The sequence below is a fragment of the Nyctereutes procyonoides genome, unplaced genomic scaffold (genome assembly GCF_905146905.1).
Source record: "Nyctereutes procyonoides isolate TBG_1078 unplaced genomic scaffold, NYPRO_anot_genome, whole genome shotgun sequence".
NCBI lineage: Eukaryota > Metazoa > Chordata > Mammalia > Carnivora > Canidae > Nyctereutes > Nyctereutes procyonoides.
Genome location: NW_026575120.1, coordinates 33638421 through 33749791, shown reverse-complemented (window position 1 = coordinate 33749791; position 111371 = coordinate 33638421). Strand labels below are relative to the sequence as shown.

Sequence of the window (111371 nt, the reverse complement as noted above, 5' to 3'; positions counted from 1 at the left end):
GGGGTGGCTCAGCGGTTTAGAGCCTACCTTGGGCCCTGGGCGTGATCCTGGAATCCCGGGATCAAGTCCCACATCGGGCTCCCTGCATGGAGCCTGCTTCTCCCTCTGCCTATGTCCCTTATGAATAAATAAATAAAATCTTAAAAAAAAAAAAAAAGTTCCAGGACTGACTCTATACTGCCCCACCCTCACGCCCCAGGTCCTGCTTGGTAGACCTGGCCTGCGATCAGCGCCTAAGAGAATTGGACCCTGGCATGAAAATTCTGGCCCTGGGTCACCCACATACGCCAATACCACCTCTACTTCCATTCCCCAGCCTTCCACGTCTCTACTGTCAAGCCAGGCACCTGAGAAGAGTAGCTCCTGCCTGCGGTCCTCCTGGTAAAGCAGCAAGATCCTGCCTGGTCAGACTGCTGGGCCCTTCCAGGCTCATTCACAGCAGCCTTAGGCAAGGCACCCACCTCTTTTGGTCTGTTTCTTCACTGATAAAAGAGGCTGATGTTAAAAGCTACCTCCTGGGTGATCCCTGCAAAGCCTTAGCATTAGCTGGCCCACGCTCAGCCAGGCAGGAAAGAACAGAAAGAATGAGAACTGGCAGCTGTTTAGTGCGTTTTTTTGTGTTTTTTTTGTGTTTTTTTTTTTTTTTTTTGCTTATTCAAGAAGGCGGGAGCTGGGTACGGCTGAGGGCCAGCTGGCCTGATCTCCCCAGACACCTGAGACCCACCAAAGGGAGTTACCACGCCCAAGGTCACACTGCTATCTAGGGGAGTCAGATGTCACCTGGCTCGCTTTTGGGGCAATATCTTTTCCTCTATGTTAACCTGAGAGACACAGAGAAGTGGATCAGATATTAGGGGCCTCTCAGAAACATGTTCCTTTAAGTGAGGTGTGGCCTCTGAGAGGCAGTCCAGTGCATATAGGTTATTCGGAGGTCTAAAAGCTGAGATCAGGAAAAATTAAAAATAAATAAATAAATAAAAGCCGAGATCAGGGCTTGGGGGGACGTTAGCCAGGCGCCACGAGCTGGCGGGTTTTGAGTCCGTGCGTGCAGCTCTCAGCTCACAATGTTGCGTGATCAAAATGTTAGGAGGGATTCCCAGCAACCCCCTCCCCTCAGGTTTGAGGAGATTGTCTAGCTGGCAGGGAAGTAGGTCAGAGAAAGCTCTGAGAAGCAAGCCGCGAGCCGGTACAGAGCTGGTCCCACTGTCCTAGCGTGTTCTGGAATCGGAGAGAACAGGAGGAGCTAGAGCTGCTCAGACGCAGAAATCTGTGACTCCAGAAAAAGAGAATGGAAATCACCACACTCTTGTTCCCTTCCCTGAGGCTCAGCTGGGTCTCCCGAAAGGAACAGAAAAGAGTATGAGAGAGGGCATGGCAGGCCTAGCATTTGCGGCTGCCGGTGGTGAACGCCGTCACTTGGTTCCCTGCTCCGTCCTAAACACACTAATCCTTGTACAGCTATGAAAGCCTTAATTCTTTGTGGCGGAAGAGAGTGACCCTCCAAAGCTAGGGTCATGGAAGTGCAGCAGATGGCTGTCAGGCAAAAACTGTGTCATTGTGTGACTTGCTGATTCAGTGATTCTTTGCGATGCCCGGTGGTACCCTGACAAACGTCAGCCCCCCCCCCCCCCCCCCCCCGCAGCTGCCGCTGGAGGGAGAAGGCCGCAGAGCCCTCAGAGGAAGGGAGCGCCCACTGGCCAAAGAGCCCCCCTCCGGGCCACTCACCCCCCTCCCGGGTGGCCTCCATGGCCCTTCCCTTCCCACACCTCCTGGATGACATTTGATTGGGACCAAGAACAAACCAAACCCAGGTTTGAGGTTTGGGTGAGATGGATGGCTCACTTTTGCTTCCTCAGAAGAGGACTGGGGCGGCCAGGAAGGCGCCCGCGTCCAGCTGTCTGTAGGCTGGGGAGAATGGCCAAGGATGGGCTGGCGTTGGAACAAGAAGGGGAGGCTCCCTCAGGAGGGCAGGAGCCGGGAGCCCTGCTGCTAGGGGCTCAGGTGGGCCATGGGAGCCACGTGGAGGAGCTTTGCCAAAGGCCTACGAGGTGAGGCTGTGCCTTTCTCCTGCGCCTCAAGTTCCTTCCTTGCTCTGTGGCATCCAAACGTCGAGAGCCTAAGCATAAGAGAACGACTGCTCCCCACACTGGCTTTCTGCAGAAAATAACAACGTGGGCGCCTGGGTGGCTCAGTGGTTGAGCATCTGCCAGGTCATGATCCTGCGGTCCTGGAATCAAGTCCTTCATGGGGCTCCCCGCAGGGAGCCTGCTTCTCCCTCTGCCTGTGTCTCTGCCTCTCTCTCTGTGTATCTCATGAATAAACAAATAAATAATCTTAAATAAAAGAAAAAGAAAAGATGTATTTTAAATACAATTTTTAAAAATAAAATAACAACACCCAAACCTCTCATCTGTTATCTGCTGTGTGTCTACCTTTCCATTACTCACTGGCAGGCAGGTAGCTGGAACACAGAGGAGGGGTTGCTGTCACTCAAAGGCTGAGAAGGAATGGGTCCCAGTGATCCAAGCAGGGGACAGCCAGGCTCTAAGGAGGGGTGTCAGAGACTCCTGGAGGAGCTGCATTGCCCGTGCCTTCCAGACAGGAAGCATAACCGGGACTGTGGATTAATGCTAATCCAGAAATCTCCATCCAAGGTGGCTGGCATAGGGCAGAGCCACTGCTCTCAGGCGAGCTGGTGTACCAATGAGCATGGCGTGAGCCAGGCAGGCCTAGGCTAGTGTGAACTCCAATAAGGCACAGAGGCTCTTGGAACACAAATTTCCTGTCCATAAAACATTAGGGGTGATATTGGATTGCTATGAAGGGTGTGGAGAAAAAAAAAAAAGGTGGGGAGGATTATGTGACATGACACATGTGAAGTTGCTGGAAAGAAAGACTCTCAGTAAATGTTTAGCAGCCAAAGAGAATTTTTTTAAAGATTTTTTTAAAAATTTATTTTTAATTTTTTAAAAAGATTTTATTTATTCATGAGAGACAGAGAGAGAGGCAGAGACATAGACAGAGAGGAAGCAGGCTCTATGTAGGGAGCCCGATGTGGCACTTGATCCCAGGACTCCGGGATCACACCCTGAGCCAAAGGCAGACGCTCAACCACCGAGCCACCCAGGTGTCCCTAAGATTTTTTTTTTAAGATTTTATTTATTTATTCATGAAAGAGAGACAGAGAGAGAGAGAGGCAGAAACACACAGGCAGAGGGAGAAGCAGGCTCCATGTAGGGAGCCCGACGTGGGACTCGATCCCGGGTCTCCAGGATCACCCCCTGGGCTGAAGGCGGTGCTAAACTGCTGGGCCACCTGGGCTGCCCTTCATCTCCACCTTGGTTGAGTACCCTGACCTCTGGAGCTGGCGAACCAGGGCTTGGGATGCACCAGAGGTAGCATCAGCTGGGACAGCTCCAGGGAGTGGCAGGGGCAGGGCTGCATAGGAAAGGAGGGACCCTGCCATGGCCACAGAGCCACTGGATAGCCCAGGGACAGGAGCAGCCATGAGGTCTGAGGTCGGGGGCTGTGACAGGCAGGCAGGGATGGGAACTTGCAAAGCACAGACCCCAGCATCCCTCAACAGAGTCTGACCCAGTGAACTGAGGCAGGGGATTCTTCTAAAACAAATTATTGTCTAGAACTCAAAGACCATGGAGCAGATGGAGTGGCAGCCACTACCAAGGTGTTGCCACTAAGGAGCTCCCCAGCCTCCTCTCTGGTTTGTCCACCTGACCTGTGCCTGGCAATTTGGAAGCCACAAAATCGAAAGTGACTGGCCTGCTTTGTGCACTGGGTTGGGGGAGGCAGCCAGGTGGGCTCTCAGCTCAGTTTTTCTCCATTTGCTATTTGCTCTGTTTTGCCAGTTTGCCTCCTGATACCCCCGAACCCCCAACCCTTAGAAGCCAAATTTCTAGTCTTTTTTTAGGAAGTGAAATGGGGGAGCCTAGGTGGCTCAGAGGTTGTGTGTTTACCTTTGGCTCAGGTCATGATCTGAGGTCCTCCTCGGATGGAGTCCCTCATCAGGCTCCCCACAGGGAGCCTGCTTCTCCTTCTGCCTATGTTTCTGCCTCTCTCTGTGAATAAATAAATAAAATCTTAAAAAAAAGGAAGCGAAAACGTATTAAATGATGCTTCAGCAAACAAAATAATACAAATGCTTAGACTTTTGGGGTGCCTGGGTGGCTCAATCCATTGAGTGTGTATCTCTTGATTTGGGCTCAGGTCCTGATATCAGGGTCTTGGGATCAAGCCCTGCAAAGGGCTCCAAGCTCAGCGAAGAATCGAAGAGTCAGCTGAGATTCTCTCCATCTTCCTCTCCCTCTACTCCTTCCCCAACTTGCTCACTCTCTATCTCCCCCCCCCCTTTTTTAAAGATTTTATTTATTTATTCATGAGAGACACACACAGAGAGAGGAAGAGACACAGGCTCCCTGCAGGGAGTCTGAAGCCGACTGGATCCCAGGACCCTGGGATCACACCTGAGCGGAAGACAGACAGACGCTCAACCACAGAGCCACCAGGCATCCCTCTATCTCCCTCATAAATAAATAAATAAATAAATAAATAAATAAATAAATAAATAAAATCTTTAAAAATACATACATAAATGCTTATACCTTTTTAATAAAATGCTTGCAAATTTGTATTCTGAAAGTTTATGGTGGTTAGTTGAAATGGGTATGGCATGCTGGAGTTTAGGAAGCTTTAAGAAGCTCTAGAAAAGCTTCAAAGATCTCACAGAGGAAGGAAACCCTCAGCTAAGAAGGAGACAGAGTCCCCCCCCCCAACACACACTTGATTTCAGTCCCTCAGATCTTGGGCCCCGGGTCCACAGGGACTGCCCAGGCGGCATGCAAAGTTCCCCTTTCTTTGCTTTCCTCTCTCCTGCACACCCCCTTCGTGGATTTATATGCTAAACCTCTATCTCTGCTCCCCCTCCTTGCCGGAGCTTTAGGGGGCCCCGAGCCAAAGACGAGAGTGACTTTCCTCCCGTGCAGAGACGAGCCTGGGGTTCCCCCCGCGCCCGTAAACCACCACGCTCGGCTCCATCGCCCCTTCGCCGGGGAGCTCCTCCGCTCAAAGACCTTGCGTGGCCCCCGTTGTCCTCGGCGCAAGGAGCCCCGAGCACTCGCGCGCGTGTTCCTGGGCGGCCCTAAGTCCGCGATCCGTGTGCCCCGGGGGGGGGGGGGGCTGGTTCTCCGTGAGTCACCGCCCCTCCGGGAGCCGCCGCCGGACTCCCCTCCCCGCGCGGCTCGGGGACCCCCGTGGCCCGCGCCCGGGGCGCCCGGGGCTGTCGCTGCGCGGATCCTGGGGGTCGGGGCCGGACTGCAGGCCGCCAGCGTGGCCTGGGGCGCCCCGAGCGAACGCAGGTGGGGTGCCGGGGGTGTCGCCCTCCCGCGCCGCTGGCTCTCCAGCACAGAAGGGGTTAAGCCGCCGGACCCCCCCCAGGGCGAGGGGAAGAGTCCGGCAGAAGGTCCTGTTTACCGGAGCCGCTCGAGTCCGCGCGGCCCTGGGAGAGGCGTTGCCGTGGCAACCGGCCCGGCGCCCGCCAGCTGCGGATGAGCTCACTGGGCGGGGCGGGGGGCGCGCGGGCCGCGGCGGGGCGGGGCGGGGCGGGCCGGGGGCGCGCGGGCCGGGGGACGCGGCAGCCCTGCACTCGCCCACGGCGGCGGCCGGGCGGCGGGCACGCGAGCGGAGGGCGCGGGGAGAGGCCCGGCCGACTGCAGGGCGCGGGGCTGCGGGCCATGGCGCCCCGGGCCCCCGCCGCCCGCCGCCCCCGCCCGCCCGGGCGCCCCCGAGCTGCGCCTCGGAGCCCGCGGAGCCGCGGCCGGCCGGGAGGTAGGGCCGGGGCCGGGGGAGCGGAGGAGGGGACGCGCGGGGCGCGGGGGGGGCGGGGGGGAGCCGCCCCCCCCCAGGAACTGGGAGCTGCCCCCCTGGAGCTGGGAGCTGCCCCCCCCGGAGCTGGGAGCCGCCCCCCCAGGAACTGGGAGCTGCCCCCCTGGAGCTGGGAGCTGCCCCCCCCCGAGCTGGGAGCCGCCCCCCCAGGAACTGGGAGCTGCCCCCCTGGAGCTGGGAGCTGCCCCCCCCCGAGCTGGGAGCCGCCCCCCCCAGGAACTGGGAGCTGCCCCCTGGAGCTGGGAGCTGCCCCCCCCCCCCCCGAGCTGGGAGCTGCCCCCCTGGAGCTGGGAGCTGCCCCCCCCGAGCTGGGAGCCGCCCCCCCCAGGAACTGGGAGCTGCCCCCCTGGAGCTGGGAGCTGGCCCCCCCCCGAGCTGGGAGCCGCCCCCCCCAGGAACTGGGAGCTGCCCCCCTGGAGCTGGGAGCTGCCCCCCCCCGAGCTGGGAGCTGCCCCCCCGGAGCTGGGAGCTGCCCCCCCCCCCGAGCTGGGAGCCGCCCCCCCCAGGAACTGGGAGCTGCCCCCCTGGAGCTGGGAGCTGCCCCCCCCCCCCCCCGAGCTGGGAGCTGCCCCCCTGGAGCTGGGAGCTGCCCCCCCCCGAGCTGGGAGCCGCCCCCCCGGAACTGGGAGCTGCCCCCCCCCCCGAGCTGGGAGCTGCCCCCTGGAGCTGGGAGCTGCCCCCCCCGGAGCTGGGAGCTGTCCCCCTGGAGCTGGGAGCTGCCCCCCCCGGAGCTGGGAGCTGCCCCCCTGGAGCTGGGAGCCGCCCCCCCCAGGAGCTGGGAGCTGCCCCCCTGGAGCTGGGAGCTGCCCCCCCCGGAGCTGGGAGCCGCCCCCCACCCCGAGCTGGGAGCCGCCCCTCCGCAGCCCCGACTGCGGGCTTCCCGTGTGCGACGTGCGGGACCTGCGGGGCTGGAGCAGGGGGCTGGCCAGACGGCCCCCGGGGGCGCGGGGTCACTCGGGGCCGGGGGGTGGCGCGGGGGGGGAGCCGCTGTCCCGCGCCCCGGAAACCTGCAGGCACTGGGCCGAGCCCCGGCCCCCTGGCGGGCCGGGTTCCAGGGGGCGTGAGTGTGAGAGTGAGTGTAGAGAAAGAACCGAGCGGGGCTCAGCAGCCAGACCCCACCCCCGCCCCGCTGTGGTCACGTTTGCAGTCTTGGGAAAGCAGGCTGGTGAAGATGATTAAATGATCGTATTTCTCCCACTTTCCCCCTAAGGGTGGACTTGGGAGCAGACGGAGCCCAGTGGGGGAGTCTCTCAACACGAGACGCGATGGTATTTAGGAGGGATCAGGGAGAGCTGGGCTGCAACCACTGAGGGCGCCGGACCTCGGCGGAGGGGCCCCGGGGGAAGCGGGGTGGCCGCGGGCTCGCCCGGCCGGAGGTGCGGTGACTGTGCTTTCTGCAGCTGGTGCTGGGGCAGGAGCAAGCGGAGCGCTAGCTGGTGTGAATGTGGAACTCTAGCTGGTGTGGACATGTGCGGCGGGGATGGGACTTCTCTGATGCCCCCAAGGACTCAGGTAACGCTGGCCCCCAGGGTAGGAGGTTTGTAGCGGGCACAATACTGTAATTTTGTTATTAAGCTCTTAACACCCTTGCTGGTTAGGACATAGCAGAACAATCCTTTCTGTTTGCATCGTCGAACATTGGACACACCGACGGAGTGCAGTAGAAAGTCTTTGGGGTGGGCTGCTTTGGTGGGGTGAGTTCTGTGAGAAGTCACGGCAAAGGGTGACTCCTCTTTTTTGGGCGGGGGGAGTCTCAGTGAAAATGCTGGCGGAGGAGGATGGCCTTCAGTCCTTCTACTGGGAAGACTTGAAGGCTCCCTGTGTTGTGTAATCATTCACTTGACTACTCCGTGCTAGGCGTTAGGGGTGAATAAAATAGCTCTCTGCTTTCCAGAACCTACCATTGATTGGGGTAGTCAAAAAATTAATACCAGGGGCACCTGGCTGACTCATTTGGTAGCACATGGGATTCTTGATACTGGGGTTTGTGAGTTCAAGCCCCACACTGGGTATAGAGATCACTTTAAAATCTTTTTAAAAATGCAAATACATAAATAAAATTTAAAAGCCAAAAAAAAAAAAAAAAAAAAAAAGCAAACCAGTCATAGGCTGCCCTGGCTGTGAGTGCTGCAAGTAGCGGCACCCAGAGCTGCATGGCCCAGCTCTGGGGAGGCCCGGCAGAGTAGGTAATGCTGGGACTGAACCCTGGAAAACCTCTTCATTGAGAAAACAAAGTACGGAAGGTTGTTCCAGCCTGAGGAAAGGGCAGGAAAGCGGTGCACACCACGCACCTAAAGGGAGGGAGGAGGAGGCAAATGTGGGGAGAATTCACGGTGTGCCCCCAGGGGAAGGAAGCTGAAGTGATGGCTTCAACTGGGTGTCCTAGAAAGCCTGCTCTGGTTGTTGGGTGGAGGTCTGGAGGAGGATGGGATGGAGACCAAGGCCGTGCAGGGCCCAGGCCAGAGTTACTGATGCACAGATGATTGGCAATGCTGAGGTATGATGGAAGGATCCAAGAGATAGAGGTAGGACTTGGTGACAGGCTTCAGGCGCAGGTGAGGGAACTTAGACCAAAACCAAGTGCCCCAAAGCTCAGGAGAAAACAAAGCAAAGCACAAGGAGTGGATATTTTGAATGGCCTGAGTGGAGCAGATTACAACACTTGGACAATGAATCTGGCTCTAAGTTTTCTGGCAGCTTAGAGACAAACAAAAATACACTGGATTGCACAGTTTTGGATTTCTGACAACAGAAAGCTTGCAAATTAATTTTCGGAACAAAATTTTTTCCTGGAATTAACTCAACAGGGAATTTGTCATGAGGAACTTTGTGTAAAGACTAAAGAGTGACATAGAAAAAAAAAATCTTCATTGTCAGTATTACAAAAGATGGGAAGGTAAAATTCCACATGACTATCTTCCTCTAGTATCTTCCTGTGATGACTTGGGAACTTACTGCATTTCTGTGGGCTGCTGAGAGTCAGCTCAGGCCTGGGGGCAGCCGCAGCGCAGGCAGCTGGGACCAGGGGAATTTGGGGTGGAGGAGCCCATTTTCTCAAGTGTTGGAAGAGATGACACCCGCTTTGATGAATGTGACCTGCAGAGCACCCCGGGTTCCCACCATGATGGGGAAGCAGGCAAGTCATAGTATGGTCCAGACCAGACTCGGGTCTGCTAGGGCGGTGAGCACCCAGAAATTCTGACCAAAGGAAGGTGGGGAGTGGGAGCAGAGTTTGAGGAGTCCTTTCATTTTTTTTTAAAGTTTTTTTTTTTAAGATTTATTTATTTATGATAGACAGAGAGAGAGAGAGAGGCAGAGACACAGGCAGAGGGAGAAGCAGGCCTCCATGCTGGGAGCCTGATGTGGGACTTGATCCTGGGACTCCAGGATCACGCCCTGGGGCGAAGGCACGTGCTAAACTGCTGAGCCACCCAGGGATCCCCTGAGGAGTCCTTTCAGATGGGCAAGTCCACTTCCCTACCATGGTCCCAGCCTCTCTACCCTCAGACCTGATGTTTTAAGCCTGCTCCTAGCGGTGGGGAAAGGGTGCGACTCCAGAGACCAGAGATTCTGAGAGCGGCCTGGGTCTGGGAGGGTGGGAACCGTGTTTGCTGAAACAAGGAACGTCGCAGGACAACAGGGAGTGTGAACTGAGAGGACAGGTGAGCTGGGCAGGTCTGCAGACTCCGTCACAAACCTCCTGGTTGGGTCCTTCCCTTTGCTTTCTGTGGAAGGAATAGAACCTGCAGCATTTAGGTCAGTGCATTGCTACTGTTTAAACCGTCTTTTTACTAATTTTAGATGTCTTACATTAGCATTGAGTAGGTATCCGATTTCTACTCCCCACCCCCATCACGTTTTTTTAACATTTGTAACTCAGGGTGCACTTTGGAATACACATTTAGGGGCGCCTGGGGGGCTCAGTTGGTTAAGCGTCTGCCTTCAGTTCAGGTCATGATCCCAGGGTCCTGGAATCGAGCCCCGCATCAGGCTCCCTGCTCAGTGGGGACTCTGCTTCTCCCTCTGCCTCTCCCTGTTTGGGCTTGTGCGCTCATGGGCGCTCGCTCTCTCTCTCTCTCTCTCTCTCTCTCTCTTTTTCTTTCTCTCACTCTCTCTCAAGTAAATAAATACAATCTTAAAAAAAAAAAAACACACACACACACATTTAAATGTCCTGGGGGAGCATTTTTTTTTAAAGCAACAGATGCCTGAGCCCCACCCTAAATGGATTAAATAAACATCTCTGAGAGTGGGCTTTGGGCATCAGTACTTTTTTAATATATATATATTTATTTTATTTATGATAGTCACACACAGAGAGAGAGAGGGGCAGAGACACAGGCAGAGGGAGAAGCAGGCTCCATGCACCGGGAGCCTGACGTGGGATTCAATCCCGGGTCTCCAGGATCACGCCCTGGGCCAAAGGCAGGCGCTAAACTGCTGCGCCACACAGGGATCCCGTGGGCATCAGTATTTTTGAAAGGTCACAGGTGATTTTAAGGTGCAGCCAAAGGTGAGAGCTGCTGCTTTAACAGTCACATAAAGGGTTCATCACAGTGGGTGACAGATTCCAAAAGCAAGGACCCCATAAAATTTAAGATTAGGAAGCCTCTTACTCATTATGGAATCAAATGGCTGAGCAGCCATCAACATCAGGGTTTAAAGCCAACCTGAACAGATACACACGTAAAAAGGCTGGTGGCAGACACATTCATGTGAAACTAAGTACGTATGTGAAGTATTTTTTAAAAATAGAAATTCTAAAAGCATAATCACAAGGCTTCTGCAGTTAGATTTCCCTGATCCTGTTCTGTGTAGTGCTGCACCTTAGCCCAAACTGAGAAACTTTGGCACCATTGTCTCTGCCTGGAACCCACATAAGTCTGCTTTTCTTGAGTGCTGAGCCTCTGAGTTCTGGATTCTCCTTGCCTCCTGATATTCAAGTGTATTTGTTTTCTGACCCATGTCTTCTGTATGGGAAAGAAACAGAGAATTAGTTTGCAATTGAACATCCATAATGTCTCAATCAAAAGGAATGAATCTCTAAGGGTTGAATTCCGCAACTCTGACAGGTTAATAAAGGGAAATTCTGAGGCTGGATGACTTTCCCAACAACATTCAAATATACCTTGTAGGCATTCGTTTCTCTGGCAGTGGGCAAAGTTGGCTCAGCTTCCTTTACTCTCTGGAATCCCAGCCCCATCTTTTTTGCTTCTTGGGGGCCTGTGGAATGTCTCATGAGTGACCAGCGTTGTGTCATGCCCAGTCTCCTGTGTCCAGCCATGGAGCCTTATTCCTCCACAGAGCCAGATGGCCTCCACAGGTACCGCAGGCTGTCTTTAAACCCCCCTACAGGGACACCTCGGTGGCTCAGTGGTTGAGCTTCTGCCTTGGGCTCAGGTCATGATCCCACGGTCCTGGGGGCCTGGGATTGAGTTCTGCATCGGGCTCCCCATAGGGAGCCTGCTTCTCCCTCTACCTATGTCCCTGCCTCCCTATATGTGTCTCTCATGAATAAATAAATAAAATCTAAACAAAACAACAAGAAACCCTGTGTTGGCTACCCATCGGGGTTGACAGGCGCATCTGCCCCTTTAATTATATTTCAGTCACCTGAAAATGAGGTGAGCACGTGCCTCAGTTTTCCACATTTGATGTCCAAAGACAGAATATGTTGAGAAGCCAGAGTCAGACCATCTTTTACCCTTGTGCCAAGATCATTGTCTGATCTGAGCAAAAACGTATCCTGTCGACTCTCCACTTGCATAGAAGCTAAGCCCTTTGCCATCTGCAGCCCAGAAATGCTTTGTCTTTGGCTTCCCTTGGACGCATCCATCCTTGGCCTGCAGTTGCCTGGAAGAGAGGTGAGCCCCAGACCCTCTTTTCTAACAGGCTGAACTGCCAAAAACTGTTATCTTTTTCCCCCTGGCTTTAGGGAAGGAAGGAGTGAGTCACCTTCGTGGCAAGTTCAGGGAAGAGGTAGGCTTCCCTCAGTGGTGGGAACCAAGAGGCTGCAGGCTCCCCTTCAGAAGGAAATGAGAGCAGGATCGAGCTGGAGAGCAGGGCCAGGACGGGAAGTTGTGGCCGTGACCATCTTTCCAGGGTACCCCAGGGCTGTGTATCTTATCAGGAGGGCTTGTCACACCAGTGCAAGCACAGTATCAGCTGCATTTCCTTTGCTGGTTTTGTTTTCTTAAAAAGCGTACTTTAAAATTGTGAGTTGACTTTTTTTTTTTAAGATTTTATTTATTTATTTATGAGAGAGAGAGAGAGAGAGGCAGAAACACAGGCAGAGGGAGAAGCAGGCTCCATGCAGGGAGCCCAATGTGGGACTCGATCCAGGGACCCCCAAGATCACGCCCTGGGCCAAAGGCAGGCGCCAAATCGCTGAGCCACCCAGGGATCCCCGTAAGTTGACTTTTATACACAGACTTTTATTTATACATATATTTTTCTGTGTAAACTGTGAAAGTTCTGCTTGTTGGAAAACATTTAAGCAATACATAAAGAATAAAACGAGAAAAAATGAAAGTTAACCACATACTGTCTCCCTCCCTGAGGCAATCAGTGTATGGTATATATCCCAGATCCCCCCCGACCTTTCTTTTCTTTGTATGTAATATGTTTGCTTACGGAACTGGGTGCATACTGTCACAATTGAACAGCAGTTTGTGAAAATAAGTCCATGTGGGACGTACATCGTGCCATTCTCTGCAGCTGCCTGGTGTTCCTTCAGTGTGGATTGCCTTTATTAGTTTAACACGTTACCTGTTGATGGACCCTGGGTTGTTTCTGATTTTAGCCACTACAAACACTCTCTGGCACTTGTTCCAGTATTTCTATAAGATAAATTCTTTTTTTTTTTTTATTTATTTATGATAGTCACAGAGAGAGAGAGAGAGAGAGAGAGAGAGAGGCAGAGACACAGGCAGAGGGAGAAGCAGGCTCCATGCACCGGGAGCCCGACGTGGGATTCGATCCCGGGTCTCCAGGATCGCGCCCTGGGCCAAAGGCAGGCGCCAAACCGCTGCGCCACCCAGGGATCCCCTATAAGATAAATTCTTATAATTATAATTGCTAGACTAAAATAGATTTCGGGGGGGGGGGGCAGCCCCAGTGGCTTAGCGGTTTAGCCCCGCCTTCGGCCCAGGGCGTAATCCTGGAGACCCAGGATCGAGTCCCATATCAGGCTCCCTGCATGGAGCCTGCTTCTCTCTCTGCATCTCTCTCTCTCTCTCTCTAATAAATAAATAAAATCTTAAAAAAACATAGATTTCAGGGACGCCTGAGTGGCTCAGCAGTTGAGCGTCTGCCTTCAGCCCAGGGTGTGATCCCAGGGTCCTGGGATTGAGTTCCACATTGGGCTCCCTGCATGGAGCCTGCTTCTCCCTCTGCCTATGTCTCTGCCTCGCATTCTGTGTCTCTCATGAATAAATAAATAAAATCTTAAAAAAAAAAAAAAAGATTTCAAAGCCAAATGCATATTGAATATATTTGGGCCCAGTGATGGACATCCCAAAAATGAGATTCTGATGCTCAATCTAAAAAAAAATTATAAAATATATTATTATATTATACCTCTCTCTCGTTTTAAAAGATTTTATTTATTTGAGAAAGTGTGTGCAGGAGCAGGGTGAGGAGCAGAGGGAGAAGCAGACTCCTCACTGAGCAAGCAGCCTGACTGATTCCAGCGTCCTGGGATCATGACCTGAACCGAAGGCAGATGCTTAATCAACTGAGCCACCCAGGTGCCCCAACCTCTCTCTCTCTTAACCCAAGTGTTCCCACCCCGGTTCCCCACCGAATTTACTATGAGTTTCTATTTAAGTTAATACAAAAATTAAAATTCACAGTGTGGTACATTCATAAAGGGAATCTACTATTTTGAGTTTTATTAAAATAGGCAGCATATTAAAATTATAATTTATAAGAAGTTTATTATATTTTGTAGGTTGATATCCAGCAAACTGATTTAATTTTGTCTCTGTTGGTTTCGTGTTCCAATAACCTTGATCCCACATAACCATGAGTCCACATATTGTGTAGGCGGAAATGTGGGATGGGTGGGGTAGGTTATACACGAGTCATCCCAGTGCAATAATCCAAAGTGCCTCCCCTTTCTCCCTCATACTTCCTTGCTTCTCAAAAAGAGATACGGTAGGGTTGCGTTTGACTTAGCACCAAGTTCTCTGGAAATCCACTTTGGGTTGTGGATAGGGCAACCGTATATACAGACTGGGACACTTTGAAAGTAAAAAGCGAGCACTTAAGATAAATTTTTTTTATTTTTTTTATTTTTATTTTTATTTTTTTTTGATAAATTTTTTTAAAAAAGATTTTATTTATTCATGAGAGACACAGAGAGTGAGGCAGAGACACAGGCAGAGGGAGAAGCAGGCTCCCTGCAGGGACCCCAATGTGGGACTCGATCCCAGGACCCCAGGATCACGACCTGAGCCCAAGGCAGACATTCAACCACTGAGCTACCCAGGCGTCCTTAAGATAAATTGTTAATTGGTCTACAACAGATCTATGTTGGGACTGTCCTTGGAAACTGCAACTCACAGCCGCCCTGGGAAAGGAGGAGATTTGGCCGTGGTGCCCATTTTCCCTGCTGGTCCTGGTGCACTGACATAAGTAGACATGAGTTTGTATTGTCCCTCTGCCCCCGAGCCTTTTTTAACTCCCCCAGAGTAGAGCCCTCAGCCCAGGGAAAGAGGAGGGGTCAGTCAGGTGCTACACATGAACTTTTTCCCCCAAAAAGAGTCAGAGGAGATGGATACTACTGCCCCTGCCAACCCCCAGCTCACCATGAGAAAAATAATAACCGACTACCTTTTTTCAGCAAATTGGAAACACTAAAGCAGCTGTAATTTTTTTTTTAAGCAGCTGTAATTTTATCTGTGCTTTTCATGTCTCTGGGAGTTACAGGCTCAGTCACCCCCAGATGACCAGGCAAAGGCACTTGGATGGGATCATGCAGCCCATCAGGATTAAAACTGCCCTTGCATGATCAAGGGAGAAGTTAGCTGGGGGAGAAGGCATAGAGGGCCAATTTGATCACTGGGCAGGGGTGATGGAGTGGCCTGAGATTTAGAACTTGCATCCCCTGCAGCTGGATGGGCCAGTGGGCCAGTTTCTCAGCCGCAGACTTGGTCAGGGGTGGTGACCAGGAAGACGCAGAGGAGATTCTAAAAGCAGCTTGCAGGTGCTCTGGGCTTCTATGCCAGAAAATGTCTCCAGCTCTCTGGGGGCTCAGGGGGGGTTCTCTACTTAAGACTGTGAGTTGTAGGAGAGAGTGGTTCAGATTTGGAATGAAGTATGTGATCATCCAACCCCTAGTAAAACTCCCCAGCATCTTGTGGCTCCTGTCATCCTTTACATCTGGTCCATGTCATCGTCTGTGTTGGTGACAATCAACAAACATACACAAGCTCCCAGGACATCAAAAAGCGACCAGTGCTTTCTGTTTACTCTCTTTGCTGATCTGATGCATCTAATGGGGTGAAAAAATCTCAGAGAAGAGTAATCTCCTTGATGCCTCCCAAAACAGTGAGACTTGGAGGTCCCAGCACTTCTGAAGGGCCAAGAAAGGCTCTGGTCTCCCCTGAACACAAGACAGCCAAGATTGCCAGCCTGGGGCAGAGAGGAGAGAACCAGGGAAAGGGTCAAAGACAAGCAGCTTCTGATACACACACAGCTCCAGGCTCAGGCTGCCAGAGGAGGATGCTGCTTCCAGGCTGGGGAGATGGAGCCCCTGAGGCAGGCCCACCAGCTCCTCCCCGAGGCCCTGGAATCCTGCTTCCTTCCCTAACCATCTGCGGGGACCTTATCTGAAGTTATTAATGATGCATCCTGTGGCCAGTTAACTGTTCTTTACCTCCCTAATGTACGTGTCCACTCCCCCACCCCAGGTCAAGGTTGATGTAGAACTGATGTGCTCTGATATATCTGTCCACTTGTCAAAATGCTGACTGCTTCTGAACTGCTTGGTAAACACTCACTGCCCTGAGCGTCCAGTCACCCACATTCCCAGGAACCCCAACCTCCCCAGATCCAGCCATTACAGGGTTAACAGTGAGGCCATTCTGATTGGCTGGTGGCCCAGCCACCTTTGGTAAGTACTCAAGTGCCTCCTTCCCTGAGACACCATAGTCTTTGGTTATTCTCATTGTCTTTAGAAAGAGAGATCTCCACCAGTTCATTTTCTTTTTCTTCTCCAACAAGCAGTTGTGCCTCACTCCTAGTAGACCAACTGTGGGTTAGACACTGTAGAGGAATAAAAAGAAGCCCAAGGCCTGTGTACCATCATCAGACTGCACCATCTAGTTGGAAGGCCCAGATAAAGAAAAAGAAGCTGAGGCAAGCTCAGTAGCAAGGGCCATGTAAGAGCGAGTTTCTTCACTCTCTTTGTTTGCACTTGTCCCTCAGGTCATTCCTGCTCACAGGTTCAGGGGCTCCTTCCTAGATTTACACCTGGGGGACTTCTTTTGCCAGACCCTTAGATCTTCACCTCTGACTGCCTACTCCAGGAGGGTCCTCTTAAATGTGTCATTTTAACTCTATCATGTCCAATAGAGTGCATACCTTCATTGTGTATTTTTATTTAACCAGGGTAGCCAATCTTAACTCGTCCTCCTTCCTTTCAGGACATGCCCAAGTGTCAGCCACCAACCCACTTCATCTTCTCCTGGTTCTCATCACTCAGGGGCTTCCATCCCCTGAGTCCAGGTGTCCAGGCACCTCCAGGCACTCAATCTAGTCTTAAGGACCACCAGATCCGACTGCTTTGAGGCCGTCTGTGACTCCTCTCTCATTGCCCACCTCTACATTCTTTTAGTTTATATTTGTTTCATAACCTTCACCAATGTAGTTCAGATTTAGTCCTTGAACCAATCTCCTATTATGACTTCTTTGAAATATGTGTCAGGCATTCCCTGGACTGATCCTGTCTTTTTTTTTTTTTTTAAGATTTTATTTATTTATTCATTAGAGACAGAGAGGCAGAGAAGCAGGCTTCATGCAGGGAGCCCCATGTGGGACTCGATCCCGATCCTGGGACACTAGGATCACACCCTGAGCTGAAGGCAGGTGCTCAACGGCTGAGCCACCCAGGCGTCCCCGATCCTGTCTTTTTGTCTTGAACAATTGCAATCTTTAATTGCCATTCGGTTAATTGGGCTTACAGCTGTTATCCCTAGCTCTAAGAGGCAGGGACCATCCCCTATATTTGTATATTTGCATATTTCCCAAAGGCACCTCATGTGAACTCCTGTATTCGCTCTTCGGTTAATTTTACTGATTAAATTCAAATCCATCCATGCCGGCCCAGATGAACTAAATAAAATCATGGGGGGAAAGACCATTTCCCATATCTAAAAACCTAGCTAAATAAAAGGAACACGTTCCCAGGCATCACACAACTTCCAAGTACCAAACACCAGGCACAGATAGTAAACAAACAGAAACAGGACCTCAGAGTTCAGGGAGCCTGAAAAGGAGGGGGAGGGGAGGGAAGGGGTGGGGAATCAGGATGAGCCCGCTGTGCTGATCAAGGGTGGGCTCCTCCTACTTCCACATCCAGGCTGAAGCTGAGCTTGAGCACGTCCTGGTCTCTACCGAAAAGGAAAGGGGGTCAGCTCCCCTTCCAATTTCAAAACCAACTTGTACAGATTACACTGCAATGGCAATTCCATGTTTGAGAGTGTTTTGTAGCTTTCCCAACTTGGAAACAACTGAGGCAAGATCAAGAGCCCTGCAGATGAGCCTAGGAGGTGTTATTGTTATTATTATGAGCTCCCATATGATTGCTCCTATTTTATTATTTGGCAGAGTTAAGCACCCTTTCTTGCAGAAGACAAGTGTTGAGCCCCCCTCCCCTTTTTTTTTGTTGAGCCCTTTTTATGGGACATGTGCTATGCTGAGTGCTTTACAGGTGCATTCTTATTTAATCCTTACTGCATTCTTCCAAAGTAGGTGCTACAGTCACCATAGTTTCACAGAGGAGAGAACTGCGTCTTTGAAAACTTGTCCCAGGTCCCACAGCTCCAGTGGCAGAGCTGGAATTTGAACCTGGGTCTGTTGGCAAATTCTTTGCTTTTTTTTTTTTTTTTTTTTTTTTTTTTTATGATAGTCACACAGAATGAGAGAGAGAGAGGCAGAGACACAGGCAGAGGGAGAAGCAGGCTCCATGCACCGGGAGCCCGACGTGGGATTCGATCTTGGGTCTCCAGGATCGTGCCCTGGGCCAAAGGCGGGCGCCAAACCACTGCGCCACCCAGGGATCCCAAATTCTTTGCTTTTTAACCCCATCTCTCGAGGCCTTTCCCAGAACAAGGAGCCCCGGCAGAGCGGCCTGGGCCCCCTCCTCCCTCCCTGGCCCCAGGAAGGGGGATGCGAGATGACGTCTTCCTTGAAGATTGCTGCCTTTTGTCCAAATGTGCTGGCCGGGAGCCAAGCTGGAAAGTCTCTGCTCATGGAAAGAAAGAGAACAGAAGCCAGCAAAAGAGGGTGGGAAAGGGTGTGAGGGGGAGGAAAGGAAGAGGAGGACAGGAATTAGGGAGAGAAGAGGCAGGAAATCGAGGAGTTTGGAGCAGCTCAGCTGCAGCCAGAGATGGGTGTCAAGAAGCAAACAAAACGTGGCCTTCAGGTGCATCCCTTCAAGTGCCTACCTCATGGTGTGGGGTGAGCATCCAGCGCTGGCAGGCACAGGCCCTGGGGCTCTCCAGGTGCTCATGGGCCAGGACTGACCCGGCAGGCTGGGGGTGGGGCACTACCTCCCCTCCCCTCGGTATTACCGTTTGGTAAGGTCAGGTTAAAAGGAACATCAGGAGAGCATTCAGGAGCAAGAAAAAGTCACAAAATGGCAGCTTGAGGGCAGCCTCTGGGAGTGGAAGGGATGGCCAGGCAGTGCCTTGGTGCCAGGGTGTTCGCGGTGGACAGGACAGGAATGGAGGGGAGGGGAGAGAGGGGTGGGTACTGGGTACTTGGAATAAAATCCAATCATAACAATTTATCGAGTAGCTACTTTGTACTCAGGAAGGGAAGGCCTGTACTCTGGCACAAAGCATTTCTTTGAGTGCTAGGCACTGGACTCTTGAATCTGACAACCCAGACACCTTCAGCATCCATGTGGCCTTGGAGAGAGTCCTCTAGACCTCAGTCTCCACGTCTGTAAAGGGGAGACAGTTGTAAGGTTGGCATGAGGATTCAATGAAAGAATCCATGAAGAAGGGGCACCTGGGTGGCTCAACGGTTGAGAATATGCCTTTGACTCGGGTCATGATCCCAGGGTCCTGGGATTGAGTCCTGCCTCGGGGAGCCTGCTTCTCCCTCTGCCTCTCTCTCTGTGTCTCTCATGTATAAATAAATAAAATCTTAAAAAAAAAAAAAAGAATCTATGTAGAATCTCACCTGGAGAACAGCAAATACTCTATAAATGTTACTCATTCATTATTGCAGCTTGAAGCCATTCATTATTGCACATAAATATGTTGAACCTTCAATAAGATGTAATTTTTTATTTTTAAAAATATTTATTCAGAGAAAGAGAGAGAGAGCATGTGCTTGAACCTGATTGCAGGGGTGGGAGGGTGCAGAGAGGGGCTGGATCTCATGACCCTGAGATCATGATCTGAGCCAAAATAGAGTCCAATGACACTCAACCACCCAATCGACTGAGCCACCCAAGCGCCCCAGGTAAAACGTATTTCCGTAAGAGTTGAAGCCAGCCTTAGATGAGAGAACATAAGGTTACACAAAGTTAGACTATCAAGAGTAGATAATAACTGCTCTGGAAATTCAGGAGAGTGGGGAAGAACTTCAGTTGGGGTGATCAGAATAGACTTTATGGAGCAGTTAGGATTTAAACTAGGTTTTGAAGGGTAGGTGGGACTATAAGAGCAAGGAGAAGGGAGGATGACAACTGAGGGCAAGGATATGAACAGAAGTGTGGAGCTGGGAAAACTCTAATTCACTGAAGCATGGGGGTGTTTGCCAATAGGACATACTAGCTATTCTCTTGCCCACGATATACTCTTGGGATATACCCTTAGGCGAGGTTTTTCCTTTATGTCCATTTTAGCTGCAAAAAAAGTTGATCGCCGGGTTGCTGCATCCGATGAAGAGGCACCTGGATATGACCTAACGTAGCCCCCCCCTTAGTCTGCTTTGGCGGTTTTTTGGTGGGTTCTTCCTCCCCATGTTTCACTGCCATTCTATCCCTGATTCTTTGGTTTTCAGCCTTTGTCTTTCTTTCTGATTCTCTGTCTCTACTTTTCTGTGTTACCCTCAATCTCCAGTTCATTTCCTTTTACCTGCTAACACTAAGTCTCTCTTCCTCCCTGGTATATGGCCCGGAAGCTCTGAACACTATATTAAATAAAAAATTTTTTAAATAGAAGAACCTGGGAGCCAACAGCTAATATTACTTGGTGCCTGTGGGGCAAATGTTTTTGGGTTTTGTCGCTTTTCAAAAATCCCTCAATGTCCTAATAACAAAGGACACTTCTCATTTCTTAAAAAACAAAACAAGACAAAAAAAAAAAAAAAAAACACCCAACAACCCCAAACAAACCCCCAAACCGTACAGACCTCAGAAATTTGTCTGGATTTCTGAAGAGGTGGGCTGGCTCCTCCGCTGACCAAAAAGAGAAGACCGAGAAGAGAAGAGAGCCACCTTCATCAAGAACACAACCAGTAGACCCAGGTTCCCCTAGGACAGCTTTCCACTGCAACATGAGTCCTCTGGGGAAGGGAAGAGTATGGAGCTGGTGAATGAGCCCTAGGTGGGGCGACAGGAACCCTGGGTCCTGCTCCTGTCTCCGCCACCACCAGCCAGGTGACCAAAGTTGGATGAGCCACTAATTTCTTGGGCCACAGCATCCTCATTTCCAGCCCCAACTTCCTACTGATCCGTCCCCTTTCTGTGTTCAGATTTAGAAGCTTCTCCACCCCCCACGGGCTTTTCTGGCTTCATCATGGGTCTCTCCCACCCGCCCTTTTTGAGTTTCCTCACTGGACTGGGGCCTCTAAAAGCACTGTCGTTTACAGGCTGGGTTCCCAGTACTGACTGGGTCACCAGGGGAGAATTGCTGAGGCCAGGAGGAGGATGTGGAAGGCTGGGTCAGCCGGTGCAGGCGTCATTCCCAACAGGGTCCTGGGAGAAGGGGCTCAGCATTTCCTGAAGGGAAATGACTCCCATAAATAGAGGGATGGGAAAAGGACCCGTCCATCCCTTCCCTCCTGTCAACTCAGCTCTTCCTTCTCGTGTCTAGACTATGCGAACTCTCAGAAGTATTTTTCAGTCAAATATGTCCCTGCCAGTGTGTGTGTGTGTGTGTGAGAGAGATGTGGTTATCTGCTTTCTTGTGTATATACTGTAGATCTAAAATATGAACTGAAGAAGGGATGCATGCCTTTTATTTGTTTACCCACAGTAACCTCTCATTAGTCCATTCCAGTATAGAGCTAGGATTTTTTTTTCCAGTGGGGTTTTTATTGGGAAGGAAGGAAGGAGAATATTCACCTTCCTATACCATCTCTTATTTAAGGGTTCATCCAAGAGGTCAGCAGCTCTCCCCTGTGATGCTTACAGTATGCTCTTAAGGTCCTTTTTTTTTTTTTTCCCCTTTTTCTCTTAAGGTCCTTAGAAAGGTTAGGTCTCATGAGAGCTCTACTAAGAAGTTTGTAGCACCTGCAGTGTCATGAAGCATCTCCGGGAGGGAAAGGGACTTCTTGACAGCTGCTCTTCTGCTCTTCAGTCTGTCGCAGGAATGATCACATCGCACCCAACCTCTATGCCAGGCTGGAGGCAAACCCATGGGGGCTTTAGGTTCCTTAACAACAGAAGTTTAGGGCAGCCCCGGTGGCGCAGCGGTTTAGCGCCTCCTGCAGCCCAGGGCGTGATCCTGGAGTCCCAAGATCGAGTCCCACGTTGGGCTCCCTGCATGGAGCCTGCTTCTCCCTCTGTCTGTGTCTCTGCCTCTCTCTCTCTGTCTCTCATGAATGAATAAATAAAATCTTTAAAAAAATAAAATATTTTTAAAAAAACCAGAAGTTTATCCTTACCAAAGACCCTTTTTATATCCTAAAAAAAGTAAAAAAATTAAAAAACACCTCTCCCTACCCATCCACCCATCCTTACCAAAGACCCTTTTTATATCCAAAAATAAAAAAATAAAAAAATAAACACCTCTCCCTACCCATCCACCCCATCCTTACGAAAGACCCTTTTTATATCAAAAAAAAAACAAACCCACAAAACAACAGAAGCTTACTCAGCTTCAGCAATACGGATGCAGATTCACGCTTAAAACATACAGTATCTTTCTTTTTCTTTTTTTCTTTTTATATTTATGCATGAGACACACAGAGAGAGAAGGAAAAGCAGGCTCCTGCAGGGACCCCGATGTGGGGACTTGATCCTAGGACCCCGGGATCACGCCCTGAGCCAAAGCCAGATGCTCAACCACCGAGCCACCCAGGTGGCTTTAACTTTGTCCCTCTGGGAAAGTCAGGTGAACAAAGCAGATGAACCCAGACTGAACATGACACTCCGCGTCGAGGGGGTGTTCTTTGGGTTGCTTAAACGAAGGTATGAAGGCGTGTGGCGTCGGCCTAGCCTGGCGGGCACTGGGCCCAGGGGGTGCCCCGCCCCGCCCTGCCCTCTCCGCCCCTTACTCCACAGGGAGGGAAACCGCCGCCTCGCAGCCTCGCGGTTCCGTGTTCCGGCCACGCGCTCGGCGCCGCTCCCGAGGACTGGAATCTGATTGGCCCGGCGTGAGTCAAGCCTCCTCGAGAGCCAATCAGCTGTGGGCGGGGGTGGGCTCCTCACTCCAACATGGCTGCCGGAGAGAGCCTGGGACTCCGCGGTCGAGGGGACGGGATGCTCTGTGGAGAAATGGATCCGCCTGTGAGGTAGGCCGGCTCCGCTTAGCGCCTCGTGGATCCGCCGCCCGCGTTGTGTTTCCGTGACCATTCTGTGTTCGTCTACCGCCGTATTCACAAGTATCCTGGTTTCTTGGGTTCGGTGGCCAAGTGCTTCGTCAGAGGTCCTGCCTGTGAGGGAGGCGGTGGCGGGCTAGCCATTGCTCTTTTTTTTTTTTTTTTTTTTAAGATTTAATTTATTTATTCATGAGAGACATAGAGACAGAGACTCAGGCAGAGGGAGAAGCAGGCTCCATGCAGGGAGCCCGACGTGGGACTCGATCCCGGGTCTCCAGGATCACGCCCTGGGCCGAAGGCAGTGCTGAACCGCTGAGCCACCCGGGGCTGCCCGAATTCACTCATGTAAAGCATACAATTTATGTACTTATTTTTTAAGATTTTTATTCATTATAGACATAGAGAGAGAGAGGCAGAGACACAGGCAGAGGGAGAAGCAGGCCCCATGCAGGGAGCCCGACGTGGGACTCGATCCCGGATCTCCAGGATCCCGCCCTGGGCCGAAGGCAGGCGCTAAACCGCTGATAGACCCAGGAATCCCTAAAGCATACAATTTAATGGTTTTTGTATATTCACAGAGTTGTGCAGGTACCACCACCACAGTGGTTTTGAACATTTTCATGACAGGGAAGGAGAAACCCATACATACCCCCTAGCCATCACCCTCTCCTTTCCCCTCATCCCTGAACAACCACTTACCTACTTTCTGTCTCTGTGGCTTCCCCGGTTCTAGACATTTCACATAAATGGACTTCTACAATAGAGGGGCTTTTTTTTTTAAGATTTTATTAAGATTTTATTTATTTATTCATGAGAGACACAGAGAGTGAGAGGCAGAGACACAGGCAGAGGGAGAAGCAGGCTTCATGCAGGGAGCCGGATGCGGGACTTGATTCTCGAACTCCGGGATCAAGCCCTGGGACGAAAGCAGGCGCCTAACCATTGAGCCATCCAGGCGCCCCAATATAGGGGCTTTTGTGACCTGCTTCTGTTCATTTAGCATAATGTTTTCAAGGGTGACGTGGGACCGTGTATCACTACCCCATTGCTTTTATGGCTGAAGTATATTCCATGGAATGGGCGTACCACGTTCTGGTTATGTCTTCATCAGTTGATGGCGTTCAGATTATTTCCACTTTATGGGCATTATGAATAACGCTGCTGTGAGTGTTCGTGTACGAGAACAGATGTGAAAAAAAGAACAGATGTGGGCATGCTTTCATTTGTCTTGGGTGATGCATTATTTCTAGAATTATGTTTGTAAAGTGCTTAAATCAATGCCTGACAGATCACAGGATGGAACAGTGCTAATTTCTTTACCCTGACCTTCCCAAAGGTTATGAATGAAAGCTATTTCCTGCTTGCTGCCCTTAGAAGAAAGTCAGGCTTCCCTAAAGAGCCTGACCCCTGTGGGTCAGACTCTGAGGTTACTGCTCCCCTCCCCCCATCACCAATTAGCAGATTCTTGCATCAGGCTGTGAGAGGTGTCAATCCAGGGTGGTTCTAGTTAAAGGTACTGAGAGAGCAAATAAGGAGGTCTGAGGGCCAAAATACAGAATTTGGAGAGTTACGATTTCCTTATTCTCTCTCTCTCTTTTTAAATATTTTATTTATTTATTTTGAGAGAGAGAGCAAGCATGATGGGAGGGGCAGAGGAGGAAGAGAACATCTTGCAGACTGAACACTGAGCATGGAGCCTGACATGGGGCTCAACTCAGGGCTGGATCCCAGGACCCTGAGATCATGACCTGAGCTGAAATCAGGAGTCAGAAACTTAACCAACTGAGCCACCCACGCACCCCCCATTCTGTCTCTTAAACAGTTGTGATCCTGGGCAAGTCTTTGAAACTTGATCTTCTCACCTTCAAAATGAGGATAACAATAACATGCCTGGAAAATGGTGGGAGGGAGGGGGCTTATGTATGTTATAATGTGTGTATGGTATGGAAATCAGGTGCTGCACACATGTATTATAAGCTCTAGGGCTGCCCTAGAAAAAGAACCAGACTTGAAAACTCCATTGAAATCACAGTGGGTTCTGAGAGCAGTTGGGGCCCGTCAGGAGTTATGGCAGGCACTGCTCAGATCCTTCAGGGCCTCTTGTTAACCCCTCAAGGCTGCAGCCCCCTTGTGAAACTAGTTCTTGCCTGCTGCTGGTTTTCTGGCTCTGAGAAAAACATGGGTTATCCATAGTTGACCAGAACTACAGGCATATCAGATTTTTTTTTTTTTTTGAATAGGCTCTATGCCCAATGAGGGACGTGAACTCACTACCCTGAGACCAAGAGTCACATGCTCTACAGACTGAGCCAGTCAGGCGCCCCAAGATTTGCCTTGTGATCTTACTTGAACATCTTTGGGCTATTTGGTTATTCCAGCATCATTTATAAAAGCCCATCCTTGCCCTAATGATTTAAGATGCCACCTTTATCATATATAAAGTTCTATATGTAGTTGGGTCTAGGCTTTCTATTTTATTTTACCAGTCTGTTTATCTATTCTTGTGGCAGTGCCACAGTGTTTTAATTACAGAGGCTTTATAGTATGTTTTAATATATGGTGGTGGCCCCCAACCTCCCTGCCCCTCCCCTGAGACACACATTCTTTTTTATTTTTCAGTGTTTTCCTAGCTCTTCTTGTATGTCTGATATTCTGGTTTTATTTTACTTTTTAAAAGATTTTATTTATTTATTCATGAGAGACTCACAGAGAGGCAGAGACACAGGCAGAGGGAGAAGCAGGCTCCATGCAGGGAAGTCGATGTGGGACTCAATCCTGGGACTACAAGATCATGCCCTGGGCTGAAGGTGGCGCTAAACTGCTGAGCCACCTGGGCTGCCCTGGTTTTATTTTATTTTATTTTATTTTATTTTATTTTATTTTATTTTATTTTATTTTATTTATTTTTTAAAATTTTATTTATTTATTCACGAGAGAGAGAGGCAGAGACACGCTCAGAGGGAGAAGCAGGCTCTGTGCACGGAGCCCGATGTGGGACTTGATCCTGGGACTCCAGGATCATGTCCTGGGCGGAAGGCAGGCACCCTTACTGCTGAGCCACCCAGGCATCCCTGATATTCTGGTTTTAAAGTTTTCAGTGTCTTCCTGGAAGGTCCTGGTGGAGGGTCGGGGTAGGTTGGCATTTGAGTTGTCTTTTGGACCTGGCTGTGCTTACTTCAGTAAACTGCTTTTGGAAGATTCTGTTTTCTTTCGGATTCATGAGCACTTAAGACTTCTAGTGCCAGGGTAGAACTTATTTTCCCTAAGCCTCCAAAACAGCATTTTATTTTATTTACTTTATTTTTTAAAAAGGTTTTATTTACTTATTTGACAATTTGACAGAGAGAGAAAGAGCACAAGCAGAGGGAGTGGGAGAGGCAGAAGCAGACTACCCTCTCTGCCCCTAGCAGGAAGCCTGATGTGGGGCTTGATCCTGGGATTGTGACCTGAGCCACCCAGGTGCCCCAAAAACAGCAATGTAAAGCAGTCTTCCATTGAGAGAATATTAAAACTTGGTAAATTTGGAGAAAGAGTTTAGAAGAGTTTTCTGTAATATTCTAGCAAGTGTACTGCAAACCTGAAATCATTTCTAAGTAAAAAAAAAATATATAAAGTCGTTATGCTTACAGTAACAAATTGGTAAAAGCTTTCAGAAAATCAACACAAATTGTGTTCACAGATTCTGTCTTGGTTCACATGTTGATTGACCCCTGAAAGGAATCCAGCCACTCAGTTCAGTGTAATCTCCTTATGGAATTGGTACTGCTTTTCACAGCGGTCTGTGCTTCTTTGAGTGTTTGGTCTGGTGGACCTGAGATTATGCAAACACCTATGCCTTTCACCCTTATACCCCAAAGGAAATTCAACCCATCCTTCAAGTTCCGATCCACAAAGGGAGCTTGCTTTCACTGTTTTGCTTATCATACTGTGTTTTGTTTGGGAGATACTTGTGTGCACCTTTCTCCTCAAGCTTTATTGAGATATAATTGACATAACATTGTGTGAGTTTAAAGTAAACAACACGATGATATAATATACATATACATTGTGAGGGTCGGTTAACACATCTATTGCCTCACACAGTTAACTTGTGTGTATATGGAGTGAGAACATTTAAGATTTACTCCCTTAGCAACTTTCAAGTGTATAATACATGTGGATCATGAACAAGAATGAAAACTCTCAGAGGACAACTCAGTGTCTTTATTTCATATTTCTCCTGGGCTTCACTCAGCTCCCTTTGCAAAGTAGACACAACTGTTAGTTGGAAGAATGAATTATATGATTATTTTCCTCTTAGCTTTAGGTTTCCATATAATCTCTCTTTGGACCCGAAGAAACATCTGTGCTGAGAGGTGGGAGGCCAGAGTATAAGTCTTGGTGGTCAGCTAAGGGAAAGGAGGTAATGAGAATGCAGTGTCACTTACCTTGTCATTTAGGAGATTGCTGTGGCATAGCAAAGCAAGCAGTGGACTGGTGGGGCCAGGGGAGCTATCGGTTGTGGCTGCAAGGCAACCAAGGGCCTGCTAGGGGAGCCACAGGGCAGACCCGGATACCCACAGAAACAGCAGTCTGCACTTTCCCCGTTATTTGTAAAGTTAATAATAGTGGGTGCTTATTATAGAAAATTTGGAAATCTGGGTTTTTTGTTGTTGAACTATAGAGAAGTAGAGAGAATGGGGGAAAAAAATCATCCCAAGCTTCTTACCCACTGCCAACTACATTTATTACATTTATTTCCAGTCATTTTCTTACAGTTTTGAGTAGGAGTAGATTCCTGCTCTTTTTTTTTTTTTTTTTACAATTATTTTATTCATACTTGACACAAGGTTTTGGATCTTGAGTCCAGCATTTTTCCCATTTAATAGTAGTCTTTTTTTCAGTTTGACTTTTTAATTTTTTTAAATAAGAGCTTTATTGAAATATATTTCTCATACAGTACAATTCACCCACTTAAAGGGTACAGTTTAATGTTTTTTTTTTTTTTAAAAAAACCATTTTTTTAATTTATTCATGAGAGACACAGAGGGAGAGGCAGAGAGCAGGCTCCATGCAGGGAGCCTGATGTGGGACTCGATCCCAGATCCCGGGATCATGCCCGGAGCCAAAGGCAGATGCTTAATCACTGAGCTACCCAGGCGTCCCAGTTTAATGGTTTTTAGCATGTTTACAGAGTTGTGCAGCCATCACCACAATCAATTTTAGAACATTTTCACCACCTCAGAAAGAAACCCCACACTCATTAGCAATTACTCCCATTTTTCTTTCTCTACCCACTGTTGGCCTAGGCAACCACTGATCTTCTTTCTGTCCTTACAGAATTGAAGTCGCCTTAGGGGCACCTGGGTAGCTCAGTCAGTTAAGTGTCTGCCTTTGGCTTAGGTCATGATCTCAGGGTCCTGGGATCGAGCCCCACATTGGGCTCCCTACTCACTGGGAAGTCTACTTCTCCCTCTCCCTCTGTGTGCTAGCTCGTGTTTGCTCTCTCAAATAAATAAATATGTCTTTAAAAAAAGAATTATAGTCTCCTTAAACATAATGTTTTTTTTTTTTTAAACATAATGTTTTTTTAAAGATTTTTTTTTTTAAGTAATTTCTATACCCAATGTGGGACTCAAACTCACAACCTCAAGATCAACAGATGCCAGTCAGGCATCTCTCTTTAAACATAATTTACTATGCTCTATAATATTCCATCAAATAACTATATCATAAGTTTATGTTACCATTATAATGTTTGACATTTAAATTACTTTAAAATTTGCAATGTTCGGGGATCCCTGGGTGGCTCAGCGGTTTAGCAACTGCCTTCTGCCCAGGGCATGATCCTGGAGACCCGGGATGGAGTCCCATGTCGGGCTCCCTGCATGGAGCCTGCTTCTCCCTTTGCCTGTGTCTCTACCTCTCTCTCTCTCTCTGTGTCTCTCATGAATAAATAAATAAAATCTTAAAAAAAAATTACTGATTTTGAAGAACTGAACAAAACAGACCCTGAAAATAATCAGCTAGGGTATTTTTCTAGTCTAGATTAGGTAATATAAGACCATGGTGCTATTGTATAAGAAGCACCAGACTTAAAAAAAAAAAAAAAAAAAAAAGAAGCACCAGACTTAGGAGACCTGGGTGACTTAGTGGGTTAAGAGTGTGTCTTCCACTCAGGTCATGACCCCAGGGTCCTGGGATCCTTCCCTACATTGGGTTGCCTCTGTCCCTGCCCCAGCTTGTGGCACATGCTCTCGCGTTCTCTTAAATAAAGACATATATATATATCTTAAAAAAAGAAAAAAAAAAAGCATCAGACTTGGGTTTTAAACCTAAACTCATTTCTGGCTCTATGGCTATGGGTTGTACAAACTTGAACAAGTGACCTAACCTAACTGAGGCTAGATCTGCTTCCTCAGCAGAAAAATAGTAGGCGCACTGGCATTGACCTCTGTTGATGTGAGAAATAAGAAGTGGTTTCTGGATCTCCCAGAACAGAGAAAAAGAAGAGCAGGTTTAAGTATTTGGGGTTGAAAGAAGTTAGAACCTGAGTCCTCCCAGTTTGGTGACCTATAATAAATTTAAAAAAAAAGGGAAGTATACTTTTTAACTTTTTTTTTATGAGGATAATACTACTGCAATGCAGATTTATTTTTTTATTTTTATTTTTTATTATTATTTTTTTTAGTAGGCTCTGTGCTCAACGTGGGGCTTGAACTCACAACCCCCACATCAAGAGTCATTCTACCAACTGAGCCAGCCAGAGCCCCTGTACTTTTTTGCTTAAAAGAAAATATATTTACCAGAATTCAGATTCTTAAGCCATATTTTTGGCAGTGTGAACATATTTCATAACTTTCATAGCTCATACTTTGATGATCTGTGCAAACTCATAACTTTTTCCAGAGAGGTGACACCAGTAGTTACACGCATTCACTCACGAGGGCTGACATAAGCATTAAAACCTTATACAGAAAAAAAAAAAAAAACTTATACGCACTGTAGCTTGGTGCTCGTAGGCAAGATGGCCACCGAATTGTACTTGTTCTCATTTTACCTTCTACAAAATGGAACAGCCTAAAAGCAACATATGGAAGCATTTCTGCAGTGCAAGAGAGTGACTGAAAAAGCATGGTTTGCAAATACTGTCAAGTGAAAATGTGTTTCCATTCTATGAAGGTGGCCAAATACATCTCTGCACATAGGAATGTTCTGCAGGTGCGAAGCCTGGGTTTATGACAGTGAGAAGAATAAAAGTCTTCAGCTGCCTCTGGCCTCAGGAGCATCACAAAGTGTGGTCCGGCCTACAGTGTTGGGCTACTCTAGCCACAGATTCCCAGTGGCTTAATTTGTCAGACAAACTGACAGATGTAGGTCAGGAAAATACTGACCAACTTGTTACAAGAAAATAGTGTTAAAAAAAAAAAGAAAAAGAAAATATTGTTGTCAGTAACTGAATTTTCATACCAACAGAAAGTATTACAATTATTCAGATTATACTTTTGGTCCTGAGGCCTCCTTTAGAATGAAAACAAGCCTTGGTTTCAAAGTCTGTGTGGGGACACAGCACTTGGAGCATTCACCCCTGGGTCCTAGGGACAGGAGCTACTCACTGTGTGCTGATAACTCTGCCATCAGATGTTAGAGGTGCTCCGCAGTAGGAGCAGGCAGACGTGCTGGAATAAGACCGCCTGCCAAAAGAGACAGCATAGCACAGTGTTTCTGTTGCCAACTGACGACACACAGGTAGGAAAGCAAGAATGGCTTCTCAGCTCTTAGATTGCGGCATGAATTCCCTGGGGAGTTTAGAAATTCATATTCCTGGGGCCTTCTGGCAGTCTGATTCTCTGAGTCTGGGGTGGGGTCAGGACTCCTCCATTCAGCAGTGCTTCCTACTCGCTCGCTCTTTCCTTCTTTCTTACTTTTGTTTTTTGGGTTTTTTTTTTTTTTTTTGCTTTTCCTTTTTAATAACAGCTTTATTAAGATACAGTTCACATACCATAAAACTCACCCTTTTAAAGTGTGCCATCACATGCTCTTAAGCATATTCACCGGTGCAGCCATCACCACTACCTAATTTAGAACATTTTCATCACCCCTCCCCACAAAACCTGTACCTATTAGCAGGTCACTTTCCCCTACCCTGTCCCAAGCCCTGGCAACCACTAATCTGCTTTTTTATTATTATTATTCATTTCAAAGGTTGAGTTCAGTGATTCATCAGAGGCATCTATCTCCCAGTGCTCATTACATCCCGTGCCCTCCTCAATGTCCATCACGCAGTCACCCCATCTCCCCCACCACTAATCTGCATTCTGTCTCTTTTGTGTTGCCTGTCCTACACATTTCATATAACTGGAATCATATCAGATGGGTGGTCTTTTGTCCCGTTTTTTTTTTTTTTTTTTACAGATTTTATTTATCTATTTGACAGAGTGAGAACACAAACAGGGGGAGTGGCAGGCAGAGGGAGAGGGAGAAGCAGGCTCCCAACTGAGCAGGGAGCCTGATGCAGGGCTCAGGGCTCGATCCCAGTACCCCAGGATCATGACCTGAGCCAGAGGCAGACACTTAACTGACTGAGCCACCCAGGCGCCCCTAGCATGGTGTTTTCAAGGTTCATCCACGGCATAGCATGTGTGAGTCCTTCATTCCTTTATATGGCTGAATAATATTCCACTCTAAGTCTAGACCACATGTTTATCCAGTCATCTGTTGACGGATATGGTAAATACAAGAAAATGGTATGTGTTTGTTTCTTCAGTAGAACCCTTCTTGAACACTTTTTTTTTTTAATTTTTATTTATTTATGATAGTCACACAGAGAGAGAGAGAGAGAGAGGCAGAGACACAGGCAGAGGGAGAAGCAGGCTCCATGCACCGGGAGCCCCACGTGGGATTTGATCCCAGGTCTCCAGGATCACGCCCTGGGCCAAAGGCAGGCACCAAACCACTGCGACACCCAGGGATCCCGAACACTCTTATTTGATGGAGGAATCTTCTGGGCTCAAGAGCAGAACTCCTAGAAACAGGAAGACTTTGGTGGTCATCAGCAGAAAAATCATTACTTTGCACCACCACAGTCTTTGCCTGGAGTGGTGCTCTGAGGACCTGGTTTCTGGTGGTGGTGTGTGGTGTTTTTGTGCAGGTGTGGTTTAAGCATTTGGTTCAAGAATGCAAGCTGCAATTCTGCCAAAATGGCCCCCTGGGTGCTGTTCTGAGGCCATGTATAGCTTTTGGCTTCTCTTGTTCCTCACCTGCTTCAGTCTTCCATCTTCTTCCAAATGTGAAAAAATTTGGTTTGCTTTTGAAAATACGAAAAAAAAAAGCTTTTATGTAAAACACTAGAGTAATCCATTAAAAAAAATTTTTTTTTAACTGTCTTGTTTGAAGAAGACGAGACTGAAGCATCCAGAGGCAGGGAGTGAGCTTCACAGAGCAGCTAGACACCGCCAGAGCTGTGTGGTTGTGACTGTGCTGTTTTTCTTCCTTCTCAACATAGTTGCTGGAAACAAACACCTTCCATTTATGCTTGCTGTGAAGAAGAATGCTCAGTTGAGAAAAATAACTATTTTTGTTCTACAGTAATTGTGGCTTCTTCTCAATTTTGTGTGTGCTGTTTATAAGCTGATAAAAATAAGTTATTAGAATCATTAAAGCTGAACAACTTAGAGCTTTATCTGCAACACAAGGAAAAGCCATTTAAAATTGAGTTTTACTAGTATGCATCATTTGTGATATAAATTGTAGTTTTTCACTTAGTATATCAAATGTGACCATTTTATAAATCAAATGAACATAATGTGTATTTACCTATATTCCAGAATTAACATACCAACCTTGGAGCAGTAAAGAGCCCTGGAAAATTATAATGGTGTGTGTTTTATTCCTCATTCCATCTCCTTCCCCTGCCCAAATTTCTTATTTTTATTTTTATTGAAAATGCATATAATGTATTTTTTTAAAGATTTTATTTATTTATTCGTGAGAGACCCAGAGACACAGGCAGAGACACAGGCAGAGGGAGCAGCAGGCTCCATGCAGGAGGGAGCCTGACGTGGGACTTGATCTGGGGACTCCAGGATCATGCCCTGGGCTGAAGGCAGGCGCTAAACTGCTGAGCCACCCAGCCGTCCCTGATTTACCATATTTAAATGCAGCTTCCAGGCCAGTGTCCAGACAGTGGGTTTTGGCACATTGGAGTGGTGCCCAGGGATCTACCTGTCTGTCCAGGTGTCCCCCCCCCCCCATCCATCTGGACTGGAACAGATTCCCAGTGGACCACACTTGGGGAAGTAGCTCCATCTTGCAATTCCAAACCTCCAAAGTGATGGCGAAGTTATGGTAATGTAAGTGACAGGGTACTTCCAATCAGCAATTTAGGCTTGGCTTGTCACCTAATTAATGACTCTTAAACATCACAGATGAAAAGGGAAGGGTTGTAGTTTTGTGGGGCCAGCATTTTCTGTTCCTCTGTGGTTAAGAGGGGCACCTGGGTGGTGCTCAGTAGGTTTTCTGTTCCTTTCTGAATTTGGAAATGCTCGCGGGCTGATTGCTGCGTGGCAGGGGGTTCCCTGAAGCCCACTTGAATTTACTTCTCAGATTTGGGCATCGGCTATTTCTCTTGAGACTGTGGTTTTAGGACTTAAAGTTATTAGAGTCTGATGGGGATCGAGTTCACTTAGTACCATATTGTTGAAGTGCTTCTTATGACCTTCAACTTTAGAGTCCTTACATGGTCCTCCATGCGTGAGACACAATGGCCTTTGTCCCTTTTGGAAAAGCTCTGGCTTTCTGGAAAGTATAGGGAAATTGTTCTCTTTTGGGGAAAGCCGGATGCCAGGGCTACTAGTGCCCCAAGTACAGTCCTGGGTGTTCCCCTGAAGGCAGATGCCGTGTTTTGCTCATCCTTGAGGCCACAGTGCATCCTGCACAGAGCCTGGCATCTGGTCATAATGCCAGGGAGAGAGGTACACCTGCTTGAGAGAAGGTGGGTGCAGAGAGTTGCTGCTAACGCAGGACAAGGCTGCATCCCTGTGGTTGGTTGGTCTGTGTTGGATGCAGAGCACAGACATGAGGGGGGCGGCGGGGAGTGGCCATATCCTTGACATCCAGCAGGGCTCTCTGCCAGATGCGGGACAGAAGGGCAGTGTCTTTCAGTCCAGCCAAATGGAGAGGCTCCAGAAGCTTTTTTTTTTTTAATTTTTATTATTGAAGTATAGTTGATCAGAAGCTTTGTGGAACGTTATGAGAGGGGCAGTGAGTTCCTTCCTGTTCTGAAAGGCCCTTCAGGGCTCGCTTCCATAACGGGAGGGGAGAGCACCGGACCTGACTTCTTTACAGAGCTGGGCTTGCTTTCAGCACTGCCATACCCCAAAATGTAGGGTGCCATGTGACTGGGTAAGGGGCAGCTGAGCTCCATGAACAGACTTAAGCTCTGTCGCTCTCCCCAAATTCACCCCTTCTTGGACCAGTCTCTTCCCTTCCTGTCTTTTCAGCTCAGCAGTCCCATCTCCCTTCTTTTTAACTTGTTACTACCCACGCTCACTCCTTTTCTTTTTTCTTCCTGCTTCTGGCCTCCCTCTCCTTGTTCCCAGGAGTTATATGCATGGCTTGAAGCCCAGCCCTTTGATTTCTTGCAGGAAGGGGATGCCCAGACCAGGTGTTTGGGCAGCTACTCTGTCACCTGGCAGGTAAACTCTCCTGGGAGAGGGGATGGGAATCTTGGAACTTGAGAGGGATTCAAGAGAGGGATTCCCTGGAGTGTTAGTGGAAAAGAAATGTGAATCGCCAGCACCTCAGTACTCCTTGAACCTCTAGTCAAAGAGTTACCTGGTCCCCATCAAGAGGGACTAGTCACACGGTGTTCATACTTTACAGAAGACTTGCATTGCCCATCCGGTTGGCATTCTCCGATGGTTCTCACCTTCTTAGTCACATCCACCCGAGCAATGGCCATTTGTCCTCATGGTGAGAGACACAGAGGGGCCTTGCTATTGATATCATACATTTTAATCAGCTACTTCAGTTCATTTGAATGTCAGGCACGGGCGTGTCGTAAAACCACTACTGCGGCCAAGGCAGCTGCTTTGGCATCTGCATGGTCATTATTTGTCAGCTTTGAGGTGCCCCATGGGATTCCTGGGTTTGCCAGAACCACCTGGTTTTTCCTAGACCAGACAGATGACCTAGTGCCTACACCTTTCCTCCCCTGGGTGTACAGGTTCTTTGTGCAGGGCTCCAAAGCCAAGGACAAGATGCATCCATGCCTGCCATGAGGGCCTGCGCAGGAGTACCTCTGTCTAGATGTTCCTGCTTTGGCAGGTGGTTTATTTCTTGTTTCCAGTAAAGGAACAACTCATGTCTTCTTTGGGGACTGTTACCTCCTCACGGGTTCTTAGAAAGTCTGAAAAAGGGTCAGGTTGTGCTGGTATTTCTCTTTTGCTCTCACATACTTGTGTGTGCACACACGAGATTGGCACAGGGTCTGAATGAGAAGAAGTTGTTATGGCGTGTGAATTCAGGAGCAATCTCAGGATTCTGTGCCCTGGCCCCCTCTCCTGGGTCACGGGTTCTGAAGGGTGTGTTCCAGTCACCCGCGCTGCCCCCAGGTGGACTCTATCAGGGATAAATAATTTGGAGTGTAGGCCCCAGATTTGCTCTCGTGACTCACTGAGGGTGCACCCCTCTTCCCCCAGGCGCCTTGGAGCTCCTTCTGGTGCTGACGTGATGACTGTGCGCAGGCCGGCCCAGAGCAGCCACAGCCTGAGTGAAACCCTGAGCTCCAGACTTGCTGACAAGTAAGAGCTTTCTCCCCAGAGAGTGTACAAGTTGGCCCAGGTTCTCCACCTCCTTACTCTCTCTGCAACCCCCTCCCAGTCTCCACTCTGACCCCACTTCTTTGGATTGAGGATGGGTTCTTTTCGAGTCATCGAGATGCGCCTCCCAGAAGTCATCCCCACGTGCTGCAGAACCTGAGACCACAGGGGTCGATGGAAGGTCTGCGTAGAGTGCAGTTGTTGAGAAGATAGGCCCATGGCAGCTTCAGGCCCTCTCCCCATTCCAGCCAAGGATTTTCTAATGACTAGGATGCGTGGGTCTTTTAATTATCCTTGAGCCTTAAATGTGTACCACTGCATCTGTTTGCAAAGCCAGCTTTGCCTGTCGTGTCTCAGCAGTGCTGTTTTCTCTCACACTCTGCAGTGGGCTTGGCGGTCACAGCTCTGCACCCCAGCCCTTGGTCCCTTGTGGGGCCGGAGCATCCTGTAAACAGGACCTGGAAAAACCTTTGAGTGCAGCAACTGTATGGAGAGGGCACTCTGAGTCTGATTTCACATGAGCTTCATAAATCCGTGGACTTTAAGCAAGCCATCCTTCCCTTACAGTTTTCACACAGGGCCTCCATGGTTGTGAGGTCACCCCAGATGTCTGGGATCTTAGACAGCAATTGTAATCATTGCAGTAAGACTCCTTGCCATTTAGTAATACAAGAATTATAATATGTGTTGTACTCTGGGAACATTAAATATATTGACTCATCCACTCATGCATTTTATATGTTTATTGACCACCTACTGTGTACTAGGCACAGCAAACAAGAAAAATTTGGTCTTGGCAAGTTCCAGTCCAGAGGAAGGAAAGAGTTCTTATTTATCTATTTTTTTTAGGGGGTTGTGGGCCAGAAGAGGGAGAGAGAGAATCTTGAGCAGGCTCAATGCTCAGTGAAGAGGCCAGTGTGGCACTCAGTCTCAGCACCCTGAGATCATGACCTGAGCTGAAATTAAGGATTTGGCCCCTAACTGACTGAGCTACACAGGCTCCCTAAGAGTTCTTATTTTAAAATGAAAAAACATGGAGCCAAGATTCAAACTGAGGTCCCTCTGACTTGAAAGCTGTATTTATCTGCTGTCAGAATTGTTTAACAGTACACAGGGCAACTGGGTGGCTCAGTTGGTTAAGTGACTCGTGATTTTGGCTCAGGTCATGATCTCATGGGTCATCAAGCCCCACATGGAGATTCTCACTCAGTGTGAGTCTGCTTAAGATTCTCGCTCTTCTTCTGCCCTTCTCTCCTCTTGCACCACACTCTGTCTCTAAAATAAATAGATCTTTAAAAAAAACCCAAGACATATGATATTTATGATTATTATTATATCATCTATTGTCATTAAGCATGAACTAATGTAAATTGTGGTTTTATGGTGTCTGTCCTGTCTCTTCATCTTGCTTCTAGCACTGTGAGAATGAGGGCTTTACCTTCTGCCGTTTGCACTCTCAGTGAAATATCAACAAACTGATCTGCTTCTACTTCTGACTAAAATCTGAATTCATTTTAATGTCCTCAGTGGTGACAGGACAATTAAAAAATGTGTTTCTCTTTTGTAAGCCCTCTGTTATGCATGTTAATTGTTTATTTAAATAAGGAATTCTGCTTTGATAACCATATTTAAAATAGGAAGATGTATTTGCATATTCACAAGTTTCTAATTTATGCTGTGCAACCACAAATAGCAACACAATTTGCGTGTTAATGTCCCATTGGAGTGAGAAGTCTTTATGTAAACAATTATTAGTCTTCAGAACAGAAAGCTATATAGTAACAGGATGCATGAAATTGCTAATTATTTATCCCTCACTGTGAACCTTAACTGGAATTTCAGAATTCCCACATAGTCAGATCTGTATATTCAAAAAATGTGCATCATGAACTTGGTCCGTGTGTCCTTGCTAATCTTGGCATGCCCAAGGTCACTCTGCTTAGTTATGACCTTTGCTGATGGAAGAATGTTTTGAATTCAAAACCACAGATACTCCCATTCTCATTAGACTAGCTTAAAAATGTTATTCTGGTTTTCTTTCAAAAGAACTTTTAACATTTTCAGGGCACTGACTAATCTAAAATCACATTTGGAGGCACATCTCCCTACATGTACATTCTAGGCCAGAACTTTCAGCAATGATGGAAATATTCTTTTGCTCCATCCAATGTGGATGTCACATGTGGCTAATGAGTACCATGTTCTTCTACTCTGCTTTTGTTCTGGATGCTGGGATTGCAGCAGTGGCCCAAATAGGCCAAAATTCAAAGTAATCCAACAAAAAGGAGCAATCCCTGTCCACATAGAGAAACCAGTCTCATAGGGCTTATGTTCTAAAGGAGGTCCAGTTCAAATGTAGCCAATAATTGTGGCTTTCCTATTCAAGTCAGGACAACTTCTCAAGCCCAGAATTTGCAAAACGTTTATGACTTACAGCCTTATTCTAATTTTTAAGTAGTCCTCACAAAGACCCATCTGTTGATTCCAGAAGCAGAGGATATCTGGACTCTGTAAGCTCTTACCTCAGGAAGTGTTCCCTATTTTCATCAGGGAAACAAGCTAACAATAATTATAATAATTTTTATTATATACTTACTACATGCTAGATGCTTAATGTGGTCTGCCTTATTAAATGTTTTTGGCCACTCTGGTAGATATGTATTATTATTATTCCTGTATCACAGATGAGGACGCTTAGGTTTAGAGAAGTGAAGCAGCTTATCCAAGGTCACACAGCTGGTCAGTGGTTGAACTAGCCTTTAAACTCAGGTTTAGGGCAGCCCGGGTGGCTCAGGGGTTTAGCACCACCTTCAGCCCAGGGTGTGATCCTGGAGTCCCGGGATCGAGTCCCACGTCAGGCTCCCTGCATAGAGCCTGCTTCTCCCCCTGCCTGTGTCTCTGCCTCTCTCTCCCTCTCTGTATTCTCATGAATAAATAAAATCTTTTTAAAAATAAAAATAAAAAAAATAAACTCAGGTTTACTGCATTCCTAAATCTGGTAGTTCCTCTCATTCCACAATACTGTCTTCCCAAGAAAAGCAAAGTGATTTTCTTTTAAAGATTTTATTTATTCATGAGTGACAGAGAGAGAGAGAGGCAGACCGAGAAGCAGTCTCCCTGCAAGGAGCCTAATGTGGGACTCCATCCCAGGACTCCAGGATCACGACCTGAACTGAAGGCAGAAACTCAACCACTGAGCCACCCAGGTGCTCCCACAAAGTGATTTCTTAAAACGGTGGTTTCAATGTTTGTGACTTAAACTAGCATATAACATTTATGTCTAATTTCTAGTCAGTCTCTATGACCAGTTGAGAACAATGACCGAAAGAGTCCATCACCCAATGTTTGTCTTTCTTGTTCAGGGTCAAGGTGGAAGGTCCAAAGGCTGGCGAAGACCCTCGAAGGCTGCCATTTAGGTCCCCCATTCCTTTCCCAGAGACTTATCAGGATTCACCCCCCAGAAGAAGCTTTTTGGAAAGTCTCAATAACCTGATGCTAGAGTCAGAAGTGGACTGTTTTCAGCAGAACATGTTCAGTTCAAATATGATTATCAGCGACCCAGCTTCAGATCTCAGCATTAAAGAAGCCAACAAGGCTGGCAAGAGGCAGCTCAGTGGTGTTCAGAACCCTTGCCCTCCTGCCCGAGGCGGGGCTCGGCACAAGCCCCTCAGTATAAAGGACAAGATATCTGAATGGGAAGGAAAGAGGGAGTTGCCCACTCCTACTCCTGCACCTGGCAGGAAAGCAGATGGGCCAGAGGACTACCTGACATCCTGTGTGATGGGGAGGAGAAGCAGTGATGTTGTGAGAGCGTGGGTCACAGAGGTTCAGGATGGAACCAGGCCGGAAACAGAGAGCAAGGAGAATGAGAGGAATAAAGGGGTCGTGAAAGTTGGGGGTCAGGATGCAGAGCCAAGGCAAGACCTCAGCCAGCCAGCTGGGCAGCTAGCTCCTGGCTTGGGCAGAGGCCGAGAGCCCAGGCTGGGCAAACAGCGCTTTCCGAACGATAGCCTCTCTGTGCTGAGGCAGGTCAAGAAACTGGAGCAGGCTCTGAAGGATGGGTCGGCAGGGTTGGATCCCCAGTTACCAGGGACCTGTTATTCCCCACACTGCCTGCCAGACAAGGCCGAGGAGGGGCCTGCCCTTCCTGAGAACCATGGGGGCAGGCGTGGCTCTGAATTCAGGTCCCACCACTGGGACCTGGAGGCCAGGGAGCCCACCTCTGAGGCTGCAGAGGAAAGGAAAGGGTCCTGCTGGAGGCCCTGCGATCAGAGCCTGGAGGGTATGGACAGGGGCTCAGAGAACTCCTCCACGAAACCCTTTATCAACCCCCTGCCCAAACCTCGGAGAACGTTCAAACACGATGGAGAAGGTGACAAGGACGGGAACCCAGGCATCAGCTTCCCAAAGGATAGAAGGCATCTGCCTCCTCTGCCTTCTCTACCTCCCCCGCCCCTGCCCTCCTCTCCCCCACCCTCCTCCGTGAATAGAAGACTGTGGACCGGGAGACCGAAACCCAGTGCTGACCACAGGTAGGTGACTGCTGACTGTCTGCTCCAGTAGCTGATGCTGCATCGTAGCTGCTCTCAGACGAACTATTGGTTTTATCAAATGGACGGATCTTGTAGTTAGTTGAGACTCTTCATAGCCTGGGACAGTTTATTGATGAAAGCTGGAGATGTGATAAGTGATACCTGTGTTTTGTGTTCTCTGTCCTCAAAATGAGTATTTGATTTGAAAAATTACCTTTTGGACGTGATAAGTACCTCTATTTCTGACGCTAACCTAGAGCTAAACCAAAAACTTGGGTTAATTCTGAGGTCAACTAACTGGTGCTAATTGACACTCATCCTGCCACTATGATCCCCAACTAGGACATGCTGCTTTGAATCCACCTGTCTCACACAGCCTGGGTCTACCTTGGCCCTGCCACAGTCTATCCATATGACCTTGAGCAAGTTGTTCGACCTCCCAAAGCCTCTATTTCCTCATTTGTACATAAAGATGCACTCCCTAAATATTTTATAATGTTAAAATAGTATGTTAGTAAAGCATGTGAACGCTGGAATATCAAATCTGTGCTTTGGAAAACCATTTCCTTTCTGCTTCGGGAACTAAATTTCTAGCCCATTTCTGTGATGTGCTAATTGATACCTGCTGATCTGGAAACCAGCCACAGACCAAAACTCAAAACTGTGTCTCTAGTATGGTCACCAATTCTGCACCCTCTTTTTTTCCCTTTGACTCCCTGCAGTTGGGCTTTTGCCACTTGTCCTGAACTTGCTCTTGACCCAAGGCCACCTGTGACCCCCCAATCTCATAAATCCAAGTGCCAATTTTCTGTTCTGTTCTTATGTGACATCTCTTGGCCTTGGAGGAACAACTTCACTCCCTTCACCTGACCCACTGCAGTCACTGGACTTCTAGGTCATCTGCTTTCCTGGGGGTCCTGCTTCACATCCTGCTCCTGTTCCATCCTCCTCTCCCTCTGAGTGTCAGAATAACACCCCCCAACATACCATCCTGGCATCAGAGCAGGCACCTCTCTCCTCCATCTACTCTCACTCCCTAAATGATCTCATTCATTCCCGTGGCTTTATTTTTTTGTTTTTGGGTTTTTAAAAAGATTTTATTTATTCATGAGAGACACACACACACACACACACACACACAGAGAGAGAGGCAGAGACACAGGCAGTAGGAGAAGCAGGCTCGCTACAAAGAGCCCATGTGGAACTTGATCCCGGAACTCCAGGATCATGTCCTGAGCCAAAAGTCAGACGCTCTACCACTGAGCCACCCAGGCATCCCTTACTACGAGTTTGGTTTTTTTAAAGATTTTATTTATTTATTCATGAGAAACACAGAGATAGAGAGAGGCAGAGACACAGGCAGAGGGAGAAGCTCCATGCAGGGAGCCCAACATGGGACTCGATCCCGGGTCTCCAGGATCAGGCCCTGTGCTTAAGGCGGCGCTAAACCACTGAGCCACCCGGGCTGTCCATCCTTACTAAGAGTTTTAAAAATTAGGATTGATGGGATCCCTGGGTGGCGCAGCAGTTTGGCGCCTGCCTTTGGCCCAGGGCGCAATCCTGGAGACCCAGAATCGAATCCCACATTGGGCTCCCGGTGCATGGAGCCTGCTTCTCCCTCTGCCTATGTCTCTGCCTCTCTCTCTCTCTCTCTCTGTGTGACTATCATAAATAAATAAAAATTTAAAAAAAGTAAAAAATAAATAAAATAAAAATTAGGATTGAATGTTAGGTTTTGTGAAGTTGCTTTTCAGTAAGCTCTTTTTATTTTTTTAAGATTTTATTTATTCATGAGAGACAGAGAGAGAGAGAGAGAGAGGCAGAGACACAGGCAGAGGGAGAAGCAGGCTCCATGCAGGTATCCCGATAAGGGACTCGATCCCGGGACTCCAGGATCACGCCCTGGGCCAAAGGCAGGCGCTAAACCACTGAGCCACCCAGGTATCCCCTTCAGTAAGCCTTGTATGATCATATCATTCCTATCTTTTGAGCTATGAATAATGACTTTATATCCTAATATTAACCCATTCTTACATTTTGGGAATGAACTCCCATTTATTTGGTCCTGGTTTGTTACTCTTTTAAGATACTGCAGAATTCTGTTTGCTGATATTTTATTTAAGATTTTTGTGTCTAGGGGATCCCTGGGTGGCTCAGCGGTTTGGCGCCTGCCTTTGGCCCAGGGCGTGATCCTGGAGTCCCGGGATCGAGTCCCGCGTCAGGCTCCTGGCATGGAGCCTGCTTCTCCCTCCTCCTGTGTCTCTGCCTCTCTCTCTCTCTCTCTATGTCTATCATAAATAAATAAATCTTTAAAAATAAATAAATAAATAAATAAATAAATAAATAAATAAATAAATAAATAAATATTTTTGTGTCCAGGGACACCTGGGTGGCTCAGCAATTGAGTGTCTGACTTTGGCTCAGGATGTGATCCTGGGGTCCTGGGATCGAGTCCCACGTCAGGCTCCCTGCATGGAGTCTGCTTCTCCCTCTGCCTGTGTCTCTGCCTCTCTCTGAGTCTTTCATGAATAAATAAATAAAATTTTTGGAAAAAAATACTTCTGTGTCCATATTCCAGAAATGGGACTGATCTTTACTTGGCTTTTATTGTACTGTCTTTACCAGGCCTTGGTAGCAGTGGTGTGTGGGGTCTATCGAAGAATTTAGAGGCTTCCTTATGTTCTGAGAAAGCTTGTATCTATCTGCAGTTCTTTTTTTTTTTTTTAATTTTTATTTATTTATGATAGTTACACACACAGAGAGAGAGAGAGAGAGAGGCAGAGACATAGGCAGAGGGAGAAGCAGGCTCCATGCACCAGGAGCCCGATGTGGGATTCGATCCTGGGTCTCCAGGATCGCGCCCTGGGCCAAAGGCAGGCGCCAAACCGCTGCGCCACCCAGGGATCCCTCTATCTGCAGTTCTAAATCCTTTCCCAAACCAGTGACAAAGCCTAGGTGCCTAAGTACTGGGATGACCTTTCTGCTCATGACCCCCATGTGTCATGACGGCAGTTCTTCCATGCCATTTCTGCACTGTTTTTCCAGGAAGGCCCCTCTCTTAGGGGCGGGTTGGTTCTGGAAAATCAGTCTTTCCTGTGTCATTGCTGGGCAGACAGATTAACCTGGTGAACAGTTATTCCCATTATCTTTTCTCTCGTAGCTACCATCTGCTCTTTGCAGTCTTCCAGCATTCTCTTTAAAACCAGCTAAAGTTACTTAGTTTTCAATCCAAAGATGAAATTTTTCTTGGCTGGTTTGAATATGGTTGCATCAGCTGTGTTTTAAGAATTTTGGCTTTGGATTTTTCCTTTTGTTTAAAATAGTACAATGGGGGTGATTAGGGCAAGATGTTCACTTTCTACTTAAAAAAAATAATAAAGTGTACTTTTTATTGTGCTCCTATCTCTTAACAAAAAGAAGAGGCTCAACTCAGAATTTGGCAGACTTACCGCCCTCTCTGAGGCAGGAGAGCCAAGCCAAGGCTGAAGAAAGAAATGATTAAGGATTTAGAGGTTGGAAGGGTTTAGAATTACATGGCCAGGCTGCACACTTCAGAGAATGTATTCAGCTTATTTTCATAGGCCGATGAGTCCACTTCTGCAGGAGCCAAACCAGTGGACTCAGATTTTCAGTTTGAGAAAATGTCTTCTTTTTTCGTTCTCTTCCCTTTTTCTGTGTTCTCTTCTCTTCCTCGTTTCATCTCTTTCTCTTTTCTTCATTTCTCTAAAGCTCCAGGAAATTAAATTTAAAGACTTGTGCCTTCGATCCTAAAATGGGAAATGAGAAACCCTTAAATGCCAGGAAATTCCAAAGATAAGGTCCCTACAGCAGCACTTGGTTGTGTATGTTCTGTGGCATGCATGGAATAACTCTGGCAGGAATGCCTTAAGGCCAACATTTAACAAGGAAAGTTGCAACTTTGTACGTGTAAGCAGTGTCCTGAATTCCCATGTATCTATATGCCCCAAATGTTTGAACTGGAATGCAGATTTTTAATTTTAGTTTAAGTTGATCCTATGACAGTTTTTATATCTTTATGAAACCAAATAACAATGTTGACCAGAATTTCAGCTTTTCAACTGATTATTTTGGCATTGTATGGATTCAGCCTTTTCTTGGAGCTTTAGCGTACAACTTGCAACTTTTGGAGAATGTGAAGTCTTGGTCATTATATAGCTGCCAAATCACATGCCTGCTATTATTGATTCAATAATTTCTATCTTCTGTAGGACTGACAGGGATCCCCAGAGTCATCTGGCCAGACAGCAACCCTCCGCTATTACCCACTTAGTGGCTAGGTTAATTTACCAGCCACGCTGCAGTCTGTCCCTGTCATTATGAGTCTGTCCCAGTCAACGTGATGTGAGGCGACTCTAACTGCCATGTCTAAAAACAGAGTGTTTAGGGGGCGCCTGGGTGACTCAGTCAGTTAAATGTCCTAATCTTGGTTTCAGCTCAGGTCATGATCTCAGGGTCATGGGATTGAGCCCTGTGTGGGGCTCCATGCTCAGCAGGAAGTTGCTTTGAGATTCTCTCTCTCTCTCTCTCTCTCTCTCTCTCTCTCTCTCTCCCTCTCTCCCTCTCTCCCTCTCTCCCTCTCTCCCTCTCCCTCTCCTTCTGCCCTTCCCTTCCTCTCTCTCTCTCAGATAAATAAATATTAAAAAAAAAAAAAACTCGAGTGCTTAAAATCTTCAAAGGGGAAAATTGTTAGATTAAGATTTTTGTGTCCAGGGACTCCTGGGTAACTCAGTGGTTGAGCATCTGCCTTTGGCTCAGAATGTGATCCCAGACTCCCGGGATCGAGTCCCACATCAGGCAGGAATGCCTTAAAGACTTAGAGCAAAAGATACCTGAAAGCATTAGAAAATTTTGATTTTGTAAATTCATTTATTTTAATGGTGGTTGCATTAGAAAACAAAGAGATGAGAATAGAGGACAGTTGTTATTCTACAATAGAGCAGTGACTGTCATGTCTTCTTTCCCATTGGAAGTGGAAATGGTTAGATGTTAGACATAATTGTGGATAGAGATGGTTTTTCTTCTGACATTTCTGTTTGGGATTCAGGATAGAGATAAGCAGAAACCCCTGAGTAGGAGTAGCAATCAAAGGAGGGGGGTCACCAATAAGAGTGTGAGCTGAGCTAACATAAGCATTCTCCCTCTTGGCCCCCTACTCTGATCACCTGGTGGCATGAATGCCCTTCCTGAGGGTGTGGTGGGACATGGGAAAGAGCTGCGTGTGGTCACTGGGGATGGAGGTAAGAAGAGAGTCTGTGGCAGCTCAAGGTGGATGAGGAAATTAGAGGATGGTTTTTACAGTTTCTAGCCTATCTGAGTGGTGTTTTAAGCGGTAGCTAGGTCCCAGGCTGTCCAAGCTCATTTAAGTCATAGCGGAAAACAATCCTGGGGCATATGTGTTCAAAACAGTGGACTAAAAATTAGCTCCAAGAATACAGCTGCCATGTATGTTAAAATATATATATATATTAAAAATATATAATATATATATTATATATATATTTACCCTAAAGGAGGAATAAATGAGAAACAGTAAATTTGGCCATTAAAAGCAGCTTTTAAAATATTCATTATTTTATTTTATTTTTCTTAAAGATTTTATTTATTCATGAGAGAGACATAGAGGCAGACACCGGCAGAGAGAGAAGCAGACTCCCTACAGAGAACCTGGTGTGGGACTCGATCCCAGGACCCTGGGATCATGCCCTGAGCCAAAGGCAATGAACAGAATAGCCTGAGACCCTGGCCTCATGGATCTTACAGACTAGTAAAAGAAGCACACAGCTGTGCAGTTACGGAACTAACTCATTTCTGCGAGAAAGCCCCTGGTGCTTTGGGGATGTTCAGTAGGGGTATCTTGCCTGTCAGGGAAATAGGAGCAGACTGGGGAGGATGTGGCATTCAGATTGAGGCCTGAGGTTCCCAGGCAAGGAAGAAGGTGTGAGATGGGTATTCAGTTTTGAGAAACAGTTGAAGGTCCAGGGAGCAAGGAAGACTTTAGTGTGCTGGAAGCCCTGAAGGCAGGAGTGTGGCCAGAGGAGTCAGGGAGGGTGTGAGCTGAGGCCTACCCATCTTCTGCAGCTCACTCTGGAAGAGTCCCACGGACCAGGCAAGGATTTGGGCTTACCACTTAAGAGGAATGGGGAACATTTAGAAGTTTTGTTTTGTTTTTTTTTTTTCATTTAGAAGTTTTTAAGAAGGGAGGAGTCCCAACCTGATTTGCATTTGTCAAAAGCCAACTGGGAGGGGCACCAGTGAATAGGGTGGGTGGCTGTGGGGTGGAAGGGTGAGGAGATATTGGGGTTAGTCTGTGGTGGAACTGCAGTGAGGACTGAGGGAAGTGGTGGGGACTGGGGATACTTTGCTGGTGGTACTCTTATTAATTGGTTAGATATGGGTGCTAATGGAAAAGGGGGTTTGAACAGGACTCCCACATTTAAGGCATAAATATTTGGACAGATGGTGATGACCTTTGCTGAGGAGCACTGGAAGAGGAGCTGGTCCTCATTGGGGAGGGGGAGGGAGAGGCTGAGTTCAATTTTTGATTGATTAATTTTGAGATTCCTATGGATCATTCAAAGTGTGGGATGAGCTTTTAAGTTAGTATTTCATTTACAAAAATATGGAAAAGTCACAGATAACCTCCAGAATACTACTTGAAATCACAGTATTTGGCATTGGTTGTCAAAATTGGGCTATTACCTAAGTTATAACCCATGGCAGCAAACTTTAGTGGACCAACTGGATCATTCCAGTATCTCTAAAACTAAGAAGTACCATAATCACATGATAATTTGAGGGCCCAAGAAGCAAACTCAGGCTAAGAGGAGATTACAGCCCTTTACCAGGCCAGGGGCTCCCCAAAGGCAGGGACTTCTTGCCTTTGCATCACGAGCTTTGGGCTTAGCTAAACTCCAGAAGGTGCTTATTAAACATATGGCTGGATATGGAACAAATGTGGAAATGTTTAAACGAGAGAAGCCACTTTGGATGTGGTTATTATTAGCCTTTTGAAATTTCCTTTTTCTCAAGGTTAATATGTAAATAAAGGTATTAAAACCTTTTTGTGACTATAGCTTTCCTCCTGGGGTGACTTATTTCCATGCTCTATTTGGGGCTGGTACTGTTAAGGGCACCATTCTCCAGCCAGACTTCCTGTGTTCTGACTCTGGCTCTGCCACTCTCCCCATGTAACCTTGAGCCATCCAACCTATCTCTGTTTCTTATGTATAAAATATGTGTAGTAATAGTAATTCTTCATAAGGTTGTTGCAAAGTTTGATTGCTAATCCAGGTGAAGCACTTAGTACTTATTAAATGTTGAGTGAATGATTCTGTGGTCTCTGTGAACAGTTTGCAATCTTCCTTACCAAATCTCAGTAGTTTGCATGCTAGAGACTCTAGCTAACATTATCTGGTTAATTTAGCAGAGGAAATCCAGGAGTCGTGTCCCATTCTAGGCCAGTAACTTCACTCTGCTCTGGGCCACAGACTACCACACCTCCAGCCCCAAGGAGCTGCCAGCATCTGGGTTAATAGCATCCCTGACTAGGGAGTATTTGAGGGAGGGCACACAGCACAACACAATCCCATCCTAGAGAAAACAACTCAGACCTGCTTCCCACCCCCCAAATCCCATCTCCTGGAGCTCTGAAGCTTAGTCCTTCCTCTCTTGGCTGGACACCCCAAGGGGAGGAAGGAAGGAGCTCATGGAGAGATAGCCCTCCCTTTGCAGCATGAGCTCCTGTGAGTGAGTCAGGCAGCCCAGGGCATGAGTGACAGTTTTAGCCTCATGGCCTGACTTAAGGCCATGTGGACCTAGGCCGGAAGCCCGGAGCTTTGTGTTCCTGCCCTAAGTGCTAAGTTCAGGTTCATAAGGAAGCAAGGGTGAGGTAGAGATAAGGGGTGATGAATTCAGATGTTGAAATATGAAGTTTATTTATTTTTTATTATTTTTTAAAGATTTTATTTATTTATTCGTGAGAGACAGAGAGAGAGAGAGAGGCAGAGACACAGGCAGAGGGAGAAGCAGGCTCCATGCAGGGAGCCCGACGTGGAACTCCCATCCTGGGACTCCAGGATCATGCCGTGGGCTGAAGGCGGTGCTAAACCGCTGAGCCACCCAGGGATCCCCCAGAAATAGGAAGTTTAGAATCTAAAAAAGAAAAACCAAAAAAAGAAAAGAAAAAGAAAAAGAAAAAAGAAAAACCTTGGGAAACGCCTACAGCCCAGCTAGAGGGAGAAGACCAGGAAGAAGGCTACCAGTGAAGGCACAGGAAGTTGTCTGAGAGGGGAAGTAGCAGGCAGGCAGCCTTGCACTCAGTTCCTCAAACCCTGGTGGGGGACCTGCGGGCCTGTGTTTGCAATCCTTTGCTGAACTAATACTTCCATAAAATACAATAAAAAAGAATGGCTAGAGAAATGACATGAAAAAAGACAACATTTTACAAGCTTCGGTTGTCTTTTAAAAATTTATTCTGCAAAAAAAAAAAAAAAATTATTCTGCCAAATTGCTTTAAAAGTTTTCCTACACAGGGGCAGCTGGCTGATTCAGTCTGTAGAGCATGCGACTCTTGATCTTGGGGTGGTGAGTTCAAGCCCCATGTTGAGTATAGAGATTGCTTAAAAAAAAAAAAAAAAAAAAAAAGAGCACAGCTTGGGTGACTCAGCGGTTTAGCGCCCGCCTTCAGCCCAGGGCTTGATCCTGGAGACCCAGGATCGAGTCCCACCTCGGGCTCACTGCTTGGAGCCTGCTTCTCCCTCTGCCTGTGTCTCTGCCTCTCTCTCTGTATCTCTCTGTGTCTCTCATGAATAAATAAATAAAATATTTTTTTAAAAGAAATTTTTAGAAAGTTTCTAAATACTTATTCTCAATTTTTTTTATTTTAATAAATTAATTTTTTATTGGTGTTCAATTTACCAACATACAGAATAACACCCAGTGCTCATCCCGTCAAGTGTCCCCCTCAGTGCCCGTCACCCACTCACCGCCACCCCCCGCCCTCCTCCCCTTCCACCACCCCTAGTTCGTTTCCCAGAGTTATGAGTCTTTATGTTCTGTCTCCCTTTCTGATATTTCCCACACATTTCTTCTCCCTTCCCTTATATTCCCTTTCACTATTATTTATATTCCCCAAATGAATGAGAACATACACTGTTTGTCTTTCTCCAATTGACTTACTTCACTCAGCATAATACCCTCCAGTTCCATCCACGTTGAAGCAAATGGTGGGTATTTGTCATTTCTAATGGCTGAGGAATATTCCATTGTATACATAAACCACATCTTCTTTATCCATTCATCTTTTGATGGACACCGAGGCTCCTTCCACAGTTTGGCTACTGTGGACATTGCTGCTAGAAACATCGAGGTGCAGGTGTCCTGGCGTTTCATTGCATCTGAATCTTTGGGGTAAATCCCCAGCAGTGCAATTGCTGGGTCGTAGGGCAGGTCTATTTTTAACTCTTTGAGGAACCTCCACACAGCTATTCTCAATTTCTATACCTATCTCACTGGCACACCAGCCCTGGCCCACAGATTGCACCTTGAGCTCTGCTCCCTGATGCTGTGGAAACCAAGTGGCCTCGTGTAAAGAAAGGCCCCAGGAAGTAGTTAGGGTTTACAAGAAACTAACTGGTGACCTTCAGGGAGCAGTTTCAGAAAAGGGATGTAAGCAGGTCCCAGGGTGGGAAGATAAAGGGAAATAAAACCAGTGAGCTCTAGTAAAGGAGTAGTCAGACTGCGCCAGCTGTTCCCTCCTCTGCCCAGCCCACCAACCCATGCCAGTTTAAAATTGTTGGCAAAGAAGGTGACAAATCGCAGAACCACAACGGTCTTTTCTTTCAGTGAAAATTTCTAGAGGAAACCCATGCATGTTTAAAGGGGGAAAGAGGCTTGACTAGAGGGAAGGATTTAAAATGCAAGAAATCCCCAGGGTCTCCTGGTAGCTCAGTCGATTGATCAATTGAGCTTCTGACTCTTGGTCTCAGCTCAGGTCTTGGTCTTTAGATTATGAGTTTGAGGCCTGCATTGGGCTCCACCCTGGGCATGGAGCCCACTTAAAGAAAAATTTTTTTTAAATAAATAAAATGTGGGCAGCCCTGGTGGCTTAGCGGTTTAGCGCTGCCTTCCACCCAGGGCGTGATCCTGGAGACCTGGGATCAAGTCCCACGTCGGGCTCCCTGCATGGAGCCTGCTTCTCCCTCTGCCTGTTTCTCTCTCATTCTGTGTGTGTGTGTGTGTGTGTGTGTGTGTGTGTGTGTGTGTGTGTCTAATAAACAAATAAAAAATCTTTCAAAATAAATGAATAAATAAAATGCAAGAAATTCCCAAAGCTTAGAAAGCAGGCAAATAGCCCCTGCCTGGCTCTGCAGTCTCCTCATACAGCACTCACCACCTTATCCCTGCAGCACAGCCTTGTTGAATGTCTGTGTGTTCTCTCTACAAATGCACCAAGTTCCCTGTGGACACAGGACCTTCACAGGTGCCATTTCCTCTTCTTGGAACACTGTTTCCCAGGCTGACGTCTTTTTCTATCCTCCAGGTCTCAGCTTTAATGAGTGACTTTGTCAGCGTGGTCTTCCCTGATGCATCCCCAACCTCCTTGGTAGTCTTACTTGTAGCCCCATTCTTTTCCATCATTCAGTTTCTTTTCTTTTTATTTTTTAAAGGTTTTATTCATGAGAGATCAGAGAGAGAGAGAGAGAGAGGAAGAGGCAGAGACACAGGCAGAGGAAGAAGCAGGCTCCGTGCAGGGAGCCTGATGTGGGACTCGATCCCGGGATTCCAGGATCACGCCCTGGGCTGAAGGCAGCGCTAAACTGCTGAGCCTGAGCCACCCAGGCTGCCCCATCATTGAGCTTCTTAACACAGTTTATTATTCTGTTTATTTGTGCATGCTCTGGTTGAACATCTCTCTTCCTCCCTGGAACGTAAGCTCTTGGAGGGCACTGTTTTAGTCACTCCTTATTTATTGAACCCTGAGTACAGTGCTTCTTCCCAGCAAATGTTCAACATAAAACATTTGCTACATAAATAATCACTAGCACTACAGTGGTAATAGTAATAGCTAACATTTGTTGCGTGTTGGTTAGGTGCTAAGGACTTTACAAACGTTCTCTTTTCTATTCTTTGGACAATCTTAGGAGATAATTACTGTTTTTCAAATCAAGACAGTGAGTTTCAGCCCAGTTAAGTGGTTTGTCTAAGATTAAAAGGCTTGTGAATGAAGGATCTGGGATCTGTATGCAAGTTTGTTTAATCCCCAGGGGCCAGGGCAGCCCAGGTGGCTCAGCGGTTTAGTGCAGCCTTCAGCCAGGGTGTGATCCTAGAGACCCGGGGATTGAGTTCCACATTGGGCTCCCTGCTTGGAGCCGGCTTCTCCCTCTTCCTGTGTCTCTGCCTCACTCTCTCTGTGTCTCTCATGAATAAATAAATAAAATCTTTTAAAAATAAAAAAAATAATCCCCAGGGGCCAGAGAGATTGGAATTGTGGGTAAAGAAGTGAAGACATGACACATTTCTAAGTAGTCAGCTGAAGTTTACCATTAAGCATGTGTAGGACACTGGGCTAGATAGACATGTGTGCCCAGAGTAAGAGAGAAGAGCCATGACTCCTGAGCCGTGGGAGGGTTATGACTGTCCTATACCAGAAGTGAAGGTTTGGGACCCAGTCATGGCCAGCTGGGGGATGTGCCCTGATGAGTGATGAGACTACATGTTCACCTAAATTCCATTCAAGGAAGGCCCGAGTGTGTTCAACACAAATTAATGACGAGTCTGCTGGAAGTAGATGAGCCTCCAGAGCCTGAGTGGGCAGTGCTGTTCTGCTCCAACTCAGGGAAGTTGTGGGTTACTTTGGAGAAGGATAGGGAGAGAAGAGAAAAAAGAGGAGGTAGACTGAACTGGTAACATGGCTGAGGTTTTGTATATTTCACAATATGGTCTACCTCCTTCAGGACCTCCCAAATGTTCAGTAAAGCTACAGAAGTCATAGAAACTCAAGGTGAGCAGCTGTGTGTGTGTGTGTGTGTGTGAGAGAGAGAGAGAGAGAGAGAAAGAGAGAGAGAGAGAGAGAGCAAGAGCAGGGGCTGAACTTTGCATTTAGGTCAGCACCAGCAGGCCAGGGACAGCCCCTGTGAATGTAGGTGGGGCAATAACACAGAGTGAGCTGGGCCACAGACAGAGACCCAGCCACATTTGCACAGATCTCTGAGGGGCAGGGTGGGATAGGATGTCTCAGCTGGCCTCTGGGTTTCATTCTGATAATAACCACTCAAATGAGAGAAGTGGGGAGGTGCCCAGGCCTCTCTGGTCTGCTCTGAACTGGACATTGCCACTCCTTTCTGATCATGAGTTTGTGCTCTATAAACATGGCAGAATATTTAAAAAGTCCAGAAAAGTAAAAGTGAAGTCACGAGCCATTCGTCAGTCCTGAGATAGTATATTTCATTTGCTTTCCTTCTTTTTCTTTTCTATGTATATATTTGCTTTCAAAGTTGGGATTGTACTTTATATATATACTTTGCTCCCTTTACTCAGTGTAGCAGCGTAAACATTCTCTCACATAAAAGCTGTACCTCTTATTTAGGGTTTTTCATACCTTCTTAAAAGAAACAGAGTTGATTTCAGTAATAGGAATTTTTGTAGGAATAAAATTGGTGTATAATCTCTGGACCAGTCTAATTTGATTCAAGTTCTTGTTTGTTTTTCTCCCATCTTGTACAAACCAGAAAGTCCTATGAGTTTGAAGACTTGTTGCAGTCTTCCTCTGAGAACAGCAGGGTGGACTGGTATGCACAGACTAAATTGGGGCTCACACGCACTTTATCAGAGGAGAACGTCTATGAAGACATCGTAGGTAAGAGGCCCACATGCCTGTGAATGGGGATGGCTTTGTGTTAAATGGGAGAGAGGGATGGGTCTGAGGGCTTGAAACGCACATATACATGCACACACAGTCTCAAAGAAATATGTATACTCAGATGAATGTGGGAGCCGGTAGGGGTGTGGGAGAGTGACCCATGGAGGGATGTATGAGAGCCTGGAGCTGGAAGGGGAGTGGAAAGGCTGGTGATGAAAGGCCACAGAGGCAGCATGATGGTGGGACACATTGGAGACTGGAGCCTCAGTAGCCAAGATTGAACCTTGGCTCTGCTAGATTAGCTGTATGACAGTGAGCTGGGGACTCAACTTCTCTGAACTTCAGTTCTCTCATCCATATGATAAAGATGACAACTACCTGGTAGGGTAGAGGATCAGAGAAAATGAAATGTAATGTACTTCGCCCAGTAAACTGTAGGATTACCAAATGAAAGAAAACTCAGGCCACTACCCTCTTCCTCCATCTGCGGAAGTGAGCAATAACAGGGCATCAAAATTCAGATGAAAACGAATGTCCACTCTGAAAAAAAAAAAAAAAAAAACCTTTGGCCTTAATTCTTTTAAATTCTAAAATGGAGCTAAACCTTGGTGACTCAGAATGGAATCTACACCTAAGAATGAGTCTACATCTAAGAATGAGGACATGGCAAGTTTCCCCTGTGACAATCAGGGTCCAAAAGGAAGGGGGTGAATAGATACCAAGACATCAGATGTCCCCACAAGGAGAGACTTAAGATATTGGGTAGATATCTAAGGAGGAAAACTCCTTAATGTTCTGTTCCTGATTTGTTGCTTTTGATCACAGATCCGCCAATGAAGGAAAACCCTTATGAGGATGTTGAGTTACATGGTCGCTGCCTGGGGAAGAAATGTGTTTTGAACTTTCCTGCTTCTCCTACTTCTTCCATTCCTGACACACCCTCCAAGGTATGAGTCCCCAGGAGAGCAGTGTGGGGCAAGGAGTACCCAACGCTATGGCCCTGAGCAGCCTGGAGTTCTGAGTTATCCAGGGATGTCAGGTCACCCTTGCTGCTGGGCTCCTGGATGTGCATATTAGCTGCCTGCCTGCTCTCCTGTTTCTAGTTTTCCTGGAACCCCTCTGCTCAACCAAACATTCTAAAATACTATTTTAGCTTCTGGGTCAAAATTCTCCCCAAATTGGGTAAATAAGATAGTATGCCCATATTATACAATTGTAAAGAAGAATGTCCTGCCGTAAAGCAAACTCTGAAATACGAGATTGAATGTTCTGGTGCAGAAACAGTACTTTTATAGCGTGCTACCATTTGTGGGGTTTTAAATAGATAAATATACATATATGCAAGCTCATATGAGCATCAGAAAATGGATACATCTGTGGAGTTGTCTTGAGAGGTCAAGGTAGAAAACTTGACATTTTCTATAGAATGTCCCTTTCAACATTGTGGAATTCTGTACTATGTACATACAGATAATATAACATACTCACATACATGATCATTTCAACGCATTGCCTACAGGACTGAATTCCTATTCCTTAGCTTGGCGTTAAAATAATCCTTCATAATTGATCCCTGGGCACCGATTCCTACCTAATTTCCTACATACAAAAGCTTCCCTCCAGCAAAAGCCTATTAATTGCTCCTCTGATATTAAAGGCTCAGGATTGGCAAATGTTTCCTCTAAAGGACCAGAAAGTAAATACAGAATCTCTGTTGTAATTACCCAGTGCTGCCATTGTAGTGTAGAGCAGTCACAGACAATATGCAAACAAGTGAATGTGCACTGTATCAATAAAATTTTAATTATGAACATCAAAATTTGAATTTTAAATAATTTTCACATGGCATGAAATATTACTTATTTTCCGACCATTTAAAAATGTAAGAACTGGGGGGATCCCTGGGTGGCTCAGAGGTTTAGCGCCTGCCTTTGGCCCAGGGCGTGATCCTGGAGTCCTGGATTGAGTCCCGCATCGGGCTCCCTGCGTGGAGCCGGCTTCTCCCTCTGCCTGTGTCTCTGTTTCTGTCTCTCTCTCTCTGTGTGTCTCTCATGAATAAATAAATAAAATCTTTTAAAAAATAAATAAAAATGTAAGAACTGGGATGCCTGGGTGGCTCAGTGTTTGAGCGTCTGCCTTCGGCCCAGGGCATAATCCCAGGGTCCTGGGATCAAGTCCCATATCGGGCTCCCTACATGGAGCCTGCTTCTCCCTCTGCCTTTGTCTCTGCCTCTCTCTCTCTCTGTCTCTCATGAATAAATAAATAAAATCTTTAAAAAAAAATGTAAGAACTATTCTTAGGTCATGCCCTATATAGAAACAGATGGTGGACCAGGTTGTATTTTGCCCAGCCCTGTGCTAGGTCATTTCTAAAACATTTTTTTTAATTTTTATTTATTTATGATAGTCACACAGAGAGAGAGAGAGAGGCAGAGACACAGGCAGAGGGAGAAGCAGGCTCCATGCACCGGGAACCCGACGTGGGACTTGATCCCAGGTCTCCAGGATCGCGCCCTGGGCCAAAGGCAGGCGCCAAACCGCTGCGCCACCCAGGGATCCCGCTAGGTCATTTCTACATCTGCCCTTGGTTCTTGCCTTTCTCTCCCCATCCTCTAAGGCCCAGATCAATCATTCCTCCTTCAGGAAGCTTCTAGGCCATTCCAACCCCTGGAACTTCTTCCCCTCTTACTCAGTGGGCTAAAGTATTCATTTTATACCAAACTGTGTATATCGCATTATGAGATCCCTTACTTTGATGATTTGAAATCTGATTTAAGTGGTGTAATGTATCTTAAAAACATCTTCCCAGCTGCATTATGAATTCCTCAAGCTCCTCAGTATTCTCTTTGTGTCCCCTGTAAGTAGTTGTACAATGTGTAGAGTTCAAGAAATTAGGTAAAGGAAGGCCAAATCTAGGCTGCGAGTGTCACTTCAAATCCATTGCAAGGATCTACTTCCAGCCTAAGTTAAAAAGCCATCTTCCTCTCTGGGTCCCGTACAAGGACGGCATTTGCAGACGGGTGGGGGTTCTGCACATGAGGCATGTCTTTTGTGCCCAGTGCTCACACAGGGAGTCTTTCTGCCACCAGTCTTCCTGAGGAGAGTTAAAGGCAGAATCCATCATTAAGGGTGGATCTCACCTAACCAAACTGATTACTGTCCTTGCCGAAGCCAGTTAACTGCTATTTTGTTCTTCCTATGGGAGAGCATTCTCGTGAATAATCCAGCACAACAGATAATAAGAGACAGCTCCTACTTGCCTCTGACATGTATTTTATTTTATTTTATTTTTAAAATTTTATTCATTCATTCATGAGAGACAGAGAGAGGGAGAGGCAGAGACGCAAGCAGAGGGAGAAGCAGGCTCCATGCAGGGAGCCCAATGTGGGACTCGATCCCAGGACTCCGGGATCACACGCTGGACTGAAGGCAGGCGCAAAACCACTGAGCTACCCAGGCATCCCCCTAACATGTATTTCCATTGGATATAGAAGCCTTCAAAATTCAGGAAATCCTGCATTTCCCACAGTGGATAAACCTGGCTTAACAGAAGAAAAGCTATCACGACTTGGTCTGTCCTTTTGTGTTCCACCTGGCTCTCCCCTACTCTCCTCTTCATGCCAGGAATGTGCTGCTCACCTCTTAGGAACGGTGAACAACATCTGCCCAAAGCCTCTGTGCAGTCAGAGCCGGGTGCTCCTCCCAAATGTCAGAAAATAAGGACTTAACAGCCCTTTTCTTCTCCTTTTTGCCAGCCTGGAGAAAACCCAGGTCCTCTGTCACCAGAACAGCCAAACACAGTAGGTAATCACGTCAACAAGAGTTTGAAGTCCAGATGCAGCTGTCCTGCAAAAGGATAATCCAGTTGCCCAGTGTATGTGTCTGATTGCCACCAATACTTGCAGGCTGCTTTCAGCCCTTTGCAAATCATCAGCAGGACTCCATGTCCCTACTCATTCCTCTGCTCTCCCACATCTGGGTGTCTGGTTGGTGCCCCCCTCCTGGGGGACAGCTGCAGACTTCACCACTTCCTCTGTTTAGCTCATCAGATATTCATGGAGCATCTGCCGCATCTGGGCTGCATCTGGGACCTTAGAACTTACAGAAGCAGCCTCTCTGTGGCACTCTCCTCTGTCAACCTCTGAAAGGTAGTATGAAATCTTTTGGGATTTTCATTTAATAAGATTGTGCCCAGTCCCAGTACAGAGGTCAGGGTCAGCTGGACAGACAGAAAGAAGCAATTGTGTAGTTGGGGCCGGTGCTGATGCTTTTTCAACACAACGCAAGCTCCTGAGAAGGGGCCATTTTCTTTTCTTGCTATGTGTTACCCACCATTCCCACACCTAGAGTAGCACAGTAAATGTGCTAGGAACTAATTTTTATAATAAAGGAAATCTAAGCTAATAGGACAATTTTTTTTTTTTTTAAGTAGGCTCCGTGCCTAGTGTGGAGCTCAATGTGGGGTTTGAACTCAAGACACTGAGATCAAGACCTGGGCTTAGAGTCTGTTTTTTTTTTTTTTTTTTTTTTTTTTTAAGATTTTATTTACTTATTCATGAGAGACACAGAGAGAGAGAGAGAGAGGCAGAGACACCAGGCAGAGGGAGAAGCAGGCTCCATGCAGGGAGCCTGGCGTGGGACTCGATGCCAGGTCTCCAGGATCAGGCCCTGGGCTGAAGGCGGCACTAAACCGCTGAGCCACCTGGGCCACCCACCGGGATGCCTTTAAAGTTATTATTTTTTTAATAAGTATAAAGTTATTTTTAAAAATAATTTCGGGACGCCTGGGTGGCTCAGTGATTGAGCATCTGCCTTCGGCCCAGGATGTGATCCTGGAGTACCGGGATCAAGTCCCACATTGGGCTCCCTGCATGGAGCCTGCTTCTCCCTCTGCCTATGTCTCTGCCTCTCTCTCTCTCTGCGTGTCTCTCATGAATAAATAAATAAAATCTTAAAAAAAAAATAACTTCATCTCATCACAAAAATTTATTATCTTTTTTAAAAGATTTTATTTATTTATTAGAGAGCACACGGGCAGGGAGGAGGGGTAGAGGGAGAGGGAGAAGCAGACTCCTTGCAGAGAAGGGAGCCTGATGTGGGACTTGATCCCAGCACCCTGGGATCATGACCTGAGCCAAAGGCAGATGCTTCACTGACTAAGCCACCCAGATGCCCCACAAAAAAATGTTTAAATACTGAAAAGTGTAATGAATATAAAACTCATCCATAGTTAAGGATCTTTTTTTCTATAATTGTTAGTGTGCATATGTGTGTGTACGTGTGTGTACATAAAGAAGACTTGGGATGGGGATGCCTGGGTGGCTCAACGATTGAGCATCTGTCAGGGTGTGATCCCGAGTGTCAGGATCGAGTCCCACATCAGGCTCCCTGCATGGAGCCTGCTTCTCCTTCTGCCCGTGTGTCTGCCTCTCTCTGTGTGTGTCTTTTGTGAATAAATAAATAAAATCTTAAAAAAAAAAAAGAATTGGGATGATGTATATATACTTTTGCTGGTCTTTTATATTTATCCTGAGCATTTTTCCCACATCGTTATTTTCTTTCTAAAAACAATTTTTATTGCCTGCCTGGCATTCCATTGTTTAAATGTAATGTCTGTCTTTACATTAGTATAATGTTCTAATTGTTGAAATGTGCATATATGCCTTCCTATCTATTTCTGTGTGTGTGTCCATGTATTCATGGAAATACATGTACCTGAGGGTGTATATGAACAAATGTGTGTGTTTGTAAGACTGACACCTGAGTCCTTGGAGGAGGTCTCTATTAAAGAGAGTAGGAATGAGGTTGAGATAGGTAAGAAAGATATTTTGGGATATTTTGTATCAAGGACCCTTTTGTTTTTTTAAAGATTTTATTTATTCATGAGAGACACACACACAGAGAAGCAGAGACACAGGCAGAGGGAGAAGCAGGCTCCATGCAGGGAGCCAGACGTGGGACTTGATCCCCCGTCTCCAGGATCAGGCCCTGGGCTGAAGGCGGCACTAAACCGCTGAGCCACCTGGGCTGCCCCAAGGACCCTTTTAGTTTGCTGACACCACTGTTTCCTGAAGCAGTAAGACAGGGACAATGGAGGGCAGGAAGGAGTTAAGCCATCAGCCACCATTTGCAGGCAGAAGGGTGAGTGAACCCGGGCTCAAGTCCAGGTCAGCTCCCTCTAGGGAGGTACACAGTTTCCCCCTCCTCCCCACCAGGAAGCCCCCTGGCCAGGGCCCATCACTCAATTCCCCAAAATAACTCATGGAGTTTCAACAGAGTTCTTGTCTGCTTTTCTTTCTTGGACACCACGGATCTTTTGCTGGATCCACTGTGAATCCAATATTTATAAGATTGGAGAGTCTCTGTGCCTCTGCAACAGGGCTAGGCCCCTCCCCCAAGTTTACTCCACAGAGACACAATGGGAATGGGCATATTATCATTAGGGCATATTGGTGTGAGGCTTTCTGATCAAAACCTGGAATCTTCTCTTTGCCACAACCTGACAGTCATCCCTTGGGTTCTACAGTATCTTTCCTTTTATACTATAGTTCAGATTTGGCAGCTACCACTGGTTGACTGGTTTTGTAAATAAAGTATTTCTGGAAAATGGCCATGCTCATTCATGCACGTATTGCGTATGGTGCTTTTGCACTGCAGTGGTGGAGTTGAGTAGTTGTGACAAAGCCTAATATATTTAGTTTGTCCTTTAAGAAAAAGCTTGCTGCCCCTTGCTAAGTCCAAGATTCACACCCTCACTTTCACAGAGGCCTTTCACAGACACTTTGATGTCATCATTGGTGTATGATATCTTCCATCTGTTCCGCTGCACTCATTCTGAGCCACGAGCACTCTGTGGTCGAATTTGCTCCTCCTCATTTATGTGCCTCTTCTGAGAGTGTGCTGTCTACCTGAGAATGAATGCTATACCCCAGAGCCCACTAGGTTCTCTGTTAACAATGAAGTAGCAGCTGAAATCCTACCCCTCATGAAAGCTCCTTGGACATTTGGGGGCTGATTCTGGGTGCTCAGGGGGGCACACCAGGGCCCCTTTTTCTGGCAGTGTCACCACTGGGGGATGCAGCCCACATAGGCTCCACCAGGTCTCTTGATACCCTTTAGAGAGCTACATGCCATGTTTTGATATCTTTCTGTTGTCTTTCTTCTCAGACCTTTTCAGAGGTCAAATCTTTGAACAAATACTATCACAACCTAAAAGTCTAATGAAAACAGATACCTGCTTTTAGCCAACAATTTGTTTTGTTTTGTTTTTTTAAGATTTTATTTATTTAATCACGAGAGACAGAGAGAGAGAAAGAGAGAGGCACAGGCAGAGGGAGAAGCAGGCTCCATGCAGGAAGCCCAACGCGGGACTCAATCCCGGGTCCCCAGGATCACATCCTGGGCTGAAGCCAGTGCTAAACCCCTGAGCCACCAGGGTTGCCCTTTGCCAACAATTTGATACGTGATTCTAATGCAGTGAAAGAATTGGGGCCATTTCCTTGGACTTCACTGCAGATGGAACTTGGTCTATAAGAAAGCTTGTTATTATACTTCTTCTTTGTGCTAGTTTAATTATTAAGATGCCCACAGTGAGCAAACCATACTGGCTTTTTCTACTCAGGGCTTGTGTTGCCAAGCAATTGATAGCTCTCCATAGATTCATGATACAAACATTAGAGCAGGCCACTTAGAAAAGCTAGGAGTCTTTTATTTTTTTAATTTAATTAATCAATTTATTTATTTATTTATTTTTAAGAATTTTATTTATTTATTCATGAGAGACACACACAGAGAGAGAGGCAGAGACACAGGCAGAGGGAAAGGGAGAAGCAGGCTCCATGCAGGGAGCCTGATGTGGGACCTGATCCCGGGTCTCCAGGATCACACCCTGGGCTTCAGGCGGCGCTAAACCGCTGTGCCACCAGGGCTGCCCAAGCTAGGAGTCTTTATTCCCAGGAATCTTTAAAAAGAAAAGGTTCTGGAATTATTGATACATACTATTTGGAACTGTACAAGAATTGAGAAATCAATGGAACAGAATAAGACTGTTCTATAAGAGTTTAAGATAGAGTAAATGTGGCCTTGTAAACTGATAGCAAAAGGGGCACCTGGGAGACTCTATTGATTAAGTGTCTGCCTTTGGCTCTGGTCATGATCCCAGGGTCCTGGGATGGAGCCCCATGTAGGTCTCCCTGCTTAGCAGGGAGTCTGTTCTCCCTCTCCCTCTACCCCTCCCCACCCCCACCCCTGTTTGTGCTTTCTTTCTCTCTCAAATAAATAAATAATATTTGGTAACAAAAAGCCTTGTTCATTAAATGGAATAGCGTTAACTTAGCTTGGAGAAAAAAATCAGTTTAGACTACAAGCAATAGGGATCCCTGGGTGGCGCAGCGGTTTGGCGCCTGCCTTTGGCCCAGGGCGCGATCCTGGAGACCCGGGATCGAATCCCACATCGGGCTCCCGGTGCATGGAGCCTGCTTCCCCCTCTGCCTATGTCTCTGCCTCTCTCTCTCTCTCTCTCTCTCTCTCTCTCTCTGTGACTATCATAAATAAATAAAAATTAAAAAAAATTAAAAAAAAGAAAAAAGAAAAAAAAGAAAATCCAAAAGAAAATGAAATTAAATACATATTAAATGTCTAAAAAGATACAGATTTTCTAGGCTAAGAGAGACAAGATTAAATCAGTCACAAAGGAAAAGTTGAACAGTTTTCACATATAAAAATTTCACATAACCCCCCCAAAAAAAACCCAAAACACTTGCAGCAAAATTGACAAATAGTTCATAGTTTTGTTTTGTTTTTTTTTAATCCAAAATCTGTTTATTGGGATAGTGTCCCACTCTTCTTGATTCAGGGAGCTTTTAGTGCTGCTTCCGCCTGAAAGAGCATCCTTCTGTAAGTCTTGCTTTTCCTCCCGTGGGCTGGCAGAGGACTGTGGAGTGGGCAACACATAGAACTATGGTCTGTGCGTGGCTGAAGATGGTGGTGATTTAGTAGCATCCCAGGCACTTCATTCACATCCATGAAGTAGGAGTTGGGGCTCTGCACCAGGTGCTTCTTCTTGAATTTCCTCCTCTTCTCTTCCGGGGACAGGTGCAAGAGGTCCTTCATGAGGGGCATGTTCTTGTGGGAAGGTCATCACTACCAGAAAGGCATATAGTTCATAGCTTAAAGCTCATCCACATTAATAAGAAAAACACTGGGATCCCAAAAGAAGGCAAAGAACATAAATAGTATAATAAAGAAAAAAGCAGTTAGCATATTAAAGTATGAAAAAATGTCCATGTCATAAGAGAAAAACATATATTGAATGGCTGTTGTATATCTGGTATTTTGCCCGGTGCTTAAATACCTTTTCCCCATATAATTCATTAATTCATTTTTAAAAAGAGACTTTGCAGTTATAATTATACTATCATACAATGTGCATCCTGGAAGTTCTTTAAGGAAATGGATAGTCCAGAAATTTTAAAATTTTATCTATTTTTTATTTCCATGTTAATATATTCATATGGTTCAAAATTTAAGGAGTATGAAAGATACACAGTGAAAAATCTTCCTCTCGCCCCTGACCTTCCATTTCTGTCCTGCAGAACAACCACTGTTAGTTTATGTATCCTTCAGAACTATTCTATGCATACACCAGTAGGATAGCTCCTGAAAACACACACAAATATCAGCATGGTATGCTGGCTGTCCTACACCTTGCTTCTTATGCCTCATGATATGCATCTGTCAGAACCTTCTGTATCAGTACATTCAGATTTTTTACACCTGCCTTGTATTTCACGGTGTGGAGGACCATAACTTACTTGACCAGCATCTGCTGATAGACATCTAGATTGTTTCCAGTATTTTGTGTTTGCAAACCATTTCACAGTGTACAGTTTACCTTACACAATGTAGCTTGCCTCATACAATGTAACTTTACACAAGTATATATCAGTAGGTCCCATTCCCACAGGTAGAATTGCGGAGTGAAAGGGTATATGCATTTGTAATTTTGTTGACACTGCTTGATTGCCCTCCATAGAACTGTACCAATTTCCAGTCCCACCAAAATTTTATGAAAGTGTGAAAGGGACTATTTCCCTCACTTTCACCAATCCAGTGAGTTATCAGATTTACCTTTGCTAATCTTTAGTGAAAAATGTCTCTATGAATTTTAATTTTATGAATGAAACTAAGAATCTTTTCTATATCTAAGCATCATTGTATTTCTTTTCCTATAAATTTTCCAATCCTGGGGTGCCTGGGTAGCTCAGTGGCTGAGTCTGCCTTTGGCTCAGGTTGTGATCCCAGGGTCCTGCGATTGAGTCCCTCTTTTTTTTTTTTTTCAAAGATTTTATTTATTTATTCATGAGAGACACAGAGAGAGAGAAAGAGGCAGAGACATAGGCAGAGGGAGAAGCAGGCTCCCCTCAGGGAGCCCAGTGTGGGACTGGATCCCTGAACTCCAGGATCACACCCTGATCATGAAAGCAGAGCTTAACTGCTGAGCCATCCAGGCATCCCAATAAATAAAATATTTAAAAAATTTTTTTCCAGGCTTATTTTTACCTGTTTGTCTTTTCATTAATTTGTAGTATTTTTAGAAAAATAAATTCTCCAAGTTGCAGGATTTTCTGTGGCTTTTTTTGTTCTTTTGTGTTTTGCCAGGTTTTTTTTTTTTCCTTTGACATTAAAGTGGCTCGTTTTTAGAAATAAGACTCTGAGCCTTAGGGAGTGAAACTCCTTGTATAGGAGGCACTCACCTTATCAAGGGCAGGGTCAAAGCTGGGCTTAGGTCTCCTCCCTCACAGTACAGTGAGTCTTGTTTTCAGAATACCCAATTTGTACAGGTAAGGGATTGAGCCAGTGAATTGTCACTTATTTATTTATTTTTAAATTTTATGTATTTACTTACAAGAGACACAGAGAGAGGCAGAGACGCAGGCAGAGGGAGAAGCAGGCTCCATGCAGGGAGCCTGACGTGGTACTCGATCCTGGGTCTCTAGGTTCAGGCACTGGGCTGAAGATGGCGCTAAACCGCTGAGCCACCCGGGCTGCCCTAATTCTCACTTATTTAAAAAGAGGGACTGGATTGGCTTTGCATCCATTATCCTAAACAAACTCATATATCCTGGGAAGAGAGACCAGCTTTCTCTCTCCATCTCGTGGTCTGTATCACTGGCACCCCCAGTTATCTCCCGGTTAGGCCCGTTGTATTTATTTGCTCTTCTTTTCTCTTTTCCCTTCCCAGCAGTCATTGGCCAAACCTGCTTTTTTCCGGCAAAATTCAGAGAGGAGGAACTTCAAACTGCTGGACACCAGGAAGCTGAGTCGGGATGGATATGGGTCACCTTCCAAAATCAGCCCTCCCTCCACCCCCAGCAGCCCTGATGACACTTTCTTTAACCTTGGAGACCCGCAGAATGGCAGGAAGAAGAGAAAGATACCCAAGGTAAGACTTGCAACAAGCTTTGTGTACAGATACACACTTGCCCTTCACTACTGAGAAAGGCTTCAGAGGAGTCTGGGCAAAGAACAACTCTCTTCTACCTGCTTCATCACAGGCCGGGTAGACACTACCGTGAAACTAGCAGACTGGGCTATCTGGGCTTTTGTCATTATTACTGTGGTCCTGTAGCCTTCCCCTTAGCCATTTCCTCTCCCAGCCTAAACTCTCAGGAGCCTATACTCATGATCCCAGATCATGTTTCCAAAGCCTGGTCTCAAAAGGCCACTTCCTCCTCCTTCACAGCCTCAAAAAGTAGAGCTGTATTCATCATGCTCTGAGTCACACTTTGGTCAACACCAGCTGCAGAGGCAGTACCATGTGGAGCCTGTGCTCTGAGGCGGCACTTGTCAAAACTACATCTTTCCTTGCTCTTTTCAGTCCCAAAGGTAAAATGTGCCCAGTGGCACATATGCATCCTAATACGGCTGCTATTGATTCAATTCCCTTTTGCTCTGTTCCAGCCCTCCATGCTGGTCCCTCTTCATTGGCCGCTTTGGTACCAACTTCCTATGGGAACTTTTAGAGTAGAGATTCTTCATTTCTGAGTACATGGATGGATGGATGATGGATGGATGGATGGATGGATGGGACTTAGGGATCATGAAATTATAGAAGGCTTTGGGGAGTTTGGAGGGATAGAGAGGAGAGGATTATCTGTAGATTTCATCAGATTTCTCACAGCGGTGCATTGACCTGAAAGTCATGGGACATTTACAAGCTGGTTCCTCCCAGCAGTTTGGTTAATTGTAATTTCACTCCTACCACACCTATCCCCAACTTTCTCATTCAGGTGAAGTTGAGTCACTTCGATCATCAGAGTCCATTCTGAAGAGTAAGGGCAGCTAGGGTCAGATGGTTGAGAAAAAGACCTATAACCTGCAGCCTGGTTGGAGGGGGGTTGCAGGTGGAACAGAAGAAAAGGCACCTTGCTTTTTTTTTTGCTCATGAAGGCAGGCAGAAGACCCAGGCGGGCCTTTATGCCTTCCACGTTTGGCCTTGTCCTGCCCAGGGTCCAGGGCTTGGAGCAGGTTGCATATTGATTATTTGATGCTTCCTGAATGAGCTCTACTAATATGTGGATCCTAGTCTCTTTCAGCAGAGATTCACTCCCGTGCCTCCCACCCAATGCCCTCCAGAGTCACTGTCCTGTGCCATCATGATAGCTGCTCCAGGGGCTCCCGAAGTGTGGCCTCCCTAGCCACTCCCTTAACTGCCCTTCTGCTTGTTCTGGCACCATTCATAGGTATCCATAATGTCAAAATCCTACAGTTGTGGAATAATTAAAAGTGGCTATTAACGTCCATACTGCCAGCCTCATCATTATTTTAGCAAATTAAACGGAGAAAAATGGATTAGCTGTTGGGTTAAAAGACCTTTAACACAGCTCTAAATTTGAGTATGCGATTCTTTTTTTTTAAGTTTATTTATTTATTTATTAGAGAGAGAGAGAGAGAGAGAGAGAGAGAGAATGTAGGGGGAGGGGTAGAGGAAGAGGAAAAATCCTAAACAGACTCCCTGCTGAGCACAGAGCCCAGCTCAGGGCTCCATCCCATGACCTTGAGATCATGACCTGACCCAAAATCAAGAGCTGACACCTAATTGACTGAGCCACCCAGGTGCCCCCTAGTACAGAACACTTTTAAAACAACAAAACTTGGAGCAGCCTGGGTGGCTCAGCGGTTTTTTTTTTTTTAAGATTATTTATTTATTTATTCATAAAGACACAGACAGAGACAGAGACAGAGACAGAGACAGAGGCAGAGGCAGAGGCAGAGGCAGAAGCAGGCTCCATGCAGGGAGCCTGACGTGGGACTCGATCCCAGGTCTCCAGGATCATGCCCCGGGCTGCAGGTGGTGCTAAACCGCTGCGCCACCCGGGCTGCCCTGGCTCAGCGGTTTAGCACCACCTTCAGCGCAGGGCCTGATCCTAGAGACCCGGGATCGAGTCCCATGTTGGGCTCCCTGCATGGAGCCTGCTTCTCCCTCTGCTTGTATCTCTGCCTCTCTCTATCTCTGTGTCTCTCATGAATAAATAAATAAAATCTTTTTTAAAAATACAGTCATGGGCAGCCCCAGTGGTGCAGTGGTTTAGTGCTGCCTGCAGCCCAGGGCCTGATCCTGGAGACCCAGGATCGAGTCCCACGTCAGGCTCCCTGCATGGAGCCTGCTTCTCCCTCTACCTGTGTCTCTGTCTCTCTCTCTCTCTCTCTGTGTGTCTCTCATGAATAAATAAATAAAATCTTTAAAAAAATACAGTTATGTGAGAGCATGTTTAAAGTTTTTCTCTCTGGGGAAAATTTTTTAAATAAAAAGGAACAGAGGTTTATTGATTGAAGTATATATGGCTTCCATTTATTCTACTACCTGATTTAAAGTGAGAAAAACTCTCTGTCACGTCGTTCATTCTACTCACATGGCACTCATGAATTGTTTGATAGCTGTGAATGCATCTTGGTCCTTGCTATTAGCTTGTGAACTCCCCAGGAACAGATGCTATGTCTTATATCTTTTTATCCCTCACAGCTCCTAGCAAAACCCTTTGTACATAGGAGATGCTTAGTATTCATCCAACAAATTCACAATCAACAAATACTTGTTGAGTACCTACTAGGTGCCAGGCACTGTTCCACCCCATAGAGGCACTGTTACAGCAGCAAACAAAAGTGACAAAAATTCCCACCTGCATGGAGCTTACATCCTAATGTTCACTGTATTTTAACAAGTGGAAGGATGTTAACTATATTGTAGCTGTCTTCTGGCTAATTTTGGATAGCAAGTGGAGGTAATCCCAGCCTTCTCGCTACCCAGTGCTGCTCAGATGGTCTTTGGCATTGTTCCTACAAAAGGGGCCCTGCCTGGGAGGCTTTTTATTTTTGCTGTCTTTTACTTTTTTTGTTTTGTTTTGTTTTGTTTTTTCCTGAGGGGGCAAAGCCTGCTCCCAAACCACAGTAACATCCTGGCATCGAAGGGGGCGCAGCCATCACATAATTAGCCAATGAGATTGTCTCCCTGTGTTTCCGCTGGCTGCGTCAGTATATTTAGACATCAGCTGTTCGTACATCAGTGAGGATGGCAGCCTCCTCTAGTGTTCTCGAAGGTCATGTTCCTGTCTGGTATAAAAGAGGAGTTGAAAGATGCCAGTGGACCAATAAGAAGCAGCCCCTCCCTCCTTCTTTCCCTGGCCTTCCATAATCCCAGAAGAGAATGAGCAGCAAAGGAATCCCAGCTGCACATGGGGAGGAAGTTGCTAACACTGGCTTTTCTTTTCCCCGTGTCTGGCAGCTGGTGTTGCGAATCAATGCCATTTATGAGGCTCGGAGAGGAAAGAAACGTGTGAAGAGGCTGTCCCAGTCTCAGGAGAGCAACTCAGGAAAAGGTAGGACTCCCCCGCCCCTACTACCACCACCATCACCACCACCTGCCACGTCCCTTCTCCCCTAACAATGTGAAAACAGACTCTTCCTAAAAGAGGCTTCCTGTTGTTTTGGGTTGCTCACCACAGAGGAGAACAAACTGGTGCTTTGTAAATACCTCCTGTTGTCCTTGGGACAGCAAAGAGCCGAAGAGCCAAAGAGCCGGGAAGGAGCTCAGCCTGGTGGTGGGTCCTCTGTCCTATTTCATTGTCCATTGGTCAAGCAAGCCCAGCACTGCAAACTCTCACCCTGGGAGCCGCTGTCTTTGCTCAGCATGTATTAAAGGAGCCAGTTTCTGCTATATTATTGGATATAGGTACCATCTGAACCAGAGCCACATTAATTTGGAAATATATTTAGTTGAACAAAGACCTAGTTTGTCCATTAACATTTCGATGGACAAAAAGAAAATAGCCCCTCTGAAGTAGAAATCTTGGATTTGTGTCACTTCACACAGAAAGTTTCCTATATTAGAAAGAAAAACTCATGTGTGTAACTTTCTTCTCGTTGACTTTTTGTTTGTTTGTTGCTTGTTTTTCTTTCTAGTGACGGATGAGAACAGTGAGTCTGACAGTGACACGGAGGAGAAGCTGAAAGGTGAGATGACTGGTTGCCATGCAGGGGGCTGAGGAGCTACCCAGATGGTCCTTCCTGCTTCCTACCCAGATGGCACAGAGCGTACTTGCACAACCTTATTAGGGCAAGATGTGAACATCTGAGGGCATAGGGGACCCGCAGGGTTCACTGGGGCGTGGTCAGTGCTGAGTACGGGCCTGTTTGGTGGCTGAGCATGTGGCTCCAGAGATACAGGGTGGCTACAACTACAGTGGCCCCCCTTCTTGGTGCTTTCCACAGCTGTAGGGCACAGCACTGTTGGCCTGGGATTCCAGAGCCTCTTGTCCGATTCCCATGAAAATTGCTAGAAGGTCAGGAGAAAATCACTTAAGATCTCAGGGCCTCTAGTTCCTCATCTGTCAAATGAAGTCACTGCAATAATTGGTCTCTGTAGATCTAAGTTTGGTGACTTTGGTCCAGGCTTTAGTGAGTTTTCCATGATTTCTCAGACCCCAGGGGGAAGCCAAAGAAAGCCATAGTCCAGGACTACTGAGTGAGGTAAAATGGGGCCTATCTGGCCAATGGCCCAGCCTCACTCCTCTCTCATGCCCAGCTGCTCCCTGACCCACCTCTAGAATAAAGTAAGCCTGTTTCCATCACACAGAACAGTGGCAGGAGGGAAGGTGGGTGGGAGCTCCTGAGTTAGTCTTGGCTCTGCCCATTCTGTCAGGCAAAAGATTAGAGTTCCTCACTCCCAAAGTTCTGTGGTCTGGATTTTATCACATCCTACAAACTGAAAGTTGAGGGAAATGTGTGAGGGGAGGAGTCAGTGTCCCCACCCCCCCTGACGGAGAGACTCAAGGATCACTCAAGCCACTGCCCCAAGTCCACACAGCAAACCCCTGGCAGAGCAGAGCCCTGCAGTCCACCCTCCTGCACCCTGTTTAGCCTGGCAGCCTGTCCAGTGTTGCTCCCCAGAGTCTGGCAGGGACCCCAAACAAAGAGTTTCATACTAATGTGTTAAATGTGGGAACACTTTTTTAGGTTTGGAAGGAGTACTCTGAGCTGAGAACTACATAAGCTATCATCTCTCTGTGTAGTTCCATGTTGGAAAGCGAGTTGAGCCCAGGCACTCCCTCTCTCCCCAGCTCACAGCCAGCGCCTGGTCAATGTGAAGTCTCGCCTGAAGCATGCTCCCAGATACCCATCCCTTGACCGGGAGCTTATGGAGTACCAGCAGAGGCAGCTGTTCGAGTACTTTGTGGTTGTGTCACTGCACAAGAAGCAGGCCGGGGCTGCCTATGTGCCAGAACTCACGCAGCAGTTCCCGCTCAAGGTACGGGGTAGGCTTGGCTTCTGTGGCCTCTGTGGCCTGCAGAGGGACTGTGGCGTTCTTGCCAACATCTTGTTGGGACTCATGGTTCCCTGGAGATGTGGAAGTCTGAGGAGTGCTCCGTGTCTAGAAATTTGGGAAATGAGTCCTAATTAGGGTATATCAAATGAAAAAAGCTGCCCCTGGAGAATTTGGGAGGTCCCAGCAGGTGAGAGATTCAAAGACTCAAAAGTACCGACAAAAACACTTTCTCACTTCCTATGGTGACTATGCTGACCATGCCAACCTCATCATCCTCCCCATCTCCTTATCCACCCACATCTCTTCCCAGGCTACCTAGAAGCCTTTTTTCCCATCAGCCCCACACCTCTCCCCAGGGAGTATTGTGTTTGTGTCCATGCTAAATATCTGTACATGCACTGCATACCTCTGGATATATGCACTAGAATCCTATTCTATTCTAACATGGCTCATGGCTATGCAGATTTGGCTTTTTTTTTTTTTTTTTTAATTTGAGAGAGGAAGGGCAGCCTGGGTGGCTCAGTGGTTTAGCGCCACCTTCAGCCCAGGGCCAGATCCTGGAGGCCCGGGATCAAGTCCCACGTCAGGGTCCCTGCATGGAGCCTGCTTCTCCCTCTGCCTGTCTCTCTCTCTCTGTGTCATTCATAAATAAATAAATAAATAAATAAATAAATAAATAAATAAATAAAATATTTTAAAAAAAATTTTGAGAGAGGAAGAGAGAGAGAACATGAGTAATGGGAAGGGGGAGTGAGAGAGAAAGAGACCGAGAAGCCGACTCTCTGATGAGCAGAGTCCACCATGGGGCTTGATCCCAGGACCCTGGGATCATGACCCTAGCCAAAGGCAGGTGCTTAATGGACTGAGCCACCCAGATGCCCCTGTGGATTTGGCTTTAACATACATTAAATTAGACACCTAAAATGAAATGGCCTCAGTAAAGCCTCAAATGGCAACACCAATAATGTATAAATTATTTTTAGACTTTTTTTTTAAAGATTTATTTTTTTATTTATTTATGATAGACCGAGAGAGAGAGAGGCAGAGAGACACAGGCAGAGGGAGAAGCAGGCCCCATGCCGGGAGCCTGATGCAGGACTCGATCCCGGGACTCCAGGATCGCACCCTGGGCCAAAGGCAGGCGTGAAACCACTGAGCCACCCAGGGATCCCCTATTTTTAGACTTTGACAGCAGTATTAAAGAGGTTCTAATTCAATCCAACCAGAATTTACTGAGACCCTAGTACATTCAAGCTGTTTTCTGCTTGACACCATGTTATTACAAAGATGAGCAGAATGTGTTTCCTGTTCTCAAGAAACTCACACCCTGAGAGAAGGGCAAAAGATAAGCATACAAAGACTTATCTTTGAGGTAGAACGTGAGGTAGAACGTGAGGTTGCACACACATTTTAATGAAGGTGCTCAGAGGCAGGAAGAAGGAAGGGAGTACGAATCCACCTCTCCTCAGAGCCTCTCTTCTGCCACTACCCACGGGTAATCCCACCATGCACCAAGGCCAAGGTTCCCTTGTATCCTGGCCAGCTTCTTTCTGTCCTGCCCACTGTGGTCCAGTACAGCAATCAAGCCCTGTCTTCATGGGCAGCCCGGGTGGCTCAGCAGTGTAGCGCCACCTTCGGCCCAGGTTGTGGTCCTGGAGACCTGGGATCGAGTCCCACGAGTCCCACATCGGGCTCTCTGCATGGAGCCTGCTTCTCCCTCTGCCTGTGTCCCTGCCTCTCTCTCTGTCTTTCATGAATAAATAAGTAAAATCTTAAAAAAAAAAAAAAAAAAAAAGGAGTCCTTGGGTGGCTCAGCGGTTTAGCGCCTGCCTTTGGCCGAGGGTGTGATCCTGGAGTCCCCAGATCGAGTCCCGCATCAGGCTCCTGCATGGAGCCTGCTTCTCCCTCTGCCTGTATCTCTGCGCCTCTCTCTCTCTCTCTCTCTCTCTCTCTCTCTCTCTCTCTCTCTGTCTCTCATGAATAAATAAATAAAATATTTTAAAAAATAACAAAATAATAAAAAATATATTTTAAGAAACAGGGCAGCCCCGGTGGCGCAGCAGTTTGACGTCGCCTGCAGCCCAGGGCATGATCCTGGAGACCCTGGATCGAGTCCCACGTCGGGCTCCCTGCATGGAGGCTGCTTCTCCCTCTCCCTCTGTTTTCTCACTCTTGCTCTCTTTCAAATAAATAAATCTTAAAAGAAAAACGCTTCCTTTGAGTGGAAACTTGTATAATCATTGTTGGAAAGGGGACTGACCTGGGAATGAATCAAGAAAAAGTCATCTATACTCTTACTTCACAGAGATCATTGCTGTTAGCATTTTATCTTTTCTCATAGTATAATTTTCTGACAAAGCTGGTGTTGTACATTGTATAATTTTTGCATCATGTTTTGTAAACATATTATTATTTAGTAGAAACATATTTAGTACAAGGTCTGGAACATTATTTTTTAAATTATATAAAGCTCTGTTATGTGGGTATGCCCTAATCTGTTTAATTGGTCTCTTTCTGCTGGAAATGTATCTTGTTGTCTGTGTTTCTTTAGATATATATTTTGAATGTCATGTGATCATTTTATACACGCATGTTTGCAGATCAGTCTATATCTTCTTGCCTTTGCTCTTTTTCTCTATCAGAAGGATCTTCTTTCTCTTCTCTCTTTCTCATGAGTTTTATCCCCCACTTCTATAGTCACCTTGACCAAGACTTACCTTCCATATTTGTACACTAAAGATCATGTCTGCCATGTTCCATTAAAATGCTCAGTATCGTGTAATTATCTTTATGACAATTCATGGACATTGGGAAATTTTCCAGCCATTTATGATTGCTTGTATTTGTTTTGGGTTTTCTTTAAGACTTAAGATTTATTTATTCATGAGAGAGACAGACAGAGAGAGAGAGAGAGAGGCAGAGACACAGGCAGAGAGAGAAGCAGGCTCCATGCAGGGAGCCTGATGTGGGACTCAATCCCGGGACTCTGGTACTTTGGTACTCTGGGATCACACCCTGAGCCGAAGGCAGATGCTCAACTGCTGAGCCACCCAGGCGTCCCTGATGGCTTGTATTTGCGAGAGATATCTCCACGTCTCACTTCCTGTAAATGAGCATATGTGCACATATGTGTTGATAACTCCTATGTTGATGACAGCATGTGTAGGCACATGTGTGAACACACATATTTGCATGTGTCATGGATGTGATCTGAGGGTGGGTACACCCAAATGGATGGGCTATATCGAAAAGTGCTGGAACTTGCCTACCTACAAGGCCCGCTCTTCAGTTTTCTAATATAGTTGATGGCCTTTCACTCTGTGGTGATTAATGACCCCTTCCAACAACTACACCCAGCTGATATTTGCTTCTCTGTGAGACTGTTCAAGGGTAATCAAAATTATTGCTTTGGCAACAGCCCAAGCTAGTGAATTACCAACTCAAAAACTGCTCCAGGATCAGTTTGAATCTTCTGGGTCATGGATGAAAGAGAGAATCATTATATAGAAAAGAGACAGTGACTACTGATTTCAAAGAAGGAAAACCAAAGGACAATTAATAATTGGCTTTAAGGGATCCCTGGGTGGCGCAGTGGTTTGGCGCCTGCCTTTGGCCCAGGGCGTGATCCTGGAGATTCGGGATCGAATCCCACGTCGGGCTCCAGGCATGGAGCCTGCTTCTCCCTCTGCCTGTGTCTCTGCCTCTCTCTCTGTGTGTGGGTGACTATCATAAAAAAATAATAATAATAATAATAATAATTGGCTTTAAGTCTATAAATGGTAGCTGTTTAATCATTGATAGTTGTTTCAACCATTAATATTAATAACAGTTTTAATTATATTTGCTCTAGCCTAAGGGGAAGCATACTAGAAGTAGGTTTTTAAGTTGAAAAAAAAAAAATCAGCCTGGTGCTCTCTTCCATTGGACACTCTCTTTAGAGACCTCCCCTCTCTGATTTGGTGTCCTGAGATAGCTTGCAGATCCTCTGGGATGCATTCAACAGAGCTGCTGGTCTGCAGACTTCAGAAGCTGTCTGCAAAGCTGGTTTGAGGTGGAGGTCAATAGCAAGCTCTGAGGGACAAAATAAGAAATTGATGAAAAATATTACAGAAAGAATTTAGGTTAGTCATTATAGTTTTCTAACTTCAGAAATTTCATTCTCGCTGAGTGAAGTAAGTCAATCGGAGAAGGACAAACATTGTATGTTCTCATTCATTTGGGGAATATAAATAATAGTGAAAGGCAATATAAGGGAAGGGAGAAGAAATGTGTGGGAAATATCAGAAAGGGAGACAGAACATAAAGACTCCTAAGTCTGGGAAACTAGGGGTGGTGGAAGGGGAGGAGGGTTGGGGGTGGGGGTGAGTGGGTGACGGGCACTGAGGGGGACACTTGACGGGATGAGCACTGGGTGTTATTCTGTATGTTGGTAAATTGAACACCAATAAAAAATAAATTTATTAAAAAAAAGAAAATAAAAGCAACAGTGTTAAATATGTGATATTAATCTAAATGCTACTAAATATTAATTGTTCTGTTTATAAGGCTAAATACAAATATTAAAGTTGATAATACTATAAAAAAGAAATTTCATTCTCCACTTAAAATACTTGGTACATCAAATTACTGAAGGTAACTTGAGCATAATTTTTCTTTAACTCTTTATAAACAATGGGGATCCATTGTTTCCCCATTCACTCAGCGGGAAGTGCCTGCCTTTGGCCCAGGGTGTGATCCTGGAGTCCTGGGATCGAGTCCCACATCAGTCTCCCTGCATAGAGCCTGCCTCTCCCTCTGCCTGTCTCTCTCTCTGTGTCTCCCATGAATAAATAAGTAAAATCATTTTAAAAAAACCTCTTTATAAACAAAAGTTAAATATAAACTTATCAATAAGAACAGAAGTGAGGGCAGCCGGGGTGGCTCAGCGGTTTAGCGCCGCCTTCAGCCCAGGGATACAGTCCTGCAGTGGGCTCCCTGCATGGAGCCTGCTTCTCCCTCTGCCTGTGTTTCTGCCTCTCTCTCTCTCACTGTCTCATGAATAAATAAATAAAATCTTAAAAAAAAAAAAGTCAGCAATTCTTCCCAAACCTTTCGAAATACAAATTTATGAACAAACTTGCTAATTACTAATTATTCCTTTTTGTCTCCTAAACTTGAACCTACAGTGCTTCATTTTTAACATGGCACCAAAGATACATCACATAAAATTCACCCTCCCATGTTTCCAAGTATATAGTACAGTGTTGTCAGCTATACGCATGTTGTTGTTCAGCAGGTCTACAGAATGGGGTGCAAAGCACAGACTCCTGTTCAGACACAAGTAAACACGTGGCTTTAAATACAATCTCTAGGGAATCCCTGGGTGGCTCAGCGCTTTAACACCTGCCTTCAGCCCAGGGCATGATCCTGGAGACCTGGGATCAAGTCCCACATCGGGCTCCCTGCATAGAGCCTGCTTCTTCCTCTGCCTATGTCTCTGCCTCTGCCTCTCTCCTCTGTGTCCTTCATGAATAAATAAATAAAATCTTAAAAAAAAAATACAATCTCTAGGGGCAGCCCGGGTGGTTCAGCGATTTAGCGCCATGTTCAGCCCAGGGCATGATCCCGGAGACCCGAGATTGAGTCCCACATCGGGCTCCCCGCATGGAGCCTACTTCTCCCTCTGCCTGTGTCTCTGCCTCTCTCTCCTCTCTGTGTTTCTCATGAGTAAATAAATAAAATATTTAAAAATAATAATAAATAAATACAATCTCTAATCAGACTTTGTAAATTTGTTGTTTTTTAACAAGAGGATATTCATCCAGTCTGTGATGTCAAATCAAAGAGAGAGAGACACTAAAGATTAAGATTCCTAGCTAGAGGAGCTCCTAGGTGGGTCAGTCAGCTGAGCATTCGTCTCTTGATTTCAGCTCAGGTCATGATCTCAGGGTCATAGGATGGAGCCCTGCATCAGGCTCCATGTTCAGCAGAGTCTACTTGTCTCTCTCCTTCTGCTCCTCCCCACACTCTCTCTCTTAAAAAAAAAAAAAATAAATGAAAGTTAAAAAAATAAAATTCCTACTAGATTCCACACTAGTTGTGTGACCATGGACAAATCATTTAACATGTCAGGGCTTACTTCCTTATCTCTAAAATAGGAATGTGAGACTGGATGATGTCTAGTTTCCTTTTGGTTCTGACATTCAAGGGCATTGAAATTATTTTTCTTAAAAGATTTTATTAATTTATTCATGAGAGAGGCAGAGACATAGAGGGAGAAGCAGGCTCCCTGTAGGGATCCCGATGTGGGACTCAATCCCAGGACCCTGGGATCACATCCTGAGCTAAAGGCAGACACTCACTAAGCCACCTAGGTGTCCCAAGGACATTGAAATTAATTAAAGTTTACTGTATGATGTAATTTAACTGGTTGTATTCGCTAAGAAGTGTTATAAAATGTCTGCCTGGATCAAGGAAGGGCATCTTCCATCGGCCCAGAGATTAGAAGACCAGATTTGCAGCTCCACCTTGCAGATCTATGAGTTTCGTATTTGAAGAGGATAACTTCGACACTTTTTCCTTATTGATTAAAATAGTTATAGTCTGGGATGCCTGGTGTCTCAGTGGTTGAGCATTGGCCTTTGGCTCAGGGCGTGATCCTGGAGTCCTAGGATTGAGTCCCACATCAGGTTCCCTGCATGGAGCCTGCTTCTCTCTCTGCCCATGTCTCTGCTTCTTTCTCTCTGTTTCTCATGAATAAATAAATAAAATCTTTTAAAAATAAAATAAAATAAAAATAATATAGTCCAAAAATATATATACAAAAAAAATTAAGTAGTTATATTCCAGAATGTTAGACATGAAAACTATTTCTCTAAAACACACTATTCTTTTTTTCTCCTGACTTTCCCCGTAAGGCTGGAGTTGATAATGCCCTAGGAAAAAAAGACCCCAGCAGACTGACCTGCAAACGCTTCCTAAGGTTAAGGTGGTGGTCTCAACTATGGGAGTGTGGAAGATGTGGTCTTGCAAAGCATCTGCCTCTCTCTCCCATACTGGGGTTCAATTCCCAACCTTCTCTCACCTTTCTCCCTACAGTTGGAAAGGTCTTTCAAGTTCATGAGAGAGGCTGAGGACCAACTGAAGGCTATCCCCCAATTCTGTTTTCCTGATGCCAAGGATTGGACACCTGTCCAGCAATTTACCAGGTATGTGCTGGCATCTCCCTTCCCTACCCCCAAAGGCTAATGTAGGCAGGAACCAGGGAGGGGTGCCAGAGAGGACAGAGGCCATAGTTCAGTCTTTCTGCTGCTGAGTGATCCTTTTTTTTTTTTTTTTAATTTTATTTATTTATTTATTTATTTATTTATTTATTTATTTATTTATTTATTTATTTATGATAGTCACAGAGAGAGAGTCAGAGACACAGGCAGAGGGAGAAGCAGGCTTCATGCACCGGAAGCCCGACGTGGGATTCGATCCCTGGTCTCCAGGATCACGCCCTGGGCCAAGGGCGGGCGCCAAACCGCTGCGCCACCCGGGGATTCCCCCCCCCCCCCCCCGCTTTTTTTTAAGAATTTATTTATTCATGAAAGAACAGAATGAGAGAGGGAGGGGCAGAGGCACAGGCAAAGGGAGAAGCAGGCCTCATACAGGAAGCCCAATGCAGGACTTGATCCTGGGACCCTAGCATCATTCCCTGAGCCAAAGGCAGATGCTTAACCACTGAGCCACCCAGGCGTCCCTGCTGAGCGATCCTGATGGGCCCCTGGCTAGAGATTTTCCCCACCTGTGTTTTAAAACTTCCCTGAAGATAAGAACCACCTTGCTAAATAGGCAAATTCCCAGGCCTCCCATTAAATCTGGGCCTATTTGGTCCATAAGCCCCTGTGAGGGGCAGAAGTAATTCTTGAGTCTAGGAGAAGCTAGAGGAGCATTGCCTATCACCCTTCCTTGTCCCATGCTCTGGAAACATTTCTTTAAGAGCAGCCCATTCAGTTGTTAACTCAGATTGTGATAGGTTTACATTTCTGCTTTAACCATGTTGTTACATACCAGTATTTTTGTTATCAGATATTTCAGCAATTGATCAAACTCAGAGGGCTGCATATCCTGTGTTTCAGGGATGCTGTGTTCTTTGAAGTTGGCCTAGCAGTCTCTCCAGGGCAGTTTGAGCCGAGGCCAGGAGGTTGAGGTCGGAGGAGCTCTAAAGAGACAGTTCTCAGGGAGGGTCACCCCAGGGGCAATTCCAAGAGGGACACAGAACAGCCCCACTCTTCAGCTGCTCCTTCACTGAGTCACATCCCTTAAGTGGCAGATGCCATCTCATCTCCCAGCTCATGGAGGACAGTAGTCCCAGCAGATGCTTTGTAAGTGACTGCCATGCTTTGGGCGATGGGACAGCTCAGATGAAAGAATGCTATGAGAGCTTGTCCTCTCAGGATGCAGTTGACACTTTAGGTCTCCCTCTGCCTGACACAGAGTCCCTGTACAGAGATGGACGGGCAGGACAAGGAGCAGCCCTTTTGATGGCCCCCTCCAGAATGTCTCCTGAATGCTATCATGTGTCTTTTGTTTTGTTTTGCTGTGTAATGCACTTTTGTTTCCCCAACTGCAGTGAAACCTTCTCATTTGTCTTAACTGGAGAAGATGGGAGCAGAAGATTTGGTTACTGCCGAAGACTACTGGTTAGTATACTCTGCTGTCTGTCTGCCAGAACTCTGGGCAGCCCCGGGCAGAGCTGGATTCCTGGGGCTTCACCATGTGCCACGAGAGAAGAGGTGGGAAGTGTGACTGGTTAATCAGGGGAGTTAAAACCATGGAAGATTTTTAAAAAATAAAAAATAAAATAAATAAAACCATGGAAGATTTGGGGGTTCACCTAAGTCTTATTGGTAGAAGGGAACAACTTTGTCTCCTTTAGAAAGAAAATACTTCCTCCAGTATTTTCCCTGCCAAATAAAAGACCTTTCTGTCCTTCCTTTTATTTTTTTTTAAGATTTTATTTATTTATTCATGAGAGACACACAGAGGGAGAAGCAGGCTCCATGCAGAGAGCCCAATGTGGGACTTGATCCCAGGATCCTGGGATCATGCCCTGAGCCAAAGGCAGACACTCAATCACTAAGCCACTCAGGTGTCCCCAGAGCTTGTCTTTTTATTTTATTTTATTTTTTTTAAGATTTTATTTATTTACTCATGAGAGACAGAGAGAGAGAGAGAGAGAGGCAGAGACACAGGCAGAGAGAAAAAGAAAAGCAGACTCTATGCCAGGAGCCCAACATGGGACTTGATCCTGGGTCTCCAGGATCACGCTCTGAGCCAAAGGCGGCACTAAACCACTAAGCCACCCGGCCTGCCCAAGCTTGTCTTTTTGAGACCCATTCTTTTGAAAATCTTTAGTGGGAGCAAATCATTTTGCACTGAGTGATTTTGAGTCTTCAAAATAAGCTGATATAATTAAGAGTCAAGATAATACACAGCACATGGTAGTCAATAAATATTTGTTGAATTAAAAAATTTATATATTTGTTGAATTAATTAGTGAATAAAAAGTGTGGATAACAATTTAAAAAGTTGGGCAGCCCCGGTGGCGCAGCGGTTTAGCGCTACCTGCAGCCCAGGGTGTGATCCTGGAGACCCTGGATCGAGTCCCACGTCCCTGCATGGAACCTGCTTCTCCCTCTGCCTGTGTCTCTGCCTCTCTCTCTCTCTCTCTCTCTGTGTGTCTCTATAAATAAATAAAATCTTAAAAAAAAGTTTTTTTTAAGTTAGTGGAAAAAATAAATAAAAAATAAAAAGTTAAGTGGGATATAATAAGTTTTGTTGATAAAATTACTTTGACATATGGAGATAGATTTTCATTTAGGTTTGAAAATTAACTTAAAAGGCAGTTTCCAAAAAGGATGTTCTGAAATGATTTCTGATTTGGAATTATCATTATAATAAAATTTGTTTTCAAGGTAGCTCCTTAAGAGGAACCACAGTGATTTGGGTAAACAAGTTAAGCTTCCTTACTTTATGGCCCCACAGGCCATATTGAGCACCTACTGTGTACACAACACTCTTGATTTGGTCCTTCAGGAGAATATAAATATATATGCCACGTGACCAGAGTGGTTCCCACCTATAGAATGGGGTATTGGTAACTACTTACCTAAATGGGTTTTCAAAAGCTGCTATGTGGGGAAACATCTGGTACATGATAGGCACTTAAAACTGTTTGGGTTCTCTTCTCCTTTGAAGTGGTAACACATAATTTCCTTGTGTTTCACTCTAAAAAGCCTGGTGGCAAAGGGAAGCGTCTCCCTGAAGTTTACTGCATTGTGAGCCGCCTGGGATGCTTCAGCCTCTTTTCAAAGGTAAGGACTTGGGTCTCAGAGAAGGGAGAAAGGGAAGGCAAGGCAGAGCCCAGGAAGACACAGGAAACACCTTGACTCCTGGTACTTTTATAATCGTATCCTAACATTTTCCTTCCCACTTCCTCTCCACATCACCTCCTCTGTCCTTTTATCATTAGTACCCTCAGTGAAAGCTGAGGAAGGTCAGGGACCAGAAGCAGCTTGTGGGGGGAGAGTCAAAATAATTGCAGAGGACAGAAGGGGCAGAGGATCTTTCCAGAATATTCCTTGTGATTTTCTTTTTCTAAGCATCAACTTTTCTCATATTCGCTTTTGCATGACAAAAAGGCCACTATGATGGATGGTTGTATAAATGTCTATGTACATATGTGTTGTTAGTGTGAGATACTTATTATTGTGGTTATACTCTTAATGTATCAAAATCTTTATATAATTTGGCCCTCTTTTTGGAAAGATGAGCCAATGCATCAAGCCCTAGGAATTGCCATACTGAATCGTCTAATCCACCCCACTATTCTGGGTGGATAGAAGAGAGCTAATTACTAATGTGTATGATGATAATCTCAAAAATTTTAGATATAATCCAACATTAATTTCCTACATTAACCAGACGTGAATATCTAATCCATAAATTTATTTTTTTTTAATCATTCATAAGAGACCCACAGAGAGAGATAGGCAGAGACACAGGCAGAGGGAGAAGTAGGCTCCATGTGGGGAGCCCGATGTGGGACTCGATCCCGGGTCTCTAGGATCATACCCCGGGGCTGACGGCAGCACTAAACTGCTAAGCCACCGGGGCTGCCCCATAAATTGATTTTAAATTATTCTTGAGCATACACTTTCAGTCTGAGCTTTTTTTCGGAGAATTGAAGTCCTATGTCTACTGTCCATGAATGGCCAGCACTTCCTAAAAGCATTCTAAAACATGTCCACCTCCTGTCCACCCCACTACCCTCTGAGTAAGCCTGACTCATACTGATCTAATGTAACCTCTTGCCTTGGTAGAACTTGTACTTCTGTGTAAGTCTGTTAAAAATAAAGAATAGCATCAATGTATCTGTGTTCTTACCTTCACTCCACTGAGTTGGTAAGCCTTTTATGTGGAAGTTGGCCATTTATAGGCTCTAGGACAGTTCTGTATTGCTGCTCACCTGGGTCTCTCCTAGGAGGTTGTTGGTGTTGTTGAAGATTTTATTTATAAGAGTGCCTAGGTGTCTCAGTCATTAGGTGTCTGCCTTTGGCTCAGGTCATGATCTCAGGGTCCTAGGATCGAGCCCTGCATCAGACTCCCTGCTCAGTGTGTAGCCTTCTTGTCCCTCTCCCTCTACCCCTCACCCTGCTCATGCACTTTCTCTCTCTCTCTCTCAAATAAAATCTATTTTAAAAACAATTATTGTTTTAGCCATTTTTTAAAAATATTTTACTTATTTATTCATGAGAGACACAGAGAAAGAGGCAGAGACACAGGCAGAGGGAGAAGCAGGCTCCATGCAGGGAGCCCGGCATGGGACTCGATTCCAGGTCTCCAGGATCACACCCTGGGCTGAAGGCGGCACTGAACTGCTGAGCCACCTGGGCTGCCCTATTTTAGCCATTTTTTAAGACTTTCTTTTTAAGTAATCTCTATACCCAACATGGGACTCAAACTCACAACCCCAAGATCAACTCCAAGGTCAAGAGTTGCACACTCTACCAACTGAGCCAGCAAGGCACTCCTTCCTATTTTAGCCATTTTTTAAAAGATTTTATTTATTTTTTTGAGAGAGAGCGAGAAAGCGAGAGTGTGAGTGTAAATAAGCAGGGGGGAGAGGCAGAGGGAGAAGCAGACTTCCCCGCTGAGCAGGGATTCTGATGTGGGACCCAATCCCAGGACCCTGCGATCATGACCCATGGGCAGACAGTTAACTGACTGAGCATGCAGGCATCCTGTTTTAGCCATTTTTAACTATACAGTTGATTAACATGTTCATTCGCATTGTATGTCATCTGTCACCATCATCCAGCTCCAGAATCTTTTTTTTTTTTTTAAGATTTTATTTATTTATTCATAAGAAAACAGAGAGGGAGGCAGAGACAAGGCAGAGGGAGAAGCAGGCTCCATGCAGGGAGCCCAATGTGGAACTTGATCCTGGGACTCCGGGATCACACCCTGAGCTGATGGTGGACACTTAACCGCTGAGCCACCCAGGCCTCCCTCCAGAATCTTTTGATACCCCTGAACTAAAACTCTGCAACACTAAACACTAAATCACCATTCCCCTCTCCCCTGGACCTCTGGCAGTCACCATTCTACTGTCTGTCTCAATGAATCTGATTACTGCAGGATCTCATGTAAATGGAATCTAATTTTTATCCTTTTGTGAACGGCTTGTATCACTTAGCATATGTCCTCAAGGTTCATCCATATTGGAGCATGTGTCAGAATTTCTTTCCTTTTTAAAAAAAAAAAGATTTATTTATTTATTTATTTATTTATTTATTTATTTATTTATTTATTTATGAGAGAGAGAGAGAGAGAGAGAGAGAGAGAGAGAGAGAGAGAGAGAGGCAGAGACACAGGAGGAGGGAGAAGCAGGCTCCATGTCAAGAGCCTGACGTGGGACTCAATCCCGGGACTCCAGGATTGCGCCCTGGGCCAAAGTCAGGTGCCAAACCGCTGAGCCACCCAGGGATCCCCCCCCCCTTTCTTTAAAGATTTATTTATTTATTTACTTACTTATTTATTTATTTATTTATTTATTTATGATAGACATAGAGAGGCAGAGACACAGGAGGAGGGAGAAGCATCTTTTTTAAGGCTGGATAGCATGGTATTGTTTGTATATGTCATATTTTCTTTATCTGTTTTTCTAGATGGATGTTTGTGTTGTTTCCATGTTTTAGTTATTGTGAATTATGCTACTATGAACATGGCTATTCATATATCTGAGTCCCTGCTTTCAAATCTTTGGGCTATGTACCCATAAGTGTGGAATTACTGGATCATACGGTAATTCTATATTTAATTTTTTTTGAGGAACTACCATATATATAATCTTTTTAATTTTAATAATATATTTCATTTAACCCAAAAATCCAAAATATTATTTCAACATATAATTCAATATAGTCCTTGATATTTTATATTTTTAATTTTGTATTCTGAAATCTGAGTATTTTATAACACATCTCAAATCAAACTAGCCATATTCCTTTTTTAAAATTTATTTATTTATTCATGAGAGACAGAAAGAGAGGCAGAGACACAGGCAGAGGGAAAAACAGGCTCCCTGCAGGGAGGCCAGTGTGTGCCTTGATCTCAGATCCCAGGATCACACCCTCTGCTGAAGTCAGATGCTCAACCACTGAGCCACCCAGGCATCCCCAGACTAGCCATATTTCAAAGGTTTAGTATGTACATGTGGTATTATAAATAGTATTCCTACGGTGCTTGGGTGGCTCAGTCAGTTAAGCCTCTGCTCAGATCATGATCACAGAGCCCCCAATTGAGCCCTGCATCCATTGGGCTCTCTGTTCAGTGGGGAGCCTGCTTCTCCCTCTCCTCCCTGCTTGCTCTCTGTCACTATCTCTGTTTCTCTCTCTCTAAATCAATAAAAAAAATCTTGGGACGCCTGGGTGGCTCAGTGGTTGAGTGTCTGCCTTTGGCTCAGGGCATGATCCCGAAGTCCTGGGATCGAGTCCTACATCGGGCTCCCTGTATGGAGCCTGCTTCTCCCTCTGCCTATGTCTCTGCCTCTCTGTCTCTTATGAATAAATAAATAATATCTTTAAAAATAATAAATAAAATCTTTAAAAAATAATAATAATAAAATAAAATCTAGGATTCAGTGGCTTTTAACATATCCACACAGTTGTGTAATCATCCCCACATTTATAGGGCATTTTTATGACCCTGCAAGCAACCCCTGTACCCAAGAGCACTCCCTTCCAAGCCCTAGTAAACTATCAGTCTACTTTTGATGGCTATGGATTTGCCTATTCTGAATATTTTATCCAAGTGGAATCATAATAAGTGGTCTTTTGTGGCTGTTGTCTTTGACTTAGCCTAATTTGAATATATGTGCTGCCGAAGCAAGCACTGACTTAGCCTTATCTTTTCAATGTTCATCCGTGTTATAGCATGAATCAGTGTTTCATTCCTCTTTACAGCTAATTATGGCATATAATGTAATATCACATTTTGCTTATCTATTCATCAGTTAATGGACATCCAGCCTCGCGTCTCTAGTTCCTTTTTGACTATCATGAATAATTCTTCTATGAACATTAATGCACAGTCTTTATTCTTGTTTTTTTTAAGATTTATTTATTTATTTTAGAGAGAGAGAGTGTACAGTGCGGAGGGCAGAGAGAGAAGGAGAGAAAATCTCAAACAGATTCTATGTCGAGTGCAGAGGCTGACATGGGGCTCAATCTCACAACCCTGAGATCATAACTTGAGCCAAAATCAAGAGTCAGGCAGTTAAGTGATGGCCCCACCCAAGCACCCCAATGTACTAGTTTTTGTGTGAACATGTTTTCATTCCTATTGGGTAAATACCAGAAATATAATTGCTAAGACATATGGAAGCACTATGTTTAACCTTTTAAGGTACTGCCAGATTGCTTAGCAAATGGGCTTCACTAGTTCACGTTCCCACCAGCAGTGCATGCGGGTTCCGGTTTTTCCTTCCATGCCAACACATGCTACTGTCTTTCATTTGGTTTTAGCCATCTTAATGGCTATAAAGTGGTGTTTCATTGTGGTTTCGGTTTGCATTTCCCTAATGGCTATCCCCCAGAGAAATTTTAACTCCACAGTTACACTGTAGATCTTCTTATATATTGTGGGCCTGTAAAGGACTACAAACCATTATAATATTTATTTTTTCTAGCACCACACCCAAGAACCAGTTTTTATCCCCTCGGGGGCAATATTACTGCCAATGAGAATGCATATATTAGCCCAGTAAGTTACATGGCCAAACCCAAAGTCCAGGGGGTCAAGGAACTTCAGTGGGAAGAACTGTAAAGGCACATGGCAAAGGAGTGGGCACATAGAGAAGAGATTTGAGGCAATGACAGAGGAGGAAAGACACATTAAGTTTGGCCTGATGAGGACAGCAGGGCTTTCCCATAATTCTTCAGTCCCTGTGGCAGGCCCACTTCATCAAGAACAGAGCAGTACCTTGGTGTCCTGACTTGTTGCTTTTGTGCCCCTTGCAGATCTTGGATGAGGTGGAGAAACGGCGAGGCATCTCTCCTGCCCTGGTGCAGCCCCTCATGAGGAGTGTCATGGAAGCTCCTTTCCCAGCACTGGGCAAAACCATCGTTGTCAAGAACTTCTTGCCAGGATCAGGAACTGAGGTAAGCCAACAGACTCCTATTATCTCTTAGAGGAGAGAACGGCCCAGACCAAGTGGGCTGTCACATCACTGAATGTGACATTAGACATCGTAAAATCCACCCTAAGTCCTGTCCATCCATTCTACGATTCAGTCACAGAAAGCAACCCCCAGAGCTATGCCATGGCAGCACATGGTGTTTCTTTGCATGGCATTGGCCTTACAGTTAGGGACCTGCATTGAACATCCTTAGCTTCTCTTACTAGCCCATTACATTCATAGATTGTATTGGAACCTATTTACCTTTTTGGTCTCTGTCACCTCTTATAATTTCATAATGTAAAACAGTTATTTTCAGGGAAGACAAGCTTAGGTACTACTTTTGATTCACCTGTTTAGGACTTTGAGGTACGCCTCCTTCCTTGACTGGATTGGAATTTAATGCAGGACTTTTTTTTCATCTTTCCCATTCCCTTTATATGGCTCTGTGGATATCACTAGGCAGATCCCATTCAGCCTCAAATCTCTAGTTCCAAGAACCCTTGAAAAAGCAGGTCACTTCTGGAGACAGGAGAAGGATAAGAATAAGTGGGGTATTCTGGAATAATTCAATTTCCCAGAACAGAAAGAACTGTTCTCCATGTTGCTGGGGAACCCTACACTATCCTTATGCCAGATGCAGATGGCTTGGTGATGGAGATGTTGACATTATTGAGCCCCACTATGTACAGCACTGGGCAGGTGCCATACTTGGAGTAAATCACCAGTCTCTGCTCACTGTGAAGGAGCCAGCTATTTATAGAGAAAATATAAACAGTGACTTGTGAACAGTGACTTGAGATAAATTCGAGAACATTTCAGCAAGTACAGAATGAGAAGATGTGCCCCCTAAGTGTACAAGCTGTAAGACACATCCTAAGGGAAGGATTGGTATGAGGTGGGGTTTATTGAGAAATGCCTTCTAGAGGAGATGAATCTTGAAAGTGCTGCCTGGATCTGTTGGTCCTTCTGTGTGATCCTGTGACTCCATTCCAGCAGGTGATATTCCTGGTGAGGCAGAGACACTTTCCTATGGGACTCTAAGTGATAGGACATCAACCATAATGAAACTCCTGGGGAGGGGGGCAGTCCCAACACATCACTATCAGGCAGAGCTTCCAAGCTTTGGGGCCCAGGGCCATTGGTCCTGCCATCCCATCTCCCCAGCTCCATCTGAACTTTCCTTACCCTCCACTGTGAGACAGAGTTCGTACCAAGTGTACCTGCCCCCGCCCCCCAGGCTCCTAGAAGCTTTCTTCTCCCCAATCACTCTGGCCTTCCCTGTTTTCTTTCCCTTTTCTCCTGAGGACCTCAGAGCCACAGGCCTGGGGTGCGGCTCCTCCTCATGGCTGCCCTATTCTCTGGCAGGTGATTGAACTGTGCCGCCCCCTGGACTCCAGGCTGGAACATGTAGACTTTGAGTCCCTCTTCTCCTCTCTCAGCGTCCGCCACCTGCTCTGTGTTTTCGCCTCCCTGCTTCTGGAGAGGAGGGTCATCTTCATCGCAGACAAGCTCAGGTACCAACCTTGGCCACTCCTGCTAAAGTGTCTGCCTGACAGTCTTAAACTGTCTAGATTGTGCAGGGCAGGTGACTGCCTGGGACTACAAAGGAAGCACCTCTTGAGGGAAGAGGGCAGGTCAGCGGGCTGCAAGGCCTGGAGGTTTAGGAGGCGCACGAGTTCTGTAAAGCACAGGTAAGCCTGTGCTTCTGTGCACTACTTATCTGATATTCTGGCCGCCTTTCATTCATCCTGCTGTGTGCTAGGCACTCTGCTATGCGCTAAAGGGATGAGAGTAAAAGAGCAGAGCTGTACTCAAGAGTTTTCGGTCCCAGTGGGCCGGAGGTTGGGGGGTGGAGGGCAGAGAAGGGAGCAGGGCACCAGGTACTATGCTGTAAAGGCTTACTGGAGCAGTGTGTTCTAGAACCAAGGAGGGCTTTCATTCAGAGGAGGCCAGTTTTGGCTGAGTCCTAAGACTAAGAGCAAGTAGAAAGCACACTCCAGGCTGAGATACACAGGCAAGGATACAGGGGGCTGAGCATGTCACCTTCAGAAACTGGAAAGCCATTCACGGTGGCTAAGCAAAGTGGCAGGCAGAGCAGGAGGCAAGGAGCCAAGGTTCACAGAGGGTTGCAGGGCCATGCTTCAGCACAGATGGATCCCAAAGGCAGCCCTTCCTCTCAGTGTTGAAATAAGTTACATAGAACCACACACACCTGCTCATGGCTTGGTAGGATGCCCCCCATGTCCAAAGGGTCACATTCAATGATTTGCAAAGCCCAAATCAGAGAAGAGCCAGAGGGGATGCAGATGGGCATTGGAGTGAATGAACTTTAAAAAGAAAAAGAATTCCTGGCTTTTTCATCACTTCACAATACTGAATCAGAGCCTTCTTTGCTTCGGAACTAAGGGCACGGCAGCACAGGTGGTGACTGCCACTCCAGGAAGGGCTGAGATGTGGGGTCTGGCCAGAGATAGACCTGACAACCAGGGAAAGCAGATGAGGCCAACCAAGGAGTCCCATCTGGAAAGAAGAAATACCAAAAACACAAAAGTAGAAGAACTCTGGTTTGGAGAGGAAATATGACTCCCAAATCTGGAAAACACAAGGGAAGGAAGAAGAACAGGGAAAGAAGAACGGAAAGGACAGAAGGTATGAATATGGAGCTCATCAGGAACGTGGTAGGAAATGGAATCCAGTCCTCACTTCCCACTCCAGCCCATCTGGTCATCTCAGTGATACTCCTCTTTGGACAGCAGCCATTTGGCTATTCCCAGCTTGCTCCCTGCCCAGTTTTTAGCGAGCTATTCACTTTTACTGTCATGCTTATTGCACTCCTGTGCACTGGGGTCCGCTGCGGAAGCAGGCCGACTCTCAGCCTGCAGCTGGTGCTGGGCACTGGGGAATTCAGACTGGAGAGTTCTAAGGTTGGGGCTCTGGAAGCTAAAGATGAGTAATAACCCTTCAGTGACCGGGGTCGGATTTCATCTAGGAGCTGTCTGTATTCTCTGGAAGCCCTCACTTTGTCCCCCGGAAGTAGAATTCTCAGGCTCAACCTGCGGGAGGGGAACGCAGTGGATCTCAGAAAGGCCCACGCAAGAAGTAAAGGCCAGCCATGTAAACCTGCTGCCCGCCCAGACTGACTGGAGATAGGGCCGAACAGTCCCATGAGGAGCTTGCTTCCTGGGTTGAAGATGGGAAGCTTGGGAAGGTGCAGCCTGAGAGAATGTCTAGGAAGATGGGCGTGGCTGGAGAGGAGCGTGCCCTCTCCTGGCTTCCCTCCCTGGCAAAGTATCCAAGTATCATCTATTTTTCTTGTCAAAGTACAATGAGAGAGAAGATGGGAACAGAAAGGGTCAAAGACAGATGCATCCTTTAAGGACACCAGAGGGGACGAGTCAGGCTTCGGGTGCTGAGACACCAGGAAACACTCGTTACAAAGATGTCTGGGAAGGGACCACCTCTCCCTCCTGCCTGGACAGATTTCTGGGTTGACAGGCTGAAGCCCCTCCCCCAGAGCTGCTCTAACAGGAGACAAAGGAACGTGAAGAAACTGCCAGCCCTGTGAATGGACTGTGCCCAGTGGTGACTGCATCTGGGTTAGCTCTCCCAGCCCCTCCCCTCCTGTCCTGGGGCAGCTTTATTGGGGGGTCGTCGATGTTGTCTGACTGGAGGGGACTTCGGAGTGTCTCTCCTCGCCCCACCTTCCATGATGCCTGATATTCTGCTCTTAGAGATCGAGTCCCTTGGAACAGCAGATGCCCACGAGCAGGGGTAAAATGCTGGCTGTGGCTGCTGCACGGACAGGGCTAACTTCGGTTCTCTCCTTGGGTCCAGAGCCAGGCCACAGTGCAGTTAACTACTCTGTGTGTGTGTGTGTGTGTGTGTGTGTGTGTGTGTGTGTGTGTGTGTGTGTGTGTTTATAGCTTTCAGACTTGCACATTCATCTCTCATCACAAAGGATGCAGGGGCTGAGGGTGTTCCTAGGAGGAAGGAGGATGCCTGAATGTCCTCACTGGTGGGCGCTGGGGCTCCTCATTTATGAAACCAGGGCTCATCTGCACCCAGGCCCCTCATCACTGAGATGGCTCCTGTGTCACCTTGTCCCCAAAGGCAGCCCGTGCTCTTCTTGTGACAGATGGCTCAAAGGGTTCTCTCTTGCCCAGTACATTCTCATTCCATCCAGTAAGCATTCCAGGCAGACTTGAAGAGGTGGAAAAATAAATAAAAGGCCCACAGAAGGAAAAGAAAGACAGCATGAGCAAGCCTGCCGACAGTAACAACATGGCCACCACAAGGTGGACTGGAATGCCCCCCCCCCCCCCGGGGCCAGGCTCTCGGAAGGGTTTGACTTGTGTTCTTTCAGGCTCCTGACAACTCAGTCAGAAAGCATCTATTGTTAGGAAACTAAGGAGCACACAGAGGTTAAGTCACTTTGCTCTGATCAGCCAGTGGTTAGTGGGAGAGTTGGGACACAGGCAGCCTGGCTCCAGAGAAGATGAGAAGGGAGGAGGAGCAGGCCACGTGGTGGGGGTGGGTGGGTGAAGGGCAGTGCCTGTGACCCCTTTAACAGAATACATAAGTAAAGTCTTTTTTTAAAACATGCCATTGAGGGCAGCCCCGGTGGCGTAGCGGTTTGGCGCCACCTGCAGTCTGGGGTGTGATCCTGGAGACCCAGGATCGAGTCCCACATCAGGCTCCCTGCATGGAGCCTGCTTCTCCCTCTGCCTCTCTCTCTCTCTGTGTCTCTATGAATAAATAAATAAAATCTTAAAAAAATAAAACAATAAAACATGCCATTGAGACCCTATTTGTGCTTGGCGGGCAGGCTTGTATTGTGTACTGAAGAAGCCAAGACCTCCATGCTTTTCTCCCCAGAACCTCCCTCCCTTACGGCCTTCAGCTGGCACCCAGTTAGTCAGGTGGAGCTGGGCGACCCCACAGTCTTTCCAAGCTCTGAAATTCTCCAACTCCATGGGCCAGAGCGCCCCGGGCCTCTGATAACGGAGGAAGAACTTGCTAATGGCCCCATTCCTGACCCACGACCCACCTCCTCAGGCATCCCGTGCTTTCCAGAGTGTCCCAGGAGACGACTTGGGGGATGACCGCCTCATGTGCCCATCTGTGCAATGGGGGAGAGGACTATCTAATTCCTGCAGGACCCCTCCAACTCAAATGCTGTGTGATGCCATGAACATGCTGTTGAGGGAAAGTCAGTGCTAACACCCCACATCTCCCCATGCTCCCCAGGCTCACTCTTCTCCTGGCCTCATCTGGTTCAGTAAAAATCACCTGTGCAACCTGTCCCTGCTACTGTGGCCTCCCTTAGAGTGGTTCTAATCCTGGACTCTTCAGAGCTGGTGTGATGCCCCAGTAACTGTGCCTGCTCCTTTAATGCCCCTCTACATGTGACTTGGGTTAGAGTTAAATACCATGTTGTGAGTCCTTTCCAGGATTTTTTTTTATTTTTTAATTTTTATTTATTTATGATAGTCACAGAGAGAGAGAGAGAGGCAGAGACATAGGCAGAGGGAGAAGCAGGCTCCATGCACCGGGAGCCCGATGTGGGATTTGATTCCGGTTCTCCAGGATCACACCCTGGGCCAAAGGCAGGCGCCAAACCACTGCGCCACCCAGGGATCCCAGTCCTTTCCAGGATTCCCAGGCCTCTCTCTAGGCTATGCTCAGAAGTCGGGATGCCTCTGCACCTCCTTTTGCAGCCTACACTCTGTACTTCTGGAGGCCTCAGGGTTGGGGCTTTCTGACCTTTAATTGTAACCCCTTCCCTGATAGGGTAGTCTGGCTCACCTGTAAGAAAGTGACACAGGGGCAGCCCAGGTGGCTCAGCGGTTTAGCGCCCTTTAGTCCAGGGCGTGATCCCAGAGACCCGGGATGGAGTCCCATGTCAGGCTCCAGTCCCTGCATGGAGGAGCCTGCTTCTCCCTCTGCCTGTGTCTCTGCCTCTGGGTGTGTGTGTGTGTATGTGTGTGTGTGTGTGTCTATGAGTGAATAAATAAAATCTTAAAAAAGAAAAAAAAGTGACATGGCTGGAGCTCAGTCAGTGGAGCATGTGACTCTTGATCTTAGGGTTGTAAGTTTGAGCCCCACATTAGTGTAGAGATTACTTAAAAATAAAATCTTAAAAAAAAAAAAGAAAGTGACATAGCTGGTGATCAAAGCGCAGAAACTCCACCATAGAACATCATGAGTGAAAAAGCCAGAACCCATCTTCCCTCTTCCAGCCTGCTCTGCTTACTGGGGTGTCCCTCCAGGAGGAATCTCCATCCACCCAATGCTGTCTGATTTACCGGCAAAGAGCCAGAAGGAATTGAAGGGTTCTTTGGCTAGACCATGACAAACTAGAGCTTGGGGGACAGTGGCTGGCTGCAAGTCGTCTGAGCTGGGAAAGCCTACCGAGAGAGACTTCCGCATATGCTCCCATGTGGGCTTTCATCCTCATCACCAGGCACAGTACTGCACATGCCATGTGTGATCCCATTTCCAGCCCTGTTCAGCTAGAAGTGAAAATAAGCCTCCACAGTCTTCTAATTCTCCCCAACCTTTGTGAGACCGCAGAACACATGAGTGCAGGACATGCCACGAGCTCAGTGAGTGGCCGCATGGCAGCCATTGTGGACGTGAGCCTGCATTTGGCCTGTGGTTCCCCCACCCCCACCCCTTGCTAGTCAGTCTGCCCACTGCAAGAGGAAGTAGCTGGGACTTGTGGCAAATACTGAATGAGTTATAAAAGGGTTTTTAAGTCGAGCCAAAAATCTATCAAATTTAGAATAACATTTTTGCTCCGTTTCATCTTCAGGGTGGACACTGAGTGTTTCTTAAGGCACTGTCAAGCCAAAGTTTGACAGATGCAAAAGAAAGAATGTTGTTGTGATGGCTTGTTCTGTTGTCATAGCAACCCAAATAAATATTTTCTTATACCCCTTTCTTCATTTCCCCAATGATAAACATTTGTTTTTTAGTTTATTAATTTCAATTCCCAACATTCTGACTAATCTACAGACCAGGCCGAATAATAAAGTCAGAGCTGCCCATAAACAAATTTGTCCAAAAGTTTCATGGAACAATGTTTTTGTTGTTGTCGTTGTTGTTTTTAATTTTATTTATTTATTCACAAGAGACACAGGCAGAGACACAGGCAGAGGGATAAGCAGGCTCCTCACAGGGAGCCCGATGTAGGACTCAATCCCAGGACCCCAGGATCACTACCTGAGCCAAAGGCAGATGCTCAACCGCTGAGCCACCCAGGTGTCCCTATGGCACAAAGTTTTTAACATTTTTTAAAAGATTTTATTTATTTATTCATGAGAGACACAGCAAGAGAGAGAGAGAGAGAGAGAGAGAGAGAGAGATAGGCAGAGGAAAAAGCAGGCTCCATGCAAGGAGCCCGATGCAGGACTCAATCCCGGGACTCTGGGATCATGACCTGAGCCAAAGGCAGATACTAGGCCACCTAGGGATCCCCACAAAATTTTTAATATTCAAGAAATTTCCTTTTTATCTTTTTATTTAGAGTATATGAAGACTAAGCCAAATGAGTACTGATAAGTAGGATTAGGTGGTTGAATCTTGATAAATACTGGAGTTTGCCCTTAGCTTCGGCACATGAGCAACTGCACAGATGAGTTCCTAGGTAGCTATGCACCTTCATTTTTTAATGTGCTTCATTTTTTGCTTTTTTTTTTTTAATTTTTTTCATTTGGCAGGGTTACACAATGACAGGTTTTTTTTTTTTAAGATTTTATTTATTTATTCATGAGAGACACACAGAGGGAGAAGCAGACTCCATGCACCGGGAGCCCGACGTGGAATTCGATCCCGGGTCTCCAGGATCCGCCCCGGGCCAAAGGCAGGCGCCAAACCACTACACCACCCAGGAATCCCTGCTTTTTTTTTTTTTTTTTTTAATCAGTTTCTGTAAGCCTAAATGGGGATTCCCTGTCCTGTCTAGAATCAGTTGTGCTCGGCGATGTTTGCCATCTCAGAAAAAGGTAGGGTAGGGGCACCTGGGTGGCTCCATCGGTTAATTGTCTGCCTTTGGCTCAGGTCACGATCCCAGAATCCTGGGATCCACTCCTGCATATCTATCTCTCTCTCAAATAAATAAATATAATCTTTAAAATAAAGGAAAAGGTAGAGTTTGTGAACATGCCCTCTCTAGGCAGAACAGCTGCCCAAGGCCTATCTGCAGGGTGGTCTGACGTCCAAAATACTACTTCAGAAGTCCTCAGAGTGGCTAACAGTCTTAGAGGTACATACATTTAATTCAGCAAAATCCTAAGAAAAACACAACTTAGTAACATAATGGCATCAGTCTGATTAAATATTAAATATATGAACAGCAAGAAGATAACATTTAGAGCAAGATTTATTTATTTTTAAAGATTTTATATATATTCCTGAGAGACACAGAGAGGGGCAAAGACATAGGTAGAGGGAGAAGCAGGCTCCCTGCAGGGAGCCTGATGTGGGACTCGATCTGGGGACTCCAGGATCAAGCCCTGAGCCAAAGACAGACACACTTAACCGCCAAACCACTCAGGCGTCCCTGGAGCAAGATTTAGAAACTAGCATAACCACAATTGTCTTCTACCTCAGACCCATCACTAGCAAAATATTGGGCTAAAAACTTGTTCCAGATCTTCCATCAGGGTCACATGCTCCCAGGCTGTGCTTGCTTTGTGTTGCCACCTTTATGTGGAGCTCACTGCAAGGACTCAAAACCTCTCTGGTACTTTTATCTATTAGTTTGTCAGAGGCAACTTCACTACTCTTCTGTCCTGTCTCCACTAATGAGCCTTGGATTATCTTCTGATGGCCTTGGTTCTTTTCACTTTGCAGCTATTTCTAGTGCCTGGTTTTCTCTCTCATAGATTTCTAGTTTGTAAACATTAAACATGGAAGGAAGGATGCGTGGGTGTCTCAAATGACTAAGCCTCTGCCTTCAGCTCAGGTCATCATCTCAGGGTCTTGGGATTGAGTGGAGTCCCTTGGCTTGGGCTTCCTGCACAGTGGGGAGTCTCCTTCTGCATCCCCCTCTGCCCCTCCCCCTAGCTTATGCTCTCTCTTGCTCAATCTCTCAAATAAATAAATAAAATCTTTAAAAAAAATAAAGCTGGAAGGAAGTTAGAAATTATCTAGGCCACTCTACTTATTTTACAGATGAGGAAGTTCAGGGCTTTTACCTGAGATCATACAGAAGGTAGCAGAGCCCATTTTCTTGAGGCCCAGCCTATGTTTTTTTAAAGTTTGGCAACATGGTACTTCCAGGTGTGAAAGTACAGTGATGGAAATATGGTAGCTGGTGCATGTGACATCCACCTCCCATTAGGTCTCCCCAAGTACCAGACCAGACTGAAGTTTGCCTTTCGCTCATATTCCTGGGAATGATAGATACACTAGCAGAGATACTTTGCTTGGGATATCAACAGATGCTGATGGGATCATTCTTCAAATTCCTGGGGAGTCTTACTTAGCAAACACATTGTTCACTTTTCTGGAAGCATTTTAGAGAAGGCTCTGTGTTCAGTTCTTACTGGTTCCTAGATAAATTGGAAGGTTGCTGAGCATAGTAACCCCACATATGGCAACAGAGGTTTGCTAGCAGCCAGAACCAAAGTGTCTTCCCTAGGAGAACTTCAGTACGCACAAGTGCATCCTGATGGCTCTAGACTAGTGCTTCAGCCCTCATAGGGCACCACCAAATAGCAAAGCATTCTGGGACCTGACTCTTCTCTGTGCACTTCTTTAAACCCTGTGGCCCGGCCAGCCTCCCACATGGGCATCACCTCCCTCCCCTCCTTCTGTACAAATCGATCACAGCTGTACGCTGGTGTTGCTTTCCTCTACCCCCACAGTAACGAGAGCCAGCTGCGAGGGCTCTGGTCCTAGGACTTCCTCCAAAACATTGCCTCTCCTCCACCCAGCAGATGCTCAGGAAAGCTGTGTGGCAAGCACACTTGAAAAGTTATCCACAGTGTCAGTGTCGTCCAAACCAAAGCCTGTTCTTTCATATTCCTAAGAGACCACCCATCCTAGCAGTGCCCACACCTCACCCCTCATGGAACGTTCCTCTAGCCTTTTTGAGCCTGGGAATAAAATTCCATTAGCACTTGCATGAGAGACTGAGAAAAACACAAACTACACTCAAAATAATCCCATCTTTTTCTCCTCTACCATTTATTTTGGGGGAAGAGTTGTCACTATACAATTTGCAGAATTCGACCTTTCCTCCTAGTGTTTCAAGAGGGAGAGGTGGGGCTTTTTTTCCCAGCATATTGATGTGGGCTAATAAGCCAGAGGAATGAGCCACTCCTCAAACACTGCCCACCTGTTGTCACGAGCACCCTATGCTCCATATGTGCCTGCCAGTGAGGTGCTAATGATAGCCAGGTGTGAAACATTTGGCTCCAGCTGCAACAGCACATCAGATGATTTAAAAACCAACAAACAAAAACCACTTGTTAGGAGACATAGCAGAGGCAGCACCTCCCTAGTGGTCAGCAGGGTACCCAGCTAAGTTGTCATCTTTGGTCCCCATCAATATTGAATTCATTTGTCCTTTAGCTCAGTGCATTCCAGTGGCATAAATGAATTCGATCTTTCTGGAACATTTATTCACCCACTGTGTGTATCTGGCTAGTGCTGGCATTGCTTATCATTCTTCCTGACCTGTTCCAACTGCCTTCCTCATCCAGCCGGTTCCCACTCTGCAGTTGAACAGGGATAGGGGGGAGTCTCCCAGAGCTGCTAGACTGCCTAGGCCTCCCTTAGGAGCCACAGGGTGCTCTGGCCATAGAGAGAAGCCAGCAACTGATTATACTTTCTCATTCCAGGGATGAGGCTGCAAGAAAGCAAGAGGGCAGAAGGCATTTTCTTTGAGTTGGAAAAAAAAAAAGTTAAACACATTTATTTTTCTATCTCAGTGATTGAGGAAACCACAAAGGCTTCACACTGTGCCTCTTCATGCCTCCATTCCCCTCCTCGTGGCTCTCCCCACCGCATTGCAGAGGTCAACTTCCTCCAGGTCTTTTTAGCTATTAAAATTCATAAGGAGGGTGGTGCCTGGCCAGTTTAGTCAGTAGAGAATGGGACTCTTGATCTCAGCATTGTGAGTTCAAGCCCCATATTAGGTGTAAAGCTTCCAAGAAAAAAAAAAAAAGATTCAAAATAAGATGAACTCCATCTGTAAGGTGGCTCTGTGTCTAAAATTCTGTGATCCTATAATTTCCCTGGGGTCAAAAGTGCTTAAACCACAACTCTGAAAATGCTTCAGTGTGAGCATTGCATTTGAATTCTCTGTTAGGGAGCAAGTGGAAGTGAAAAGCTTCAGAGACTGCTGACATGGGCTCCGCATGACAGCTCCCACCGCTGCGGCCCACGCGGGAGCCACACCTCTTCCACATCACATTTAAGAGCTTATAGCAAATGTGCTATCAGAAGAGATGGGTTTCATCCATGAGGCTCCATTCAGGGAATTCTTTCTCCCAGTCCTTAAAGTCCCCCTGGTCACTTGGGGATGAAAGCCAACATCCTCGTAAAACATGGAACATACCAGAATTCCTTTTTTTTTTTTTAAAGATTTTATTTATTTATTCATGAGAGAGACACAGAGAGAGAAGCAGGCTCCATACAGGGAGCCTGACATGGGACTCTGTCCTGGGACTTGATCTTGGGACTCTGGGACCATGCCCTGAGCCAAAGTCAGACGCTCAACCACTGAGCCACTCAGGCATCCCACATACCAGAATTCCAACTGAACTATCACTGTCCACCTGCCTCCAGCCTCCTGTTCTATGGTCCAAATCGTTGACGTCAGACCCTTTTAACTGCAGGCCGTGTCATGAGAAATACCTCTCACGTTCAGACTTAATGCAAACACCACATGCAAGCACACAGGTAGTCACTTACACCTGGAACAAAATGCAGCATACTCTCTTCTCATCTATTTTTTTTTTTCTTTTTGGTATTTCTAATACTGATTACAGCCCACTAAAATTATTTCAGGACTTAGTAATGGGCTGCACAGTGTAGTCTGAGAAGACCTGTTTTAGCCCAACTATCCCCTTTTTATTTTAACATCCTAGTTTCCTCAGCTGTGTCCTCACAACTGTAGTATGGGAGCGAGCAGATCAACTTTGTATACTGCTCACACAGTGACAGAGATTAGTCCTAAAATTTAAAAAATTTTAGAACAAGGTAAATTCCACACATTCAGTGATGAAGAAAAAACATTTTTGTAAGATTTTATTCATGAGAGACACACAGAGAGGCAGAGAGACAGGCAGAGGGAGAAGCAGGCTCCATGCATGGAGCCCGATGTGGGATTCGACCCTGTGCCCCAGGATCACACCCTGAGCCAAAGGCAGAAAGGTTCAACCGCTGAGCCACCCAGGTGTCCCAGTGATCAAGGAAATTAAACACAAAGGGTGAGCAAGTCACTAACAGTATTTACATTCCAGAATATCTAAGAGAAAGGGATGCCGGGTGGCTCAGCGGTTTAGCGCCGCCTTCTTCCCAGGGTGTGATCTTGGAGACTGGGGATGGAGTCCCGGTCGGGCTCCCTACATGGAGCCTGCTTCTCCCTCTGCCTGTGTCTCTGCCTCTCTCTCTCTCTCTCTCTCTCTCTCATGAATAAATAATAAAATGAAATCTTAAAAAAAAAAAAAGATAAATGGATGCCTTAGGAAAAATGCATTGGGAAACAAAGTCATTTGACTGCCTTTATAGAGATACTTGCTTGATTGCAGCACTCTGGCACAGAATTCCAAAGTATGCCTGTATAGGTGCTTGATGTCAGTGGAATCCAGTAAGGAAGCATTCATCTATCTGGCTCTGCTTCCTTGCAGTTATGCCTAACAGAGCAGAGCTGAGAACTGGGGCAAACACTCAAACAAAATGCTGGTTACAGGGCCTGTGCCCTGCGGAAGATACAATATAATCAGAGGAGAACCCAGAGGAGGCCCTTGCCTATATTTTATTCTTACACATATTTCTAACAAGCTTCTGAAGTTTTAAATCCCATGGCATTTTAGAAACAGCATATTAGAATGGGAGCAGAGAGGGTCTGCCCTCAGCAGGATCACCAGTGACAAGAAAATGCAGGGAAGAAGAGAAAGTCAGCTCCTGCTCACCTGGAGAGGCTGCCGGGCATCCCTGTGTGTGGCACGGTGGGGCTGACATTCCAGCTGATAGTCCCGGGTAATCCAGCTAATCATCTATGCACGAACCCAGGCTCTGCACAGAACACAGGGGATAGTGATCACAGGAGCTCGGGGCTTGCCAATAAAGGCTGTTCCATGATCGTTCTTCTTTAAGGGAGACTCCCAATGTTGTTATTTTTTTAAGTTTTGAATGCTGGGTAAGGGGTAACTGTACATGAGTTTCACTTTTACACAACAGAGCCTCGGAGCTGACTGCTGCTTTATAAATACCAGAGTTGCCCCATTTCTCTTGATTGCACCTAGGTATTCATGCTTGGCTGAGCAAATGTGTGGAAGAGAACAAAGAGAAAGCTAGTGTTAGAATATAGAAGCATCTTCAATAAGAAATTCATGAGCATCCATGAGAAAAGAGACTAGTTGATATAGGAGGGTTTAGGAAAGAGGGGTGGAAGTGCATGATCAAAATGTCACAAGAATGTAGCTCACGTGTGAAGGAACACTAGCCAAAATTAGCTGAGGCATGAAATTCATCCTTCTAGCTGTGTCTTAAAGCCTCACACAGGCTCCATGTGCCTGGATAATCTGTGTTAGGACTGTGTTACATAATGTACCTAATATGTGTATGACACCTTTTCTGACAAACATGCCTATGGGATGGAGTGCCCACATTTCTCTCCAGCCTCCTCGGCAGAGGCTGCCCACCCTGTGAGGCTGAGCAGGCCCTGTCCAGAGCTTTCCCTGAATCTGCCCCTTCTCCCCTTCTCTACCTTCTGCTGTAGCACGCTGTCCAAGTGCTGCCACGCCATGGTGGCTGTCATCTACCCCTTCACCTGGCAGCACACCTACATCCCCGTGCTGCCACCTGCCATGATCGACATCGTCTGCTCACCAACCCCCTTCCTCATCGGGCTGCTCACCAGCTCACTGCCGCTGCTCAGGGAGCTTCCACTGGAAGAGGTGAGCTCTGGGGACATCCCTGTTCCCTTCTGGTGGGGACCAGAGGGTAGAGGGGAGGTGCTGGCTAAGGCACCGCAAGCATGCCACGTCAGAGGATACAACCCCCAAGCCTGCTTCAGTAGATCCTCGGTGACTGCAAATTCAGTTTTCTCTAAATGAACCCACTGGCCTGAACACCCATGGAGAAAGGCAACAATCCACAACTTAGCCAGATGTTAAAACACTTGATCTGTAAGTAGCCATCCACCCTATCCTGCCCTCCCACCTCTTTCCAACACTGAGGAAGAAAGCCCACAGGAGCTAACAATTGCTGGAATTTATATTTGGACTAATAACAAAGCTGGTGAAGATTGTGCCCCTACAAACACTGAAGTGAAAAAAGACAATCACTAAAATGTTTTTAATGATCCCCTTCTGGGTTTTCAGTTTACACCCACATGAGGAAAGTCCTACCTGGCATTTCTGTGGGTCTTTAGCCCCAGTCCCTTCCTCTAAATAATCTCTATCCCATGTACTGATGTCTCCCAGCAGTCAGCAAGGGAACCATAGGGGCCTAAATGATACCACTAACTTCTGAACCCCCAGGGGAACGCCTGTCCCTGAAATTCATCCCAAGCCCCCAGATGTGGCTCCTCTAATTGCCTAGGTAGGCCTAAAGTATTCACCAGCACATACAGGTCTTTGAGCATGTGTTTCTGAACGGCAAGGAGTTTGGGTACCCTGTGATTCCTGCAATGGCTCAGTTTAACCCCACGTGTGTGTTTGAGAAGAAAGGAGAGAGCTGCCTCAGCTCCTGGATATGTACATCATCTGGGATGTATTACAGTCTGTGTTTCCAGCTGTTGGTGAAAACATGGTGGCTGTGCAGGTCTGTGCTCTTCCTCCATCATAGCCAGTGGCCCATGCTGAGGCCTGAAAGAAGCCCTCACTTGCCTCTCTAAGCCCTGCAGCTTGATTTTACTCTCTAGTTGGATCCACTCCTCTGGGTTCCTCTTCTCCTCTCCTACTAAGAGAAATGACAAGGCCAAGTGGGTAGCTGGGAGGAGAGAGACCCTTAGGAGTGGAAGTACAGAGTTGAATGGAATGGAAATAATGGGCCCTGTAGCATCTTTCGCCCACCTCTAAAAACCCACACACTAAAAATCCATCCCAGAGCCTCTGCCTTAGCCAGACTGGGAACAGGACAAGGAGTCCAGTCTGTGGTAGACACATGGCCCAGCCTGTGGTTTCGGTGTTGAAAGCATGCAATTCTGGAAAGCTCTTCTCCACCCCCTACCTCCCCTCTTCATCATTTGTGGCTACAGTGGCAACATCAGGAAACCACAAATGGGCCACTCCACCCTCCACCCCAGCTGCCTGTCTGGATGCCAAGAAGGCAGAAGGCTAAGAGTCTATCACTATACCCTGGAAGCCCTGGTGACAGTAATCAGCCCTTTTCCTCATCTTGCAGGTCCTTGTGGTCGACCTCGTCAATAATCGCTTCCTCAGACAGGTGAGTAAAAAGGCCAGCTTCGGGGATCCCTGGGTGGCTCAATGGTTTGGCCCCTGCCTTCGGCCCAGGGTGTAGTCCTGAAGTCCCGGGATCAAGTCCCGGGATCAAGTCCCGGGATCGAGTCCCGCATCGGCCTCCCTGCGTGGAGCCTGCTTTTCCGTCTGCCTGTCTCTGCCTCTATGTCTCTCATGAATAAATAAATAAAATCTTTAAAAAAAAAAAAAAAGCCAGCTCCAACCTGCTGCTCTTTTTTCACCTCTTTGCTATTTGGGACACAGGTTTCCAGGTCTGGAAAGGCTCCTTCCTTGATGGGCCTGGGATTACAAAACAGGCCAGTGGGTTTGGGTGATCCCTGGCCAGGGCTGGGCTGAGAACAGGACTGAAGGCAAGGGCCAAAGAGGAAGGGCTAGGCAAAGGATTTAGTCTTTGTGTATTGTGCCACAAAATTGTTTTCTAACAATTAGAAGCTTTGTAAAGGCTATATCTATAGATACTTATCTTTCTCAAAATGTTTTTTAAAAATATCTGTTAACAAAGTTTATATCAAGTGGAAAAAATCAGGACACATGATTATAGACATTATTGTCTTGATCTTATTTTTTATTAAAAGTAAAGAAAAACAGTTTGGCCCTTAACACAGGTGCCCCCCGCCCCCCGCAGTTAAAAATCTGTATAATAACTTTTGATTTACCAACAACTTAATTACCGATAGCCTACGCTTGGCCAAAAGCTTTATTGATAACGGCACATATTTTGTATATTATATGTACTATATGCTGTATCCTTACAGTAAGTTAAGCTAGAGGAAAGAAAATACTATAAAGAAAGTCATAAGAAAGAAAAAACTCATAGGACTGTACTGGATTTATTGAAAAAAACTTGCCTATAACTGGATCTGTGCAGTTCTAAAAACTATGTTGTTTAAGGGTCAACTGTGTGTATGTGTGTGCACCCCTGCCTCTAAAAGAGATTGAGAGGAAAACACCAAAACATGGATGTTGGCTGTTTTGGGGTAGAAGACTGAAAAGGAGACAGTGAATGAGTGATCTTGTTTTAATATTTTCATATATTATCAGGGCACCAGATGGTTCAGTCAGTTGGGCGCCTGCCTTCTGGTCAGGTCATGATCCCACGGTCCTGGGATTGAGCTCCCTGCTCAGTTCTCCCTCTCCCTCTGCCCTTCCCCCTGCTTTTGTGCTCTCATGCTCCTGAGCTTGCTCTCTCTCTCTCTCTCCCTCCCCCTTTCTTCCAAATAAATAAAATCTTTTTTAAAAATACATTTTCTGGGATGCCGGGGTGGCTCAGCAGTTGAGCGCCTTGCCTTTGGCCCTGGGTGTGACCCTGGAGTCCCTGGATCTAGTCCCACATCAGGCTCCCTACAGGATGTCTGCTTCTGTCTCTGCCCCTCTCTCTCTGTGTCTCTCATGAATAAATAACTAAAATCTTTAAAAAAAAAATACACTTTCTTGTTATCACTTGTCAAAGAGGGCTAAATCCTATCAGATCTTGCAAAGAATCATTACAGAAAGGTTTTCCAGGCGTTCCGGTGAATTGCTTTTAAACTTGGCATTGCCATCCTGCTGAAAAGTCCTGTCATGTTCATGTTTGGTTTTTTTTTTTTAAGATTTTGTTTATTTATTCATGAGAGACACACAGAGAGAGGCAGAGACACAGGCAGAGGGAGAAGCAGGCTCCCTGCGGGGAGCCCGATGTGGGACTCAATCCCGGTCTCTGGGATCACGCCCTGGGCTGAAGGCAACGCTAAACTGCTGAGCCACCCGGGCATCCCAAGGATTTCCTTTTATTTATAACTGCCTAATAATTCTATTATATGTGTATATATGTGTATATGCATTCCATTGTGTGCATGTGTATGTATATATATATATATCATGTGTGTATACATACACACACAATCATATTTTCTTTATTTATTCATCCACAAATGAACACTTAGGTTGTTTCCATGCCTTAGCCTTTGCAAATAGCTCTGTGATGAGTATAAGGGTGCAGATATGTCTTCAAGATAGTGATTTCAGGGCACCTGGGTGGCTCAGTCAGTTAAGTGTCTGACTCTTGATTTCAGCTCAGGTCATGATCTCAGGGTGGTGAGATTGAGCTCTGTGTGGAGCCTGCTTATGATTCTCTCCCTCTCTCTCTGCCCCTCCCCTCCCGCACTTTCTCTTAAAAAAAAAAAATTAAAGAGGCACTGGGTGGCTCAGTGGTTGAGCATCTGCCTTTTTTTTAATAATTTTTTTAAAGATTTTATTTATTCATGAGAGAGAGAGAGAGAGAGAGAGAGAGAGGCAGAGACACAGGCAGAGGGACAAGCAGGCTCTGTGCAGGGAGCCCAATGCGGTACTCAATCCCTGGTCTCCAGGATCAGGCCCTTGGCTGAAGACAGGCGCTAAACCGCTGAGCCACTTTAAAAAATAATAAAAAAATAAAAAAATTGATGATTTCATTTCCTTCAGATATATACCAAGAAGTGGGATTACTAAATCATATGGTAGTTCTATTTTTAATTTTTTGCAGAACCTCCATACTGTTTTCCATAGTGGCAGCACTAATTCACATTCCTCCCAACAGTGCACAAGTGTACATCTATTTCTGATGGTTTCTTTCGCTGTTCAGAAGCTTTTATTTTTGTATCAGCGTTTGATTTGCCAACATATAGCATATCACCCAGTGCTCATCCTGTCAAGTGCCCCACTCAGTGCCCATCACCCAGTCACCCCAACCCCCCACCCACCTCCCTTTATACCACCCCTTGCTCGTTTCCCAGAGTTAGGTTCACCCTCACTGATATTTTCACTCATTTTCTCTCTCCCCCCCTTTTTAAAAATATTTTATTTATTTATTCATGAGAGACAGAGAGAGAGGCAGACACACAGGTAAAGGGAAAAGCAGGCTCCATGCAGGGAGCCCAACGCGGGACTCAATGCCAGGTCTCCAGGATCACACCCTGGGCCAAAGGCGGGCACTAAACCACTGAGCCACCCAGGGATCCCCCTCTCCTTTCCCCTTTAATCTCTTTCACTATTTTTTATATTCCTCGAATGAATGAGACCATGTAATGTTTGTCTTTCTCCAACTGACTTATTTCACTCAGCATAATACCCTCCAGTTACATCCACGTTGAAGCAAATGGTGGGTATTCGTCCTTTCTGGTGGCTGAGTAATATTCCATAGTATACAGAGACCACATCTTCTTCATCCATTCATCCTTTGATGGACACCGAGGCTCCTTCCACAGTTTGACTATTGTGGACATTGCTGCTATAAACATTGGGGTGCGGGTGTCCTGCTGTTTCACTGCTGCATCTGTATCTTTGGGGTAAATCCCCAGCAGTGCAATTGCTGGGTCGTAGGGCAGGTCTATTTTTAACTCTTTGAGGAACCTCCACACAGTTTTCCAGAGTGGCTGCACCAGTTCGCATTCCCACCAACAGTGCAAGAGGGTTGCCCTTTCTCCACATCCTCTCCAACATTTGTTGTTTCCTGTCTTGTTAGTTTTCCCCATTCTCACTGGTGTGAGGTGGTATCTCATTGTGGTGTTGATTTGTATTTCCCTGATGGCCAGTGATGCAGAGCATTTCATCATGTGCTTGTTGGCCATGTCTATGTCTTCCTCTATGAGATTTCTGCTCATGTCTTTTGCCCATTTCAAGATTGGATTGTTTCTTTACTGTTGAGTTTATTAAGTTCTTTATAGATCTTGGATACTAGCCCTTTATCTGATATGTCATTTGCAAATATCTTCTCCCATTCTGGAGGTTGTCTTTTAGTTTTGTTGACTGTTTCTTTTGCTGTGCAGGAGCTTTTTATCTTTTTTTTTTTTTAAGATTTTATTTATTTATTCATGAGAGACAGAGAGAGAAAGAGAGAGGCAGAGACACAGGCAGAGGGAGAAGCAGCCTCCATGCAGGGAGCAGGTGGGCCAGGATTGAGTCCCGCATCAGGCTCCCAACAAGGAGTCTGCCTCTCTCTCTCTGTGTCATGAATAAATAAATAAAATCTTTAAAAAATAAAATGTGGAAAAATAAAAAATAAAATGTGGGATCAAGACTCAAACCTCAGATCTCTATCTCTAAATCATGTTTCTTCCACTAAAACAGAAACTGCCAGGATTGCCCTGCAGCATATCCAGTGTGACCTGCTGGCCAGGATGCCACTCTCATCCCCAGAAGCACTGGGGCATTGGCCCACCTGCTTTTTTCTGCTTTACAGATGGATGATGAGGATTCCATTCTCCCCAGGAAGCTTCAGGTAGCCCTGGAACACATTCTGGAGCAGAGGAATGACCTGGCTAGTGACCAGGATGAAGGACCCCTGGACTGCAAGCGTGGTAAGTGGTCAGCCGCCTACCAGACTGCCTAACACTCTTCCGTCTTTAGAGTCGGGCAGCAAATGGGCAGGTGACTAGTCCTTCCACGTGGCATGGAGTTAAGCAGGAAAACTGTCGCAGAGAGGCGTGCAAGGAGAGAAACTGGGTGTGTGAGCCCTTTGTCTGGGTCTTATGCTAACAATGAATTGTGAGAAAGAGGGATGCCTGGGTGGCTCGTTGGTTAAGCGTCTGCCTTCGGCTCAGGGTGTGATCCTTGGGTCCTGGGATCGAATTCTGCATCAGGCTCCCTGCAGGGAGCCTCCCTCTGCCTACATCTCTGCCTCTCTCTGCGTGTCTCTCATGAATAAATAAATAAAATCTTAGAAAAAAAAGAATTGTGAGAGTTTCCCACCTCCCCCATTTTGGCCCTAAAATGCTCAAATAAAGTGGGGGGAAGAGATGGTTTCATTACTCAGGGTAACCTTTGTCATGGAAGATTATGACTCGCTTTAGTAGTTACTTGTGCCCGTGGGCTATCTGTGCTCTGCCCCTGCCCTCTGCCCTCACCAGTGCTGACCCATCCTTACTCTGCTCAGGCCCGGAGTCCAGTCCCTTGAATGAGGTGGTGTCTGAGGCCTTTGTCCGCTTCTTTGTGGAGATCGTGGGCCACTACTCCTTGTTCCTGACAGCGGGCGAGCGCGAGGAGAGGACCCTGCAGAGAGAGGCCTTCCGCAAAGCCGTCTCCTCCAAGAGCCTCCGCCGCTTCCTGGAGGTTTTCATGGAGACCCAGACCTTTCGGGGCTTCATCCAGGAGCGGGAGCTACGCCGGCAGGATGCCAAAGGTTAGGGGACACCTTCCATGTGGGGGCCCTAGACAGCTAGAGATACCAGGCCCCAAGAGGCAGAGGAGCAGGAAGAAAGGTCATGGGTCCAGGGCGCAGGTGGAAGCAGCAGCCCAGCCCCCTTCAGAGAAGGCTCCTTCTTGCCCCCTTGGAGCTGGTCACACTGCCCCAGTGTCTTGCCTGTCTTCTCTGGCCATCTCTTTCCCTTCTCACAACCTCTCCCAGAACCACATTCCAGCTTCTGGTGGCAGGTTCTCCTTTTGTTCCATCTTTCCAACTTGACACAACTCTGGAGAACATGCTTTCCTATCTCTCGCTGGCCCCTCATCTTCTCCTCAGGCCTTTCCTCCCTTCTTCCCATCTTTCCTCCTGGTTTCCCCGGAATGTGGCCCTAGGCAGGAGCCAGCTAGAATGGAACAGGGGGAGAGAGAGGATGGCTGTGCCCCTTACTCTGTGTCACTGCCTCCTCACACTCAGCCGGACTGGCCACACCAGAGGTAGGACAGCAGAGACTCTCCCAACTTGGGGAGCTTGTGGCTCATCTCACCAGGGAACCTGCCCGGTCCCCTCCTGCACTCTTCTCTCCTTCCCTTTCTTGTCCCCTCTGGCTGGGTTCCATCACACTCCCAGGGCTGGAGGAGGGGAAGTATGTGAAGGAGGATCAAATCACTCCCCTCTCTTTCTTGCATCATCTTAAGTCCTTTTGGAAATCGAAAAGCTAGCAATGTTGCTAAAGCCTAGCACTGATGGGAATTAGACCTGGGTGGGGTAGATGCTTACCACAGTGTGGGGAGAAGCCAGCGTGGTGGGCAGGGAGAGCAGAGAGGGTCCCAGGAGAGCCTCTGGCCCCAGGCCTTGGTGTGGGTCCTCCGGTGCTGTGATGGTAAAGGCTGGGGGAAGGAACCGAAGCCTTACATTCCTGGAGCTCTTTGCAAAGTAAAGGCAGAGGCTGGCCACACTCCAGCTATTCTGAGGAGTGGTATCTGGAGAGACAAAAGGAAATTGATTAGAGCCTGGCTCACACAGCTGACAGCAGGATTCCTTGAAATCGAAGCTCTGCTCTGCTTACGAGAACATCTGCTTCCAGATCACTATCTGATGGAAAGGTTGAGATACAAAAGCTTAAAAGTAGCATGGAAGGCATCCCCTGTCAGGGAAGATGAGGGAGAAAGGAAGACAGTAGCTGAGGCTCACACCCTGGTAGCAGCTGAAGGCACCTCCGAGGTGCCTGTCTGGCCTTCCTGAGCTGACAGATGGCAGATGGATTCCCAGGAAGCTCAACCACCTGGCCAGTGTTCCTCTTAGGGGAGACTGAGGAAAAGGGAGACTACAGGAGTCCTGAAAGCCAGGGCCGTCTGGTTCATCTGTGAAACTGCGTGCCTGGCACAGTATAGACACTTGGAAGGTGTTTGTTGAATAAAAATAGGATTTCATGTACGAGCTAGCTTTACAGCCTTCCAAAGACAGTTATTGCACAAGGCTGGGCAATTATAAGGGCAATAAAAACCCTCATAAACCTTCTGATTCAGAGCATGTTTATAGGAGCAGCTCGTCTCAGAAGCAAGGTTTCTTTTTTTATGGCAGTAGGGAAATGAATATGTTTAGCAGAGAGGGAGAGAGAAGGAACTAAAATGGCTGGGATATCTCTTGCCAACAGGTCTGTTTGAGGTCCGAGCCCAAGAATACCTGGAAACACTCCCCAGTGGAGAACACAGTGGTGTCAATAAGTTCCTGAAGGGACTCGGTAAGACCCTGCAGTCTTGTTCCCTGTCACCAGCCTCTGGTCCACAGAGTCCCGGTGGCTTCCCTCCACCCGGGAGGGTGCTCAGTAATACAGAGCTGGCTGTGACTGTGGCATCGGCATTTTAACATCCTGTCTACTCCGGCCCCAAAGGATAGACAAGGGACACAGAGGACTCCTCCCTGCTTCACTGGCCCCTGGGCCATCCTGCTATCTTTCTTCACTCTTCTCTCCCACACTCTTAAATCTGCTGGGGACTTGAGCTTAAGAAGCCTGAGGGGAACCAAAGGGGTATCTGGCAGGGAAGACCTGGACCAGCCTCCAAATAGCCTTAAAAGTGGGAATGTAAGAATTATAAGGGCTTTGGCTCAGTCAGTGGAATGTGCAACCTTGATCTCAGGGGTTGCGAGTTCAAGCCCCACATTAGGTGTAGAGATTACTATAAAAAATAAAATTAAAAAAAATCAAAGGAATTACTAAGGACTTTGGTTTAATTGAGTATGATAGGGAACACAGGAGGAACTGTCAGTGGGCCATATTCGTGCCTTGCATGGGACAAATGGTTTCCTGGAGAAGGCCTTCCTACCTTCCCGTGCTGCTGGGGGTTTCTCCTCATGTGGCTCCTCAAGGACACGTTACATTCAGTGCTTCCTGTGTCACCTTCCTGGAGCAAATGCTCCTCTACAGCTCTGACGTTCTTCCTTTCAAACCTCCCCACATGGGACACCTGGGTGGCTCAGTGGTTGAGCATCTGTCTTTGGCTCAGGTTGTGATCCTGGGGTCCTGGGATTGAGTCCTGCATCAGGCTCCATGCGAGGAATCTTGTTTCTGTCTCTATGTCTGTGCATCTCTCTATGTTTCTCATGAATAAATAAATTTGAAAAAAATGAACAAACCTCCTCACATCTGAGGAAGATCCCTTTGTGCTGGGGAAGTACATGAGGCAAGGCTCCAGAGGTGGCATGAGAGGCCACAGTCATTCTCCCCACATACATCCTGGAAAGGGTAGGGTTTAACTTTTGTCTGCCTAGTGAAATGTTCTCTTTCTCTCTTTTTTTTAGGCAATAAGATGAAGTTTCTCCACAAGAAATAACCTTCAGCTCAGCCTAAAGGAAAAGCTTCCTCCAAGTTGCAACCATATTTTTAAAAAAACAGTCCCTAGTGGCCTTTCTGAAATGCTGGATCCTGGTTGTCGCCAGTGGGGCTACAGACTAGGATGGCTTCTGACTGTCACCAGGCCTCCCCAGGACTGAGGGCCCAAGAGCTGCCCAGCAGGTGCAGCTTCTTCAGAACAGCACTGGAAAGAGAACCCGAAACCAGGCAGGTCACCAACATTCAAATGGATTGTTTGGGTTGTCGGGTTTGGGATTTTTTTAATATTTTTAATCTTAGGTATTAAAAGAAAGAAACGTGTTTGGGTTTTCTTTTTATTATGCCAGGGCTAAGAAAACTGTCTCCTGCCCTATACCATTGTGCCCTGGTTCATCCTGCCTGGCAGCTGGGCTCTGAAGCCAAGAGGAGAGGAGGAGGGTGGGAGCAGTGACCAAGGACCCGGAAACAAGGCACTCCTGTGGGTAGAGCTGGAGACAAACGCAGGTGTTTAGGGGAGGAGGACTGTGGCGGTCCTCCAGCACTTGTGCTCATGGGTGTCAGGGCGCAAGTCCTCCGAGGAAAAGCATTGGCCTGTGTGTGCAGTGCCCTTACATCGGTCTGAAGGAAGAAGGGGAACAGGAGAGGCCTCGGGTTTCCTGGGAAGAGCTCCACTTCGAGGCCCAGCCAGTGATGCCACCTGGTGGCCGAGGCCATTTGTCGTGCTACCCACTCTTATTCCGGATGGACCTGACACTTCCCGGTGGCCTTTTTTCTCTTGGAAGCCATAGATCCACCCATTGCCCGAGCAGTCTGTGACTTTCAGGAGGAACACACAAAAAAGAGATCTCCTCATAAGATCTGTTAATAAAATATGCTTGGGGTCCTTAAAATATGTAAGCCGCAGCCTTGACCCTATTCCCATTGATATTGTGTGGACAGTTTCCCATCTCATTGTAGGGACCCAGATCAGCATAAATGAAATGGTACATGTGCAGAATGAATGGAGAGGCTTGCGGTGTTGATGTTTACCAGGGGGTTGCCTTCATCAGACTGTGCCAGCTAGGCGGCTTGCCTCCCTGGGACCAGAAGCAAGGAGGTAGGGGAAAAGGCTGCACCCCAAGTCCAGTCCTGCGAGGGTCGCAGCAAAGATGCAGGAAGAGAAGGTGGGCAGCACTGCGGCCAACCCCGCTGCTTGCACATCGCACCAGCGGATCCCCTCTGGATGACACCTGCTGTCCCCACAAAAAGGTCCCCACAAAAGGGATGTGCTCTGACCTGGGCAATGGCCCAAGGGCCTGTGCCACTTGGCAGAGATTCTCTCCTTTAGGGAGTTGGGAGCAAGGGGTCTTCTAAGCGGGGAGGAAAAAAGAACAGGAGGAAAATGATGGCACGGTTGATCTCTCCACAGTAGAGGGTCTTACCTGGGGTCCCGGATGACCCTCTCCCCCTTGCAAGTTACAGCTGAGACTTGGTGCGTCCATTTGTTTCTGAGGAGAGAGGATCCGTAGTTTATATCAGAGTCTCAAAGGGGTCCAAGGCCCCCAAAATGGTTGGAACCAGGCTGTGCACCACAGTTAGCCTGCGTAGGTATGTGTGGTGAGACCGGGGTGGGGGAATCTGAGTGTTAGAGGCTCAGGAATTCGTACCTGACAAGCTCCTCAGATTAGTTAAGTTTATGATACCAGTATTCTGTCCAGAGATGATCACTTGTAATATTTTGGAATATACCTTCTTTTCTAACTTATTTCATATTGTTTACTTAACACCTCCAAGTGAATAAATACACATTTTGTCAACATTTCTAATGACTCTGTAACACTCTATTTTATAGACGTATTAGAAGTTATTTTTACCAATCCTCTACTCTTATGTATGCAGGCTATTTCCAGGTTTGTTTTGTTTTGTTTTTAAAGATTTTATGTATTTATTCACAAGAGACACAGAGGCAGAGGCATAAGCAGAGGGAGAAGCAGGCTCCCTGCAAGGAGCCTGATGCGGAACTTGATCCCAGGACTCCAGGATCACGCCCTGAGCCAAAGGCAGATGCCCAACCACTGAGCCACCAAGGCACCCTATTTCCAGTTTTTAATACCATAAAGTGCATTGAGAAAAGCAACTTTGGGGATGCCTGGGTGGCTCAGGGGTTGAGCACCTGCC

At 46.6% G+C, this 111371-nt stretch overlaps 1 protein-coding gene, 1 long non-coding RNA gene and 1 pseudogene across 6 annotated transcripts; 1 reads left to right on the top strand and 2 right to left on the bottom strand.

Moving 5' to 3' along the window:
- The first annotated feature begins 5794 nt into the window (after nt 1–5794).
- On the top strand, nt 5795–109535 carry DENND2A (DENN domain containing 2A). Of its 5 annotated transcripts, none has more exons than XM_055335185.1 (20): nt 5795–5841; nt 35523–35624; nt 39005–40174; nt 52924–53051; nt 53880–54001; nt 64297–64497; nt 67837–67930; nt 68514–68564; nt 69671–69858; nt 76954–77063; nt 78473–78542; nt 80139–80216; nt 85425–85565; nt 86951–87099; nt 99543–99720; nt 101171–101212; nt 105443–105560; nt 106136–106381; nt 108039–108125; nt 109184–109535. In XM_055335185.1, the coding sequence occupies exons 2-20, from the start codon at nt 35554–35556 to the stop codon at nt 109213–109215; spliced, it is 3276 nt and encodes a 1091-aa protein (XP_055191160.1). In that variant the 5' UTR covers nt 5795–5841; nt 35523–35553; the 3' UTR covers nt 109216–109535. The 5 variants fall into 5 exon arrangements, with proteins under 5 accessions (XP_055191160.1, XP_055191163.1, XP_055191164.1 ...); XM_055335188.1 differs by lacking the exon at nt 5795–5841 and adding an exon at nt 7094–7410 and having other exon boundaries at nt 64300–64497; XM_055335184.1 differs by lacking the exon at nt 5795–5841 and adding an exon at nt 7095–7410.
- On the bottom strand, nt 61916–62180 carry LOC129515941 (40S ribosomal protein S27-like; annotated as a pseudogene).
- Nucleotides 106289–107788, bottom strand: LOC129515942 (uncharacterized). The gene is made up of 3 exons (XR_008665684.1): nt 107578–107788; nt 107162–107364; nt 106289–106359 (listed from the first exon to the last, which is right to left on the bottom strand). It is a non-coding gene; the product is annotated as an uncharacterized LOC129515942 (long non-coding RNA).
- Nucleotides 109536–111371: the final 1836 nt, after the last annotated feature.

Excerpts from the sequence above, each read along its gene's own strand:
- DENND2A (XM_055335185.1), top strand. The coding sequence starts at position 35,554 with ATGACTGTGCGCAGGCCGGCCCAGAGCAGCCACAGCCTGAGTGAAACC. Across the intron at positions 67,931-68,513 it reads GGAGAGCAACTCAGGAAAAG|TGACGGATGAGAACAGTGAG; the intron begins GTAGGACTCCCC and ends TTTTCTTTCTAG. Across the intron at positions 80,217-85,424 it reads GCTTCAGCCTCTTTTCAAAG|ATCTTGGATGAGGTGGAGAA; the intron begins GTAAGGACTTGG and ends TGCCCCTTGCAG.